The sequence below is a fragment of the Haematobia irritans genome, chromosome 1, assembly GCF_050003625.1.
Source record: "Haematobia irritans isolate KBUSLIRL chromosome 1, ASM5000362v1, whole genome shotgun sequence".
Taxonomy (NCBI): Eukaryota; Metazoa; Arthropoda; class Insecta; order Diptera; family Muscidae; genus Haematobia; species Haematobia irritans.
The window spans coordinates 215,947,865-216,092,043 of NC_134397.1; positions in this window are offsets into that span (position 1 = coordinate 215,947,865).

The window sequence follows — 144,179 nt, forward strand, 5'->3', positions numbered from 1 at the left end:
CAAAATATGGACCGATATGCACCATTTTCGCTCCACCTATTTTTGGTACTAAAATACCTCTAGATTTAAAATTTCAGGTAAATCGGATCGATAATACGGTTTCTAGAAGTAAAATCGGGAGATCGGTCTATATGGGGGCCATACCAAAACATGGACCGATAATCACCATTTTTGACACACCTCTTTATGGCCATAAAATACCTCTAGATTTTCAATTTCAGGCAAATCAGATAGTAAATACAGTTTCTAGAAGCCCAAGAATCGGTCTATATAGTGGTCGGGAGATCGGTCTATATGGTGGCTTTATCAAAATAGGGTCCGACATTCACCATTTTCGGCACACCCTTTTATGGTCCTAAAATACCTCTAGATTTCCAATTTCAGGCAAATTGGATGCAAACTACGGTTTTAAGACCAAGACCCCAAATTGGGAGGTCGGTTTATATGGGGACTATATGAAAACTTGGACCGTTAAAGCCCATCTTCGAACTTGACCTGCCTGCAAACAAAAAACGAATATGTGCCAAATTTCAGGACGATGGCGCCATTATTGAAGGATGTAGCAGACAGACAGACAGACAGACGGACATGCTTATATCGTCTTTGAATTTCTCCCTGATCAAGAATATATATACTTTATATAGTCGTAAATCTATATTTCGATGTGTTACAAACGGAATGAAAAACTTATTATACCCCCGTCACCATTCTGTGGTGGTGGGTATAAAAATATAAGGCACATCGGCTCAGATTTATTTTTATACCCTGCGCCACATAATGGAACAGGGTATTATAAGTTAGTGCATATGTTTGCAACACCCAAAAGGAGACGAGATAGACACATGGTGTCTTTGGCAAAAATGCTCAGGGTGGGCTCCTGAGTCGATATAGCCATGTCCGTCTGTCCGTGAACACATTTTTGTAATCAAAGTCTAGGTCGCAGTTTTAGTCCAAACGACTTCAAATTTGCCACAAGTATGTGTTTTGGCTCAGACTAGAACCCTATTGATTTTGGAAGAAATCGGTTCAGATTTAGATATAGCTCCCATATATATATATATATATATATATATATATATATATATATATATATATATATATATATATATATATATATATATATATATATATATATATATATATATATATATATATATATATATATATATATATATATATATATATATATATATATATATATATATATATATATATATATATATATATATATATATATATATATATATATAAATATATATATATATATATATATATTTCGCCCGATATGGACTTATATGGCCCCAGAAGCCAGAGTTTTACCTTAATTTGCTTAAAATTTTGCACAAGAAGAACAATTAGTACTATAGTCAAGTGTGCCAAATTTTATTGAAATCGGTTCAGATTTACATATAGCTCCCATATATATCTTTCGCCCGATATGGACTACTACGGTCCCAGAAGCCAGAGTTTTCCCCAATTTGATTGAAATGTTGCACTAGGAGTACAATTCGTAGTGTAGTCAAGTGTGCCAAATTTTATTGAAATCGGTTCAGATTTAGATATAGCTCCCATATATATCGTTCGCCCGATTTACACTCATATGACCACAGTGGCCAATCGTTTACTCCGATTTAATTGAAATTTTGCACAGGGAGTATAATTAGCATTGTAGCTATGCGTGCCAACTTTGGTTGAAATCGGTTCAGATTTAGATATAGCTCCCATATATAACTTTCGCCCGATTTACACTCATATGACCACAGAGGCCAATTTTTAACTCCGATTTAGTTGAAATTTTGCACAAGGAGTAGAATTAGCATTGTAGCTATGCGTGCCAAATTTTATTGAAATCGGTTCAGATTTAGATATAGCTCCCATATATATCGTTCGCCCGATTTACACTCATATGACCACAGTGGCCAATCTTTTACTCCGATTTAATTGAAATTTTGCACAGGGAGTAGAAATAGCACTGTAGCTATGCGTGCCAACTTTGGTTGAAATCGGTTCAGATTTAGATATAGCTCCCATATATAATTTTCGCCCGATTTACACTCATACGACCACAGAGGCCAATTTTTTCCTCCGATTTAGTTGAAATTTTGCACAGGGAGTAGAATTAGCATTGTAGCTATGCGTGCCAAATTTGGTTGAAATCGGTTCAGAATTAGATATAGCTCCCATATATAGCTTTCGCCCGATTTACACTCATACGACCACAGAGGCCAATTTTTTCCTCCGATTTAGTTGAAATTTTGCACAGGGAGTAGAATTAGCATTGTAGCTATGCGTGCCAAATTTGGTTGAAATCGGTTCAGAATTAGATATAGCTCCCATATATAGCTTTCGCCCGATTTACACTCATATGACCACAGAGGCCAATTTTTAACTCCGATTTACTTGAAACTTTGCACAGGAAGTAGGAGTTAACATTCCACCTGTTTGTACCATATTTGGTTGAAATCGATTCAGATATAGATATAGCTCCCATATATATATATTTTTCTGATTTCGACATAAATGATCAAAATACCAACTTTTTTCTTGTAAAATCGCCACTGCTTATTCGAAAAGTTGTAAAATGACTCTAATTTTCCTAAACTTCTAATACATATATATCCAGCGATAAATCGTAAATAAACTTTTGCGAAGTTTCCTTAAAATTGCTTCAGATTTAAATGTTTCTCATATTTTTTTACTAACATTGTGTTCCACTCTAGTGCATTAGCCGACTTAAATTTTGAGTCTATAGATTTTGTAGCAGTCTATCAAATTCTGTCCAGATCGAGTGATATTTAAATGTATGTATTTGGGACAAACCCTTATATATAGCCCCCAACACATTTAACGGATGTGATATGGTATCGAAAATGCAGGGTATAATAGAGTCGGCCCCGCCCGACTTTAGACTTTCCTTACTTGTTTTTTAATGCTGACAATCGAGATTTAGATGTGGCTGATTCTTCTATCCCCCAAACTTAATTCAAAAATAACCCTCAAATTCTTAGGTTTACTAATGCAGTATGGAATGTTTTAAGGTATAATATAGTCGGTCCCGCCCGGTCCCTTTCACTTGTACTCACTTGATGTAATTTTATAATCATTTCCAATTATACTTTCGGGACTTTTTTTGGTTATTTTCAAGGCAAACGTTTCTTAAAACAACCAATAACTATATCTATTTTCTACAAACATTTAATATTTAATTGAGCTTTGTTTGAAATTTTAAAGCTAGCACTAGAACCTAGTGCCGCTAATTGCAAGAGTATTAATCATAATTCCTATATGATTTATCGCTTAGGGTATGGTATTGGCTACTGAGTGGTCAAACGATGGCAACAACAAATTCGTTTAAAACATTTTCAGAGCAATTTAAGTTGAATATTAGATAGATGGCTAACACAAACACTCACATAGACACTCTAAAATGCTGAATGTATGTAAAAACCATAGAGATGGAGTCAAATTCACACACATATATACTCTCTCATAAATATTTTAACAGCAAATCCTTTGGAAGACTAAACAGACGCACACACACACACGTATGGACACAAAAGGCAACATCAGACAAAGCTTTATACTGCCTGCCGGCTAACGCAATAAAAATGATTTAGAATGCCAACTAACGCAAAGCGGGACGGGGGGCAAAAAGGTTGGCAAGCACAAATGATTGGTAGCCATTAGGGGTAAAGATGCAGGAGGATGGAGTATTTCGTCTACTCCTTCATTGTCCTCTTTATATCGGTTTTCTGGCCCTTGGTGGCTTTCTTTTGTTTTCTGGATAGGATTAATCTCAGAATATGCATATTTTATGTTCCGGTATCATTAGCATTTCCGTTTCCTCTTTAATCCACTTCGTCTCTCTCTCTCTCTATCGCTCTGTCGAATACTGCCATTGTTTTGGTTGTTGTTTTCGATTTTCTTGAGATTGAAATTCAGCTGGCTCTAAAGCTGATTGTTAATAATGGATAATGCAAACAAATTTATTATTTGTAGGTCACTTGTTAGCACTATGGGGTGGCTAAGCGCTGATGGTGGTGCTGATGCGGAAAAGGGTTTTTGTTGTTTATACGGAAAAAGGGTTTTTGTTGTTTGCATTTTATTTTCCACTCTCTAGCTTTTCTTTTGATAAATGACCTAGCTTTCGAGTACATATTTTACTTGGCATCACTCTCTTTTACTGGCTATTGTCCGGAGGTAATTTCATGCAGTTGTTGTTCACAGGATTGTGATTATAATTCGTAGAGAGCTTTTCTAGCAAATCACATTTAAAGAACTGACAAGATGAGCAAGTCTTGGAGGAGTTTTTTTTAAGTAATAGCAAGGAATTATTTATGGCAATTTGGCAAAAAAAGTTTTCATAATTGCTTAAGCTATATGAACATTAAAGGCATATGGGGCCATTGTTAACGATTAGAGTGAATTGATAAAATATGGATTTTTATTAATCTCTAGTATAACGTATCCATTTGGTTGTTTGGGCTTAAGGAAATATTTCGGAGTGAGACTTTGGTCTCTCAACCAGTTTTTAACCAAATTCGGTATGTGTAGCTAGAATGTTAAATCTACTACCTGTGCAAAGTTTCAGATAAATCGAAGTGAAACTTTGGTCCCAGAGTGAAACTTTGGTTCCGGTGGTCAAATGGCCGATATAGAACTTATTTCTACTTAGTTTTCTTTAAGAAACAATAACAAAAGTCTGAACAGAATATCAGAACAAGTACTTTTTTCGAAAAAATTTCATTTTTCCAAAAAAAAAAAAAATAGTATTGCTTCGGTATTTTATGAACTTTCAAACTATGAAGTCTACCACTTTTAATCTAAAGCACATATGGCATTCTTAAATGCCTATATCCATCCATACTTCGATAAAGCTACCCTATATAGGGTGGCTGATATGTAATGCAACAAAGTAAGCGGCATATTTTGTATACCCTCCACCATAGGATGGGGGTATATTAACTTTGTCATTCCGTTTGTAACACATCGAAATATTGCTCTAAGACCCCATAAAGTATATATATTCTGGGTCGTGGTGAAATTCTGAGTCGATCTGAGCATGTCCGTCTGTCCGTCCGTCTGTTGAAATCACGCTAACTTCCGAACGAAACAATCTATCGACTTGAAACTTGGCACAAGTAGTTGCTATTGATGTAGGTCGGATGGAATTACAAATGGGCCATATCGGTCCACTTTGACGTATAGCCCCCATATAAACGGACCCCCAAATTTGGCTTGCCATTGCTCTAAGAGAAGCAAATTTCATCCGATCCGGCTGAAATTTTGTACATAGTGTTAGTATATGCTCTCTAACAATCATTCAAAATTTGGTCCATATCGGTCCACTTTTACGTATAGCCCCCATATAAACGGACCCCCAAATTTGGCTTGCGATTGCTCTAAGAGATGCAAATTTCATCCGATCCGGCTGAAATTTGGTACATGGTGTTGTTGTATGGTCTCTAACAACCATGCAGGAATTGGTCCATATCGGTCCATAATTATATATATAGCCCCCATATAAATCGATCCCCAGATATGGCTAGCGGAGCCTCTAAGAGAAGCAAATTTCATCCGATCCGGTTGAAATTTGGTACATGGTGTCAACATATGATATCGGTTCATAATCATGGTTGCCACTCGAGCCAAAAATAATCTACCAAAATTTTATTTTTATAGAAAACATTGTCAAAATTTTATTTCTATAGAAAATTTTGTCAAAATTTTATTTCTATAGAAATTTTTGTCAAAATTTTATTTAAATAGAAAATTTCGTCAAAATTTTATTTCTATAGAAAATTTTGTCAAAATTTTATTTCTATAGAAAATTTTGTCAAAATTTAATTTCTATAGAAAATTTTGCCAAAATTTTATTTCTATAGAAAATTTTGTCAAAATTTTATTTCTATAGAAAATTTTGCCAAAATTTTATTTCTATAGAATTTTTTCCAAATTTTACTTCTATAGAAAATGTTGTCAAAATTTTATTTCCATTTGTTTTGTTTTGTTATTGTTGGTTTTGTTCTTTAAGCATTGTTGTTGTTTTTTATTGCAGCTTAAAACCATACATTGACTAAACTACAAGTGTAGCTTAACCAACAGAGGAAAAGAATGTTTGTCAAATTTATTTGGGCAAAGCCCTATAGACTGCAAGATGGTTGGATGGACGCACGTTTCGGAATTACCACATTCCTCATCAGCATCCCCTATTTGCAGCAAAACTATCAACCAATTATCAGAATAAATTCAGGCAGTTTATTAAACCCAACAAAAACCACACTTGAACCCTCCGAAAAAAGGTTTTACATTGATAGCCGGCTTATGCCGAAATAAATTCGAAACAAACATATCTCTTTTCCTATGCCACTGTCAAATCATCGATTTGAATTCACATGGCTGGGTTTATTTTGAGCGTGCCTCCTCTTCTTTTTCCATTTGTTTTGTTTTGTTATTGTTGGTTTTGTTCTTTAAGCATTGTTGTTGTTTTTTATTGCAGCTTAAAACCATACATTGACTAAACTACAAGTGTAGCTTAACCAACAGAGGAAAAGAATGTTTGTCAAATTTATTTGGGCAAACATTCTTTTCCTCTGTTGGTTAAGCTACACTTGTAGTTTAGTCAATGTATGGTTTTAAGCTGGAATAAAAAACAACAAATTTTATTTCTATAGAAACTTTAAACTTAATTATATACGTATTTAATCAGCCTTTTGTAGTTTAATATATACCACATATGGACTATGTGGTATATATTACGGTGTTAGGCAGTTTTAAGATACCTTGCCATCGGCAAGTGTTACCGCAACCCAAGTAATTCGATTGTGGATGACAGTCTTCAGTAGAAGTTCATGGTGAAGGGTACATAAGCTTCGGCCTGGCCGAACATACGGTCGTATATACTTGTTTTTAGCATAAAATTGGAAGTTGCTCCAAAAACACCCCGTGGTCCCCCATCAATTTTTTTCCGCTTCCGGTGAAATTCTTTTGGGACAGTCTTAGAAAATAAGATATTTGATGGTCAATATTTAATTTTTATACAATTATATGTTGCCAAAAAAGGAAATGAAAAGCAACAAGAAAGTAAAAACAAAATTATAAAAACAAAATTAAAAATATCACACCTGTGGGGATTTGTTTTATCACTTCCATAGAAGTTCTTTGGAGAAGCTTTTGCAAATTAGGAGAATTTTAAATTTTTGATTGAGTTTAAATGTAATAAAGTATATTTCTACAAAAAACCATACGCCGAAAATAACAAAAACAATATTTTGAAAAAAATATTTGTTAAAAAAATTGCCACTGGTGATATTTGAAACTAACCCCCATGTTCCGATATTCGGATAGCAAATCGCAAAAATTTATTTTTCTTATAACGAATAAACCGATATTCTATATGGGACTACAATCCAGTTATAATTTAAAATTCTCATTAAAGCGCAATATATTAACAAGATTTAAGTTTATAAGTTTCAGGCTTAAGAAATTATAGCCAAACGAAATTTTGCGATTTGCGATTCCGAATAGCATTTCATTCAAAGAAAAAAGAAAAAAACAAGTATATACGGCCATAAGTTCGGCCAGGCCGAATCTTATGTATCCTCCACCATGGATTACGTAGGAACTTCTGCGAAAGACTGTCATCCACAATCGAATTTCTTGCGTTGTGGTAATACTTACCGATGGCAAGGTGACTTAACACTTCTTAACATCGTCCTCTAAATTATGAGTTAGTCCATACGTGGTATATATTAGACAAAAAAGTTATGTATAGGTAAGTCTAAAAATAATTACGAATCGATATGGACTTTTGCGCGATATGTGGAGAGCCAGAATTGATATATGGAGGTCGCTTATATGGGGGCTACAATTATGAACTTGATATGGACCAATTTATGTGTGATTGGGATCGATTTATCTGAGGGCTATATATAACTAAAGACCGATATGGACTAGGTTAGGCATGATTGTTAACGGCCATATGCTAGCACAATGTACCATATTTCAACTGACTCGGATGAAAATTGCTTCTCCAAGAGGCTCCAAAACCAAATCTCGGGATCGGTTTATATAGGGGCTATATATGATTATGGACTGATATGGACCACTTTTGGCATGTCTGTTAAATATCATATACTACCACCACGTACCAAATTTCAACCAGATCGGATGAATTTTGCTTCTCCAAAAGGCACCGGAGGTCAAATCTGGGGATCGGTTTATATGGGGGCTATATATAATTATGGACTAATATGAACCAATTCCTGCATGGTTGTTTGATAACATATACTAACATCACGTACCAAATTTCAACCGAATCGGATGAATTTTGCTCTTCCAAGGGGGCTCCGGAGGTCAAATCTGGGGATCGGTTTATATGGGGGCTATATATAATTATGGACCGATTTCGACCAATTTTTGCATGGGTGTTTGAGGCCATATATTAACCCCACGTACCAAATATCAACTGAATCAGATGAATTTTGGTCTTCCAAGATGCTCCGGAGGTCAAATCTGGTGATCGGTTTATATGGGGGCTATATATAATTATGGACCGATGTGGACCATTTTTTGCATGGTCATTAGAGACCATATACTAACACCATGTACCAAATGTCAGCCGGATCGGATGAAATTTGCTTCTCTTAGAGGCTCCGCAAGCCAAATCGGGGGATCGGTTTATATGGGGGCTATACGTAAAAGTGGTCCGATATGGCCCATTTTCAATACCATCCCACCTACATCATTAACAACTAGTTGTGCCGAATTTCAAGTCGATAGCTTGTTTCGTTCTGAAGTTAGCGTGATTTCAACAGACGGATGGACGGACGGACGAGCATGCTTAGATCAACTCAGAATTTCACCACGACCCAGAATATATATACTTTATGGGGTCTTAGAGCAATATTTCGATGTGTTACAAACGGAATGACAAAGTTAATATAACCCCCCCCCCCCCCCCTCCCCACAAATCCTATGGTGGAGGGTATAAAAAATCATAGAAATCTCATAATTAGGGACTTGGAAGCTAAAACACAACTGCATACATCTGAGGTGATCAGTTTTCAACGCTCATTGGCCAGCCCGTGGGCCCTTTAGGAACCGGAAAATTGTAAACTTAGAGGAAAACAACTCAGTTTTGATAGAAATAAAACAATATTTTGATATCTTTGTCCATTCAAAAGTTGCAGAATCTTTTCCAAAAGACACAATTTCGAACCACTGTGCGACGTTTCATATTACGGTGAAAGTACTTAGAAAAGCTTTTAAAGACTCAAAAATGTCACCAGGATTACTCAGAAGGGAAAATCCAAGGCTGAAACACTTTTTGGTGTTTGGTGGAAACTTGGATTGAACCCATGACCCTTTATATACCAGGCGGCCATGCTAACCATTGCACCAAGGTGTCTCGCCATCGGAGAAAACTCAATTCTGAAATTGGCCACTTTCGTGCAAGGAAAGCAACTCCTAAAACCATTAAAGTTCGAAAAAGTGCAAGAGCTCGCCGATGCACAAAAAGTTGGAGAGGAAAGGGATCTAACTTTTTTTGTGCATCGGTGAGATCTTGCTAACTTAAGGCGCAGGATATAATTATGGACCAATTTTTACATGGTTGTTAGAGGTCATATACTAACACCACTCACCAAATTTAAACCGGATTTGCTTCTGTCAACAACAACTACTTGTGCCAAGTTTCAAGTCGATAGGTTGTGACGTTCGGAATTTTGCGAGATTTCAACAGACGGACGGACGGACATCGCCAGATCGACCCAAAATTTCACAACTATCTAGAATATACTTGGGAGCCACCGTGGTGCAATGGCTAACATGCCGGTCTTGCATACACAAGGTCGTGGGTTCGATTCCTGTTTCGACCGAACACCAAAAAGTTTTTCAGCAGTGGATTATCCCACCTCAGTAATGCTGGTGACATTTCTGAGGGTTTCAAAGCCTCTCTAAGTGGTTTCACTGCAATGTGGAACGCCGTTCGGACTAGGCTATAAAAAGGAGGTCCTTTGTCATTGAGCTTAACATGGAATCGGGCAGCACTCAAACGGAATGATAAATTTAATATACAAACGGAATGATAAATTTAATATAACCTTCATCCTTTGGTGGAGGGTATAATAATAACTCCCATATATATGTTTTCCTATTTAGGCAAAGGTGGCAAAAATTGTCCTATTTTCCTTTTAAAATCTCCATTACTAAGTCGAAAACTTGTAAAACTGACTCAAAATTTTCTATAGTATCTATAAGTCAAACATGCTCTTTTGCGAAATTGACTAAAAATCGCTTTAGATTTAAATATTTCCCTTATTTATTTATTCAGCTATGATGAGCCAATTCGAAGGTCAATTTTTACGTACAATAAGTTGTTATAGTTACGTTATAGACAATAAAATGAATTGTCACTGGAATAAATCTGCCAGACGAGCAACTTGAAGTTGATTGCAATACATATCATTCACACTGTATATATATGATAATCCATTACAAGGAGTTGTTTCAATGAAAATTCTTGTCTGCGTTTCGTGGTGGTGGGTATTTGAGATTCGGCCCAGCCGAGCTTGTTGCCCTATGTATGCGTTTCTTCTTTTTTGACGAAGGTTAACTATCTTAACTTTATTAATTGGTCTCTTTGAATTTTCAGACAAGAATTTATATTTGAAATAATGAAGACTTTTAAAAAATGTATTCTTTCCTGCTGCTGACTGCCTTTTAATTGAAAACTCCTTTTTATGTTGAACAAAGCAAAAAACCTTTTAAATAATATTTCATTAAAAGTCGTAAAGAATTCCTTCTCAAAGGAAAGAAGAAAATGTTAAAATAATAACAACATTGAAATCAAAAAGCCAAAAAGATTACTTTGTAACTCATTTATGAATCTAGGATTACTTTTCAATTCATCTTTGATTGCTAGACTTTCAAATCTTTGTGAAAGAATATAAATGGTGCATAAGCATATCCTTGTGACAATTTTTCTTTTTTCGGAAAGTAGAAAAAATGAAATTGTCTCCCATCAAGGGAAAACAAGGGAAAAAAGGAAAACAATTTTTCATTGCAGTATTTTAAATTTGTTTATGTTTGAGAACGAAAAGAAAAAAATCACTTAACCTTCTTTTTTGATAAAAGCGTGCCTATGGCCTATAACCTACTCCAGTCAACCCCCAAGAAAACACCCCCACCAATTCCCATGCCATCAACAACAACAACCAGCATATATTCAGATTGATGGTAGAATGATATAACGACAATAAAAAAATGGAGATTGAAGCAAACACTCAACTTACAAAATATCCAAAGGCGATGTTTAAAAAAAAACAAAACGGGGAAATAAAACAATTTTTGTTTTTTTTTTTTTTTTCAAAAAAACTTTGGATGCCACAAAATATTGCATGACTAAATTATCACAAAACAAGAAGTCAAGCAAGTCATTTAGTCAAATATTCAAGCATTGACATAAGGCTATGAGCTTGCAGACACTGTTGCCACAATTGGTAGATTTAGATTTTTTACAGTTGGGTAGATTTTTTACAGTTGGGTAGATTGATAGAATTTTTGATGTTTTTTGCTTGATTTTGCGAAGCATTATTCTCCAGGAGTAGATAAATTTTCAATAAAAAAAAAAAATCTGAAAATTTTCTAAAGAAATAAAATGTTATATAAAACCATAATTTTGACAACATTTTCTATAGAAATAAAATTTTTACAAAATGTTCTATAGTAATAAAATTTTGATAAAATGTTCTATAAAAATATAATTTTGGCAAAACTGTCTATAAATATACAACTTCGACAAAATTTTCTATAGAAACAAAATTTTGACAACATTTTCTATAGGAATAAAATTTTGCAAAATTTTCTAAAGAAATAAAAGTCTAACAAATTTTTCTATAAAAATAAAATTTTGACAAAATTTCCTACAGAAATAAAATTTTGCAAAATTTTCTGTAGAAATAAAATTTTGACAAAATTTCTATAGAAATAGAATTTTGACAACATTTTCTATAGAAATAAAATTTTGAGAAAATTTTCTATACAAATAAAATTATGACAAAAATTTTATAGAAATAAAATTTGTCGAAATTGTGTTTCTATAGAAAATTTTGTAAATCTATAGAAGTAAAATTTAAACATAAATTTCTTAAGAAATAATATTTAGACAAAATTTTCTATAGAAATAAAATTTTGAAAAAAATGTCTATAGGAATTTTGACAAAAAATTTTTAAATAAATAAAATTTTGACAAAGTTTTGTATAGAAATAAAATTTTGATAAAATTTTCTTTAGAAATAAAATTTTCACAAAATTGTCTATAGAAATAAAATGTTGACAGAGTCCTCTATAGAAATAAAATTTTGACAAAATTTTCTACAGAAATAAAATTTTGCAAAATTTTGTATAGAAATAAAATTTTGACAAAAATTTTCTATAGAAATAAAATTTTGACAAAATTTCTATAGAAATAGAATTTTGACAACATTTCCTATAGAAATAAAATCTTGACAAAAAATTTTTACATAAATAAAATTTTGACAAAGTTTTGTATAGAAATAAAATTTTGACAAAATTTTCTATAGAAATAAAATTTTGATAAAATTTTCCTTCGAAATAAAATTTTGACAAAATTTCCTATAAAAATAAAATTTTGCCTAAATTTCCTATAGAAAAAAAAATTGGACAAAATTGTCTATAAAAACACAATTTCGACAAAATTTCCTATAGAAATAAAATTTTGATAAAAGTTTCTATAGATATAAAATTTTGACAAAATTTCCTATAGAAATAAAATTTTGACAAAAATTCCTATAGAAATAAAATTTTTACAAAATTTTCTATAGAAATTATATTTTGACAAAACTTTCTATAGGAATACAATTTCGACAAAATTTTCTATGGAAATTAAATTTTGATAATATCTCTATCTCTATCTATATAAAGGGTGATTTGTTAAGAGCTTGATAACTTTTTTTAAAAAAAAAACGCATAAAATTTGCAAAATCTCATCGGTTCTTTATTTGAAACGTTAGATTGGTCCATGACATTTACTTTTTGAAGATAATTTCATTTAAATGTTGACCGCGGCTGCGTCTTAGGTGGTCCATTCGGAAAGTCCAATTTTGGGCAACTTTTTCGAGCATTTCGGCCGGAATAGCCCGAATTTCTTCGGAAATGTTGTCTTCCAAAGCTGGAATAGTTGCTGGCTTATTTCTGTAGACTTTAGACTTGACGTAGCCCCACAAAAAATAGTCTAAAGGCGTCAAATCGCATGATCTTGGTGGCCAACTTACCGGTCCATTTCTTGAGATGAATTGTTCTCCGAAGTTTTCCCTCAAAATGGCCATAGAATCGCGAGCTGTGTGGCATGTAGCGCCATCTTGTTGAAACCACATGTCAACCAAGTTCAGTTCTTCCATTTTTGGCAACAAAAAGTTTGTTAGCATCGAACGATAGCGATCGCCATTCACCGTAACGTTGCGTCCAACAGCATCTTTGAAAAAATACGGTCCAATGATTCCACCAGCGTACAAACCACACCAAACAGTGCATTTTTCGGGATGCATGGGCAGTTCTTGAACGGCTTCTGGTTGCTCTTCACTCCAAATGCGGCAATTTTGCTTATTTACGTAGCCATTCAACCAGAAATGAGCCTCATCGCTGAACAAAATTTGTCGATAAAAAAGCGGATTTTCTGCCAACTTTTCTAGGGCCCATTCACTGAAAATTCGACGTTGTGGCTCGTTAGTAAGTCTATTCATGATGAAATGTCAAAGCATACTGAGCATCTTTCTCTTTGACACCATGTCTGAAATCCCACGTGATCTGTCAAATACTAATGCATGAAAATCCTAACCTCAAAAGAATCACCCTTTATATAAAATTCAAATTATGTTTGTTTGTTTGTTTGTTTATTTGTATGTTCCGGGTTGGCGCGAAAACGGCTGAACCGATTTACTTGAAACTTTCAGAGATCGTGGGGGGCACTCATGTGCTGAAAATAGGGTACCTCATTTTTTGACATATGGTCGCGGAGAGGAACCTCCCCTTTGTCCGACTTTTTGAAAATTAGACCAAAGTTGACCGATTTGCTTGAAATTTTCATTGAAGGTTGGGGTTGGCATCTAGACAAAGATCCGCTACTTTATATTTCGATATTTGGTGGCGGAGGGGGACCTCCCCTTCGTTCGACTTTTTTTAAAATACAGTGAAAAAAACTAAAATTCTCTAAATTATCTGAGATTTACAGAGAACATGCGGTGAGGTTATGGAATTAATATGGTGTACCTGATGATTTCATATGTGGACGGGGAGGGGGACCTCCTCCTTGCCCTACTTTTTGAAACTTGGAATAAAATTATGCGATTTGCTTGAAATTTTCATTGAATGTTAGGGTTGGAATTTAGACAAAAATCCGCTACATTATTTTTCGATATTTGGTCGGGGAGGAGGACCCCCCATTTGCCCGACTTTTTTGTTAAAGTACAGTGAAAACAAAACTAAACTCCCCCGACTGAAATTTTACGGAAAAAATGGGTGAGGTTATGAAATTTATATCAGGTTCTTAATTTTTTAATATTTGGTCGGGGAAAAATAAAAGGGCATAGGGAGAAACCATTAATACATACATACATACCATTACATACATACATACAGAGAAACCATTAATTAATAGTTGATACCTGATTTTGTGATATTTGGACGGCTTATAATTTGCCTTTAGGCTTATAATTTGCTTGACATTTTCTGGGACTTTTACAAAAGATACGCTACATCACTTTTCGATACATGATTTTTAAATTAGTATATGATTTTTCGATATCTGGTTGGGGAAGGGGAAAATTGAAATAAACTTTGTCGATTTACTTCGATAGAATTTATAGGGACCATTGAGTAGTTGTGAAATTAATATAGGGTACGTGATAGTCCGATATCAGGTGGGAGTGGAGCGAAGGTGGTTTCCCTTTTGTCCGTTTTTTTTTTTTTTTTTTTTTTTTTTTTTTTTAAATTGAAAGTAGAGGGTTGTCCGTAAATGGGAACTCGGTACATAATTTTATTATTTTTGCACAAGCTTCTGCAAGACTTCTTTTTAGTAAAGAACTTAAATTTACATGAAATTGGGAGCCAACATAGAGGATGCATCATTTTCCAACATTTTAGCAAATGTTAATGTGGTAACATTTTTTACTACTTTTGCTTTTTCCGATTTATTGGATGGGAAACAGTAATTTGGAGGAAAGGGTACACCCTATCCCCGACATTTTTTAAGACGAACCGTTTTACATATGCAAGTAGTCCGATTTTACGAAAAAGCAAGTAGTCCGATTTGTTTGAAAGAATTCAAATCTTTTCGAATTGGTTGACTAAGTTCACTCAAAATGTTCCTACAAATACGCTTCGGAAGGCGCAGCGAAGCGGGCCGGGTTACGCTAGTATATATATAAAATTCAATCTATGTTTGTTTATTTGTTTGTTTGATTGTTTGTTTGTATGTTCCGAGTTGGCTCCAAAATGGCTGAACCGATTTACTTGAAACTTTAGAATTGTTGTTGTATCCTGGAAACCAGTTTCTGTAAGTTGTCACATGTTGTTGTAGTTGATTGTAGAAACAATAAGCATTGTTCGACTGTTCACCACTTAGGTGAATTCTAACAAATTAGCTTTCTAAAAATAAATTTCGTGTTGTTGCATTACTATGTAACAAAACGAAATAAAAATAAGATTAAGGGACTTGTAAGTTATATGAAAAGATGATGTACAGTGGGAGAAAAGATGATTCAATTTGTAAGAGGAAATTTCCCAAATGTTTTCTCCATAAGGAGTTAGCATAAAGGGCCCAAAATTGAGTTATCTCTCCCAGCCAGATCTATACTAAAGGCTGTCGAAAGGTTCATTCGCCCGAACCGAAACATGTACAGTTTTCTGTACATGTTTCGGTTCTTTTTTATTCTACAGAAATAAAATTTTGGCAAACATTTTTATAGGAATAACATTTTGGCAAAAATTTTTATAGGAATATAATTTTGGCAAAATTTTCTATAGAAATACAATCTTGAAAAAATTTTCTATTGGGATTTTTTTTCGTTTGGCTTGAGGTCATGATGAATGAAAAATGCTATTGTAATTGTTTTTCATTGTTTTATTATTGAAATATTGCTATTTCGGATATTTCGATACACCTTCGGTGATCATCTTCAGCGAGATATTATATATAAAATATCATAATTTAAACATTTAACAATATTTACTTTCACAAAGGTTAAAACAAAATTTTCTATAGAAATAAAATTTTGAGAAAATATTCTATAGAAATAAAATTTTGACAAAATTTTATATGTAAATAAAATTTTGACAAAACTTTCTTTAGAAATAAAATTTTGACAAAATTTTCTATAAAAAATAAAATTTCTCCAAAATTTTTTTTGGAAATAAAGTTTTGACCAATTTTTCTATAGAAAAAAAATGTTGACAAAATTTTATATAGAAATAAAATGTTGACAAAATTTTATATAGAAATACAATTTTGACAAAATTTTATATAGAACTAAAATTTTGACAAAATTTTATATAGAAATAAAATTTTGACAAAATTTACTTTGGAAATAAAATTTTGAAATTTTTTTTATAAATAAAATTTTTACAAAACTTTCTTTAGAAATAAAATTTTGATAAAATTTTCTATAGAAATAAAATTTTTAAATTTTTTTTCGGAAATAAAATTTTGACAAAACTTTCTATAGAAATAAAATTTTTCAAGATTTTTTTTGGAAATAAATTTTGACAAAATTTTCTATGGCAATAACATTTTGAGAAAATTTTCTATAGCAATAAAATTTTGAGAAAATTTTCGATAGAAATAAAATTTTGACAAAATTTTCTATAGAAATTCAATCTTGGAAAAATTTTTCTATAGAAATAAAATTTTGACAAAATTTACTATACAAATAAAATTTTGACAAAATTTTCTATAGAAATAACGTTTTGATAAAATTTTCCATAGACATAAAATTTTGACATTTTCTATAGAAATAAAATTTTTAAATTTTTTGTTTGGAAATAAAATTTTGACAAAATTTTCTATAAAAATAAAATTTTTAATTTTTTTTTTTTGGGAATAAATTTTGAGAAAATTTTCTATAGAAATAAAATGTTGACAAAATTTTCTATAGAAATTCAATCTTGAAAAAATCTATATATATATATAAAATTGAATCTATGTTTGTTTATTAGTTTGATTGTTTGTTTGTATGTTCCGAGTTGGCTCCGAAACGGCTGAACCGATTTACTTGAAACTGTCAGAGATCGTAGGGGGCGTTCATGTGGTGAAAATAGGGTACCTCATTTTTTGACACCTGGTCGCGGAGGGGGACCTCACCTTTGTCGGACTTTTTGAAAATTGAACCAAAGTTGACCGATTTGCTTGAAATTTTCATTGAAGGTTGGGGTTGGCATCTAGACAAAGATCCGCTACTTTATATTTCGATATTTGGTACAGTGAAAAAACTAAATTTCTCTAAATTATCTGAGATTTACAGAGAACATGGGGTGAGGTTATGGAATTAATATGGGGTACCTGATGATTTTATATGTGGGGGGAGGGGGTCTCCCCCTTGCCTACTTTTTGAAACTTGGAACAAAATTATGCGATATGCTTGAAAATTTCATTGAATGTTGGGGTTGACATCTAGACAAAAATTCGCTACATTATTTTTCGATATTTGGTCGGGGAGGGGGACCACCCCTTTGCCCGTACAGTACAGTGAAAACAAAACTATACTCCCCCGACTAAAATTTTACGGAAAAAATGGGTGAGGTTATGAAATTTATATCAGGTTCCTGATTTTTTAATAAAAATAAAAGGGCATAGGGAGACATCCACTTCTCTTAAGTACATACAGAGAAACAATTAAACTTTACCGAGTTACTTGAAATTTACAGAGGACTGGGGAGAGGTTACGATATTAATAGTTGATACCAGATTTTGTGATATTTGGACGGAAGAGAGGCCGCAGCTTTAGGCTTATAATTTGCTTGACATTTTCTGGGACGTTTACAAAAGATAAGCTACATCACTTTTCGATATTTGGTCGGGGAGGAGGTCCTCCTCTAAAACTGCAAAAAAAAAAATTCTTAAGATTTCTTGAAATTTACAAAGGCAGTGGGGGAAGGTTATGAAAGAAGAGGCAACCTTCCTTGCCCCACACTTGAAGGAAAGTTTCAAGAATTTTCAGGGAAGGTTGAGGGTGCTATTCACTACGTTGTTTGTCGATATTGTAACGAGGAAAGTGACGTGCCTTTAAAACAATAGAGCAAAATTTAAACATCTCCAATTTACTTGAAATTTACAGGGAACGTGGGAGGGGTGATTAAATTTATACATGATTTTTAAATTAGTATATAATTTTTTGATATCTGGTTGGGGAAGGGAAAAATTAAAATAAACTTTTTCGATTTACTTGGATAGAATTTATAGGGACCATTGAGTAGTTGTAAAATTAACAAATGGTACGTGATGATTAGGTTAGGCTAGGTGGCAGCCCGATGTATCAGGCTCACTTAGACTATTCAGTCCATTGTGATACCACATTGGTGAACTTCTCTCTTATCATTGAGTGCTGCCCGTTTCCATGGTAAGCTCAATGACAAGGGACCTCCTTTTTATAGCCGAGTCCGAACGGCGTTCCACATTGCAGTGAAACCACTTAGAGAAGTTTTGAAACCCTCAGAAATGTCACCAACATTACTGAGGTGGGATAATCCACCGCTGAAAAACTTTTTGGTGTTCGGTTGAAGCAGGAATCGAACCCACGACCTTGTGTATGCAAGGCAGGCATGCTAACCATTGCACCACGGTGAATTTATTTCGGCATAAGCCGGCTATCAATGTAAAACCTTTTTTCGGAGGGTTCAAGTGTGGTTTTTGTTGGGTTTAATGAAATAAAATTTTGACAAAATGTTCTATAGAAATACAATTTCGACAAAATTTTCAATAGAAATAATATTTTAACAAAAATTTTCTGTAGAAATAAAGTTTTGACAAAAATTTTCTATAGAAATAAAATTTTTATAAAATTTAATTTAGAAATAAAATTTTGACAAGATTGTCTATAGAAATAAAATGTTGACAGAGTTCTCTATAGAAATAAAATGTTGAAAGAGTTCTCTATGGAAATAAAATTGTCTATTAAAATACAATTTCGACAAAATTTTCTATAGAAATATAATTTCGACAAAATTTTCTATAGAAATAAAATTTTGACAAAATTGTCTATAAAAATACAATTTCGACAAAATTTTCGATAGAAATATAATTTCGACAAAATTATCTATAGAAATATAATTTCGATAAAATTGTCTATAAAAATACAATTTCAATAAAATTTTCTATAGAAACTAAATTTTGAAAAAATGTTCTATAGAAATAAATTTTTTGACAAAATTTTCTATAGAAATAAAATTTTGCAAAATCTTCTATAGAAATAAAGTCTTCTATAGAAATATGTTATATATAGAAAATTTCGTAAATTTATAGAAATAAAATTTAAACATACATTTCTTTAGAAATAAAATTTTGTTAATTTTGTATAGAAATTAAATTTTGACAAAATTTTCTATAGGAATAAAATTGTAAAAAAATATTAGTTTTGTCTTTGATTTTTTGTGTTAGCCTTTAAATTCATGTTTTTCAAGATGAAGGTCATATTTAAATATTTGATATATTTTCTCAATATTATTTTGAGATAATTTTCTGTAGAAAAAAATTTTTGAAAAAAAATTCCTATAAAAATAATTTACACAAAATAAAATTTTCCTTAAACTCAATTTCATCAAAAAAAAAAAAAAATCATTACAAACTTAAAATTCGACCCATTTACAATTCAAGGGATACACTCAAAAAATTATCGCTAATAGAAGAGATCATAATACATAATATTACAAATGCTGGAAAACCACAGAAACAAAATGTTTTCATACTAACCACAAATTTGATAAAAAAAAATTCAAAAAAAAAATTAAAGTTGGTAGATTTTTCTTACATTTTCTTCAAATTTTTGTCACGAATGGCAACCGTGGTTGCAGAGAATAACCATAGGAAAATAATGGCAATGCAACGAGTATGTTTATCTTGCTTTGAATTTCATCTTTGACTTTAGATAGCAAGCAAAGAAAAAAACAAAACCACGGATATGTTTGAGGGCAATACAAATACTCATGTCCTCCTACCCGGGCAAAAAGAAGCAGGATATAGCAACAGTCAGTCAACAGACAAAAACGAATACTAAAATTTCGAATCTTTTTCTGTTATTCTTCCTTTTTGATGTCTTAAGGCTAGGCACGTTTCCGCTTTGGTGCTTTATTTATTTTCACTAACTTACTCAAACACGCATACACCCTCACACACTTACACATGTGTGTGTTGGCTTTTACCAATTCCTGCAACAGCAAAAGCATTTCTTCAATACTCTCTAGAATTTAGTTTCGTTCTTCTTATATTACCAGTAAATGGTTTACCCCCTGCCATCAGTCTCTCTCTTAGCCATGAACAAACCTATCCCAATCCATAGCATCGACATCATTTAACCGGCAGCATTGTCACACCATCATCCTCATCATCATCAACATTGTCAAGGACGGAGTGTTTGATAGCATGAGTCTATCAGTGAGAGCATAATAAAGTTAAAGGAATTTGCATAAATGCGAATTTGCCGTTTCTAATCTTGTCAAAGATGTTCAAATTGCCACAATTGCATTTTTATACAGTGCCACCAAACCATTTTTGTTTCTATCCATCACCATAGGATGATAATAATGGGCCTTTAATAAATTTTCCATTCTGGGAGGGATACATCGAAATATATATGTTTGTGATCAGACTGCCACTTTAAGAAATGATGAAATAACTTTATAGAAAATATAGTCAACATTTTAGTTTTATAGAAAAATTTTAAAAATTTCATTTGATTTTTTCGTTTATAAGAAATTTTATTAAAATTTTCTTCTTAGAGAAAATCTTGTCAAAATTTTATTTCTATAAAAAGTGTTGACCAAATTTTATTTCTATAGAAAATGTTGTCAAGATTTTATTTCTATAGAAAATGTTGTCAAAATTTTATTTCTATAGAAAATTTTGTAAAAAAAAAGTTTATAGAAAATTTTGTCAAAATTTTATTTCTATAAATCTAAAACTGTAGATGTTCATCCCCATTATTTAAATGTTTACGATAAGTTAAATCTGGACATTTTACATTCAGTTTCAAGTAATTTGCATGATCAGTGCGCCTTCTATACAATCAAGAAGTGAAATCGATCTAACAATGTCACAACGGTCTAAATAATCTACGTGTCCGCGAAAATAAATCAAACCGCCACTTTAAGAAATGATGAAATATTTTTATAGAAAATATAGTCAAAATTTAATTTTTATAGAAAAATTTATAAAAATTTCATTTCATTTGAATTTTTCGTTTATAACAAATTTTATTAAAATTTTCTTCTTAGAGAAAATCTTGTCAAAATTTTATTTCTATAAAAAGTGTTGTCCAAATTTTATTTCTATAGAAAATGTTGTCAAGATTTTATTTCTATAGAAAATGTTGTCAAGATTTTATTTCTATAGAAAATTTTGTCAAAATTTTATTTCTTTAGAAAATTTTGTCCAAATTTTATTTCTATAGAAAATTTTTTCAAAATTTTATTTCTATAGAAAACTATTTCCAAATTCTATTTAGTCAAATTTTATTCCCATAGAAAATTTTGTCAAAATTTTATTTCTATAGAAAATTTTGTCCAAAAAAAAAATTTATAGAAAATTTTGTCAAAATTTTATTTCTATAGAAAATTTGATCAAAATTTTATTTCTATAGAAAATTTTGTCAAAATTTTATTTCATTCGTTTTGTTTGTTATTGTTGGCTTCTCTTCAATCGTTATTGTTGTTTTTTTGTTTTTTGATCTCAGCTTAAAGCCATGCATTGACTAAACTACAAGAGTAGCTTAACCAACAGAGGAAAAGTATGCTTGTCAAATTTATTTGGGCAAAGCCCTATAGACTGCAAGATGGTTGGATGTACAGCTGTTTCGGAATTACCACATTCCTCATCAGCATCCTCTACTTGCAGCAAAACTATCAACCAATTATCAGAATAAATTCGGGTAATTCACTCAACCCAACGTGAACTACACTTGAACCTCCCGAAAAAGGGTTTGATAGTCGGCTACTGCCTAAACAAATTTGCCAGCATATCTCTTTTCCTTTGCCAAACTCAAATCATCGATTTGTATGTATTTGGCTGGGTTTGTTTTTGAGCGTGCTTCCTCTATCTTCATTCGTTTTGTTTGTTATTGTTGGCTTCTCTTCAATCGTTATTGTTGTTTTTTTGTTTTTTGATCTCAGCTTAAAGCCATGCATTGACTAAACTACAAGAGTAGCTTAACCAACAGAGGAAAAGTATGCTTGTCAAATTTATTTGGGCAAAGCCCTATAGACTGCAAGATGGTTGGATGTACAGCTGTTTCGGAATTACCACATTCCTCATCAGCATCCTCTACTTGCAGCAAAACTATCAACCAATTATCAGAATAAATTCGGGTAATTCACTCAACCCAACGTGAACTACACTTGAACCTCCCGAAAAAGGGTTTGATAGTCGGCTACTGCCTAACTATAGGAAATTTTGTCAAAATTTTATTTCTATAGAAAATTTAACCAAAATTTTATTTCTATAGAAAATTTTGTCATAATTTTATTCCAATAGAAATTTTTTTCAAAGCTTTATTTCTATAGAAAATTTTGTTAAGATTTATTTCTATAAAAAATTTTGTCAAAATGTTATTTCTACAAAAAATTTTATCAAAATTTTATTTCTATAGAATATTTTGTAAAAATTTTATTTCTATAAAAAATTTTGTCCAAATTTTATTTCTATAAAAAATTTTGTCAACATTTTATTTCTATAGAAAATTGTGTCAAAATTTTATTTCTATAGAAAATGTTGGTCAAATATTTTATTTCTATAGAAAATGTTGGTCAAATTTATTTTATTTCTAAAAAAATTATGAAATACCTCATAGATGGAGATATATATTTTGCAAAATCTACCAAAACATAAAGTATTCTACCAATCTACCAAAGAGTAAAAATTCTACCATTTTGTGGTAGAATTCTACCAACGGTAGCAACCGTGATTATATGACAATAAAGAGATATGAAAAATTTGTTTTTTTTTATCGGTTTGTATACCCATATACAGGGTGGCTGATTTGTAGTACAATAGAGTAAAGCGCTGTAGCATTTCATTTCTTAATAACTTCAAATTTTAGAATCAGTTTAGATTTGTACGAATTGGATGCCTCTGGCACGAATTGGGGCCTTCAAACGGCCATCACACACTGCACGAAAGCAATTCTGTGGTAATCTGGCCTATTCCCGGGGAAGCGTCGTCTTGAGATGATCGACTCTTTGGTATTTTGTTTGTGCCAACCTTAGCTTAGGTTAGGTGGCAGCCCGATGCATCAGGCTCACTTAGACTATTCAGTCCATTGTGATACCACATTGGTGAACTTCTCTCTTATCACTGAGTGCTGCCCGATTCCATGTTAAGCTCAATGACAAGGGACCTCCTTTTTATAGCCGAGTCCGAACGGCGTTCCACATTCCAGTGAAACCACTTAGAGAAGCTTTGAAATGTCACCAGCATTACTGAGGTGGGATAATCCACCGCTGAAAAACTTTTTGGTGTTCGGTCGAAGTAGGAATCGAACCCACGACCTTGTGTATGCAAGGCGGGCATGCTAACCATTGCACCACGGTGGGTCCCGCCAACCTTACTCTTCAAAACGCCCAGGTTCGAAAGTAGAAATAGCGGTAGAAATGAAGCGAGAGAAAAATCTTTTTTAAGTCATTATTGATTGACGAGTGCTGAGTTCTGTTGGAAGGTCTATGGTCTGTAGCCGAAATACTTGTCTGTTCAGCGCTTCAATACAGTCTTTAGGATAAGTCTCAGCTAATTGTATCTTAAACCACATAGTGGTCAGGATATAATAACTTTGATCTGCCAAAACATGTGCCTACCAGAAATATTGATTTTCGACCCCATTAAATATATACCGGTCGACTCAGAATCACTTCCAGAGTTTATCAAGATTAGGGTTCTATTCGGATCTAATAAGATACTTATGCCAAATTTGAAGTTTATTGAAACAAAACTGCGACCTAGGCTTTGTTAACAAAAGGTGTTCACAGACAGACGGACATGACTAGATCGACTCAGGGGCTGACCCTGAGCATTATTGCCAAAGACACTGTGTGCCTATGCCGTCTCCTTCTGGGTGTTGCAAACATATACACTAGAGGTGTGCACGTGACACGAAATTGTCGTGACTCACGAAAATTTTCGTGATTCGTGCGTGAGTCACGAAAATAATATTTTCGTGAGTGTGCGTGAGTAACGAATTACACTCACGAAAATATTCCTGCTCACCAACATAAAACGCTTAAGAGTTATATTCAATTACAGTTCTATTGACACCTGGGATGTTAAGAGTTTAATAACAGTCTCGATTTTAATAATGCTCATGTTTTACGACACTTCGGTAAGGTAAATTAATCATAAAATTAATCGTGAGTCACGATATTTTTCGTGAGTTTGGTTTAAATGTACCCACTCAAAGATTTTGCAAAGGTAGCTTGAAGTTTCATCGTATTCATCAGCAATCTGTCCACAGTTAAACCATTCACAAACCGATCAGAAAAGGAGTTGACACGTAACTATCTATTTACAGAAAAATTTTTGAAAGCTTAGTTTTTAAATATTAAGCAAAAATGGTAATGGCAGGACTCTCTAGTAGGCTGAAATGTACATTGCATCCTTATAGCAGCCGCCCAATACAAATTAAAACTAAAACATTGTAGTTTATTCCAAATTGTCTTAAACGAAATAAGTATAATATAACTTTGCAATAGTACATAAAACATAAACGTTTTAATACATAAAACATATAACCACCAACACACTCCCCCCACTATATAATACCATCATTTGGCTACACAAAGTATATTAATATTATACTCACTGCTTTAGCTCTCTCTCTCTCTCTTCTCTCCATCAAAGCTCCCATTATCACTCTCAAACTCTATGCCACCATAACCAAAGTCAAACTCAACAACAACACACACGCACTCACGCTACAACAAAGCAAACAACAGCTACTCTAAAACTAACACAACAACGTCAACAATATTAGGCAAATGCAATTTTTTCCTCTAAAATTGCATCAATTCGCCATGTCTACAGTAAATTGTCTTTCTTTTGATACAAAATTTACCTCGAAAAACTCTTACATGCGCCCACAATATATACCCAAAACAAAAAAACGAGTATAGACTAATAATATAAAGGGTGGTTAAAATTTCAAGGGCCGATGTTGATTTTGAATAAAACACAAACTATTTAGGAAATTATTGTAATTTTATTATACCCTACGCCACACTGTGGAACAGGGTATTTATTATAAGTTAGGGCATATGTTTGTAACACCCAGGAGGAGACGAGATAGACACATGGTGTCTTTGGCAATAATGCCCAGGTTGGGTCCCTGAGTCGATATAACCATGTCCGTCTGTCCGTCTGTCTGTGAACACATTTTTGTGATCAAAGTCTAGGTCGAAATTTAAGTCCAATCGCCTTCAAATTTGGCACATGTTCCTAGTTTGGGTCAGAATAGAACCCTATTGATTTTGGAAGAAATCGGTTCAGATTTAGATAAAGCTCCCATATATATCTTTCGCCCGATATGCACTAATATGGACCCAGCAGCCAGAGTTTTATACCGATTTGCTTGATATTTTGTAGAAACATAACACTTAGTCGTATAGTGTGCAAAATTTGATTGAAATCGGTTCAGTTTTAGGTATAGCTCCCATATATATCTTTCGCCCGATATGGACTTGTATGGCCCCAGAAGCCAGATTTTGGTTGAAATTTTGCACTAGGAGTACAATTAGTAGTATAGTCAAGTGTGCAAAATTTGATTGAAATCGGTTCAGATTTAGATATAGCTCCCATATATATCTTTCACCCGATATGGATTAATATGGTCCTAAAAGCCAGAGTTTTGGCCCAATTTGGTTGAAATTTTGCACAAGGAGTACCTTTCATTCTTTCTTATCTTTCGCCCGATATGGACTAATATGGTCCTAAAAGCCAGAGTTTTGGCCCAATTTGGTTGAAATTTTGCACAGGGAATAGATTTAGCATTGTAGCTATGCGTGCCAAATTTGGTTGAAATCGATTCAGATTTAGATATAGCTCCCATATATATCTTTCGCCCGATGGACCCAGATGCCAGAGTTTTATCCCGATTAGCTTGAAATTTTGCACAAGGATTACAATTGGTAATATAGTCACGTGTGCCAAATTTGATTGAAATCGGTTCAGATTTAAATATAGCTTCCATGTATATTTTTCGCCCGATATGGACTTATATGGCCCCAGAAGCCAGAGTTTTGGCCCAATTTGGTTGAAATTTTGCACTAGGAGTACAATTAGTAATATGTCATGTGTGCCAAATTTCATTGAAATCGGTTCAGATTTAGATATAGCTCCCATATATATGTTTTTCTGATTTCGACAAAAATGGTCAAAATACCAACATTTTCCTAGTTAAATCGCCACTGCTTAGTCGAAAAGTTGTAAAAATGACTCTAATTTTCCTAAACTTCTAATACATATATATCGAGCGATAAATCATAAATAAACTTTTGCGAAGTTTCCTTAAAATTGATTCAGATTTAAATGTTTCCCATATTTTTATACCCTTCACCACTACTGTGGTACAGGGTATAATAAGTTTGTGCATTTGTATGTAACGCCAAGAAGGAAAAGTCTGAGACCCATCGTTTAGTATACCGATCGTCTTAGAATTAAATTCTGAGTCGATTTAGCGATGTCCGTCTGTCTGTCTGTCCGTCTGTCTGTCTGTCTGTCTGTCCGTCTGTCTGTCTGTTGATGTATTTTTGTGTGCAAAGTACAGCTCGCAGTTTTAGTTCGATTGTCCTAAAATTTGGTATGGGGTCCTGTTTCGGCTCAAAGACGATCCCTATGATTTTGGAAAAAATCGGTTCAGATTTAGATATAGCTGCCATATATATTTTTCACCGATCTGGTCATAATTGGCGTGTATATCAACCGATCTTCCTCAAATTCCGTACATCCCAATATTTTATGAGTCTCGCAAAACTTGCAAAATATCATCCAAATCAGTTCAGATTTAGATATAGCTCCCATATATAGCTTTCGCCCGATTTACACTCCTTTGTCCACAGAGGCCAATTTTTTGCTCCGATTTAGTTGAAATTTTGCACAGGGAGTAGAATTGGCATTATAGCTATGCGTGTCAAATTTGGTGGAAATCGGTTCAGATTTAGATATAGCTCCCATATATAGCTTTCGCCCGATTTACACTCATTTGCCCACAGAGGCCAATTTTTTGCTCCGATTTAGTTGAAATTTTGCACAGGGAGTAGAACTAGCATTGTAGCTATGCGTGTCAAATTTGGTTGAAATCGGTTCAGATTTAGATATAGCTCCCATATATAGCTTTCGCCCGATTTACACTCAAATGACCACAGAGGCCAATTTTTTGCTCCGATTTAGTTGAAATTTTGCACAGGGAGTATAATTAGCATTGTAGCTATGCGTGCCAAATTTGGCTGAAATCGGTTCAGATTTAGATATATCTCCCATATATAGCTTTCGCCCGATTTACACTCATATGACCGTAGAGGCCAATTTTTAACTCCGATTTAGTTGAAATTTTACACAGGGAGTAGAATTAGCATTGTAGCTATGCGTGCCAAATTTGGTTGAAATCGGTTCAGATTTAGATATAGCTCCCATATATATGTTTTTCTGATTTCGACAAAAATGGTCAAAATACCAACATTTTCCTTGTAAAATCGCCACTGCTTAGTCGAAAAGTTGTAAAAATGACTCTAATTTTCCTAAACATCTAATGCATATATATCGAGCGATAAATCATAAATAAACTTTTGCGAAGTTTTCTTAAAATTGCTCCAGATTTAAATGTTTCCCATATTTTTTTTACTAACATTGTGTTCCACACTAGTGCATTAGCCGACTTAAATTTTGAGTCTATAGATTTTGTAGAAGTCTATCAAATTCTTCAGATCGAGTGATATTTAAATGTATGTATTTGGGACAAACCTTTATATATAGCCCCCAACACATTTGACGGATGTAATATGGTATCGAAAATTTAGATCTACAAAGTGGTGCAGGGTATAATATAGTCGGCCCCGCCCGACTTAAGACTTTCTTTACTGGTTTTTACTAAAATTGTGTTCCACCCTAGTGCATTAGCCAACCTAAATTTTGAGTCTATAGATTTTGTACAAGTCTATCAAATTCTGTCCAAATCGAGTGATATTTAAATGTATTTGGGACAAACCTTTATATATAGCACCCAACACATTTGACGGATGTGATATGGTATCGAAAATTTAGATCTACAAAGTGGTGCAGGGTATAATATAGTCGGCCCCGCCCGACTTTAGACTTTCCTTACTTCTTTTTTTACTAAAATTGTGTTCCACCCTAGTGCATTAGCCAACTTAAATTTTGAGTCTATAGATTTTGTAAAAGTCTATCAAATTCTGTCCAAATCGAGTGATATTTAAATGTATGTATTTGGGACAAACCCTTGTATGTAGCACCCAACACATTTGACGGACGTGATATGGTATCGAAAATTTAGATCTACAAAGTGGTGCAGGGTATAATATAGTCGGCCCCGCCCGACTTTAGACTTTCCTTACTTGTTTTATTATGATATATTGGTATTACTCAATTATGTATGGAACAAAATATATCGGTGGACACCTTCATCCGATGGTCCAAATTCTCGATGACGCTGAGGCATAATGGAGGTTCTATGCCGTTAATGTGCCGAATTATCTCATCCTTTAGCTCTTGAATTGTTGCTGGCTTATCGACGTACACCTTTTCTTTCAAATAACCCCAAAGAAAAAAGTCCAACGGTGTCAGATCATATGATCTTGGCGGTCAATTGACATCGCCATTACGTGAGATAACACGGCCATTGAATTTGTTGCGCAAATGAGGCATTTTTTCGTTAGCTGTGTGGCAAGTAGCACCGTCCTGCTGAAACCACATATCGTCCACATCCATATTTTCCAATTCGGGCCATAAAAAGTTCGATATCATCTCACGATAGCGAACACCATTCTCAGTAACTGCCTGACCGGCCACAGATTGGAAAAAATACGGCCCGATGATGCCGCCAGCCCATAAACCGCACCGAACAGTCACTCTTTGTGGGTGCATTGGTTTTTCGACAATCACTCTTGAATTCTCATTCGCCCAAATGCGGCAATTCTGTTTATTGACGAATCCACAGAGGTGAAAATGTGCCTCATCTCTGAAGATGATTTTCTTCGAAAATTGATCATCCACTGTTGCCATTTCTTGGAACCATTTAACACGTTGTTGGATTGTGTATCTCTTCATGGTTCAAATTGAGTAAGTCTGGAATAGAGAAATGTCAAATAAAATTCGAAAAAAAACTTGGCGTTTAGGTGTGGTTCACATTCAACATCGGCCCTTACAATTTAACCACCCTTTATAAAATAAACAATGTCTTCATTTCATCTCTACAAGTTACAAATGAGATCCATGGTTTGTGGCATGTGATCTCCAGTCAAATTCAATAAATTTTTTGTATTTTACTGTTACAGTTATTTGTTACTGAAATCATTTTTTTTTTTTTCAACAAAACATGGTTCCACGGCAATAAATGCAAATTCCTGTAATCATAGAATGGTCCTAAAAAATGTTTAAATCATTTATATGACCAAGATATATAATTGTTTATTTAAGCGTAAAAAACACTTCTATTGCCATAAAATTCCATTGACGCATAGTGCGCGTATATCAAAAAACGAAAATACATATACAAAGGTAACTGTACATATACAGCACACACAAAAAAAAATTTCTGATTCAATCACGAAATTAATTGATCCAATTAATTTTTTAATTGAAATGTCTTCAATCACGAAAATGATAGTATCAATCACAGTTTTAATTGGGCATAGAAAAAATTCTTGATTAAAAAATTAATTGATTTCAGTGCCATATTTCAATTAATTTTTTAATTGATTCAATTAAAACTTTAATTGATGTTGATTGCAAAACTCAATTAATTTATTAATTAAAAAAAGTAACTATTTTCAATTAAATTCTGAATTGGCTTAGAATTTTTATTTGGATTAACAATTGATTGTTTGAAAAAAAATTAATTATAAATTTAAAAAAATGTTCATCTTCGTCATAAACTGACTTAGTCTTCCGAATTTGATTAAAAGTTAATTGTATCAATTAACTTTTTAATTAAAAATTTTAAAATTTTCAATCATTGACTTAATTAACTTAATGTTTCTATCTTGATTAAAAAGTTAATTGTACCAATTAATTTATTAATTGAAAAAATTTTCAAATTCAATTAACTTTTTAATTGGAAATATTTTGGAGATATTTTTTTCTGTGCAGCATCAGAATACAAACAAGCCCACAAAAACAAAATCATTAACATATTATTAACATATTATTAAACTAAATAGAATGTAAATCCTGTCATAACAAGCCTTGAAATAATTAATGAGGATAACATTTAGTTGAGGAAACATTACGGCAATCGTGATCCAATTATAAATAAAAACCGGACCATATCTCACCAGCATGCATTCCGAAATAAAAACACAAACAGGACAAAATCATTATAGCAATAGCTCTCTCTCTCTGGTCCTTTTAAATACCATTGAGGGGATAGGAAATGTCAACGATGAACTAGTTATGAGTTTCTGTAGCTGATTGGATACCCGCAGGTTTTGCTTTTTCACTGCAATTCATGATCCAGTTTCGTTTATAAAGGATGCTGTTCACTATGATGAGATGGCATGCCGACGATGGCATAGTTTTTACTGCTTTTGTCATTTGTTTGTCTCTCTAAAATAGATGGTTTGTTTTTTTTTTTTTGTTCATCTCATTTTTTGTCTTTAAAGTGGTTGTTGGCTACACTTTTTCTCTTGATGTCTGTTTTTTTTTTGTTTAGTCTGCAATCTGAAGTAGAACAATACAAAGAAAGTGGAAGTGGATAGAGAGTAATGACACAAACAGAACTAGGTTTTTTAGACAGCAGATATTTGTTTCAATTTCAATGTCAGTGCTAACCAAGGCAACATTATGTCTATATGACTACCGGAAATGTGTTGGTGTATATACGAATAAAAATCATTTTTATTTAATTTCCAGCCAATTGAACAGCAAAATTTGTTACTCTATACCCTCCCCCATATAATTTCAACAACAGTTATTGCGAGGAATGTCTTTTATATTTCGGGATTATAGAATAAACAACAAATATAATCAACGAAAATAGCTGTATTGTCTTTTAAAATATTCCCATTAAGATCTGTACACTTTTGGAAGAGCTTAAAGCAATTGTCGGTGCACTTTTACCACACTAGTTGAGGTAATATCTCTAAAACATGCATTCTGAACCCATCAACCACTTCTTCAGGTGTCGCAAAAAGTTGACCTTTCATTTTATCTTTAACGTATGTGAATAAACAGAAGTCAGTCGGTACAATGTCAGGACTATACGGTGATGCTTTGAGTACTCAAAGTTGTAGTTCTTGGAGCCGAGGTATGAGAGCTCGCATTGTGGTGGTGAAGAGTGATCCGTCTTCGTCAGTTGGTTTCCTGATTTTTTCAAAGACAACTAACAAACAAATTATTGTGTACCACTCAGACATGAATTTTCCGAGATGTTCTAGTGGTACACTGAAAAAAATATTGTAGTAAAGTCTAAGATTTCATGTTCTTAATTACGAATGCGAATTTTTCTTAGCATAACCGACGTATGCTAAGCAATACCAAACTCATTATTGTGGATACAAAATCTTTAGAACCGTTCATGTTTTTTTGCAATGTACGATTGAGACATTTTCAGTTTTCCCGAAAAACGAGCACCTTTTAGCTCATCTTGAAGTACCTACACAGTCGATTGCTTTCTTTCGACCAATAAACACGAACCTTTTTTTGAGCTATTGACAAACTGTGTGGGATCCAAATCAAATCTTTTTGAGGTCACAATTTCATGCAATATTGAATGTATGCTGCTCCCACTAATACCTAAGGTTGTCTCAATATCACGATAGGTCACTTGACGATCATGCAAATATCAGTTGGCACTCAGCATCAATGGTTTCCGGAATAACAACTGATTTGGGACAAACTTCACGAAATTCGTCTTGGAGCGAACTACAAGTGTGTCAAATTAAATTTTTTTTTGGCCAAGGTACAACTCATCGGTTTTTTTTTTAATTTCACTTTTGCAAATTTCGCAAGAAATCTTACAAATTTCTTCATAACTTTTTTATTTAGACCTTCTTTCGAGTGGGAGTTAATCACGGCAAAGAGCCATACCCCCCATGCCGTCCAAAGAGCCAAAGGGGGTATACGTTCCCAGTAAAAAACCAGTCTCCAAAACGGTCGTGAAGTTGTTTTTGATCCGGAAGTAGTGAAAAATTGGTGTAGGAGCATGGGCCTGGGATTTCCACCATTTCAACGGCCGATGAAATTGTATCATTTCTTAAAGTGTGATCCAAATTCAGTGTTCTGGATGTGAATTAAAAAATGTTGTGATATTTTTTCACATAAATAACTTTTATATTTTTTTATGATTTCTTAACGTCTCAGAAACGTTTGAACTCAAATATTTTCAAATATTAAAAAATTTGAAGCATGTTATTAACTCTTACTCTGTTTTTAAACTGTTGGAAACAAAAGATGTTAAAATTGCCAATTAAAAATATGAAAAAAGCGAGTTATAAACAAGTATATACGGCCATAAGTTCGTCCAGGCCGAATCTTATGTTACCTCCACCATGCACGCAAAAAAATAATTCTTTCCTCCCAAACGAAATTTTAGACAAACAAAGTTCGTTTCTCATTTGATTTTCGCTGTAAGGAAGTGTATTTGGAAGAAAAGTATATACTTTTCGTGATAAACGTTTATTCTTTTCCAGGATGGAAAAACAATTTCATAAGGACTAGCTCAAAAAAAACTTTATTTTCTTGCTAATTGCATTGTCCTCACAACTTTCTCACATCCACGAGGATTTTTAGTTCTTAACACCTTTTCCTGTAATACCAATTATATAGGGCCTGTATATAATTATGGAGCGATTTCGACCAATTTTTGCATGGGTGTTTGAGGCCATATATTAACACCACGGGAGCCACCGTGGTGCAATGGTTAGCATGCCCGCCTTGCATACACAAGGTCGTGGGTTCGATTCCTGCTACGACCGAACACCAAAAAAGTTTTTCAGCGGTGGATTATCCCACCTCAGTAATACTGGTGACATTTCTGAGGGTTTCAAAGCTTCTCAAAGTGGTTTCACTGGAATGTGGAACGCCGTTCGGACTCGGCTATAAAAAGGAGGTCCCTTGTCATTGAGCTTAACATGGAATCGGGCAGCACTCAGTGATAAGAGAGAAGTTCACCACTGTGGTATCACAATGGACTGAATAGTCTAAGTGAGCCTGATGCATCGGGCTGCCACATAACCTAACCTAACCTAACACCACGTACCAAATTTCAACTGAATCAGATGAATTTTGATCTTCCAAGAGGCTCCGGAGGTCAAATCTGGTGATCGGTTTATATGGGGGCTATATATAATTATGGACCGATGTGGACCAATTTTTGCATGGTCATTAGAGACCATATATTAACACCATGTACCAAATTTTAGTCGGATCGGATGAAATTTGCTTCTCTTAGAGGCTCCGCAAACCAAATCGGGGGATCGGTTTATATGGGGGCTATATATAATTATGGACCGATGTGGACCAATTTTTGCATGGTTGTTATAGACCATATACTAACACCATGTACCAAATTTCAGCCGGATCGGATGAAATTTGCTTCTCTTAGAGGATTCGCAAGCCATATCTGGGGTTCCGTTTATATGGGGCTATACGTAAAAGTGGACCGATGTGGACCAATTTTTGCATGATTGTTAGAGACCATATACTCACACCATGTACCAAATTTCAGCCGGATCGGATGAAATTTGGTTCCCGTAGAGGATTCGCAAACCAAATTTGGGGTCCGTTTATATGGGGGCTATACGTAAAAGTGGACCGATATGGCCCATTTGCAATACCACCCGACCTACATCAATAACAACTACTTGTGCTAAGTTTCAAGTCGATAGCTTGTTTCATTCGGAAGTTAGCGTGATTTCAACAGACGGACGGACGGGCGGACGGATATGCTCAGATCGACTCAGAATTTCAGCACGACCCAGAATATATATACTTTATGGGGTCTTAGAGCAATATTTCGATGTGTTACAAACGGAATGACAAAGTTAATATACCCCTATGGTGGAGGGTATAAAAAATTGAAATAAAAGAAATTCCTGTTTGGTTAAAATAAAAAACATCTTAGGGAGGACATTTTCGGAAGTGCTTTTAAAGTCGTGCCTTTGGAACAATTTCATTTTTTTTGTGTTGGGTTAATATGCCCCAACGAGGGGTCCCCAATGAAAAGACCAAGGTAGGTCATCTGGAAATCACGTGAATGCATGAATATTTTAGTCCGTTTATGAAACATACAAATATTTTTTTTTTCTTAAAATTTTGAAATGAAAAGAACGAGTTTCATTTGCATAACGTAGCCTTACGTTCCGTTAGGTATTGTGGTAGGCCGATATTTCAGGCTCACTTAGACTATTCAGTCTATTGTGATACCACAGTGGTGAACTTCTCTCTTAGTGCTGCCAGATTCTATGCTAAGCTCAATGACAAGGGACCGTAGCCTTAAAAGATTATAATTCTAGTTTTTAAAAGCTTTTAGAAATACATCGTGTTTGGAACAGATGATTAGACAAACATTCGAGTACACTGAAAAAATATTGTCGTGAGGCCAAACATTTTATGTCCTTAAAATCCAAATAGGTTTTGTCCAAAAGTCGATAAACCTTTCATTGAAGTCGTTTTGTCCTTAGTGTTAGGTGATTCGAGTATCGTAACATGAAAGCAAACTCCGTTTAACTAAGATTACTTAGCTTTAATAATTCTTTAAAACTAATGAAAACGTCTTTAAATTTGTTGACTTTTTGTATCATCACTACAAAGCAAAAAAACATTCAAAAATAAGAGATGATTTCCCAAACTTAACGCTTTTTACTTGAAGCTTAGCATAATTTCTAAACGAAGTAGGGGCCGAATTTGGAAATTTAAGTTGTCGGTAACACTTTGTTTTTTTTTTTTTTTTATTATCACATGAGGAAAAAAATGTAAAAAGACCAATAAATTAAAATGTATTTCCTAGTATGAAATACGCAAATCTCAAATTTAGAATAGAATATGCATGTTAAATTTATCCTTACTTCAATTCTCCGTTTCTTTGGCTCGGAATCAATACTAAAATCATTAGTGTAAGAGAAAATCTTTGGAACTGGACATGCCTTTCTTTTCAGTGTACGAAGTTTTCCTGAGATACAAATTATACTATCCAATATATACTACACCTGTATAACAGTTATCTATAGCCTATCCCAATATAGGCCTTTGTAGTTTAAGCTTTTTAATTTTTCACTTCTAATTTCCATGTTTTTATTGTATTTTTAATTCCTCTTCTTGAATATCATTTTCACGCAACAAATTCAACAAGGATGTCGCCCTAAACACACATTACCTCAAAGGAACACAATACCCATTTACAATGACACAAGGAAATGAAATCCTCTCTCACCATCAAACAAACACACAAAAAGCACTCTCAGAAAAGCACTGAGATTGTCCAATATATTCATTCCTTGTACGTGGGTCACTTGGGAAATTTATATGAACATAACGCAACAAAGGGGAATGGTAGACCATTTCAGAGATAATAGAGGTAAGGGACATAAGCGACATTTTTGTGAACGAAGCAAAATAGAAAGAGAAGATTGAGCATTTTCCGTGTAAAGAGTAGAGAGTAGGATGTAGTAAGTCAGTTTTTTTGGGTTTTGAAAAAAAAAAGAAAATTTTCAATTTATTTTGGTAAACCATCTTAAAAAGTCTTAAATTTTTATCTAAGGTGTCTAAGGAAATCAATGAGATATTTTGGGGTATTTTAAAATCAAAGTTTTAAAAGTCAATATTAATTTAATGGAACAGTGGTATTGAGGATAAAATTAAATTAAATAAAACGATGGAAACTGAACACTGAGAATTTGAACTACAATTATGACAATGATGAAAATTTTATTATGAACCGAATAAAATTTTAACAAAATTGTCTCCAGAAATAAAATTTGTACAAAATTTTCTATAGAAATAAAATTTTGGTAGATTATTTTGGCTTTAGTGGCAACCATTATTATGAACCGATATGGACCAATTTTTGTGTGATTGGACCAATTTTGGTATGGTTGTTAGCGACCATATACTAACACCACGTTCCTAATTTGAACCGGATCGGATGAATTTTGCTCCTCCAAGAGGCTCCGGAGGTCAAATCTGGAGAACGTTTTATATGGGGGCTATATATAATTATGGACCGATATGTACCAATTTTTGCATGGTTGTTAGAGACCATATATCAACACCATGAACCAAATTTCAGCCGGATCGGATGAAATATGCTTCTCTTAGAGGCTCCACAAACCAAATCTGGGGATCGGTTTATATGGGGGCTATATATAATTATGGACCGATGTAGACCAATTTTTGCATGGTTGTAAGAGACCATATACCAACACCATGTACCAAATTTCAGCCGGATCGGATGGAATTTGCTTCTCTATGAGGCTCCGCAAGCCAAATCTGGGGATCGGTTTATATGGGGGCTATATATAATTATGTACCGATGTCGACCAATTTTTGCATGATTGTTAGAGACCATATACCAACACCATGTACCAAATTTCAGCCGGATCGGATGAAATGTGCTTCTCTTAGAGGCTCCACAAGCCAAATCTGGGAATCGGTTTATATGGGGGCTATATATAATTAAGGACCGATATGGACCAATTTTTGCATGGTTGTTAGAGACCATATACTTATACCATGTACCAAATTTCAGCCGGATCGGATGAAATATGCTTCTTTTAGAGGCTCCACATGCCAAATCTGAGGGTCCCTTTATATGGGGGCTATACGTAAAAGTGGACCGATATGGCCCATTTTCAATACCGACCTACATCGATAACAACTACTTGTGCCAAGTTTCAAGTCGATAGCTTCTTTCGTTCGGAAGTTAGCGTGATTTCAACAGACGGACGGACGGATGGACGAACGGACGGACATGCTTAGATCGACTCAGAATTTCACCACGACCCAGAATATATATACTTTATGGGGTCTTAGAGCAATATTTCGATGTGTTACAAACGGAATGACAAAGTTAATATACCCCCATCCTATGATGGAGGGTATACAAAATGTTTGTTTTACTAAGATCAACTTGACTTAATTCTGAAAAACTTTTCAGCATTAATGAAATCGCCTTCGTTTGATTTTTAGTATCTGTCTACAAATAAAAAAAGCTTTTAAAAATAGTTGAAGTTATCAACACTTGTTGTTGAAATATACACTGAAAAAAAATATTGTCGTGAGGTCAAAAATTTTATGTCTTTAAAATACGAATGCAAATTTCGCTTAGCATAGAAGACGCATTTCTCTAATATAAAGTTTTTTTTCCTTGTCCAAAAGTCGATAAACTTTTCAATGAAGTCGTTTTGTCCTTATAATTAAGTTATTTCACTTAAAAATGGGTATCATAACATGAAAGACAAAATGTTTGGGCAAAGGTCAAGTTGACTTTAATAATTCAGAAAAATTCTTAAAATTTAATGAAATTGTCTTTAAATTTGTTGTCTTTTTGCATCTTGACTATAAAGCAAAAAATCGTTCAAATATAGGACATGTTTTTCAAAACTTTATTTTAATGAAGTTTTTTACTTGAAACATAGCATATTTTCTACTGGAAGTCGAGTCTTAATTTGGAAAATAAAGTTGTCGTTAACTCGTTTTTAAAGGTCTTTGATAGCATACGAAGTAAAAATGATGAGAAAGCGAAAAATTTAAATTTGCTTCCTAGAAGCAAGTACACAAAACAAAACAAGTAAGGAAAGTCTAAAGTCGGGCGGGGCCGACTATATTATATCCTGCACCACTTTGTAGATCTAAATTTTCGATACCATATCACATCCGTCAAATGTGTTGGGTGCTATATATAAAGGTTTGTCCCAAATACATTTAAATATCACTCGATTTGGACAGAATTTGATAGACTTTTACAAAATCTATAGACTCACAATTTAGGTTGGCTAATGCACTAGGGTGGAACACAATTTTAGTAAAAAAAATATGGGAAACATTTAAATCTGAAGCAATTTTAAGGAAACTTCGCAAAAGTTTATTTATGATTTATCGCTCGATATATATGTATTAGAAGTTTAGGAAAATTAGAGTCATTTTTACAACTTTTCGACTAAGCAGTGGCGATTTAACAAAGAAAATGTTGGTATTTTGACAATTTTTGTCGAAATCAGAAAAACATATATATGGAAGCTATATCTAAATCTGAACCGATTTCAATCAAATTTGGTACACATGACTATATTACTAATTGTACTCCTAGTGCAAAATTTCAACCAAATTGGGCCAAAACTCTGGCTTCTGGGACCATATAACTCCATATCGGGCGAAAAATATATATGGAAGCTATATCTAAATCTGAACCGATTTCAATCAAATTTGGCACACATGACTATACTACCAATTGTACTCCTTGTGCAAAATTTCAACCAAATTGGTCCAAAACTCTGGCTTTTAGGAGCATATTTGTCCATATCGGGCGAAAGATATATATGGGAGCTATATCTAAATCTGAACCGATTTCTTCCAAAATCAATAGGGTTTTATTCTGACCCAAATTAGGAACATGTGCCAAATATGAAGGCGATTGGACTTAAATTGCGACCTAGACTTTGATCACAAAAATGTGTTCACAGACAGACGGACGGACGGACAGACGGACAGACGGACATGGCTATATCGACTCAGGGACCCACCCTGAGCATTATTGCCAAAGACACCATGTGTCTATCTCGTCTCCTTCTGGGTGTTACAAACATATGCACTAACATATAATACCCTGTTCCACAGAGTGGCGCAGGGTATAAATATGGGAAACATTTAAATCTGGAGCAATTTTAAGGAAACTTCGCAAAAGTTTATTTATGATTTATCGCTCGATATATATGTATTAGAAGTTTAGGAAAATTAGAGTCATTTTTACAACTTTTCGACTAAGCAGTGGCGATTTAACAAGGAAAATGTTGGTATTTTGACCATTTTTGTCGAAATCAGAAAAACATATATATGGGAGCTATATCTAAATCTGAACCGATTTCAATCAAATTTGGCACGCATAGCTACAATGCTAATTCTACTCCCTGTGCAAAATTTCAACTAAATCGGAGTTAAAAATTGGCCTCTGTGGTCATATGAGTGTAAATCGGGCGAAAGCTATATATGTGAATCTGAACCGATTTGGCTGATATTTTGTAAGTTTTTCGAGACTCATAAAATATTCGGATGTACGGAATTTGAGAAAGATCGGTTGATATACACGTCAATTATGACCAGATCGGTGAAAAATATATATGGCAGCTATATCTAAATCTGAACCGATTTTTTCCAAAATCAATAGGGATCGTCTTTGAGCCGAAACAGGACCCTATACCAAATTTTAGCACAATCGGACTAAAACTGCGAGCTGTACTTTGCACACAAAAATACACCAACAGACAGACAGACAGAAGGACAGACAGACAGACGGACAGACGGACAGACAGACATACGGACATCGCTAAATCGACTCAGAATTTAATTCTAAGCCGATCCGTATACTAAAAGGTTGGTCTATGATTACTCCTTCTTGGCGTTACATACAAATGCACAAACTTATTATACCCTGTACCACAGTAGTGGTGAAGGGTATAATAATACGATGAAAATTGAACACTGAGAATTTGAACTACAAATACCTGTTATCGATGGAAATAATCTGTCGAAAAGTAAATTAGATTTAAACTAAGAAATTAATAAATAGATAATTCAATACACTGAATTAAATATTGTCGCGAGACCAAAGATTTCATGTCCTTAAATACGAATACGAATTTTGCTTAGCATAGAAGACGCTCTTCTATGATATAAAGTTTTCTCCCCCAAAAGTTGATAAACTTTTCAATGATGTCGTTTTGTCTTTATAGTTGAGTGATCCGACTTCCAAATGGAAAAAATGTTTGTTTTACTAAGATCAACTTGACTTAATGCTGAAAAACTTTTCAGCATTGTTTTTTAGTATCTGTCTACAAATAAAAAAGCGTTTAAAAATAGTTGCAGTTTTCAACACTTTTTAGACTTTTTAGCATATGTTCTAACTTATTATACCGCTATCCTATGGTTAGTTGTATTTTATTATGGTGCTTACTGCATATTTCTTTTATATCTTGTTTTGATGCAAAGCTAACTACTACATATGGACCACCTGATTATTTGAAAAATAAAATTTACCCCACTGTCCGTGTTAATATCTCTATTCAGCAATACAAATTTCACTATTGATTTTTCTTCCTCAAGACCTGAGTCAACAAATAGTCCCTTCAAGATTAATTCAAAAATACCAAATCACGCCTCTCACAAAAGAAACGTAAAACTTCCACTTTGACCCTTTGTCAGATATCACTGCCCAGCTTTTTGGTGTAATTTATGGTCAAATGAATAAAAAAAAAAAAACAAAATTCCAAGCCAATGACCCACATCATACAGCATAACGTCGATAAAAGTGACACCTATTTTTGTTCGTTTCAAAGCATATAAAAGTATAAAATATCCTCATCACAAGCTATTCGCTGCACATCCACCCTAACTGTCCTGTTTTTATTAATCTGCCATAGAAAACAGCAGATAAAAATCTTAGAAAATGGATACAGAGCATGATATGGAATAATTCATGGTTTTAAAATGTGGATCAGCAGGGTATGAATGGAAAATTTCTTTCAAGCTAAAAACTCATTAATATTGACCGGAACTTTAGGGTCATCCCATTGTCAAGTTGCACACACACACATACGTAAATGTGTAATATATAATATAAAGCTCGAAACTGGATGGGAGATTTTATAATTTTAAATGTATAAAGATAAGTTAAGCGGAATATCGAAAATAAAAGTGAAATGTTCTATGCACAGAAAAAAAAATGTTTTCTAATTCAAATTAATTGATCCTATTAATTTTTTAATCGAAACTTCTTCAATCACTAAAATGATAGTATCAATCACAGAAGTAATTACAAAAAAAAAACATATACTTGATTATAAAATTAATTGATTTCTTCGGCACTTTTAATTCAGTTTGGCTCAATTAAAATGTAATTGATGTTGGTGGCAATACTCAATTAAATTTTTATTTGGGGCAATTAATTGCCCATTGTACTATTATTTATTTATTCATAATTATTTGGATAAATTTTCTTTTAAATAGCTGATGGCCTTAGCAGCCAATGCTACTTTTCCCTTTTCTTTTTTATTTTTTATAGAAATAACATTTTGACAAATGTTTCTATAGAAATACAATTTTGACAAAAATTTCTATAGATATAAAATTTTGACAAATATATCTATAGAAATAAAATGTTGACAAATATTTCTATAGAAATAAAATTTTGATAAAATTTTCTATAGAAATAAAATTTTGACAAAATTTTCTATAGAAACAAAATTTAACAAAAATGTCTATAGAATTAACATTTTGACAAAATTTTTTATAGAAATAAAATTTTGACAAATGTTTCCATAGAAACAAAATTTTGACAAAATTTTCTATAGATATAAAATTTTGACAAAATTTTCTATAGATATAAAACTTTGACAAAATTTTCTTTTTTTATCATACATTTACTGTATGATTAAAATAAACAATAAATAAATTAAAAAATAATTTTTTTTTTAAATTTCTAGGAGCTTCTTTCCCCTTATAATTACATTTGGATTTTTCTTTACATAGAAACTAACCGTTCCCGAACAAATGCATATCCAGCAAAACAAAAAACGACCCCAAAAATGTAGTGAAAATATTTTTTTTTTCAGTCTGGAAATGGTGCAAAATTGGCGCAGAAGCGATGAACTTAACACGGACTTGTCATAAGACAGTGTCCGCCACTGAATTTGCATTACTTCTTAAGGTCTGATCAGAATTTAGTGTTTTAGATGTGAATTAAAAAATATTGTGATATTTTTACAAATAAACCATTTTTATAATTTATGTGATTTTTAATGTATTCTAACGCTTGTGTAAAACGTTTCACGTTAAATATTCTTAAAAATTCGAAATTTTTGCTGCAAGTAGAGGATGCTGATGTGGTATGTGGTAATTCCGAAACAGCAGTACACCCAACCATCTTGCAGTCTATAGGGCTTTGCCCAATTAAATTTGACAAGCATTCTTTTCCTATGTTGGTTAAGCTAAACTTGTAGTTTAGTCAATGCATGGTTTTAAACTGAGATCAAAAACAACAATAATGCTTGAAGAGAAACCAACAATAACAAACAAAACGAAATCGAAATTTTTTAGAATATATTCAGCATTTTGGTTCGAGAAAATTTTAATAATTTCTATCAATTCATTGTTTCTTACTCTGTTTTTAACCTATTTGAAACAAACAACGTTCAAATTACCCATTAAAAATATGAAAAAAAAACAAAATTAAAATAAAAAACTTCTTTGGGAAGATATTTTTTCCAAATTTCAGCCGGGGTCGGTTTATACACTAATAGAAAAAGTTTCGTTATATTAACGAAATGTGTCGTTAAAAATCAGCCAACGAAACAAATTCGTTAATGCAACGAAATTTATCGTTATTATAACAAATTTTCTGTTAATCAACGTAAAGTTTCGTACTATTAACGAATATTTTCATTGTATTAATGAAAATGTTTCGTTATAAAGGGTGATTCTTTTGAGGTTAGGATTTTCATGCATTAGTATTTGACAGATCACGTGGGATTTCAGACATGGTGTCAAAGAGAAAGATGCTCAGTATGCTTTGACATTTCATCATGAATAGCCGAACGATCTGCCACAACGTCGAATTTTCAGTGAATGGGCCCTAGAAAAGTTGGCAGAAAATCCGCTTTTTTATCGACAAATTTTGTTTAGCGATGAGGCTCATTTCTGGTTGAATGGCTACGTAAATAAGCAAAATTGCCGCATTTGGAGTGAAGAGCAACCAGAAGCCGTTCAAGAACTGCCCATGCATCCCGAAAAATGCACTGTTTGGTGTGGTTTGTACGCTGGTGGAATCATTGGACCGTATTTTTTCAAAGATGCTGTTGGACGCAACGTTACGGTGAATGGCGATCGCTATCGTTCGATGCTAACAAACTTTTTGTTGCCAAAAATGGAAGAACTGAACTTGGTTGACATGTGGTTTCAACAAGATGGCGCTACATGCCACACAGCTCGCGATTCTATGGCCATTTTGAGGGAAAACTTCGGAGAACAATTCATCTCAAGAAATGGACCGGTAAGTTGGCCACCAAGATCATGCGATTTGACGCCTTTAGACTATGTTTTGTGGGGCTACGTCAAGTCTAAAGTCTACAGAAATAAGCCAGCAACTATTCCAGCTTTGGAAGACAACATTTCCGAAGAAATTCGGGCTATTCCGGCCGAAATGCTCGAAAAAGTTGCCCAAAATTGGACTTTCCGAATGGACCACCTAAGACGCAGCCGCGGTCAACATTTAAATGAAATTATCTTCAAAAAGTAAATGTCATGGACCAATCTAACGTTTCAAATAAAGAACCGATGAGATTTTGCAAATTTTATGCGTTTTTTTTTTAAAAAAAAGTTATCAATCTCTTAACAAATCACCCTTTATCAATAAAAATTTTTCGTTGGCTGACTTTAAATGAAATTTTCTTTGTGTGTACGTGAGCTTTTTAGATTTATGGAGCGATATGAACAAATGTTTGCAAGGTTGTTAGAGGCAAATACTAATATCACGTACCAAATTTCAACTGGATCGAATGAAATTTTTTCTTCCCCGGAGGTCAAATCTGGGGATCGGTTTCTATGGGGATAGTCCGCACATAAACCGATCCCCATAAGTATGGACCACGTTTTGCATGTTTGTTAGAAGGTCTATACAGATGTACCAAATTTCAACCAGATCGGAAGGCATTTGCTTTTCCAGAAAGGTCCGGTGGTCAAGTCTGGGGATCGATTTATATTTGTAGCTATATCCCAGCAAAAAAAGAGCTTCAGAAAACGTTGTTTGGATGCCCAACCTGCGATCTGGAAGCAGTGCAAATTTTGACAAAATTTTCTATAGAAATAAAATTTTGACACAATTTTCTATAGAAATAAAATTTTGACACAATTTTCTATAGAAATAAAATTTTGACAAAATTTTCTATAGATATAAAATTTTGACAAATATTTCTATAGAAATAAAATTTTGACAAATATTTCTATAGAAATAAAATTTTGACAAAATTTTCTATAGAAATAAAATTTTGACAAAATTTTCTATAGAAATACAATTTTGAAATAATTTTCTATAGAAATAAAATTAAAAAAAATTATAGAATTAAAATTTTGACAAAATTTTTTTATAGAAATAACATTTTGACAAATGTTTCTATAGAAATATAATTTTGACAAAAATTTCTATAGATATAAAATTTTGACAAATATATCTATAGAAATAAAATGTTGACAAATATTTCTATAGAAATAAAATTTTGATAAAATTTTCTATAGAAATAAAATTTTGACAAAATTTTCAATAGAAACAAAATTTAACAAAAATGTCTATAGAGTTAACATTTTGACAACATTTTTTATAGAAATAAAATTTTGACAAATGTTTCTATAGAAACAAAATTTTGACAAAATTTTCTATAGATATAAAATTTTGACAAAATTTTCTATAGATATAAAACTTTGACAAAATTTTCTATAGATATAAAATTTTGACAAATATTTCTATAGAAATAAAATTTTGACAAATATTTCTACAGAAATAAAATTTTGACAAAATTTTCTATAGAAATAAAATTTTGACAAAGTGTTTTATAGAAATAAAATTTGGCAAAATTTTCTATAGAAATAAAATCTTGACAAAAATTTCTATAGAAATAAAATGTTGACAAAATTTTCTATAGAAATAAAACTTTGACAAAATTTTCTACAGGAATAAAATTAAAAAAAAATGCCTATAGAATTAACATTTTGACAAAATTTTTTATAGAAATAAAATTTTGACAAATGTTTCTATAGAAAATAAATTTTGACAAAATTTTCTATAGATATAAAATTTTGACAAATATATCTATAGAAATAAAATGTTGACAAATATTTGTATAGAAATAAAATTTTGATAAAATTTTCTATAGAAATAAAATTTTGACAAAATTTTCTATAGAAACAAAATTTAACAAAAATGTCTATAGAGTTAACATTTTGACAACATTTTTTATAGAAATAAAATTTTGACAAATGTTTCTATAGAAACAAAATTTTCTATTGATATAAACTTTTGACAAAATTTTCTATAGATATAAAACTTTGACAAAATTTTCTATAGATATAAAATTTTGACAAATATTTCTATAGAAATAAAATTTTGACAAATATTTCTACAGAAATAAAATTTTGACAAAATTTTCTATAGAAATAAAATTTTGACAAAGTGTTTTATAGAAATAAAATTTGGCAAAATTTTCTATAGAAATAAAATCTTGACAAAAATTTCTATTGAAATAAAATGTTGACAAAATTTTCCATAGAAATAAAACTTTGACAAAATTTTCTACAGGAATAAAATTAAAAAAAAAATGCCTATAGAATTAACATTTTGACAAAATTTTTTATAGAAATAAAATTTTGACAAATGTTTCTATAGAAAATAAATTTTGACAAAATTTTCGATAGATATAAAATTTTGACAAAATTTTCTATAGATATAAAACTTTGACAAAATTTTCTATAGATATAAAATTTGGACAAATATTTCTATAGAAATAAAATTTTGACAAATATTTCTATAGAAATAAAATTTTGAAAAAATTTTCTATAGAAACAAAATTTAACAAAAATGTCTATAGAATTAACATTTTGACAAAATTTTTTATAGAAATAAAATTTTGACAAATGTTTCTATAGAAACAAAATTTTGACAAAATTTTCTATAGATATAAAATTTTGACAAAATTTTCTATAGATATAAAACTTTATCCAAAATTTTCTATAGATATAAAATTTTGACAAATATTTCTATAGAAATAAAATTTTGACAAATATTTCTACAGAAATAAAATTTTGACAAAATTTTCTATAGAAATAAAATTTTGACAAAGTGTTTTATAGAAATAAAATTTGGCAAAATTTTCTATAGAAATAAAATGTTGACAAAATTTTCTATAGAAATAAAACTTTGACAAAATTTTCAACAGGAATAAAATTAAAAAAAAATGCCTATAGAATTAACATTTTGACAAAATTTTTTATAGAAATAAAATTTTGACAAATGTTTCTATAGAAAATAAATTTTGACAAAATTTTCTATAGATATAAAATTTGGACAAAATTTTCTATAGATATAAAACTTTGACAAAATTTTCTACAGATATAAAATTTGGACAAATATTTCTATAGAAATAAAATTTTGACAAATATTTCTATAGAAATAAAATTTTGAAAAAATTTTTGTATAGAAACAAAATTTTCTATAGAACTAAATTTTTGACAAACTGTTCTATAGCAATACAACTTTGACAGCATTTTCTATAGATATAAAATTTTGAGAAAATTTCCTATAGAAATAAAAAAATTGAGAAAATTTCCTATATCGTAGAAACAAAATTTGAGAAACTTTTCTATAGAAATAAAATTAAAAAAAAAAAATTATAGAATTAAAATTTTGACAAAATTTTTTATAGAAATAACATTTTGACAAATGTTTCTATAGAAATACAATTTTGACAAAAATTTCTATAGATATAAAATTTTGAAAAATATTTCTATAGAAATAAAATGTTGACAAATATTTCTATAGAAATAAAATTTTTAAAAAATTTTCTATAGAAATAAAATTTTGACAAAATTTTCTATAGAAATAAAATAAAAAAAAAAATATCTATAGAATTAACATTTTGACAAAATTTTTTATAGAAATAAAATTTTGACAAATGTTTCTATAGAAACAAAATTTTGACAAATGTTTCTATAGAAACAAAATTTTGACAAAATTTTCTATAGATATAACATTTTGACAAAATTTTCTATAGATATAAAACATTGACAAAATTTTCTATAGATATAAAATTTTGACAAATATTTCTATAGAAATAAAATTTTGACAAATATTTCTATAGAAATAAAATGTTGACAAAATGTTGAAATACAATTTTTACAAAATTTTTTATAGAAATAAAATTTGGCAAAATTTTCTATAGAAATAAAATGTTGACAAAATTTTCTATAGAAATAAAACTTTGACAAAATTTCTACAGGAATAAAATTTAAAAAAAATGCCTATAGAATTAACATTTTGACAAAATTTTTTATAGAAATAATACTTTGACAAATGTTTCTATAGAAACAAAATTTTGACAAAATTTTCTATAGATATAAAATTTTGACAAAATTTTCAATAGATATAAAACTTTGACAAAATTTTCTATATATATAAAAATTTTGCCAAATAAATAAAAGTTTGACAAAGTGTTTTATAGAGATAAAACTTGGCAAAATTCTATAGAATTAAATTTTTACAAAATTTTTTATAGAAATAAAATTTGGCAAAATTTTCTATAGAAATAAAATCTTGACAAAAATTTCTATAGAAATAAAATTTTGACAAAATTTTCTATAGGAATAAACAATTTTCTATAGAAATAAAATGTTGACAAAATTTTCTACAGGAATAAAATTAAAAAAAAATGCCTATAGAATTAAAAATTTGACAAAAATTTTTATAGAAATAACATTTTGACAAATGTTTCTATAGAAACAAAATGTTGACAAAATTTTCTATAGATATAAAATTTTGACAAAATTTTCTATAGATATAAAACTTTGACAAAATTTTCTATAGATATAAAATTTTGACAAATATTACTATAGAAATAAAATTTTGACAAATATTTCTATAGAAATAAAATTTTGAAAAAAATGTTTGTATAGAAACAAAATTTTCTATAGAAATAAATTTTTGACAAACTGTTCTATAGCAATACAATTTTGACAACATTTTCTATAGAAATAAAATTTTGAGAAAATTTCCTATAGAAATAAAAAAATTGAAAAAATTTCCTATATCGTAGAAACAAAATTTGAGAAGCTTTTCTATAAAAATAAAATTTTGACAAAATTGTCTATAGAAATAAAATTTTGACAAAATTTTCTATAGAAATAAAATGTTGACAAAATTTTCTATAGAAATAAAACTTTGACAAAATTTTCTACAGGAATAAAATTTAAAAAAAATGCCTATAGAATTAACATTTTGACAAAATTTTTTATAGAAATCATATTTTGACAAATGTTTCTATAGAAACAAAATTTTGACAAAATTTTCTATAGATATAAAATTTTGACAAAATTTTCTATAGATATAAAGCTTTGACAAAATTTTCTATATATATAAAAATTTTGCCAAATAAATAAAAGTTTGACAAAGTGTTTTATAGAGATAAAACTTGGCAAAATTCTATAGAATTAAATTTTTACAGAATTTTCTATAGAAATAAAATTTGGCAAAATTTTCTATAGAAATAAAATCTTGACAAAAATTTCTATAGAAATAAAATTTTGACAAAATTTTCTATAGGAATAAACAATTTTCTATAGAAATAAAATGTTGACAAAATTTTCTATAGAAATAAAACTTTTGACGAAATTTTATACAGGAATAAAATTAAAAAAAAAAATGCCTATAGAATTAACATTTTGACAAAAATTTTTATAGAAATAACATTTTGACAAATGTTTCTATAGAAACAAAATGTTGACAAAATTTTCTATAGATATACTCCCGATAATAAATTCGTAAGCATTACGTTGACAGGGTGTCACTTCATCGTTGTCAGTTTGACATTATCTATTCTTGCATTTGATTCGACATATATGTTGATATATATTCATGAACGGGTCGTTTTGAAACGTGACTGTCAATCACGGTTTTTTCTGTGGGTGTGATAATGTACTTACAGGGAAAAATATCCATATTCAGTACTTCTTACAATATGGACAGCGCCAAAATTAAACATCTCTCTGTTCAATAAAAAAAAATGACACGATATCTAATTTCCCATCAGAGTCACACTTATTTAAATGTTTTTGCTAATTGAGTGAAAGGCATAGAAATTCCCAAATTTATAGAATGAATTCAAATGTAAATTATCCCACATATCACAAACAAAAAACATCAGATCAGGCCCATCACACCGCACATTCTCCACATTGTTTAGAATTTGTAAAATATCAAAGATTTCACTCTAATGTCAAGATATCTACAAATCCTTTACATAAACATATCACAAAATATACAAAACAAAAAAAAAAAAAAAAAACAAGAAAAGATTTTTGTTATTTTGACTATCTTAAACATGTAGACCTTGGCATCCTTTTAAAGCTAAGACTGGCGGCAAAAATTGTATTTGACCCAAAAGAAAAACAAAAAAGAAACTGATAGCACTTTTCTCAGATTGTTTCTTTTATCAGGTCGACATAGAAAATCTCAAGTCATAGTGATGTGATGTCCATATCATCATCATATTTCCTAAAGAAGGGGATCTTTTCACTTTCCCCGGTAAACCATCAAACAAATACAAAAAAAGCCTCCCCAATATATGTCGTTCTACTGTTTTTTAATCTTTTGAGGCAGTCCTTTTTTCCAAAAAAAAAAAAAAACAAACAAAGAAATACAAGAAAACTAAACGAAACAAACCTAAACATTAAAGTGAAGACAATAAGAGAATATAGAAAGGACATCGGCTAGAAATGCCTGACTTGTGTCCTTGCCAAATATACAACGTCCTTTTTTTACTTTTCTTCTAGATTTCCTAGTATTGTGTTATTTATTCGGTCACATCAACACATGATGTGTGAAATGAAACAATGACCAACTACACATACACGTACACAAACACTACAACTACTATACGCTAAACAAAAGGCAAAGGATCTAGGAATGTGAATACGTGTGTGTGTCAGTATGGTTAGCCCCTTTTATTCCATTTGAAAGGCTTTCTCCTATATACATTGTGTACCTTGTAACATTTTATAAGCAAAGAAAATTTTAAATTTAAAATTTCAATTTGTTGAAATCCAAAATAAATACTTGACCATGTATTAGAGGATCCCCAGAACAATACGAAATACCCAACACAAAAGATGTCCTTATATCAACAACAAGCGTTAGAATAGAAAAAATTCAGGATGTAACCACCTTTACAATGGCATCAAAACAATTGCTTAAGCTACAGTCAGTGTTGCCAATGTTTTTCTAGCTCTTGTGTCGAAAAATCCCCTCCAAATTTGAATCAAAATTCCCCAATAAAAACTCAAGAAACTCTTTCTTTTGGTGAAAAAATATCATTTATACTTATTTTCATATTCAAATTTAAACGTTATAATAAAATGAAAACTTTGAGTCAAGTCTTATGATTTAGGTCCCCAATTCAAGAAGTTTTCCTTCTTTAAAATTAATTTAAAAATTTTCAGAATTTATATTATTATTTATCCACTATCCACTATCGTATCTCGTATCGCCACTCAAGCCGAACATAATCTACCAAAATATGAAGAAAATATCAGAAAATAAAATTCTTATTTTAATAGCAAAAATGAGAAAATTTTCTCAAAACCTTATTTCTATAGAAAATTTCATCAAAAGTTTATTTCTCTAGAAAATTTCGTCAAAATTTTATTTCTATAGAAAAATTTGTCCAAATTTTATTTCTATCGAAAATTTTCTTCAAATTTTATTTCTATCGAAAATTTTCTTCAAATTTTATTTTTATCGAAAATTTTGTACATTTTTTTCTATTGAAAATTTTGCCAATATTTTTCATCTATAGAAATTTTTGTCAAAATTTTGTTTCTGTAAAAACGTTGGCAACATTTTATATCTATACAAAAAAAAATTTTTTTTAAAATTTTATTTCTATTTAATTTTTTTTTTTTTTAATTTTATTTCTATTGAAAATTTTTTCAAAATTTTATTTCTATTTAATTTTTTTTTTTTAATTTTATTTCTATTGAAAATTTTTTCAAAATTTTATTTCTATATAAAATTTATAAAGTACCTCGTAGTTGGAGAGGAATATTTTGCAAAATTAAAAAAAGTGTAAAGAATTCCACCAAACAGTAAAAAAATCTACCATATTTGGTAGAATTCTACCAACTGTGGCAACCGTGATTGTGTAGACGAATATTTCCCTTAAGGTTCAATGTGGTTCATTGTTGGGTTTCATGAACTGCCTGAATTTATTCTAATAATTGGTTGATTGTTTTGCTGCAAGTAGAGGATGCTGATGAGGAATGTGGTAATTCCGAAACTTGCGTCCATCCAACCATCTTGCAGTCTATAAGGCTATGCCCAAATAAATTTGACAAACATTATTTTCCTCTGTTGGTTAAGCTACACTTGTAGTTTAGTTAATGCATGGTTTTAAGCTGAAATCAAAAAACGACAACAATGTATAAATATTGATAGAAATAAAGGTTTGAGAAAATTTTCTATAGAATCAAAATAGGCAAAAAATTTTGAAAAAAAATTTCTATAGATATACATTTTTTTAAAGAAATAAAATTTTGACAAAATTAATTTATAGAAATAAAATATTGGCAACATTTTTACAGAATAAAATTTTGACAAAAAAATTCTCTAGATAAAAAATATTGGCAAAATTTTCGATAGAAAAAAATTTACAAAATTTTCGATAGAAAATCAATTTGAAGAAAATTTTCGATAGAAATAAAATTTGGACAAAATTTTCTATGCAACTAAAATTTTGAGTAAATTTTCTATAGAATTAAAATTTTTACGAAATTTTCTAGAGAAATAAAATTTTGGAAAATTTTTCTATTGAAATAAGAATTTTATTTTGTGGTATTTTCTTCATATTTTGGTAGATAATGTTCGGCTTGAGGGAAAACGTTGTATACGATACCTTCATGGTAGTGAATAAATAATAATATAAATTTTGAGAATTTTTTAATTAATTTTAAAATTTGTCTATGAAAATAAAATGTTGACAAAATTTTCTATATAAATTAAATTTGAGACAAATTGCTATAAAAATAAAATATTGGTCTTATAGAAATAAAAGTTTGAGAAAATTTTCTATATAAATAAAATTTTGACAAAATTTTCTATAGAAATAAAATGTTGAGAAAATTTTGTTTCTAAACAAAATTTTGACAAAATTTTCTATAGAAATAAAATTTTGACAACATTTTCTATAGAAATAAAATTTTGACAAAATTTTCTACAGAAATAAAATTTTGTTAAAATGTTCTATAGAAATAAAATTTTAACATAATTTTCTATAGAAATAATTGGGAAATTTTTCTATAGAAATAAGATTTTTAGTTTGTGATATCTTCTTCATATTTTGGTAGATTATGTTCGGCTTGAGTGGCAACGGTGTATACGATACCTTCATCGTAGTGGATAAATAATAATATAAATTCTGAAAATTTTTTAATTAATTTTAAAAATTTTCTATGGAAATAAAATTGTTAGCAAATTTTCTATAGAAATAAAATTGTGAGAAAATTTGCTATAAAACTAAAATTTTGAGAAAATTTTCTATACAATTAAAAAAAAATATTTATTGAAATAAAAGTTTAAGAAGATTTTCTATAGAAATAAAAGTTTGAAAAAATTTTCCGTTGAAATTAAATTTTGACGAAATTTTCTATAGAAATAAAATTTTCTATGGAAATAAAATGTTGACAAAATTTACACAAAATTATCACAAAATTTATATAGAAATAAAATTTTCACAAAATTTTCTATAGAAATAAAATTTTGACAACAGAAATAAAATTTTGACACAATTTTCTATAACAACAAAATTTTGACAAATAAAATTTTCACAAAATTTTCTATAGAAATAAAAGTTTGAGAAAATTTTCCATAGAAATAAAATTTTGACAAAATTTCCTTTAGAAATAAAATTTTGACAAAATTTTCTATAGAAATAAATTTTTGACAAATTTTTTTATAGAAATATAATTGTGACACATTTTTCTATAGAAATAAAGTTGTGATAAATATTATAACATTTTGACAAATTTTTTTACAGAAATAAGAACATTTTGACAAAATTTTTTACAGAAATAAACTTTTGACAAAATTTTCTATAGAAATAAAATTTTGACAACATTTCCTATAGAAATAAAATTTTGACAAAATTTTCTATAGAAATAAAATTTTGACAAAATTTTCTATAAAAATAAAATTTTGACAAAATTTTCTATAGAAATAAAATTTTGACAAAAATTTCTATAAAAATAAAATTTTGACAAAATTTTCTATAGAAATAAAATTTTAACGAAATTATCAGTAGAAATAAAATTTTAACAAAATTTTCTATAAAAATAAAATTTTGACAAAATTATCTATAGAAATAAAATTGTGACACATTTTTCTATAGAAATAAATTTTTGACAAAATTTTTTATAGAAATAAAGTTGTGACAAATATTATTACATTTTGACAAAATTTTTTACAGAAATAATAACATTTTGACAAAATTTTGTATAGAAATAAAATTTTGACAAAATTTTGTATAGAAATTACATTTTGATAAAATTTTCTATAGAAATAAAATTTTGACAAAATTTTCTATAAAAATAAAATTTTGACAAATAAAATTTTCACAAAATTTTCTATAGAAATAAAAGTTTGAGAAAATTTTCCATAGAAATAAAATTTTGACAAAATTTCCTTTAGAAATAAAATTTTGACAAAATTTTCTATAGAAATAAATTTTTGACAAATTTTTTTATAGAAATATAATTGTGACACATTTTTCTATAGAAATAAAGTTGTGATAAATATTATAACATTTTGACAAATTTTTTTACAGAAATAAGAACATTTTGACAAAATTTTTTACAGAAATAAAATTTTGACAAAATTTTCTATAGAAATAAAATTTTGACAACATTTTCTATAGAAATAAAATTTTGACAAAATTTTCTATAGAAATAAAATGTTGACAAAATTTTCTATAGAAATAAAATTTTGACAAAATTTTCTATAAAAATAAAATTTTGACAAAATTTTCTATCTGTTGGTTAAGCTACTCTTGTAGTTTAGTCAATGTATGGTTTTAAGCTGAAATAAAAAAACAACAACAATGCTTAAAGAACAAAACCAACAATAACAAAACAAAACAAATGTAGAAATAAAATTTTGACAAAAATTTCTATAAAAATAAAATTTTGACAAAATTTTCTATAGAAATAAAATTTTAACGAAATTATCAGTAGAAATAAAATTTTAACAAAATTTTCTATAAAAATAAAATTTTGACAAAATTATCTATAGAAATAAAATTGTGACACATTTTTCTATAGAAATAAATTTTTGACAAAATTTTTTATAGAAATAAAGTTGTGACAAATATTATTACATTTTGACAAAATTTTTTACAGAAATAATAACATTTTGACAAAATTTTGTATAGAAATAAAATTTTGACAAAATTTTGTATAGAAATTACATTTTGATAAAATTTTCTATAGAAATAAAATTTTGACAAAATTTTCTATAAAAATAAAATTTTGATAAAATTTTCTATAGAAATAAAATTTTAACGAAATTATCAATAGAAATAAAATTTTAACAAAATTTTCTATATAAATAAAATGTTGACAAAATTATCTATAGAAATAAAATTTTGACAAAATTGTCTGTAAAAATAAAAATTTGACAAAATTTTCTATAAATTTCATGTCTTCAAAAATTTTAATTTTCGTGTAAGGTCGAAGTCCATTGTGACTAAATTCTCCCTTTTGTTAGAAGTAGTAACATTTCCTTGTTGGTGCAAGCTAAAATCGTTAAAATTCGATAATAGTGCAAATACTGAAATAAACTTCTAAAATAAAATAATATAACATTTCTTTATATGAAACACAAAAGACATTTTTTCATTCAAAAATGCTAGTTATCATGATATATTAATCTAATATCATTATCCACTGAAAAATCTCTAATTTGAGGAAAATTTCTAATACTGGCAACACTGGCTTCAGCACCTGAGTAACGAACAAAACCATTGAGGTCCACTTTAGCATTGTATTCAACTATTTCCTTTACATTGAGAGCAAAATCACTTTTCAAATTTAAAATTTGTTTCGTAATTTTGGTATATGGTGGGCTTGAACATCCCAGCAAAAAATTTTAGATGGTCTTCCACACATATTTCTTTTTAAGCACCTTTCGGGATCCTCTATCCACTGGACAAGTTTCAGAAAAATTCTATATTTTACCGTTGTATGTGACAATTTAAATTTTAGACAATTACATACATTTCTTTTTTTCTGATTCAGTCAAGAAACTAATTGATCAAGTTACATTTTTATTTGGAATTGCTGTAATCACGAAAACGATAGTATCAATCACAAAATTAAAAATATTCTTGAGTAAAAAATTAATAGATTTTTGCATGATTATTGGAGGTTATATACTAACATCACGTACTAAATTTCAAACAGATATAATGAAATTTGCTAATCCATGAGCTTCCGCATGACAAATTTGGGGGGGGGGCTGGTTAATATGAAAGCTATACCTGAATTGGTCCGATGTGTCCAACTTTCAATACCATCCGACCCACATCAATAACAGCTACCTGTGTTAAGTTTCAGGTCGAAACTTATTTCGCGAGGACTTTGCTAGATTGACTCAGATTTTCACAACGAGGTCTAAGACTAATATTTCTATGGATTACACACGGAATGATAAAGTTAATATAAGTCCCGATTTGATTTTTTGGGCTTCTAGAAATCCACATTTTTATTTCGGCCAAATATGATGTGTTCCGACCCATGTTGTTGTAAAGTCCCCTTAGAGACCGATTTCCCTATTTGATTTCTTGGGATTCTAGATACAGAATTTTTTCCATGATTAGTCTGAAATTCGAAATTTAGATTTATTTTAAGTCCACAAAGACCTGTGTGGAATTTGGTTTAAATCGATTCGTATTTTGGTAAAGCCCCCCAAAATTCAGATGGATCTCCCGTTTTGAATTGTAGGGTAATCGGTATCGGTAAGAATTTTATATAATCCTCATATACAGCGGTCTCCTAGAAAAAAGATTTTTCAATTTTACTTTTCATGCTCATTCGAATAACGCGGTTAAAAGAATATATGTAAAGGAAGTTTTTTTCCGCTGGGATATGGTCGGTCATCTTACTATGTAATACAGTCAGATCCTTATATTTTTTCATTATAATTGAAATGCGCGTTTTTCATTTTGTTTCATTTCCGTACTGGTATGATTGTGTGAGTGTGTGTGTGTGTGCAAGGGTGTGTGCGTGTATGTATGTGGGTATGGAAGTCTTTCTGTCTGCCTGACAATAACAAAAGATTATTTTCTGTCTTGAGAACACTTTGGCAGATGAAAGGATTTTTTATAGCGTTATCCTTAGTTGTTATCCTATGAAATGGCAAGTATATTTAGGATATTGTGGACTTTGTAACGCCCATTAAAAACTTGTTGCATTAAGGATACAAATATCTTATTTGAGCCATAGAAATAATTTTTAGTTTTTTTTTTTTCATGGCAAAATGTAAAATAGCATCTATACTAAGCGAATAATTTTTGCCTTTTCAAAATGATAATACAGCAATTTTTACAAAACAAGGGAAGAAACGCTTAAATTGAGGAACCTGTGTTTTTTATAAAATACACCATGGCTATGAATCACAAAAAATTACATTATAGTAAGTAGCACCGAAACTTTCAGACCCTATAAAGTTATAACTGGAAAAAAGGTTGATATATGGGAAAACTGAAAAAAAAACATAGTCTTAAAGGCAATTTATTTCTTAAATGTTTACTAGAACAATGGCATAATTTATACTTGCGAGTTTGAATTTGTAATTTGAAATTGCAGTTAATGTTTTTATGAAGATCACTTAGGCAAATGTGGAAGAAATCTGTGTGGAAGAAAAATGAAGGACAAATTTAATCGAAATTTAAGCCACAGTTTTAGAAAACTTGATACAGAGCTGAACATTTCGCAAGAACGGATAAAACACATATTTCAAACTGGACTAAAGCCATTGAAGTTCCAAAAAGTTCAAAAGCTCACCGCACAGAATAAAAGTCAGTTTTTTTCTCGGATGCTAAAATTAACTTTTTATTTTATAAGAAACCAGCGTAACCCGGCCCGCTTCGCTGCGCCTTCCGAAGCGTATTTGGAGGAACATTTTGCGTTAACTTAGTCAACTATATCCTTCGTGCTGAAAACAAATTCGAAAAGATTTGAATTCTTTTAAACAAATCGGACTACTTGATTTTTCGTTTATAGGTACAAATACGGCGGGAGAGGGTGTACCCTTTCCTCCAAATTTTTTTAATAATGTTCTGTATTCAAGTAGTTGGACAATCTTCTATATTTCTTGTGAATTTTAAGTGTGGTTTGTCAAGGAAAGGTATCCTTTTCCTCAACAAATCTGAAAATTAAGCACTATATTATCCAATAAATCGGAAAAAGCAAACGTAGTAAAAAATTTTACCACATTAACATTTGCTAAAATGTTGGAAAATGATGTACCCTCTACGTTGGCTACCAATTTCATGTAAATTTAAGTTCTTTACTAAAAAGAAGTCTGGCAGAAGCCTGTGCAAAAATCATAAAATTATGTACCGAGTTCCCATTTATGGACAACCCTCTACTTTCAATTGAAAAAAAAAAAATCGGACAAAAGGGCACCCTCTCCCCACCTTCGCTCCACTCCGACCTGATATCGGACTATCACGTACCCTATATTAATTTCGCAACTACTCAATGGTCCCTATAAATTCTATCGAAGTAAATCGACAAAGTTTATTTCAATTTTCCCCTTCCCCAACCAGATATCGAAAAATCATATACTAATTTAAAAATCATGTATAAATTTAATCACCCCTCCCACGTTCCCTGTAAATTTCAAGTAGATCGGCGGTGTTTAAATTTTGCTCTATTGTTTTAAAGGGACGTCACTTTCCCCGATACAATATCGACAAACACCGTAGTGAATAGCACCCCTAACCTTCCCAGAAAATTCTTAAAACTTTCCTTCAAGTGTGGGGCAAGGAAGGTTGCCTCTTCGTTCATAACGTTCCCCCACTGCTTTTGTAAATTTCAAGAAAACTTAATTTTTTTTTGCAGTTTTAGAGGAGGACCTCCTCCCCGACCAAATATCGAAAAGTGATGTAGCGTATCTTTTGTAAACGTCCCAGAAAATGTCAAACAAATTATAAGCCTAAAGGGGCGGCCTCTCTTCCGTCCAAATATCACAAAATCAGGTATCAACTATTAATATCGTAACCTCTCCCCAGTCCTCAAGTAACTCGGTAAAGTTTAATTGTTTCTCTGTATGTACTTAAGAGAAGCGGATGTCTCCCTATGCCCTTTTATTTTTATTAAAAAATCAGGAACCTGGTATAAATTTCATAACCCGTTTTTTTCGTAAAATTTCAGTCGGGGGAGTTTAGTTTTGTTTGTACTTTCAAAAAAAAAAAAAAAATCGGCAAAGGGGAGGTCCCTCTCCCCGACCAAATACCGAAAAATAATGTAGCGGATTTTTGTCTAGATGCCAACCCCAACATTTGTTCCAAGTTTCAAAAAGTAGGGCAAGGGGGAGGTCCCCCTCCCCATCCACATATGAAATCATCAGGTACCCCATATTAATTCCATAACCTCACCACATGTTTTCTGTAAATCTCAGATAATTTAGAGAATTTTAGTTTTTTCACAGTACTTTAAAAAAGTCGAACAAAGGGGAGGCCCCCTCCGCCGCCAAATATCGAAATAAAAAGTAGCGGATCTTTGTCTAGATGCCAACCCCAATCTTCAATGAAAATTTCAAGCAAATCGGTCAACTTTGGTCTAATTTTCAAAAAGTCGGACAAAGGGGAGGTTCCTCTCCGCGACCATATGTCAAAAAATGAGGTACCCTATTTTCAGCACGTGAGTGCCCCCCACGATCTCTGAAAGTTTCAAGTAAATCGGTTCAGCCGTTTTCGCGCCAACCCGGAACATACAAATAAACAAACAAACAAACAAACAAATAAACAAACATAATTTGAATTTTATATATATATAGATTTACCCCAGCCCAACGAGTTTTTTTATTCCAAGTATGTCTCAGAAATTTTATGAATTAAATGCCAATAAAATTTCAATGGCATACAAAAAAGTCAATGCTAACTAAAGTAGAACAAGTATATACGGCCTAAATTTCGGCCAGGCCGAATCTTATGTACCCTCCACCATGGGGATCGATTTATCTGAGGGCTATATATAACTATAGACCAACATGGATCTAGTAAGGCATGGTTGTTAACGACCATATACTAGCACAATGTACCACATTTCAACTGACTCGGATGAAATTTGCTCAACCAAGTGGCTCCAAAACCAAATCTCGGGGGCTATATATGATTATGGACTGATATGGATCACTTTTGGCATGGTTTTTAAATATCATATACTACCACCACGTACCAAATTTCAACCAGATCGGATGAATTCTGCTTCTCCAAAAGGCACCGGAGGTCAAATCTGGGGGATCGGTTCATATGGAGGCTATATATAATTATGTACTGATATGAACCAATTCCTGCATGGTTGTTGGATACCATATATTAACACCACGTACCAAATTTGAACCGAATCAGATGAATTTTGGTCTTCCACGAGGCTCCGAAGGTCAAATCTGGTGATCGGTTTATATGGGGGCTATATATAATTATGGACCGATGTGGACCAATTTTTGCATGGTCATTAGAGACCATATACTAACACCATGTACCAAATTTCAGATCGGATCGGATGAAATTTGGTACAAACCGTTCTCCAGATTTGACCTCCGGAGCCTCTTGGTGGGGCACAATTCATCCGATCTGGTTCAAATTTGGAACGTGGTAATAGTGTATGGTCGCTAACAACCATACCAAAATTGGTCCATATCGGGCTAAAGTTATATAGCCGATCCCCAATCACACAAAAGTTGGTCCATATCGGTTCATAATCATGGTTTCCACTCGATCCAAAAATAATCTACCAAAATTTTATTTCTATAGAAAATTTTTTTACAATTTTATTTCTATAGAAAATTTTGTTAAAATTTCATTTCTATAGAAAATTTTGTTAAAATTTCATTTCTATAGAAAATTTTGTCAAAATTTTAGTTCTATAAAAAATGTTGTCAAAATTTTAGTTCTATAAAAATTTTGTCAAAATTTTAGTTCTATAGAAAATTTTGTTAAAATTTCATTTCTATAGAAAATTTTGTCAAAATTTTATTTCTATTGAAAATTTTGTCAAAATTTTATTTATATAGAAAATTTTGTCCACATTTTATTTCTATAGAAATTTTATTTCTATAGAAAATTTAAATAGAAAATTTTGTCAAAATTTTATTTCTAAGGAGAATTTTGTTAAAATTTTATTTCAATAGAAAATTTTGTCAAACTGAAATATATACGTATTTAATCGGTCTTTATACCCTTCACCACTACTGTGGTACAGGGTATAATAAGTTTGTGCATTTGTATGTAACGCCAAGAAATAATTGTCATTGACCCATCTTTTAGTATACCGATCGGCTTAGAATTAAATTCTGAGTCGATTTAGCGATGTCCGTCTGTCTGTCTGTCCGTCCGTCCGTCTGTCTGTATATGTAATTTTGTGCACAAAGTACAGGTCGCAATTTAAGTCCGATCGTCCTCAAATTTGGCATAACGTCTTTCTTCGGGTAGAAGAAGATCGCTATTGATTTTGGAAAAAATCGGTTCAGATTTAGATATAGCTGCCATATATAGTTATCACCGATTTGATCATAATTCACGTATTTATGAACTGACGTTCTTCAAATTTTGTACATCTAAATGTTTTGTCAGTGCCGTAAAAACTGCCAAATATCAGCTAAATCGGTTCAGATTTATATATAGCTCCCATATATATTTTTCGTCCGATTTGGACTTATATGGCCCCAAAAGCGAGAGTTTTGCCCTGATTTCCTTCAAATTTTGCACAACGAGTACGTTTAATGGTATCGTTAATTGTGCAAAATTTAGTTGAAATCGGTTCAGATTTAGATATAGCTCCCCTATATATCTTTCGTCCGATTTTGACTTATATGGCTTCAAAAGCCAGAGTTTTGCCTTGATTTGATTAAAATTTTGTACAAGGAGTATGTTTAATAGTATCGTTAATTGTGCCAAATTTAGTTGAAATCGGTTCAGATTTAGATATAGCTCCCATATATATCTTTCGACCGATTTGGACTTATATGGGCCCAAAAGCAAGAGTTTTGCCCTGATTTGCTTCAAATTTTGCACAACAAGTACGTTTAATAGTATCGTTAAGTGTGCTTAATTTAGTTAAAATCGGTTCCGATTTAGATATAGCTCCCATATATATCTTTCGTCCGATTTGGATTTATATGGCCTCAAAAGCCAAAGTTTTGCCCTGAGTTGCTTGAAATTTTGCACAAGGAGTACGTTTTATAGTATCGTTAATTGCGCAAAATTTAGTTGAAGTCGGTTCAGATTTAGATATAGCTCCTATATATATCATTCGCCCGATTTGGTCTAATATGCCCACAGAGGCAAAAGTGCTACTCTGATTTACGTGAAATTTTGCAGAGGGAGTAGAAGTGAACTTGAAACTTTGCACAGGCAGTAGAATTAAGGTTCTGCATATGCGTGTTTATTTTGGTTGAAATCGGTTCAGATTTTGATATAGCTCCCATATATATCTTTCGCCCGTTTTTCCGTCATATGACCACAGAGGTCAAAGTTGTTATCCGATTTAAGTGAAATTTTGCACAGGCAGTAGATTCAACATAGTAACTATGCATGTGAAATTTGATTGTAATCGGTTCAGATTTCGATATAGATTCCATATATATGTTTTTCCTATTTAGGCAAAACTGGCCGAAATACCTACATTTTCCTTATCACTGCTTATCCACTGCTAAGTCGAAAACTTATCAAAATGACTCAAATTTTCCTACTACTCTATTACACATCTATCGACCGATAAATCATAAATACACTTTTGCGAAGTTGCCTCAAAATTGGTTCATATTTAAATGTTTCCTATATTTTTTTACTAACATTGTGTTCCACCTCAGCGTACTAGCCGACTTAAATGTAAAATCTATAAGTATTGCAGAACTTTGTACAGATCTGCTCAGATATACAGAATATATGTGTATGGATTCATATAGCATCCAACACATTGAACGGATTTGATATGGTATCGAAAATGTGGACTTACAAAGTGGTGAAGGGTATAATATAGTCGGCCCCGCCCGACTTTAGACTTTCCTTACTTGTTTTTATTTAATACAAGTGTAGCTTAACCAAAAGAGGAAAAGAATGTTTGTCAAATTTATTTGGGCAAAGCCCTATAGACTGCAAGATGGTTGGATGGACGCACGTTTCGGAATTACCACATTCCTCATCAGCATCCTCTACTTGCAGCAAAACTATCAACCAATTATCAGAATAAATTCAGGCAGTTCATTAAACCCAACAATAAACCACACTTGAACCCTCCGAAAAAAGGTTTTACATTGATAGCCGGCTTATGCCGAAATAAATTCACCGTGGTGCAACGGTTAGCATGCCTGCCTTGCATACACAAGGTCGTGGGTTCGATTCCTGCTTCGACCGAACACCAAAAAGTTTTTCAGCGGTGGATTATCCCACCTCAGTAATGCTGGTGACATTTCTGAGGGTTTCAAAGCTTCACTGCAATGTGGAACGCCGTTCGGACTCGGCTATAAAAAGGAGGTCCCTTGTCATTGATCTTACCATGGAAACGGGCAGCACTCAATGATAAGAGAGAAGTTCACCAATGTGGTATCACAATGGACTGAATAGTCTAAGTGAGCCTGATACATCGGGCTGCCACCTAGCCTAACCTAATCATCACGTACCATTTATTAATTTTACAACTACTCAATGGTCCCTATAAATTCTATCCAAGTAAATCGAAAAAGTTTATTTCAATTTTTCCCTTCCCCAACCAGATATCAAAAAATCATATACTAATTTAAAAATCATGTATAAATTTAATCACCCCTCGCACGTTCCCTGTAAATTTCAAGTAAATTGGAGATGTTTAAATTTTGCTCTATTGTTTTAAAGGCACGTCACTTTCCCCGTTACAATATCGACAAACAACGTAGTGAATAGCACCCCTAACCTTCCCTGAAAATTCTTGAAACTTTCCTTCAAGTGTGGGGCAAGGAAGGTTGCCTCTTCGTTCATAACCTTCCCCCACTGCCTTTGTAAATTTCAAGAAATCTTAAGATTTTTTTTTTTTTTTTGCAGTTTTAGAGGTGGACCTCCTCCCCGACCAAATATCGAAAAGTGATGTAGCGTATCTTTTGTAAACGTCCCAGAAAATGTCAAGCAAATTATAAGCCTAAAGCGGCGGCCTCTCTTCCGTCCAAATATCACAAAATCTGGTATCAACTATTAATATCGTAACCTCTCCACAGTCCTCTGTAAATTTCAAGTAACTCGGTAAAGTTTAATTGTTTCTCTGTATGTACTTAAGAGAAGTGGATGTCTCCCTATGCCCTTTTATTTTTATTAAAAAATCAGGAACCTGATATAAATTTCATAACCTCACCCATTTTTTCCGTAAAATTTTAGTCGGGGGAGTATAGTTTTGTTTTCACTGTACTGTACGGGGAAAGGGGTGGTCCCCCTCCCCGACCAAATATCGAAAAATAATGTAGCGAATTTTTGTCTAGATGTCAACCCCAACATTCAATGAAATTTTCAAGCATATCACATAATTTTGTTCCAAGTTTCAAAAAGTAGGGCAAGGGGGAGGCCCCCTCCCCCTAACATATAAAATCATCAGGTACCCCATATTAATTCCATAACCTCACCCCATGTTCTCTGTAAATCTCTGATAATTTAGAGAAATTTAGTTTTTTTTTCACTGTACCAAATATCGAAATATAAAGTAGCGGATCTTTGTCTAGATGCCAACCCCAACCTTCAATGAAAATTTCAAGCACATCGGTCAACTTTGGTTCAATTTTCAAAAAGTCCGACAAAGGTGAGGTCCCCCTCCGCGACCAGGTGTCTAAAAATGAGGTACCCTATTTTCACCACATGAACGCCCCCTACGATCTCTGAAAGTTTCAAGTAAATCGGTTCAGCCATTTTGGAGCCAACTCGGAACATACAAACAAACAATCAAACAAACAAATAAACAAACATAGATTGAATTTTATATATATATATAGAGATATAACACGTATGGACTTACTTACAATTGAGAAGACGGTGTTAAAAAGTTTTAAGATACCTTGCCATCGGCAAGTGTTACCGCAACCCAAGTAATTCGTTTGTGGATTACAGTCTTTAATACAAGTTTCTATGCAATCCATGATGGAGGTTACATAAGATTCGGCCTGGCCGAACTTACGGCCGTATCTACTTGTAGAATTTAAAATTTATGTACTTGATACTAGGAAAAATTGAATTTATTAGTTTTTTTCTACTTTTTTCTTCATGTGCCACAAAAGTCCTTCAAGAATGTGTTAACTGAAATATAAATTTCCAATGCTAAGTAAAATTCGCATTCGTATTTCAAGGACAAAGATTTCATAGCTTTGGCCTCACTGCAGCAATTTTTTTAGTGTATGGTGGTGGATATAAATTAAAATCTTTCGGTTCAAGTTAATGGGAATATAGGAGTATCTCCTATGTTCCGATATTCAGAACCGCAAATCGCAAAAAATTCTTTTGGTAATAATTTCATAATCCTAAAATATACAAACTTAAACTTTGACATTATAAGGTGTTCAAATTGAATTTGGATTTAAGTTCCAAAGTATCTTGATTTTGTCGTTATAAGAAAAAAATTCTTGCGATTCCAAATATCGGTACATGTGGGGGATAGTGTAGGGTATTTCAAAGTTGGCTGGTCTGTATATACTTATTTCTTCTTATAATTACATTTGGCCTTATTTTGTATTTTTTTTTTTTTTGAGTTTTAATAGTGGTGGTAGTGGCGTCTCACAATTGTGGTGTCCTTCGGCTTTGTTCATACTTCTGGTGAAGACGTTTGAACATTAAGAAAATTAAAAAGGATACTTCTCATAATTACACGTTTTTCACAACCAATTAAATTTAATTGCTATAGATATTAAGATTACCACAATAAAAAATAAGTGCAAATAAAGAATATTATTTTTCACAACAATGCCAAAAAAATCGAAAGAGCCATGGTTAGTTGTCGTAAAGACGCTGCTGTACAATGATTCCAAATCGGTTCGACATAGTTTAGTATTTCGGTTTTATTTCTAACTAAATTACATGGAACTTCAAAACGTCATTCAAGATTGCAGACTAGCATAATTGTAATAAATTCAGTTGTATTTATCCTCAAAAATATCCCAATCTGTTTAAATACAAAGGCTGTCTGATATGTAATCCGTCAACATGATTTTGTGTCAGACAGACTTCAACAATGTTTTAGTGATATTTAATTTAGTTTTTAACACTAGACTGTCATCCTTCATCAAAATGACGACGCATAATTTTATTTTCAGTCTAAACTGTATTTTGGTCGATTGGCAAATTTAGCTTATTCTAATTCAAAAATTTTTAAAATTTTTGTTTAATATTAATTAAAAATGAACCGAATAAAAACTAAATTAAATTTTGCTCATGATTCGATTTAAACCACCTTGAAATAGGTCGTAGTCAATATGACGAAGGGTTAATAAGGTTTTAGTAATGACGACGTTTCTATTTCAGAAATGTCGATGAATAAAAACTTCAAAACTGACAGCTACATAAACATGGGACGATTTAAATAACATAACTTATTGGAAAACCCTTTAGTAATTTCCTTAACGACGTGTGGGCACATATGCACAAACGTTTCAAAACGATACTTTTTATACCCTCCACCATAGAATGAGGTTATATTAACTTTGTCATTCCGTTTGTAACACATCGAATTATATATATTCTGGGTCGTGGTGAAATTTTGAGTCGATCTGAGCATGTCCGTCCTTCCGTCTGTTGAAATCACGCTAACTTCCGAACGAAACAAGCTATCGACTTGAAACTTGGCACAAGTAGTTGTTATTGATGTAGGTCGGATGGTATTGCAAATGGGCCATATCGGTCCACTTTTACGTATAGCCCCCATATAAACGGACCCCCAAATTTGGCTTTCAGACCCTCTAAGAGAAGCAAATTTCATCCAATCCGGCTGAAATTTGGTACATGGTGTTAGTATATGGTCTCTAACAACCATGCAAAAATTGGTTCACATCGGTCCATAATAATATATAGCCCCTATATAAACCGATCCTCCGATTTGGCTTGCGGAGCCTCTAAGAGAAGCAAATTTCATCCGATCCGGCTTAAATTTGGTACATTGTGTTAATATATGGTCTTTAACAACCATGCAAAAATTGGTCCACATCGGTCCATAATTATATATAGCCCCCATATAAACCGATCCCCAGATTTGGCTTGCGGAGCCTCTAAGAGAAGCGAATTTCATCCGATCCGGCTGAAATTTGGTACATGGTGTTAGTATATGGTCTCTAACAACCATGCAAAAATTGGTCCACATCGGTCCATAATTATATATAGCCCCCATATAAACCAATCCCCCGATTTGGCTTTCGGAGCCTCTATGAGAAGCAAATTTCATCGGATCCGGCTGAAATTTGGTACATTGATTTCGTATATGGTCTTTAACAACCATGCAAAAATTGGTCCATATCGGTCCATAATTATATATAGCCCCCATATAAACCGATCCCCAGATTTGGTTTGCGGAGCCTCTAAGAGAAGCAAATTTCATCCTATCCGGCTGAAACTTGGTACATGGTGTTAGTATATGGTCTCTAATGACTATGCAAAAATTGGTCCACATCGGTGCATAATTATATATAGCTCCACATAAACCGATCGCCAGATTTGACCTCCGGAGCCTCTTGGAAGACCAAAATTCATCTGATTCAGTTGATATTTGGTCGAAATATGTCCATAATTATGTATAGCCATCATAAAAACCGATCCCCAGATTTGACCTCCGGAGCCACTTGGAAGAGCAAAATTCATCGGATTCGGTTGAAATTTGGTACGTGATGTTAGTATATGGTATCCAACAACCATGCATGAATTGGTTCATATCAGTCCATAATTATATATAGCCCCCATATAAACCGATCCCCAGATTTGACCTCCGGTGCCTTGTGGAGAAGCAAAATTCATCCGATCTGGTTGAAATTTGGTACGTGTTGGTAATATATGATATTTAACAACCATGCCAAAAGTGGTGCATAACAGTCCATAATCATATATAGCCCCCATATAAACCGATCCCGAGATTTGGTTTTGGAGCCTCTAAGAGAAACAAATTTCATCCGATCCGGCTGAAATTTGGTACATGGTGTTGGTATATGGTCTTTAACAACCATGCAAAAATTGGTCCATATCAGTCCATAATTATATATAGCCCCTGATTCAGTTGATATTTGGTACGTGGTGTTAGTATATGCTATCCAACAACCATGCATGAATTGGTTCATATCAGTCCATAATTATATATGGCCCCCATATAAACCGGTTCCCCGATTTGAACTCCGGTGCCTTGTGGAGAAGCAAACTTCATCCGATCTGGTTGAAATTTGGTACGTGGTGGTAGTACATGATATTTAACAACCATGCCAAAAGTGGTCCATATCAGTCCATAATCATATATAGCCCCCATATAAACCGATCCCGAAATTTGGTTTTGGAGCCACTTGTAGGAGCAAATTTCATCCGAGTCAGTTGAAATTGCGTACAATGTGCTAGTATATGGCCGTTAACAACCATTCCTAACTAGGTTCATATCGGTCTATAGTTATATATAGCCCTCAGATGAAAAGATCCCCAATCACACAACAATTGGTCTATATCAAGTTCATAATTGTATATAGCCCACATATAAGCGACCCCCATATTTCAATTCTGGTTCTCTACGTACCGTGCAAAAAGTCCATACCGATTCGTAATTATTTGTAGACTTACCTATACATAACTTTTTTGTCTAATATATACCACGTATGGACTAACTCACAATTTAGAAAACGATGTTGAGAAGTTTTAAGATACCACAACCCAATTAATTCGATTGTGGATGACAGTCTTTCGTAGAAGTTTCTACGCAATCCATGGTGGAGGGTACATAAGATTCGGCCTGGCCGAACTTACGGCCGTATATACTTGTTATTTAATTATATCCTCCACCATAGGATGGGGGTATATTAACTTTGTCTTTCCGTTTGTAACACATCGAAATATTGCTCTAAGACCCCAAAAAGTATATATTTTGGTCGTGGTGAAATTCTGAGTCGATCTAAGCATGACCGTCCTTCCGTCCGTCTGTTTAAATCACGCTAACTTCCGAACGAAACAAGCTATCGACTTGAAACTTGGCACAAGTAGTTGGTATTGATGTAGGTCGGACGATATTGAAAATGGGCCATATCGTACCACTTTTAAAGGGTGATTCTTTTGAGGTTAGGATTTTCATGCATTAGTATTTGACAGATCACGTGGGATTTCAGACATGGTGTCAAAGAGAAGGATGCTCAGTATGCTTTGACATTTCATCATGAATAGACTTACTAACGAGCCACAACGTCGAATTTTCAGTGAATGGGCCCTAGAAAAGTTGGCAGAAAATCCGCTTTTTTATCGACAAATTTTGTTCAGCGATGAGGCTCATTTCTGGTTGAATGGCTACGTAAATAAGCAAAATTGCCGCATTTGGAGTGAAGAGCAACCAGAAGCCGTTCAAGAACTGCCCATGCATCCCGAAAAATGCACTGTTTGGTGTGGTTTGTACGCTGGTGGAATCATTGGACCGTATTTTTTCAAAGATGCTGTTGGACGCAACGTTACGGTGAATGGCGATCGCTATCGTTCGATGCTAACAAACTTTTTGTTGCCAAAAATGGAAGAACTGAACTTGGTTGACATGTGGTTTCAACAAGATGGCGCTACATGCCACACAGCTCGCGATTCTATGGCCATTTTGAGGGAAAACTTCGGAGAACAATTCATCTCAAGAAATGGACCGGTAAGTTGGCCACCAAGATCATGCGATTTGACGCCTTTAGACTATTTTTTGTGGAGCTACGTCAAGTCTAAAGTCTACAGAAATAAGCCAGCAACTATTCCAGCTTTGGAAGACAACATTTCCGAAGAAATTCGGGCTATTCCGGCCGAAATGCTCGAAAAAGTTGCCCAAAATTGGACTTTCCGAATGGACCACCTAAGACGCAGCCGCGGTCAACATTTAAATGAAATTATCTTCAAAAAGTAAATGTCATGGACCAATCTAACGTTTCAAATAAAGAACCGATGAGATTTTGCAAATTTTATGCGTTTTTTTTTTTTTTAAAGTTATCAAGCTCTTAACAAATCACCCTTTACATATAGCCGTCATATAAACCGATCCACAGATTTGACCTCCGGAACTTCATGTATGACCAAAATTCATGCGATTCGGTTGAAATTTAGTACGTGGTGTTCGTATATGGTCTCTAACAACCATGCAGGAATATGGTCCATATCGGTCCATAATTATATGTAGCTCCCATATAAACCGATCCCCAGATTTGACCTCCGGAGCCACTTGGAAGAGCAAAATTTATCCGATCCGGTTGAAATTTGGTACGAGGAGTTAATATATGGTCTCTAACAACCATGCAAAAATTGTTCCATACCGGTCTTAGTTATATATAATCCCCATTTAAACCGATCCCCAGATTTGACCTGCGGAGCTCTTGGAGGAGCAAAATTCATCCGGTTGAAATTTGGTACGTGGTGAAATTTGGTATATTGCGCTAGTATATGGCCGCTAACAACCATGCCAAAATTAGTGTATATCGGTCTATAATTATATATAGCCGATCCCCAAAAATAATCTACCAAAATTTTATTACTATAGAAATTTTGTCAAAATTTGATTACTATACAAAATTTTGTCAAAATTTGATTACTATAGAAAATTTTGTCGAGATTTTATTTCTATAGAAAATTTTGTCAAAATTTTATTTCTATTGAAAATTTTGTCAAAATTTTATTGCTATAGAATTTTTTTCCAAAATTTTATTTCTATAGAAAATTTTGTCATAATTTTATTTCTATAGAAAATTTTGTCAAACTGAATTATATACGTATTTAATCGGACTTTTTTTATACCCTCCACCATAGGATGGATAGATGTCATTTCTTTTGTAACACATCGAAATGTGGCTCTAAGACCCCATAAAGTATATATATTCTGGGTCGTGGTGAAATTCTGAGTCGATCTGAGCATGTCCGTCCGTCGGTTGAAATCACGCTAACTTCCGAACGAAACAAGCTATCGACTTGAAACTTGGCAAAAGTAGTTGTTATTGATGTAGGTCGGATGGTATTGGGCCATATCGGTCCACTTTTACGTATAGCCCCCATATAAACCGATCCCCAGATTTGGCTTGCAGACCCTCTAAGAGAAGCAAATTTCATCCGATCCGGCTGAAATTTGGTACATGGTGTTCGTACATGGTCTCTAACAACCATGCAAAAATTGGTTCACATCGGTCCATAATTATATATTGCCCCCATATAAACCGATCCCCCGATTTGGCTTGCGGAGCCTCTAAGAGAAGCAAATTTCATCCGATCTGGCTTAAATTTAGTACATTGTGTCAGTATATGGTCTTTAACAACCATGCAAAAATTGGTCCATATCGGTCCATAATTATATATAGCCCCCATATAAACCGATCCCCAGATTTGGCTCGCAGACCCTCTAAGAGAAGCAAATTTCATCCGATCCGGCTTAAATTTGGTACATGGTGTTAGTATATGGTCTCTAATGACCATGCAAAAATTGGTCCACATCGGTGCATAATTATATATAGCTCCACATAAACCGATCGCCAGATTTGACCTCCGGAGCCTCTTGGAAGACCAAAATTCATCTGATTCAGTTGATATTTGGTCGAAATCTGTCCATAATTATGTATAGCCATCATAAAAACCGATCCCCAGATTTGACCTCCGGAGCCACTTGGAAGAGCAAAATTCATCGGATTCGGTTGAAATTTGGTACGTGATGTTAGTATATGGTATCCAACAACCATGCATGAATTGGTTCATATCAGTCCATAATTATATATAGCCCCCATATAAACCGATCCCCAGATTTGACCTCCGGTGCCTTGTGGAGAAGCAAAATTCATCCGATCTGGCGTAAATTTCCTCCGAGTCAGTTGAAATTTGGTACATTGTGCTAGTATATGGCCGTTAACAACCATGCCTAACTAGGTTCATATCGGTCTATAGTTATATATAGCCCTCAGATAAATCGATCCCCAATCACATAAAAATTGGTCCATATCAAGTTAATAATTGTATATAGCCCCCATATAAGCGACCCCCATATTTCAATTCTGGCTCCCTACGTACCGTGCAAAAGTCCATATCGATTCGTAATTATTTGTAGACTTAAAGGGTGATAGGGTCAAAATTTGGTCAATATAAACTTGACGTATTTCTTTCAATTTTGCATTTAAAAAACCTGAACACCCCTCATTTTGAAGGTGTGTGTGTGTAGAATGTTGCTCCTATTTTGATTTTGGAATTCACTCTTCAGTTGTCAAAATGCCGTCCAAGCAAGAAGAGCAACGTATCAAAATTTTGCTCGCGCATTGCGAAAATCCGAGCAACTCGCACGCAAAGCTGGCAAAATCGCTAAAAGTGGCCAAATCAACCGTTACAAATGTAATTAAAGTGTTGGGGAACGTTTGTCCACAGCCAGGAAGTCTGGATCGGGGGGAAATCGAAAACCGGAAGCCGCTGAGAGGACAAAGAGAGTTGCCGGTAGTTTCAAGCGAAACCCTAACCTCTCTCTCCGAGATGCCGCAAATAAGCTGGGTGTATCGTCTACAACCGTGCATCGAGCCAAAAAACGAGCCGGACTATCGACTTACAAGAAGGTAGTGACTCCAAATCGCGATGATAAACAAAATACGACGGCCAAAGCGTGATCCCGGAGGCTGTACACGACGATGCTGACGAAGTTTGACTGCGTGGTAATGGACGACGAAACCTACGTCAAAGCCGACTACAAGCAGCTTCCGGGACAGGAGTTTTATACGGCAAAAGGAAGGGGAAAGGTAGCAGATATTTTCAAGCACATAAAACTGTCAAAGATCGCAAAGAAATATCTGGTTTGGCAAGCCATCTGTACCTGTGCCTTGAAAAGCAGCATTTTCATAGCTTCCGGGACTGTCAACCAAGAAATTTACGTGAAAGAGTGTTTGAATAAACGTCTGCTGCCTTTCCTGAAGAAACACGGTTGTTCCGTATTGTTTTGGCCCGATTTGGCATCTTGCCATTACGGTAAAAAAGCCATGGAGTGGTACGCCGCCAACAACGTGCAGGTGGTTCCCAAGGACAAGAATCCTCTCAACACGCCAGAGCTCCGCCCAATTGAGAAATACTGGGCTATTGTCAAGCGGAACCTAAAGAAGACCAAAAAAACTGCTAAGGACGAGCAGCAGTTCAAGGTAAACTGTCTTTCTGCGGCGAAGAAGGTGGACAAGGTGGCTGTACAAAATCTGATGGCAGGTGTCAAGCGTGAGGCCCGGCAATTCGGATTTGGAAAAGCGAAAGCCTAACTGAATATTTTTCCTGAATTTTATACTAATTGAACTTGAAAAAGAAATTTAATTTGATTTTGGTTGGTAATTTGGTTTTCCCTTAACCAAATTTTGATCGTATCACCCTTTACATACCTTTTTTTCTAATATATACCACGTGTGGACTAACTCACAATTTAGAAAACGATTTAATATACCACAACCCAAGTAATTCGATTGTGTATAACAGTCTTTCGTAGAAGTTTCTACGCAATCCATGGTGGAGAGTATATAAGATTCGGCCTGGCCGAACTTACGGCCGTTTATACTTGTTTGTTTTTTTTAATATATACCCCGTATGAACTTACTTACAATTGAGAAGACGGTGTTAAGAAGTTTTAAGATGCCTTGCCATCGGCAAGTTTTACCGCAACCCAAGTAATTCGATTGTGGACGACAGTCTTTAGTACAAGTCTCTATGCAAATCCATTGTGGAGAGTACATAAGATTCGGCCTGGCCGAACTTACGGCCGTATATACTTGTTTTCTATTGATTTGTTGTTAAATATTTAAAAGTTCTGTTGCAAAAAAATTTATTTCGATTTCCATTACCAATGAATGCATACTACTCTTTTCTATACTTTCTATATAACTTACCTCAATCTAAGATCTCAAATATCAACTTATAACAACAAGAAATTCTCTGTCTTATAATTACAAACAAACATACATATATGTCACACAATAAAGAGATATTCCATACTACATGATGGCAGCAACAGTTAAGGGAATACAATGAGAGAGAGAGAGAATAAAAACAACTACAACATCATGGTAATCATTCAATACCAAGAAAATTCCATTGAGCATTACATATTATTTAAAACGAGAGTCATGGCAAGACAAAAGCAAGAATTAAATGGAATCCATTATCAATTCACAATGGGAAAAATGATGGGGGGAGGAGGGTCTGCGATGGGCCATAACTGCTGCGCTATTGCTACGTAATGGTCAATATAAAATAGAATCTAACGAACAAGTGCGGTGAAACTCCCACAGTGCATAGCAATTTCGAAATGTCTTGATGTCCTTATTAAACAAGGCCTAACCAAACTTTGTATAGGATGAGAAGAAGATATATAAGATGATGTTAGGGTTGTCTATAGTGAAGGGAAAAATTATTTGGAATTGAAAACCAAAATTTAATATTTCAAGAAAAGGGATGCACTTCCCAGCAAAAAAAAGCGTAGCCAAAAAAGTAGTGAAAATGTTCTTTTTGGATCCGAAAGTGTATTCCATAGACTGAATAAATAAATAAATAAAATTGGCGCAGCGGCGATGAATTTTACATGGGCTTGTCATAGGACGGATATCCATCATTTCAATAGTCTTTGAACTGAATTTGCATCACTTCTTAAGGTGTGATTCGAATTCAGTATTTTGGATGTGAATTAAAAAATTTTGTAATATTTTGACAAATAAACAATTGAAATATTTTTTTTTTATAATTTTTTAATGCACTTTAACCCTTGTCAAAAGCGTTTGACCTCAAATATTTAAAAACAAAATTTATTCTTTCTAAATGGACTTTGTATTTTCTTCGACAAATTTTAAATTATTTTTATAATTTATATAATCCTAACCCTATTTTTAATAAAAAAGTTAAAACTATTAATTAAAAATATAAAAAAAGCCACTTATATAAAATTGAATTAAAAGAACTTTCCGTGTCATTAAAATAAAGAGCATGTTTGGAAGGACATTTTTGGAAGTGCTTTTAAAGTTGTGCCTTTGAAAGAACTTCCAAATTTTTTGCTGGGATAGTTCGCAGATCCACATCTAAAAAATTTCCAAAATGCTTCCTTAGTTAACAGAAAAACAACTCTCATTGAACATGGCTAATATAACATGGATCAGGGAGGCAACATTTATGCCATTTACGGTATCTCTGGCATAGCTGCAACTCAAAACATTCCGCTGCGGATTGTTTGATGGTGAAAATTTTACCAACAAAAATCTACCGAATAAATCTTATTTTAAAGTTCTTGATCAAATTTATGTGGTTATTATGAAAATTATAATTTAAATATTATAATTTCTCCTGGTAGCTACAATTTTTTGGGTGAATGGACTTGCCCTTACACGAAAAGTAAAATTTTTAAAGATATTGAATTTAGAGAAAATGTTGTCAAAACTATTTCTTTCGAAATTTTTATTATTATTTCATTTCTATAGAAAATTTTGTCAATCTTGTATTTCTATAAAAATTTTGTCAAAGTCATATTTCTAAAAAAGATTTTGTCAAAATTTTATTTCTATAGAAAATTTTGTCAAAATTCTATTTCTATAGAAAATTTTGTTAAAATCTTATTTCTGTAGACAATTTTGTAAAAATTTTATTTCTGTTGACAATTTTGTCAAAAAATTTTATTTTTGTAGACAATTTTGTAAAAAAATTTTATTTCTGTAGACAATTTTGTCAAAAATATATTTCAATAGAAAATTTTGTCAAAATTTTATTCCAATACAAAATTTTGTCAAGATTTTATTTCTATAGAAATTTTTGTCAAAAAAAAAGTTTTTTTCGGAAGGTTCATGGGTTAAGTGAACTGCCTGAATTTATTGTGATAATTGGTTGATAGTTTTTCTGCAAGTAGAGGATGCTGATGAGGAATGTGGTAATTCCGAAACGTGCGTCATTCAACCATCTTGCAGTCTATAGGGCTTTGCCCAAATAAATTTGACAAACATTCTTTTCCTCTGTTGGTTAAGCTAATCTTGTAGGTTAATCAACACAATGGTTTTAAAGCTGAGATCAAAACAACAAATATAATTGATGTACAAACCAACAATAACACCCTTGTTCCGATATCCACTTCAATTCCACTTCCACTATTCACGTCAAATCCACGAAAGTGAAAATTTGGTGTTCTTAATTCCACGTTCTTTTTTTAACTTTTCCGTAACCATCACAAATCACTCAAAAATTCACTAAGGCGGAAATAAAAATAAGTGCAATCAATAGACTTATTATAATTTATTATTTTTTTAATTAAAAATGACGCAGTTTTAATAAAACTCATGTATTAAATATACAACATTTCAAATTTTTTACGCGAGTTCTTATTTTAACCGGAAATACACCCATTTTGGACATAATTCAAATTTCAGTGGATTTGGGAACATGGGCATAAAAAACAAAACATAAATGAATTTTATTTCTATAGAAAATGTTATCAAAATTTTATTTTAATTTTTTTTAAATTTTTGTCATCTTGAAACAACCATACATTCGACAGCTGTTTATTTTCAGGCTCATACGCGCAAATCCATGAAGCATCATTTGTCACGATATCATATACATGTTTCAAAGCACTGCGATCATATTTATGGAGTATATCTTGCGGTCAATAGATACGATCCCTTTTTTAAGCAATTGAAAATTGTTTGGGATCCAACGCGAACAATTTTTTTGACGGTCAAATATGCGTGCAATATTGAATATATGCTGGTCCCACTAATGCTTAATACTTCCCAGAATTTCTTCCTTTGAAATCTTCGCCTATAGATATTTCACAAATGGCATCCCTAAGAGTAGAACTGACCAAGTGAAAAACAATCCGGAAATCCAACAGATATTCTCATATTTGCCCAAGTAAAACAAGGAAATAGTTGCATAAAGTAAACGAAAGGTTCAAATGAAAGTGTAGTAGTATACCGGGGATCCAGCCCACCAGTTGTTAACCGGATATCATTCACTTCATCGCATCTCTGAATGTCGGTAAAATGCTCACTCATTCTCTCTAGCTGTCTATAGAGAAGAATTGCGTAGGTATGCGTGCATACAATGGATGTACGTTAAGATGTTCGTGTATGTGTATGTGCGTGTGTGTGTGTGTATGTAATCCCTATGTTCGAGTTTGTTGGCCTTCAACACTGCCATGTAAATATTTGTTATGCAAAGGAATTTTTATGGGACACTTGGGAAATGTAAGTATTCCAACTTCATCCTCATTCTCAGTGATTCTTCTCACGTAAACCATGACTCAACTCATCCATGGTTTGTTTTTTTGTTCTTCTTCGATTTCTTCCAGTTTGGTGTGGTAGGTAGTGTAGTTTTTGTTGCCGTTGTTGTTGTTGCTATTCAACAGAACTGTTGTGATTGTGAGTTTATCAATATTAATATGATATATCCAGAGTCCAATGTAGTCAATCTCTAGTAGTGCCTTTACTTAATATCTCCTAGTCCAATTTCTGTTTCTGAGGTTTACCCTTAACGTTTTGGGAATATATCAACTTTCAAAGCAATTGGCCACTTGGTGGTTTACCACCTTAGGTTTCCGTCCTTTATTTTTTTTTGCTCTATATTTTTCATTTCTAGCTTCGTAGATTATTATTTATGACAAGGGGAAATGCTATGTACTATATAAGTGTGCTTATATTTGGACACACACATAGTCATACACAGGCATACGCTTATGCAAATTCCATAGCCTAACAATGAAAAGACCAAAGAGAGAGAGAGAGAGCCAAAAAAAACCCATCCGTATTATTACCCGATTTTATTGGTAAAGAGCATGCAAACATTAATGGAAGTAATAAAACGTCATGGAATACTTCATTTTCATGGTAAATCAATCCCCTACTCACACACACATACACATAGTGGGTGTATGTGCGCACCACACATTCTGTGGCAAATACATTGCAAATACCAAAATGTCATGCAAGCATTTGTGTTGGCGAATTCATGGTTTCCGTATAATGGTTGTTCATGTCGTTGATGCTATTCAGCGGAAGCTGTCACAAATCACGTGTGTGTGTGTATTTGAGTCTGTCTTTCATTACTTTTTTGCCACATGACCGTATTGCTTAAAGTGGAGGACAAAAGTGTCAATATCTGAATCGAAACTAAAGTAAAAAAAATTATATGTTAAGTTGTAGCAAACTCGAGGTTTACGCAATAAAAAAAAAAATAATATTTTTTTTTTGGTTTTTTGATTTCGCCAAAAATTTATATAGACAAAAAATACGACAAATAATTCCGTACACATTAAATTTCAAAACTAAATATCGACAATGTTTTTTTATAGAGATAGAAATTGGCGAAGTGCACAAAAGATTCTTATGATTTTTGTTTTTTTTTTTTTCAGCTGGATGTAGTGTGTAGTTTTATTTGGACAATGTTGAACAAAACCGCGAGTTAGTGGCCAACAATCAAAAAATTTCAAATCGTATAACGTGAGTTATATAGTGGTTAATAAGTTACGTAGTGCACAACGGTGGGGCCGATCGGAGATGCGGACAGTAGCCATTGAACTTACGGTGGTACTAAATATTATTATTTTAAGTATAACCCAGCAAAAAAGCGTCGCCAAAAAAGTAGTGCAACCGTTCTTTTTGGATCCGAAAGTTGTGCCAAAAACGCAGAAGTGATGAATTTAACATGGGCTTGCCATAGGACGGATGTCCACCATTTCAACAGACGCTGCACTGAATTTGTACCACTTCTTAAGGTGTGAGGTGAATTCAGTGTTTTGGATGTGAATTAAGAAATTTTGTGATATTTTGACAAATAAATCATTTTAAACAAATTTTTATGATTTGTAATGCATTATAACGTTTGTCTGGAACGTTTGTCATCAAACATTTTCAAAAATTCGCAATTTTTCTAGAAAGCCATTACCATTTTTTCGGCTAAATTTAAATAATTCGCACCATTTTATTAATTCTTAATCTGTTTTTAACCTATTTGAAACAAAAAAAAATAAATTTCCCATTAAAAATATGAAATAAGCGAGTTATAAAAAAAAATTGCAGTTAAAATAAAGAACATCTTTGGGAGGACATTTTTGAAGTTATTTTAAAGTTGTGCCTTAAGAAGAACTTCCATTTTTTTTTGCTGGAAGTAATTTATACACTATCGAAGTATATTTAAAAGTCAAGCCCATTAAGGTTTCCGTTAGTTAGGAGCCACCGTGGTGAAATGGTTAGCATGCCCGCCTTGCATACACAGGGTCGTGGGTTCGATTCCTGCTTCGACCGAACACCAAAAAGTTTTTCAGCGGTGAATTATCCCACCTCAGTAATGCTGGTGACATTTCTTAGGGTTTCAAAGCTTCTCTAAGTGGTTTCACTGCAATGTGGAACGCCGTTCGGACTCGGCTATAAAAAGGAGGTCCCTTGTCATTGAGCTTAACATGGAATCGGGCAGCACTCAGTAATAAGAGAGAAGTTCACCAGTGTGGTGAACTTCTCTGTGGTGAACTTCTCCCAGTGTGTCATTTAAATTTTATTTTATTATACCCTCCACCATAGGATAGGGGTATATTAACTTTGTCATTCCGTTTGTAACACATCGAAATATTGCTCTAAGACCCCATAAAGTATATATATTCTGGGTCGTGGTGAAATTCTGAGTCGATCTAAGCATGTCCGTCCGTTCATCTGTTGATATCACGCTAACTTCCGAACGAAACAAGCTATCGACCTGAAATTTGGCACAAGTAGTTGATATTGATGTAGGTCGGATGGTATTGCAAATGGGCCATATCGATCCATAATTACATATAGCCCCCATTTAAACGGACCCCCAAATTTGACTTGTGAAATTTGGTACATGGTCTTAGTATGTGGTCTCTAACAACCGTGCAAAAATTGGTCCACATCGGTCCATAATTACGTATAGCCCCCATATAAACCGATCCCCCGATTTGGCTTGCGGAGCCTCTAAGAGAAGCAAATTTCATCCGATCCGGTTGAAATTTGGTACATGGTGTTAGTATATGGTGTCTAACAACCACGCAAAAATTGGTCCACATCGGTCCATAATTATATATAGCCCCTATATAAACCGATCCCCAGATTTGGCTTGCGGAGCCTCTAAGAGAAGCAAATTTCATCCGATCCAGCTGAAATTTGGTACATGGTGTTAATATATGGCCTCAAACACACATGCAAAAATTGGTGGAAATCGGTCCATAATTATATATAGCCCCCATATAAAACGATCCCCAGATTTGACCTCCGGATCCCCTTGAAAGAGCAAAATTCATCCGATTCGGTTGAAATTTGGTACGTGATGTTAGTATATGGTATCCAACAACCATGCATGAATTTTTTCATATCAGTCTATAATTATATATAGCCCCCATATAAAACGATCCCCAGATTTGACCTCCGGAACTCTTGGAAGAGCAAAACTCACCCGATCCGGTTGAAATTTGGTACGTGGTGTTAGTATATGGTCTCTACACACAAAAAAAAATTTTTCTGATTCAATCACCAAATTAATTGATCCAATTAATTTTTTAATTGAAATGTCTTCAATCACGAAAATGATAGTATCAATCACAGTTTTAATTGGGCATAGAAAAAATTCTTGATTAAAAAATTAATTGATTTTTTAGCAAATTTCAATTAATTTTTTAATTGATTCAATTAAAAATTTAATTGATGTTGATTGCAAAACTCAATTAATTTATTTTAAAAAAGGTAACTATTTTTAATTACTTTCTGAATTGGCTTAGACTTTTTATTTGGATTAACAAATGATGGTTTGAAATACATTTTTAATTAAAAAAATCAGCACTTTTTTAATTGAATTAGTCTTCCGAATTTGATTAAAAAGTTAATTGTATCAATTAATTTTTTAATTAAAATTTTTAAAATTTTCAATCATTGACTTAATTAACTTAATGTTTCTATCATGATTAAAAAGTTAATTGTATCAATTAATTTATTAATTTAAAAAATTTTCAACTTCAATTAACTTTTTAATTGGAAATATTTTGGTGATATTTTTTTTTGTGTAACAACCATGCAAAAATTGGTCCATACCGGTTTTAATTATATAACCCCCATTTAAACCGATTCCCAGATTTGACCTCAGGAGCTCTTAGAGGACCAAAATTCATCGGATCCGGTTATAATTTGGTACGTGGTGAAATTTTGTACATTGTGCTAGTATATGGCCGCTAACAACCATGCCAAAATTGGTCCATATCCGTATATAGTTATATATAGCCGATCCCCAAAAGTAATCTAGCAAAATTTTATTTCTATATAAAATTTTGTTTAATTTCTATATAAAATTTTGTCAAAATTTTTTTTTCTATAGAAAATTTTGTCAAAATTTTTTTTCTATAGAAAATTTTGTCAAAATTTTATTTCTATAGAAAATTTTGTCGATATTTTTTTTCTATAGAAAATTTTGTCAAAATTTTATTTCTATAGAAAATTTTGTCAAAATTTTATTTCTAAAGAAAATTTTGTCAAAATTTTATTTCTACACACAAAAAATTTTTTCTCTGATTCAATCACCAAATTAATTGATCCAATTAATTTTTTAATTGAAATGTCTTCAATCACGAAAATGATAGTATCAATCACAGTTTTAATTGGGCATAGAAAAAATTCTTGATTAAAAAATTAATTGATTTTTTCAGCAAAATTCAATTAATTTTTTAATTGATTCAATTAAAAATTTAATTGATGTTGATTGCAAAACGCAATTAATTTATTAATTGAAAAAGGTAACTATTTTTAATTACTTAGTTAGATTGGCTTAGAGTTTTTATTTGGATTAACAAATGATTGTTTGAAATACATTTTTAATTAAAAAAGTAAAAAAATCAGCACTTTTTTTAACTGAATTAGTCTTCCGAATTTGATTAAAAAGTTAATTGTATCAATTAATTTTTTAATTAAACATTTTAAAAATTTCAATCATTGACTTAATTAACTCAATGTTTCTATCATGATTAAAAAGTTAATTGTATCAATTAATTTATTAATTGAAAAAATTTTCAACTTCAATTAACTTTTTAATTGGAAATATTTTGGTGATATTTTTTTCTGTGTATAGAAAATTTTGTCATTTTTGTCAAAATTTAATTTCTATAGAAAATTTTGTCAAAATTTTATTTCTATAGAAAATTTTGTCAAAATTTTTGTTTCTATAGAAAATTTTGTCAAAATTTTTGTTTCTATAGAAAATTTTGTCAAAATTTTATTTCTATAGAAAATTTTGTCAAACTGAATTATATAGTATTTAATAGACCTTTTTTAATATATACTCCGTATGAACTAACTTACAAGTGAGTAGACGGTGTTAAGAAGTTTTAAGAATCGGTAAGTGTTACCGCAACCCAAGTAATTCGATTGTGGATGACAGTCTTTAGTATAAGTTTCAATGCAATCCATAGTGGAGGGTACATAAGATTCGGCCTGGCCGAACTTACGGCCGTTTACACTTGTTATTTTCCTCATTTTTAGTTTCTCTGCTTGGTATTGCATGATTGTCTGCGCCAGTGGGATATCTACGTTAAGGAAATATTCTAACAACCTAAAAAGCCCATCTATAATAGATTTTTGTGTCTCCTAGTCCTTTATGGACTCTTAAATGGATCCAATAAACTTCATAAACTATTCGTTGGCGTACACTTACACACGAGAACAGGGAGAACGCACACAAGCAAACAAACAAACAGTAATACAGCTTTACACATTGAAATCTACCAGATTCACGCGTTTTATGACACGAAACCCGTATGTGATCTGATACTGTTTCGTTTTCGTTGTTTTTTTTTATTATTTACATTTATCGAACATGCAACAGTAATTGGAATAGTGGCATTAAGGCAGAAAGAGAATGAGGAAATCGAAAAAAGATTTTTCCTAGAAATCTTAATATGCCCTAGGATTTTGTAGAAGGAATCAAATTTTGGATTTCAGATTGTCTGAGTTGGGTATTAGAGTGGTATTCAAAGGCACCATATTGACGGGAGTCTTAACAGATTGTTGGCGAATACTGTGAAAATCTATCGAAGATAAATGGAAACAAAATGAATTTGTGTATTAATCTTTGTACATTGGATGGAATTGCATTGAAGGTTGTATTGCTTAGGCTGAATAGTGAGTTGCAATGAAGTGACTTTTAGAAAGATAAAGTGGGAAACTACTGTATTGATGAGATTAATTTTTGCAACATGGAAACAATTTTTTCGTATCATGGGACCTGAGACTCCCCGTTGATTTCCTTTGCAAATATCATTCGAATAGGATTAAAGAACAATAACAAGTATTAATCATCGAAAGTCGCTTTATTGTTTTCCAAAATATTCCCCATTATGATCAATAACACTTTTGCATGCCTTTGATAATGAGGTATCTGCAAAACAAACATACCTAACGCATCAACAACCGCTTCCTTAGGTGTCGAATTTCGACTGCTTTTTACTTTCGGACTCATACAGGTAAGTCCACGATTCATCATCTGTTTCAAAGTATTGCGTATTTTTGGCGAATTTCTCTCGACCAATCGACATGAGCCTTTTTTAAGCGAAGCATATGTTCTTGACGGTCAAATGTTAATGCAATATTGAATCCGCTGACTGGTCCCACTATTTCCAAAGGTTGCGTCAATCTCACTATAGGTCACATGACGATCTTCCAATATCAGTTGGTGGCCAGAATCAATGGTTTCCGTAACAACAACTGATTATGGACGACCCTCACGAAAGATCTTGGGGGTGATCTAAATATGGTCTCGGTTGAATTCATCATACCACCAATAAACACTGGTCCTTGATGGAGTTCATCGCAAAAATTGAATCAAGTTCATCGATGCAGTATTGTTGACCTAAACCACGTCGAAAGTTGTAAAAACTAATCTCACGAAAATTTTCATGATTTTTATCGAAAAGTTCTGAGTACATATAACGTCATATATGTTATGCTCTACGATAGATCTGTCAGTTAGAAGATTAAAATACTAGGGTTGCCAAATCCCGCCAAATAGAAGGCAACCTTCGTATAACACGAAACCTTACTCTCCATTTCCGAACCTTTGCTGAGAGGGATAACCATATTTGCAGATGATTTACATAATTGCAAACTTTCGTTACACGTTTTAATTTGCCAGAAAGGAACATTTTTTTGTGTCTTTTATACCAACATACATCTCTGACCTCGACATCTAAGTAAAGAGCTTCCAAAGTGGCTTGTATCCCCAACTGGTGATCTAGAAGTATAGCATAGGACGGAAGTACTCCATTTTCAGATCGATTGCATTACTTTAGATGTTGTGCTTAGAATAGGGAAATTTATAAAGCTGGAATATATTTTTTTAAACCGATTTTACTTTTTATTTTCAAAGATTTGTATACCCTGAACCACTCTGTGGAACAGGGTATTATAAGTTAGTGCATACGTTTGCAACACCCAGAAGAAGACGACATAGACCCATGGTGACTTTGGAAAATTGTTCAAGGCCGGCCCTGAGTGCATCTAGCCCTATCCGTCTGTCCGTCTGTCTGCCTGTGAACACGTTTTTGTAAACAAAGTCTAGGTCGCATTTTTAGTTAAATCGACTTCCAGATTGTGATTGTATGAATTTTGACCTTTTGATTTTGACAGAAATCGGCTCAGATTTAAATTTAGTCAAATATATATCTTTCGCCCCATATATGGCCCCAGAAACCAGAATTTTATCAAGAATTCGAATTTTTCAAGAAGTACACTGAAAAAAAGCATACTCGGTTCCAAAGATTTTGTCTTTACTTTAAAAAATTGGTATTGATTCCGAGCCAAAGAAGCGGAGAATACAAGTAAGGATACTTTTAAGACACAATTCTCTTTTAAATTTAGGTTTTGTGTACTTGCTTCTAGGAAGCAAATTTTAATTTTTCGCTTTCTCAGCTTTTTTTCTTCATATGCTATCAAAGACCTTTAAAAACGTTTTGAAAAACATGTCCTATATTTGAACGATTTTTTGCTTTGTAGTCAAGATGCAAAAAAGACAACAAATTTAAAGACAATTTCATTAAATTTAAAGAATTTTTCTGAATTATTAAAGTCAAGTTGATCTTAGGTTAAAGTTAGGTTAAAGTGGCAGCCCGATTAAGATTCAGGCTCACTTAGACTATTCAGTCCATTGTGATAAGTTGATTTAGCCTATAAATTTTTTCTTTCATGTTAAGATACCCATTTTTAAGTCAAATCACTTTTGGACAAGGAAAATAACTTTATTTTAGAGAAATGCGACTTCTATGCTAAGCAAAATTTGTATTCGTATTTTAAAGACATGAAATCTTTGACCTCACGACAATATTTTTTTCAGTGTACCATTAGTAGCATCCTCAATTGTGCTCACAATTGATTGAAATCGGTTCAGATTTACATATAGCTCCCATATATACCTTAGCACGATTTACACTTATATAAGCACAGAAGCCAAAGTTTTATTCCGATTTATGTGGAATTTCGCATAGAGAGTAGAATTAGCATTATAGCTGTCAAATTAGGTTGAAATTTGTGCAGATTTAGCCATAGCTCCCATATTTATCTTACACTGATTTACTCTCTTATAATATACAGAGATCAAAGTTTTACTCCGATATACGTGGAATGTTGCAGAGATAGTAGAATTGACATTCGAACTATGTATGCCAAATTTGGTTGAAATCGTTTAAGATTTGGATATAGTTCCCATTCATATCTTTCGCTCGATATAAATTAATATGACCACGAAGCACGGTTGCCACAGTTAGCAGAATTCTACCAAAAATGGTAGATTTTGTACTGTTTGGTAGATTGGCAGAATTATTGATGTTTTAGTAGATTTTGCAAAATATTCCTCTCCATTTAAGAGACACAAAATTTTCTATAGAAATAACAATTTGAAAACATTTTTTATAGAAATAAAATATTGACAAAATTTTCTATAGAAATAAAATATTGACAAAATGTTCAGTACAAATAAAATTTTTACCAAATTTCTACAGGAATAAAATTTTGACAAAATTGTCTATAAAAATAAAATTTTGAAAAAATCTTCTATAGAAATAAAATTTTGACAAAGTCTTCTATAAAAATAAATTTTTGACAAAATTTTCTATATAAATAAAATTTTGACAAAATTTGATATAAAAATAAAATTTTGACAAAATTTGCTACAGAAATAAAATTTTGACAAAATTTGTTATAAAAATAATATTTTGACAAAATTTTCTATAGAAATAAATTTTTGACAAAATTTTCTATAGAAACAAAATTTTGACAAAAGATAAATTTGACTAAATTTTCTATAGAAATAAAAATTTGACAACATTTTTTATAGAAAAAAATATTGACAAAATATTCTATAGAAAAAAAATTTTGATAAAATGTTCAATATAAAATAAATTTTTACCAAATTTCTACAGGAATACAATTTTGACAAATTTGTCTATAAAAAATAAAATTTTGAGAAAATCTTCCATAGAAATAAAATTTTGACAAAGTCTTCTATAAAAATAAAATTTTGACAAAATTTTCTATAGAAATAAATTTTTGACAAAATTTTCTATAGAAATAAAATTTTGACAAAATGTTCAATAGAAATAAAATGTTGACCAAATTTTCTACAGGAATAAAATTTTAACAAAATTTGATATATAAATAAAATTTTGACAAATTATTTTATAGAAATAAATTTTGACAAAATTTTCTATAGAACTAAAATTTCGACAAAATGTTGTGAAGAAATACAAGATTAACAAAATTTTCTATAGAAATTAAATTTTAATAAAATTTTCTATAGAAATAAAATTTTGACAAAATGTTCTATAGAAATAAAATTTTGACAAAATAAAAATTTGACAAAATTTTTTTATGGAAATAAAATATTGACAAAATTTTCTATAGAAATAAAATTTTGACGAAATGTTCAATAGCAATAAAATTTTGGCAAAATATTTTACAGGAATAAAATTTTTTCCAAAATTGTCTATATAAATAAAATTTTGACGATATTTGATATAGAAATAAAATTTTGACACAATTTTCTATAGAAATAAAATTTTGAGAAAATTCTCTATAGAAATAAAATTTTGAGAAAATTCTCTATAGAAGTACCATTTTGACAAAATATTCTATAGAAAAAAATTTTGATAAAATGTTCAATATAAATTAAATGTTTACCAAATTTCTACAGGAATAAAATCTTGACAAATTTGTCTATAAAAAAAAAAATTTGAGAAAATCTTCTATAGAAATAAAATTTTGACAAAGTCTTCTATAAAAATAAAATTTTGACAAAATTTTCTATAGAAATAAATTTTTGACAAAATTTTCTATAGAAATAAAATTTTGACAAAATGTTCAATAGAAATAAAATGTTGACCAAATTTTCTACAGGAATAAAATTTTAACAAAATTTGATATATAAATAAAATTTTGACAAATTGTTTTATAGAAATAAATTTTAGACAAAATTTTCCATAGAAATAACATTTTGACAAAATTTTCTATAAAAATAAAATTTTGACAAAATTTTCTATAGAAATAAAATTTTGACAAAATTTTCTATAGAAATAAAATTATGACAATATTTTCTATAGAAATAAAATTTTGACAAAATTTTCTATAGAAATAAAATTTTGACAAAATTTTCTATAGAAATAAAATTTTGACAAAATTTTCTATAGAAATAAAATTTTGACAAAATTTTCTATAGAAATAAAATTTTGACAAAATTTTCTATAGAAATAAAATTTTGACAAAATTTTCTATAGAAATAAAATTTTGACAAAATTTTCTATAGAAATAAAATTTTGACAAAATTTTCTATAGAAATAAATTTTGACAAAATTTTCTATAGAACTAAAATTTCGACAAAATGTTGTGAAGAAATACAAGATTAACAAAATTTTCTATAGAAATAAAATTTTAATAAAATTTTCTATAGAAATAAAATTTTGACAAAATGTTCTATAGAAATAAAATTTTGACAAAATAAAAATTTGACAAAATTTTTTTATGGAAATAAAATTTTGACAAAATTTTCTAAAGAAATAAAATGTGGACAAAATATGCTTTAAAAATAAAATTTTGTCAAAATTTTCTTTAAAAATAAAATTTTGTCAAAATTTTCTATAGAAATAAAATGTTGAAAAATTTTCTATAGAAAAAAACTTTTGACAAAATTTTCTATAGAAATAAAATTTTGAAAAATTTTCTATTAAAATAGAAATAAAATTTTGAAAATACAAAATTTCATATAACAATAAAAATAAAATTTTAACTGAATTCTTTATAAAAAGTTTAATTTTCGTTTTAGGCCATACTACAAAGTCTCATATTTCTTCTTTTTTGTAAAATTGGTAACTTTTTTGATATATTTACAACTCAAGGGATATTTATACACCCCAAAAAAATTGTCGCTATTAGGAGTGATCATAAAATAATAAATAAACTTCTAAAATAAAATAATAACACATTTCTTACGAAGAAATATTTTTTTAATAATAACCGCAAAAATTTCATCAAACAAAATAAGATAGATTTTTTATTCGGTAGCTTTTTGGTATTTTTTTTTTTTGTCAAATTTTGGTAGATTATTTTTGGCTCGAGTAGCAACCGTTCCACGGAGGGCAAACCCAGCAAAAAAACGTGGCAAAAAAGTTGTGAAAAGTTTATTCCTGATGAATGTAAATAATAAATTTAAATAATTTGTACCATTTAATAAAATTAATAAATTCTTTCTTTGTTTTTAACCTATTTGAAACCAAAAAATTAAAATTACCCATTAAAAATATGAAAAAACGAGTTATAAAAAATTTTCAATTTAAAGAACTTTCTGTGTAGTTAAAATAAAGAAGATCTTTGCGAGGACATTTTTGGAAATGTTTTTTTTTGGGAGTTTTGCCCTTAGAAAAAATTTTTTCCTGGGAAGTTTCACTCCTAAAAATTTTTCACATACACCCAGAAAAAAGTGACCCCTTCTTTAAGTTAAAATGAACTCATTGTGAAGAAAGTTGAACTTCGTATAGCGCCAAAGACATTTTTATTTGTTTGAATGATGTGATTTTCGTAGAAATTAGGTAGAATGCATTCCGTATATTAGTTAACATTTTCCTATATTTATGTACCACTATACTACAGAATGAAAAAATTTAACTGAATTGAATTCATATATGGAATGATTTTATTGAACTTTTTTTCATTCATTTGGACAAATCTTACATATTTGTGGTAAACCTTTTACTTCAAAGTTAGATCTGCTTACCTTCGTTTTTAAATACAATTTTATGTATTTATATAAGCAATTTTTTCTTCAATAAAAGACATGTTTTATTAATATATTAAATATATTTATTTAGAATCAACAGCATCGACTGGCCTTGAAATATTAAAACACATTTTTTCTTCTTGTAGTACCTTTCACTTTGAATAATTTGCTGCCTAGCAATTTTGTCCACCTTCTACAATTTCAATACCTACAAATATCAACAAAAAAATCTAAAACCAAAAGGTTAGCGTCACTGAATATTACCTGATAATTGAAGATTCCAAAATGAAGTTGAATGACGGGGTTGTTATTCTGCTGGTGTTTTCTTTTTTATAAACCAATTTTCAAAAACCGAACATTTTTCTCACTAAATTAAAATAACAAATATTTTATATATTTTATTTGTTTTTTATAATATTATTTTACTATATTATTTTTTAACAATCTCTCCGTATACCATAACAACGCGATTCCAACTAAAAAAACAACCCACGCGCAAACATATCGATTACATCAAAGACAGGTATCGATTACAGGTAGATAAAAGAAATGTAGGAAATTTTCCTATATTCTAACAAGTGTTTCCTTAAGTTTTGAAAGGATTGAATACTTCTTAGTACGAATGAACTAAAATATTTTTCTATGCCAAGTGTTATTCGTATGTATGATAAGCTTTCTATAATAAAGGAAGTCAGAATTATCATTTTATAAGAAATCTTACTAAATTTGAGGAAACTTGGTTTTAGTTCGGTTTTTGTTTATTTTTACGAATGCTTTGTTATCAGTGAATAAAATTTTCTTGTTCAGTAGTAAATTCTTATACCCAGCTAAGAAAACAGTGTTAGTAAAATTCCATGCCCTATTCTAGTTTATGAACTATTCCTAACTGCTTTCAGTTTAGGATTTTTTTACTGAAACAAGTAAATTTTATTATTTCACACAAAATATTAACTGAGTGGAAATAAAATGGCTAAACTAAATTGATGAACATTTTTTCCTTTAGTTTCGAAGACACTTTTTTCTGGGTGTAGAGTACAATTATTATTTTCGCAATATATACCAAATATGATCAAAATCAGTACAACAATACGGCTTTTCCCCCCGCGATTCAACGATAGTTTAACCCAATTAACTTGATTTTACATAGAGAATAGATTTAACACCCTCTTTAAGTGTTCCGAAAACGGCTGAGATTTGAAAAAAAAATGACCATGAATATGTTCTTCGGATTGGAGCAAATATGACCAGAATGCCCACATGTTACACACAATTTCAATGATGATTTTCCCATATTTTCCCATAGTCATATTCTCGGCAAATTTCCCACAGATTTTTTTTATTATTCAAGTTAAGCCTGCGTCTTCTATAAATATAATACGATTTGGCCAAATGTTGTTCAAAAATCTACAATTCACAACCTATCTTGTAGAGATGTAGGCCATTTACTTATATAATCGGCACTGCTAGGAAACATTTGAAAAATGTCTCAAATTTACCTATACCTCAGATTTATACACATCTCCCCTTAAATCATAAATGCGATTTGGCAAAATTGCTTTATTATAAAGTCAGCCCCGCCTGACTTTAAACTTTCCTTACTTGCTTTTTAATATATTCCTCAAAAAATTTTAATATTTTCTACTTTCATTTACAAATCACTTTTAAATTGCAAAATCTTTATTATACCTCCCAGCATATGAACAAAATACCACCGGATTGAAAATTCGAAAATTTGTCTCTTTAAAAATTCAAAGCGACCCCCATTGTACATAAGTAAACATTCCCGTTTACACTTGCAAAACTACTATGACTTCCGGTGAAATGAAATCACATTGATATGAGATTGTATTTGGGAGTAGACAACAGCTGGATGTTCAGGGTATATTTTTTTCGCATTTTGCATTTCAATTTAGTTTCCCTTCAAGAGATGTATTCATTCGAAGTACATGTGCTTGTGTGTGTGTGTCTGGTTGAGAGTGTAAAGTACATTCACATCTGTAGCTGTGATATCTTGTAGTGTTGATAAGTGTTACGTATCCGCTAAGACCCCTTTAGTTTCCTGTAATATCTGCAGGGTATTTCCATTTGCGATGTATAAGTTTTGCTCATGTAAAAATATCGACAACACAAAAACACCAACAATTCCCAATATGTAATAGCATATATATGTAAATTTATGAGAGAATGTTTGATTTCGACCTGATACATTAGCCATTGTTAAATGTCATGACGAAATAAGTGAAACTGAATAGTTTTAAAAAATTGATTTACTTCAAATTTATGATATGCAGCAATTTAAACCAAAAGGACTGCTATACTGCAAACTAGAATTTAATTCAGTTTTGTCATGCAATAAAGTCTCAATTCAAACTATATCTTCAATAATAAGTATTTTCATTACACGCTCTGCATTAACACTAATTTAAAAAAGTAAACTAGGGAATAAACCTATTTCATTGGGAAACTTCAATACAAATTTACTACGTACTAATCAATGGTGCAGTAAACGTGACGGTGCCCGCTCGAGCCAAAAATAATCTACCAAAATTTGGAAACTATTTTACAAACAAACTACAAAACAAAAAATTTAGTTTTGCAAAATTAAATTTCCATAGAAAATTTTCTCAAAATTTCATTTCAATAGAAAATTTTCTGAAAATTTTATTTCCATAGATAATTTTATCAAAATTTTATTTCTATAGAAAATTTTGTCAACATTTTATTCCCAAAATTTTATTTCTATAAAAAATGTTCCCAAAATTTTATTTACATAGTTCATTTTATCAAAATTTTATTTCTATAGAAAAATTTCTCAAAATTTTATTTCCATAGAAATTTTCACAAATTTTTATTTCTATGGAAAAATTTTTTTTAAATTTTATTTCTATTTTGTCAACATTTTTCTTCTATAGAAACTTTTGTCAAAATTTTATTTCTATAGAAAATTTTGTCAAAATTTTATTTCCATTGAAAGTTTTGTCAAAATTTTATTTCTATAGCAAATTTTGTCAAAATTTTATTTCTGTAGAAAATTTTGTTAAAATTTTATTTCTATTTTGTCAAAATTTTTCTTCTATAGAAAATTTTGTCTAAATTTGATTTCTACAGCAAATTTTGTCAAAATTTTATTTCTATAGAAAATTTATGAAGTACCTTTTAATTGGAGCGTGGAGCGACCAATTTTATCAAAATTTTATTTCAATAGAATTTTTTGTCAACGTTTTATTTCTCAAAAATTTATTTCTATAAAAAATTTTCTCAAAATTTTATTTCCATAGAAAATTTTCTCAAACTTTTATATTTATAGAAAATTTTCACAAATTTTTATTTCTTTGGAAAATTTTCTAAACATTTTTTTCTATTGAAAATTTTGTCAAAATTTTATTTCTGTAGAAAATTTTGTTAAAATTGTATTTCTATTTTGTCCAAATTTTTCTTCTATAGAAAATTTTGTCTAAATTTTATTTCTACACAAAATTTTATCTCTATAGATAATTTGGCAAAATTTTATTTCTATAGAAAATTTATGAAGTACCTATTAGTTGGAGCGACCAACTTTATCGAAATTTTATTTCAATAGAAATTTTTGTCAACATTTTATTTCTATAAAATATTTTCTCAAAATTTTATTTCCACATTTCATTTTATCACAATTTATTTATATCGAAAAATTTCTCAAACTTTTATTTTTATAGAAAATTTTCACAAATGTTTATTTCTACGGAAAATATTCTCAAAATTTTATTTCTATTGAAAATTTTGTCAAAATTTTATTTCAATAGAAAATTTTGTCAAAGTTTTAATTCTATAGAAATTTTTTTCAATATTTTATTTCTATAGAAAATTTTCTCAAAATTTTATTTCTATAAAAAATGTTCTCAAAATTTTATTTCCATAGTTCATTTTATCAAAGTTTTATTTCTATCGAAAAACTTCTGAAAATTTAATTTCCCTAGAAAATTTTCTCAAACTTTTATTTCTATAGAAAATTTTCACAAATTTTTATTTCTATGGAAAATTTTCTCAAAATTTTATTTCCATAGAAAATTTTGTCAAAATTTTATTTCTATAGAAAATTTTGTCAAAATTTTATTTCTATAGAAAATTTTGTCAAAATTTTATTTCTATAGAAAATTTTGTCAAATTTTATTTCTAAGAAAATATTGTCAACATTTTATTTCCATACAAAATTTTGTGAAAATGTTATTTCTATAGAAAATTTGGCCAAAATTTTATTTCTATACAAATTTTTTGAAATACCTCTTAGTTGGAGAGGAATATTCTGCAAAAAAAAAATCAACAACAATTTGGAGAAAATTTTACCAACAAACTAACAATTATTTCCATGGAAAATTTTCTCAAAAAATGTTATTTCTTAAAAAAATTTTGGCAAAATTATATTTTTATAGAAAATTTTCTCAAAATTTTATTTCTTAAGAAATTTTTTCCAAAATTTTATTTTTATAGCAAATTTTGTCAAAATCTTATTTCTAAAGAAAACTTTGTCAACATTTTATTAATATAGAAAATTTTGTGAAAAGTTTAGTTCTATAGGAAATGTTGTCAAAATTTTAGTTCTATAGACAATTTTGTCAAAATGATATTGTAGAATTCTACCACTGCTGGTAATAAAATTTGATAAATTGATAAATTTTGATAAAATAGTTCTATAGAAATAAAATTTTTAAAAAATTTTTAGTAATATTTTAGTAATAAAGTTTGATAAATTTTTTCTATAGAAATAAATTTGTGACAAAATTTTCTATAGAACTAAAATGTTGACAAAATTTTTTATAGAAATAAAATTTTTACAAAATTTTCTATAGTTTTATCTGTATAGAAAATTTTGTAAAAATTTTATTTCTATAGAAAATTTTGTAAAACTTTTATTTCTATGGATTTTCCATTTGTCATAAATTTAGTTCTATAGAAAAAAATTATCAAATTTTATTTCTCTAACAAATTTTGTAAAAATTTTATTTCTATAGAATTTTTTTTTTTTCAAAATTTATCAATTTATCAAATTTTATTTCTCTAGAAAAATTTTTTTCGAAATTTTATTTATTGGCAAAGTTTTCTTTAGAAATAACATTTTGACAAAATTTGATATAGAAATAAAATTTTGACAAAATTTGCTATAGACATAAACTTATGACAAAATTTTCTTTAGAAATACAATTTTGACAAAATTTTCTACAGAAATAATATTTTAACATTATGGAAATAAATTGTTGAAAAAGTTTTTATAGAAATAAAATGTTGCAAAAAAATTTTTGTATTTTGTATTTTGTTATTTGTTTTTTTTTTTTTATTTTATTTTCTGTTGTTTTTTTTTTTTTGGTAGTATTTTCTCCAATTTTTAGCAATATTGCCAAAGACACCATGTTCAGGGTATCACAAAAAAGAAAAACTTTATTGATCTAAAATTTCGTTTCCCAGAAAAGATTCTTCTTTTCGTGTATGATGACATAAGATATGACTCACATGAATATCCTTGATATTTTTCACCAAATTTATCTGACTATTCGTTTTGGAAATTCTTTTTTATCTCACCTCTGAATATCCGAAATATTCTTATGACAGTTCATTAAGTTAACTACACGGAATAATTCCAAATTATTTGTTCCACATAGTCACACACACAAACTTTCGACTCCACCATTACCAACATCTTTGAAAGATCTCATTTCATGTGAACATTTCCCTGTGCAGGTTATGAAAAATAATCCTTTTTTCTTAGCATAAAGCAAAAAATGAAGGAAGTACTTGTACATATTGTAATCTAAGAGTTTTTGTAATTAATACACGTACTTTGAAAACACAATACCAGTACTTAAACGAATTGTAAGAAACAGAATGTGTTTCCTTTCAGCGCCATAGGTCGTAATACAGGATAAGCGTTAACCATTCATGCTGTTTGTGGTTGTATGAGTTTTGCTTTAATGAGATTAATGCTGGGATCCTTGAGCTATCTGTATGTGTGTGTGAGTGTGGGAAAAGTGTATTTAAACCTGCCACCTGTCATATGGCAAATAAACACAATGAATTTCTTGCCTTGCCCCCCTCCATCCTTAAGAAAATTTCTTTCTTCGTGTAAATGAAATCCAAAATTAGACAAACACTCTTTAATTATGAATTATTTTTGGGCGGTCTTTTGTTTGTTTTTGTGTTTCTCTTCTTCTTCAATATTTTCCCTCCTTTATCTCTCAACTTCGGGGTGTTGTTTCCCTTCCCCTGGTTAGTGTAAGCGTTCTTCACCAAACACAGCCCATTAATTTTCTTTTGAAAATTTTCACCTGATTCTTTGTTCGCCTTTTCACTGTTCACAGCATTTTAGTGCGAAATTCAAAAACAGTTAATTAAACGAGGTGAAATTATAATGTATTCGTAATTTATTATTCAATTGTCTTCTTTGTAATCTGTGCTCAAGGCACAGTGGGACATTTTGATGAAATGTTTTTATTTATATGGCTTAATTGCAATTCTTGCAGATTCTTATTAAATCCAGAAAAGTCAAACTTTCCATAACTATAATGTTATATATATGTGGTAACAATAATTATACTATAAAAGTTGAATTTAAAACTTACGCATCCATAAACTTATGATATTTGAAAAATCCTTACCTGTAATAAAGAAGACAATGAAAAATATTTTAAAAATATATTATGAATTATATTTGTACGCAAAGGTAAAAACTAAGTTAATATTCAACAAGTATTTATACCCTGCTCCACACTGTGGAACAGGGTATTATAAGTTAGTGCATATGTTTGCAACACCCAGAAGGAGACGAGATAGACACATGGTGTCTTTGGCAATAATGCTCAGGGTGGGTCCCTGAGTCGATCTAACCATGTCAGTCTGTCCGTCTGTCTGTCTGTCCGTCCGTCTGTCTGTGAACACATTTTTGTGATCAAAGTGTAGGTCGCAATTTAAGTCCAATCGCCTTCAAATTTGGAACATGTTCCCAATTTGGGTCAGAATAGAACCCTATTGATTTTGGAAGAAATCGGTTCAGATTTAGATATAGCTCTCATATATATCTTTCGCCCGATATGCACTTATATGGTCCTAAAAGCCAGAGTTTTTGCGTAATTTGGTTGAAATTTTGCACAGGGAGTAAATATAGCATTGTCGCTATGCGTGCCAAATTTGGTTGAAATCGATTCAGTTTTAGATGTAGCTCCCATATATCTTTCGCCCGATATGGACTAATATGGTCCTAGAAGCCAGAGTTTTGGCCCAATTTGTTTGAAATTTTGCACTAGGAGTACAATTAGTAGTGCAGTTAAGTGTGCCAAATTTGATTGAATTCGGTTCAGATTTAGATAAAGCTCCCATATATATCTTTCGCCCGATATGGACTAATATGGTTCTAATAGCCAGAGTTTTGGCCCAATTTGGTTGAAATTTTGCACAGAGAGTAGATTTAGCATCGTAGCATGCGTGCCAAATTTTGTTGATATCGAATGCTCAGGGTGGGCTCTTGAGTCGATATAGCGATGTCCGTCTGTCCGTCCGTCTGTTTGTGAACACATTTTTGTGATCAAAGTCTAGGTCGCAATTTAAGTCCAATCGCCTTCAAATTTGGCACATGTTCCTAATTTGGGTCAGAATAGAACCCTACTGATTTTGGAAGATATCGGTTCAGATTTAGATATAGCTCCCATATATATCTTTCGCCCGATATTCACTAATATATACCCAGCAGCCTGAGTTTTATACCAATTTGCTTGAAATTTTGTACAAACATAACACTTAGTCGTATAGTCAAGTGTACAAAATTTGATTGAAATCGGTTTAGATTTAGATATAGCTCCCATATATATCTTTCGCCCGATATGGACTTATATGGTCCCAGAAGCCAGATTTTTGGCCGAATTTGGTTGAAATTTTACACTGGGAGTACAATTGGTAGTGTAGTCAAGTGTGCCAAATTTGATTGAAATCGGTTCTGATTTAGATATAGCTCCCATATATATCTTTCGCCCGATATGGACTAATATGGTCCTAAAAGCCATAGTTTTGGCCCAATTTGGATGAAATTTTGCACAGGGAGTAGATTTAGCATTGTAGCTATGCGTGCCAAATTTGGTTGAAATCGATTCAGATTTAGATGTAGCTCCCATATATCTTTCGCCCGATATGGACTAATATGGTCCTAGAAGCCAGAGTTTTGGCCCAATTTGTTTGAAATTTTGCACTAGAAGTACAATTAGTAGTACAGTTAAGTGTGCAAAATTTGATTGAAATCGGTTCAGATTTAGATATAGCTCCCATATATATCTTTCGCCCGATATAGACTAAAATGGTCCTAAAAGCCAGAGTTTTGGACCAATTTGGTTGAAATTTTGCACTAGGAATACAATTAGTAGTATAGTCAAGTGTGCAAAATTTGATTGAAATCGGTTCGGATTTATATATAGCTTCCATATATATTTTTCGCCCGATATGGACTTATATGGCCCCAGAAGCCAGAGTTTTGGCCCAATTTGGTTGACATTTTGCACTAGGAGTACAATTAGTAGTATAGTCAAGTGTGCAATATTTGATTGAAATCGGTTCGGATTTAGATATAGCTTCCATATATATTTTTCGCCCGATATGGACTTATATGGCCCCAGAAGCCAGAGTTTTGGTTTGGTTGAAATTTTGCACAGGGAGTAGAATTAGCATTGTAGCTATGCGGGCCAAATTTGGTTAAAATCGGTTCAGATTTAGATATAGCTCCCATATATATCTTTTTCTGATTTCGACAAAAATGGTCAAAATACCAACATTTTCCTTGTAGAATCGCCACTGCCTAGTCGAAAAGTTGTAAAAATGACTCTAATTTTCCTAAACTTCTAATACATGTATATCGAGCGATAAATCATAAATAAACTTTTGCGAAGTTTCCTTAAAATTGCTTCATATTTAAATGTTTCCCATATTTTTATACCCTGCTCCACACTGTGGAACAGGGTATTATAAGTTAGTGCATATGTTTGCAACACCCAGAAGGAGACGAGATAGACACATGGTGTCTTTGGCAAAAATGCTCAGGGTGGGCTCCTGAGTCGATATAGCCATGTCCGTCTGTCCGTCTGTCCGTCTGTCCGTCTGTCCGTGAACACATTTTTGTAATCAAAGTCAAGGTCGCAGTTTTAGTCCAATCGACTTCAAATTTGGCACAAGTATGTGTTTTGGCTCAGAATAGATCCCTATTGATTTTGGAAGAAATCGGTTCAGATTTAGATATAGCTCCCATATATATATTTCGCCCGATATGGAATTATATGGCCCCAGAAGCCAGAGTTTTACCCTAATTTGCTTCAAGTTTTGCACAAGAAGAACAATTAGTACTATAGTCAAGTGTGCCAAATTTTATTGAAATCGGTTCAGATTTAGATATAGCTCCCATATATATCTTTCGCCCGATATGGACTAATACTGTCCCAGAAGCCAGAATTTTACGCCAATTTGGTTGAAATTTTGCACAGCGAGTAGAATTAGCATTGTAGCTATGCGTGCCAAATTTGGTTGAAATCGGTTCAGATTTAGATATAGCTCCCATTTACACTCATATGACCACAGAGGCCAATTTTTTGCTCCGATTTTGTTGAAATTTTGCACAGGGAGTAGAATTAGCATTGTTGCTATGCGTGCCAAATTTGGTTGAAATCGGTCCAGATTTAGATATAGCTCCAATATATAGCTTTCGGCCGATTTACACTCATATGACCACAGAGGCCAATTTTTTGCTCCGATTTAGTTGAAATTTTGCACAGAGAGTAGAATTAGCATTGTAGCTATGCGTGCCAAATTTGGTTGAAATCGGTTCAGATTTAGATATATCTCCCATATATAGCTTTCGCCCGATTTACACTCATATGACCACAGAGGCCAATTTTTAACTCCGATTTTGTTGAAATTTTGCACAGGGAGTAGAATTAGTATTGTTGCTATGCGTGCAAAATTTGGTTGAAGTCGGTTCAGATGTAGATATAGCTCCCATATATAGCTTTCGCCCGATTTACACTCATATGACCACAGAGGCCAATTTTTAACTCCGATTTAGTTGAAATTTTGCACAGGGAGTAGAATTAGCATTGTTGCTATGCGTGCCAAATTTGGTTGAAATCGGTTCAGATTTAGATATAGCTCCCATATATATGTTTTTCTGATTTCGACAAAAATGGTCAAAATACCAACATTTTCCTTGTAAAATCGCCACTGCTTAGTCGAAAAGTTGTAAAAATTACTCTAATTTTCCTAAACTTCCAATACATATATATCGAGCGATAAATCATAAATAAACTTTTTCGAAGTTTCCTTAAAATTGCTTCAGATTTAAACGTTTCCCATACTTTTTTACTAACATTGTGTTCCACCCTAGTGCATTAGCCGACTTAAATTTTGAGTCTATAGATTTTGTAGCAGCCTATCAAATTCTGTCCAGATCGATTGATATTTAAATGTATGTATTTGGGACAAACCTTTATATATAGCCCCCAACACATTTAACGGATGTGATATGGTATCGAAAATTTAGATGTACAAAGTGGTGCAGGGTATAATATAGTCGGCCCCGCCCGACTTTAGACTTTCCTTACTTGTTTTTTACTAACATTGTGTTCCACCCTAGTGCATTAGCCGACTTAAATTTTGAGTCTGTAGATTTTGTAGAAGCCTATCAAATTCTGTCCAGATCGAGTGATATTTAAATGTATGTATTTGGGACAAACCTTTATATATAGCCCCCAACACATTTGACGGATGTGATATGGTATCGAAAATTTGGATCTACAAAGTGGTGCAGGGTATAATATAGTCGGCCCCGCCCGACTTTAGACTTTCCTTACTTGTTTTTTTACTAACATTGTGTTCCACCCTAGTGCATTAACCGACTTACATATTGAGTCTATAGATTTTGTAGAAGTCTATCAAATTCTGTCCAGATCGAGTGCTATTTAAATGTATGTATTTGGGACAAACCTTTATATATATCCCCTAACACATTTGACGGATGTGATATGGTATCGAAAATTTAGATCTACAAAGAGGTGCAGGGTATAACATAGTCGTCCCCGCCCGACTTTAGACTTTTCTTACTTGTTTTAACCTAACAGGTTGCTGATAAGTCCCAGGTCTAACAAAGAAAAACACATTTTTTTGTAAAAATACGTTTTTATTATTCAACATAGTTCTCTTCAAGAGCGATACAGCGATTATAACGACCTTCCAATTTTCTGATACCATTTTGGTAGTACTCCTTCGGTTTTGCCTCAAAATAGGCCTCAGTTTCGTCGATGACCTCTTCATTGCAGCCAAACTTTTTTCCCTGCGAGCATCCTTTTGAGGTCTGAGATCAAGAAAAAGTCACTGGGGGCCAGATCTTGGGAATACGGTGGGAGGGGAAGCAATTCGAAGCCCAATTAATGAATTGTTGCCATCGTTCTCAATGACTTGTGGCACGGTGTGTTGTCTTGGTGGAACAACACATTTTTCTTCTTCATATGGGGCCGTTTTGCCGCGATTTCGACCTTCAAACGTTCCAATAATGCCATATAATAGTCACTGTTGATGGTTTTTCCCTTCTCAAAATGATCGATAAAAATTATTCCATGTGCATCCCAAAAAACAGAGGCCATTACTTTGCCAGCGGACTTTTGAGTCTTTCCACGCTTGGGAGACGGTTCACTGTCGATTGAACTCAGGAGTGTAGTGATGGAGCCATGTTTCATCCATTGTCACATATCGAGGGAAAAACTCGGGTGTATTACGAGTTAACAGCTGCAAACACCGCTCAGAATCATCAGCACGTTGTTGTTTTTGGTCAAATGTGAGCTCGTGCGGCACCCATTTTGCACAGAGCTTCCGCATATCCAAATATTGATGAATGATATGACCAACACGTTCCTTTGATATCTTTAAGGACTCTGATATCTCGATCAACTTCATTTTACGGTCATTCAAAATCATTTTGTGGATTTTTTTGATATTTTCGTCGGTAACCACCTCTTTCGGGCGTCCACTGCGTTCACCGTCCTCCGTGATCATTTCACCACGCTTGAATTTTGCATACCAATCAATTATTGTTGATTTCCCTGGGGCAGTGCCCGGAAACGCATTATCAAGCCAAGTTTTTGCTTCCACCGTATTTTTTCCCTTCAGAAAACAGTATTTTATCAAAACACGAAATTCCTTTTTTTCCATTTTTTTCACAATAACAAAAGTTGCTTCACAAAAGACGCTCTATCTCACAAACCAATTGACTTACTGACGTCAAATTTTGACACGAATCATTTGAAGATTGGTACTATATAAAAATAATATGCATTTAGTACTAACGACGCCATTTATGTATCAGACCGGGGACTAATCAGCTAACTTGTTAATAATAGTTCGAATAGTAATTAAATTTACTCGAATTTATTTTTCCCCCCTTCGACCCAGAAAACTATATGCCTACGATGGGAAATAAGTTTTTCTTTAGTTTTTCACCTTTTTGATAAATTGCATTTTATTTTATTTTATTTTATTTTCGAAAATTATTTATCAAAGAAGTAAATATTATGGCTTTCATTTAAATTTCGTTAATTTCTTTATTAATATATTCAAGCAGTAGAGCCGAACACTTAAATTGCATGGATGAGTGTATATAAAATTCAGTCCTATCGAATTTGTCGCGTTCTTACACGTTAAAATTAAATTTTTCTTACTAACAAAATTTAAGTATCTCTATTTCCAATGAAACTTCCCAATCCCATCTACAACAATTTTTCTAAAGCTTCAAAAAACTATCCTAATTCCTCACTGTGCCTTGTGTTGTACTGGTGCTTCCCCAGTCTCTGCCGTTACGATCCCTTCATTGGTGTCAGTTTCTGTACGTGGCAGTTTGTAAGAACCACAGCATTGCAGTAAAAATTCCCTCATTCCCTAGCATTTGTTCGACGGAAAATAAAATCATTTTTATGGAGCTCATCCTTTTTAAAGCGATTTATAAAAGTTTTCTAATTAATCACAGTCACTTCAAGTACAACGAAAAAAACACGTGTGGCTGTAGATTGGATGGAGGGGCCAGTCGCCTCATCATGGTTGGCTCGGAAAGAATTCCCTGTGATTTTTATACCTTTAGAAAATTTATTCTCCTCTCAGACCTCTTTTTCGTAATTGATAAATTGTGTAAATTGAGAAACATGGCAAAAAACACGACAACTTTAAAGAAATGATACAGTTTTATGGGGCCAACCATTAACATTAATTAAAAATGGATATCGCAAATGCGAGATGCGATGAGATGAAGGGCAAAAGAAACTAAAGCGTGGGTGAGAACAATTTCAAGTGACCTTTTTGGCTTTTCGGGGAGTAGTTGTACGCAAAATTCTGCAATGGATTGTATTGACATCTAGCTGGTGCGAGGAGCAAGTAAAGAAATAATAGAAATATTGAAAAGATAGAAATATGTCAGATAACCATGCCTAAGATAGATACTACGAATTGAGTTTTAAGGATAAAAGCTTTCCAGTACCTTACAGAGATAAGTACTTAGGAATAAACTTACACAGGAAAAAAATCACGAAAATTTTTCCAATTAAAGCTTAATTGTGTTCTAGAAAATATTCAATTAAAAATTTATTGAACATTTTTTTTTATTTGAAACAAAAATCAATCACAAAAATTAATAGTATCAATTAATTCTTTTATTGATACTATCATTTCTGAAGATATTTCAATTAAAAAGTTAATTGGATCAATTAATTTCGTTATTGAATCAGAACAATTTCTCTGGTCTCTGATTTTGAATTCCATCTTTCAAAAAGACTATTGATTTCGGACAATAAAACTGTTATCAGGGGGTTCGAATTGTTACACCGATAGATCGAAAATGGTCGTGGGAGCCACCGTGGTGCAATGGTGAGCATGCCCGCCTTGCATACACAAGGTCGTGGGTTCGATTCCTGCTTCGACCGAACACCAGAAAGTTTTTCAGCGGTGGATTATCCCACCTCAGTAATGCTGGTGACATTTCTGAGGGTTTCAAAGCTTCTCTAAGTGGTTTCACTGCAATGTGGAACCCCGTTCGGACTCGGCTATAAGAAGGAGGTCCCTTGTCATTGAGCTTAACATGGAATCGGGCAGCACTCAGTGATAAGAGAGAAGTTCACCAATGTGGTATCACAATGGACTGAATAGTCTAAGTGAGCCTGATACATCGGGCTGCCACCTAACCTAACCTAACCTACCCATTTTCCAGGCATCGGGTATAGTGAGTGATTCTAAGGACAAATTGAGGAGTCTGGTCAGGTACTAGACTCCCAGTATTCCCACATGCTTCAGCATTAGCATTGAAACTCCGTCGGGGCCCAGCGCCTTAGATGGTCTCGCGCTGTTGATGACATTGGTAATTTTGGCTGTGGTAAATTGTGGTATGTCATCGGCTCGGAGACCACGTATCCTTTTCGCTCTATCACTCTTGGGAAGCTCGACAAACTGTTTGTTGAAAAATCTGGCGCATCTCTTCGGATCAGTCACCGTCACGACGCCAAAGGTGATTGCAATCCCATCATCACTTGTGGTGGGGTTCGAGAGGGCTCACACTGTTGTCCAAAATTTACCCGTTCCAGTGCCTAAGTTACATTGCTTCAGGTGCTCTAACCAAGTGTTCCGCTTGCGCTCGTCGACTATCTTTCTAATCTCTAGATTCAGTTCCCTGATTGTAGGATCAGCAGGGTTAGCACGACGGCGTTCATCACGTTCATCTGCGAGTCCCGCCGCTTCGGCTGGGAAGTTGGGCCTCACTTAGGCAATTCGACCAGCAGGTATAAAGCGAGCGGATGCTGCTTTGATGATATCCCGGAACAACCTCTGGGCAACATGAACATGAGAGGGGGACGGGAGCTCACTGAAGCGGCGATCTCTGTAAAGGTGATGATATCTGTAAATAGGGATCCACCGTGGTGCAATGGTTACTATGCCCGCCTTGCATACACAAGGTCGTGGGTTCGATTCCTGCTTCGACCGAACACCAAAAAGTTTTTCAGCGGTGGATTATCCCACCTCAGTAATGCTGGTGACATTTCTGAGGGTCTCAAAACTTCTCTAAGTGGTTTCACTGCAATGTGGAACGCCGTTCGGACTCGGCTAGAAAAAGGAGGTCCCTTGTCATTGAGCTTAACATGGAATCGGGCAGCACTCAGTGATAAGAGAGAAGTTCACCAATGTGGTATCACAATGGACTGAATATTCTAAGTGAGCCTGATACATCGGGCTGCCACCTAACCTAACCATATCTGTAGATGGCGTCTGGACCTGGAAGTTACGGAAGACACGTACCACTTCCTGTGTCAGCAGCGTTGCCAATTTAGCTTTTTTCCCGCTAGATTTGGCTTTTTTTGAAGACGTTTAGCGGGAAAAAAATGCATTTAGCTTTTAGCTTTTTTTCTGGCTTTTTTTCATGACCCTTTTAGCTATTTTTGGCTTTTTTTATTTTCGACATGTTCCTATTGAAATATGGATAAAACTTCGTTTTTATCTAAGCCTTGCTGCCAGAATAAGGTTTTCCACATATTTCAATTCCTTATATAAACTGTCAGTAAATTATTAGGAATATTAGCATTTGACTCGTTTATCCTTTTTATGTTATTATAATATTCTAAAGTTATTATGATATTACTAAATTAAAATAGTAGATGTGAATTGCTTTGTACATTGAAAAAATATTGTGGTGAGGCCAAAGATTTCATTTCCTTAAAATACGAACGCGAATTTTGGTTATAATAGCATTTGTGAATTTCTCTTATATAAACTGTTTTCCTTGTCCAAAAGCCGATAAATTCTTTTTGTCCTTATAGTTAAGTGATTCAACTTAAAAATGGGTATCTTTTCATGAAAGAAGGCTAGGGTCAATTCTAAACAATTCTTAAAATTAATGAAATAGTCTTTAAATTTGTGGAGTTTTTGTATCTTGACCACAAACTAAAATAGCGTTCAAAAATAGAAGAGGTTTTTCAAAATTTTATTTTAAAAACGTATGCATAGAATAATTTCTACTTAAAGTCGAGTCTGAATTTGGAAATTTAAGTTGTCGTTAGCACGTTTTTAAAGCACTGTGATAGCTCATGAAGAAAAAGCTGAAAAAAAAACGAATATTTAAATTCAAATTTGACTCGGAATCAATACCAAAATCATTAGTGTACAAAATCTTTGGAACCGAATATAGAAATAATTAAGGAAATAAAGTTTTGAATGTGGTATTATTTTTATACCCACCACCATAGAATGGTGACGGGGGTATAATAAGTTTGTCATTCCGTTTGTAACGCATCGAAATATCGATTTCCGACTATATAAAGTATATATATTCTTGATCAGGGAGAAATTCTAAGACGATATAACGATGTCCGTCTGTCCGTCTGTCTGTCTGTCTGTCTGTCTGTCTGTCTGTCTGTCTGTTGTAATCACGCTACAGTCTTCAATAATGAAGCAATCGTGCTGAAATTTTGCACAAACTCGTCTTTTGTCTGCAGGCAGGTCAAGTTCGAAGATGGGCTATATCGGTCCAGGTTTTGATATAGTCCCCATATAAACCGACCTCCCGATTTGGGGTCTTGGGCTTATAGAAATAGTAGTTTTTATCCAATTTGTATGCAATTTGAAATCTAGAGGTATTTTATGCCCGTAAAGAGGTGTGCTAAAAATGGTGAGTATCGGTCCATGTTTTGGTATAGTCCCCATATAGACCGATCTCCCGATTTTACTTCTTGGGCTTATAGAACCAGCAGTTTTTATTCAATTTACCTGAAATTGGGAATCTAGAGGTATTATAGGACCACAAATACGTGTGTCAAAAATTGTGGGTATCGGTCCATGTTTTGGTATGGTCCCCATATAAAACGACCTCCCGATTTGGGGTCTTGGGCTTATAGGAACCGTAGTTTTTATCAAATTTGTCTGAAATTGGAAACCTAGAGGTATTTTATGCCCGTAAAGAGGTGTGCTAAAAATGGTGAGTATCGGTCCATGTTTTGGTATAGTCCCCATATAGACCGATCTCCCGATTTTACTTCTTGGGCTTATAGAATCCGAAGTTTTTATTCAATTTACCTGAAATTGGAAATCTAGAGGTATTGTAGGACCACAAATACGTGTGCCGAAAACTGTGAGTATCGGTCCATATTTTGGTATAGCCCCCTTATAGACCGATCTCCCGATTTTACTTCTTGGGCTTATAGAACCAGCAGTTTTTATTCAATTTACCTGAAATTGGGAATCTAGAGGTATTATAGGACCACAAATACGTGTGCCAAAAATTGTGAGTATCGGTCCATGTTTTGGTATGGTCCCCATATAAAACGACCTCCCGATTTGGGTCTTGGGTTTATAGAAACCGTAGTTTTTATCCAATTTGTCTGAAATTGGAAATCTAGAGGTATTTTAGAACCATAAAGAGGTGTTCCGAAAATGGTGAGTATCGGTCCATATTGTGGTATATCCCCCATATAGACCGATTTCCCGATTTTACTTCTTGGGCTTCTAGAAACCGTAGTTTTTAGCTGATTTGCCTGAAATTGTAAATATTCTGGTATTTTAGGCTCACAAAAACGTGCATCGGATTAAGTTTTTATCGGTCCATTTGGTAATGTCTCCATATAGACCGACTTCACTTCTTCAGGGTGTAGAAGGCGCTCTGATCATGAAAATTGCTTGAAACTCAATGTAAAATTTCCAGATTTTACTTCTACAGATTTAAGATTTCAAATCAAGACGTTATTTTATAATTTTCTTGCACACTTACAAGAGATGTTACTGATTCCTCTAAAACTCAAACAAAAATGGTTCTTATAAATCCAGAATCTGATATAGTCCTCATAGTTGAAATCTTTAAATTTATCTTCGGGAAGTGTCCTCAAGTCCTCAAGCCCTCCTGAAATTTCAAAGGAAACCCTAATATTTGGTTCATGGTGGTGGGTATTTAAGATTCGGCCCGGCCGAACTTACTGCTGTATATACTTGTTTTAACATCAAAAAATGCAATGAAAAAAATCGTAGTGATAGGATCAAAACAAATCTGCTATATATTAATGGAATGGATTTACATTTACGAAAATTGGACAACAATAGGTTTGTATGGGAAATTTTCGAATAAAAGTTATTCAATATAAACTTGCAAGACAGTTAGAATGGGTTTTATTCTCTTGGGTAAAATTAGGAGAAGTGTTCACGTTCACGAATTTATCATTAATTCAGTTAAAACGAAATATATTGATATTTTCTAATGCAGTTCTATGTGACATTATGCAATATATCGCACATTGGACTTGTTGATGATTAACCAGCTGGCAATTGCAAGTTTACTGGGAAAAATGTTTTTACTAGGGAATATAAACGAAGGACTTCCAGTAAAAATTTGTGATAGTAATCAAAATGTATCGAGTACGCAAACAGAGCTAATATGACTTAAATTTTCTTACAGTCTCACAGAAATTGAATTAACATGAATACAATTAAAATAATATGAATTTTAAGTGAAATAAAGCCTTTAAGTTTGTTAAATTTCAATCAAAAATGTGACTTTTGATACAAACAATTTTAGCTTTTTTTCTAGCTATTTTTTAAAATTTTTTAGCTTTTTTTGGCTAGTTTTTTGGACAAATCTAGCGGTTTTTTGTGAAACAATTCTGGCAACGCTGTGTGTCAGTGTCCAGCATTTTTCTTTCAGGCTCTTACTGATCTCCGGGAGTCCAGCTTAAAGAACATACTTACCTTCATCAGGGCCTCTGGTTGGTTGTTCTAAGATTTCTTTTAAAGAAGAGGGACAGGTGGAAGTTCTGGGGACTATATCTGAAGGAAGAAGATGGAAAAATTACATCGAGGAATCACAATGGACCTGCATTGGTCCAAGTCAATTCAACATAAAATTGATGTCATCCTCTACAACCGAACCTATTGGTAATTCACAAAATTAACAAATTCGTTTATATTTCGCAACAAATTTAGAAAATTTTACCTGTTTCATTAGATCTTTAATAAGAACCAAATTTATTTATTGAAATATCGACTAAGGTAAAGATTACACAAGTTTCGGTATAGCTTACATAGGCACTCTTCTTAATACAAAGGCACTTTTCAGATTTCCATTGAATACCTATCTATCTAAATCCAAGGCAACCATCTCCCATAGAAAATATCTAAAATCTTTTTGTTTATTCTTCCTTTGAATACCATATGCAACAACAAGAATAAAAACAACAAAAAATGTATATCCATTAAAAATGAAAATTACATTTAATCTACTGAGTATATCATCCAATACCCCAATGAGCCTCTTCCCCAAACGTCCTAAGCTTTGTCTCATATCCACTCAATTATCTATTCAAGATTTTCATATCTTCATCTGGAGGAGAATTTCATATTTAAATAAAGACCAAACAATGGAGCAAAAGGATAATACAGCCAATGTTTATCCAATGTCCATTGGGGGAGAGAGAGAGAGAAAGAGAGGACAAAATAATTCATACTTAAGTTTATGTACGTAAATGAAGTGGTGGTCCTTCGATGGAGATTGTAGGTACTTCATACTGAGGTCAGTATTAATATTATTAAGCATTGCAGAGATGAGTACCTCTTGTGTCCATACAAAATTCCACAAGTAATTATGAGAATAAGATGTGGGCATAGAGGATATCTAAAGAGAGAAAATTAAATACTATTGTATATAATTTAAATACATATTTGTAAATGGGCTATGGTATTCGAAGAGGGATTAGAAAACAGAATAATTTGTTTTTGTAAAGGTATAATGAGGAATTTAAATCAATCTCTGTGGGATTACAAAGAAATGATCATGTATAGGCTACCCAGCAAAGAGAGGATCCAAAGATGTCCCATTTTGTGGTATGGAAGTAATGCAAATTTGCATAATTTCTAATTAATTATACATGGTGGATACTTTGCATTGATTTAGGAGTAATTCAATGGAAGTTCATTTTTGAATCCATTCTCGCAATATCTTCAACTTCCATTCTTCTTCAACGAGCAAGTTTTCTGCCACAGCGGATCATTTCAGGTGTTGTGTCCTTTTTTTCTCCTTTTTGGAAGTCTCACAGCAATCGTACGAAAAAAAGAGATTTATTCACTTGTGGTTTCCCACCCAAATATGAAGTAATGGCAGTAACACATATAAATTCCATCATAAATACTTTTATTTTTGTGTGCAATAGATCACAATACTTTTGTAGGCAGATAAACAATAGAACGGAATGTTATTGGAATAAAAATACCACCTATCAGACGAAGGGTTTACAACCTGAATTTGATTTTTAATACAAGAGTATGCTTAGAAGTATCAGTGGGGGGAATTGAAGATCTAAATTTCAAATTGGGGAATCTGGCACGGAAACACCAAATAAGGAAAATGTAGATTGGAAGTTCTATAAAGGAGAACGGTGCAGGAAAACGAGGAGGACTGCACCCAGCAGAAAATTGGTGGTAAAGGAATAGACAATGATTCTGTGGCATTCAGAGTTTATGTAATATTGGGGAACACACAGTAGTACTATGTCAAATTATTAAAAAAACAAAAAAAAACGGTTCCACTTTGCGAAGATTAAACTGATTTACCATCACGGTTGCCACAGTTGGTAGAATTCAACCAAAAATGGCAGATTTTTTAGCCTTTGGTAGATTTGTAGAATTCTTGATTGTTTGGTAGATTTTGCAACAACAAAAAAAACAAAAACAAGCAAGGAAAGCCTAAAGTCGGCCGGGGCCGACTATATTATACCCTGCACCACTTAGTAGATCTAAATTTTCGATACCATATCACATTCGTAAAACGTGTTGGGGGCTATATATAAAGGGTTGTCCCACATAAAGGGTGATTCTTTTGAGGTTAGGATTTTCATGCATTAGTATTTGACAGATCACGTGGGATTTCAGACATGGTGTCAAAGAGAAAGATGCTCAGTATGCTTTGACATTTCATCATGAATAGACTTACTAACGAGCAACGCTTGCAAATCATTGAATTTTATTACCAAAATCAGTGGCAGAAAATCCGATTTTTTATCGACAAATTTTGTTCAGCGATGAGGCTCATTTCTGGTTGAATGGCTACGTAAATAAGCAAAATTGCCGCATTTGGAGTGAAGAGCAACCAGAAGCCGTTCAAGAACTGCCCATGCATCCCGAAAAATGCACTGTTTGGTGTGGTTTGTACGCTGGTGGAATCATTGGACCGTATTTTTTCAAAGATGCTGTTGGACGCAACGTTACGGTGAATGGCGATCGCTATCGTTCGATGCTAACAAACTTTTTGTTGCCAAAAATGGAAGAACTGAACTTGGTTGACATGTGGTTTCAACAAGATGGCGCTACATGCCACACAGCTCGCGATTCTATGGCCATTTTGAGGGAAAACTTCGGAGAACAATTCATCTCAAGAAATGGACCGGTAAGTTGGCCACCAAGATCATGCGATATGACGCCTTTAGACTATTTTTTGTGGGGCTACGTCAAGTCTAAAGTCTACAGAAATAAGCCAGCAACTATTCCAGCTTTGGAAGACAACATTTCCGAAGAAATTCGGGCTATTCCGGCCGAAATGCTCGAAAAAGTTGCCCAAAATTGGACTTTCCGAATGGACCACCTAAGACGCAGCCGCGGTCAACATTTAAATGAAATTATCTTCAAAAAGTAAATGTCATGGACCAATCTAACGTTTCAAATAAAGAACCGATGAGATTTTGCAAATTGTATGCGTTTTTTTTTTTTTTTAAAAAGTTATCAAGCTCTTAACAAATCACCCTTTACTTACATTTAAATATCACTCGATCTGGACAGAATTTGATAGACTTTTACAAAATCTATAGACTCAAAATTTATGTCGGCTAATGCACTAGGGTGGAACACAATGTTAGTAAAAAACCAGTAAGGAAAGTCTAAAGTCGGGCGGGGCCGACTATATTATACCCTGCACCACTTTGTAGATCTAAATTTTCGATACCATATCACATCCGTCAAATGTGTTGGGGGCTATATATAAAGGTTTGTCCCAAATACATACATTTAAATATCACTCGATCTGGAAGAATTTGATAGACTTCTACAAAATCTATAGACTCAAAATTTAAGTTGGCTAATGCACTAGGGTGGAACACAATGTTAGTAAAAAAAAAATGGGAAACATTTAAATCTGAAGCAATTTTAAGGAAATTTCGCAAAAGTTTATTTATGATTTATCGCTCGATATATATGTATTAGAAGTTTAAGAAAATTCGAGACATTTTTACAACTTTTCGACTAAGCAGTGGTGATTTTAGAAGGAAAATGTTTGTATTTTGACCATTTTTGTAGAAATCAGAAAAACATATATAGGGGAGCTATATCTAAATCTGAACCGATTTCAACCAAATTTGGCACGCATAGCAACAATGCTAATTCTACTCCCTGTGCGAAATTTCAACTAAATCGGAGTTAAAAATTGGCCTCTGTGGTCATATGAGTGTAAATCGGGCGAAAGCTTTATATGGGAGATATATCCAATCTGAACCGATTTCAAGCAAATTTGGCACGCATAGTTACAACGCTAATTCTACTCTCTATGCAAAATTTCAACTAAATCGGAGCAAAAAATTGGCCTCGGTGGGCAAATGAGTGTAAATCGGGCGAAAGCTATATATGGGAGCTATATCGAAATCTGAACCGATTTTGTTGATATTTTGCAAGTTTTTCAAGACTCATAAAATATTCGGATGTACGGAATTTGAGGAAGATAGGTTGATATACACGCCAATTATGACCAGATCGGTGAAAAATATATATGGCAGCTATATCTAAATCTGAACCGATTTTTTCCAAAATCAATAGGGATCGTCTTTGAGCCGAAACAGGACCCTATACCAAATTTTAGGACAATCGGACTAAAACTGCGAGCTGTACTTTGCACACAAAAATACATCAACAGACAGACAGACAGACGGACAGACAGACGGACAGACAGACGGACAGACAGACGGACAGACAGACGGACAGACAGATGGACAGACAGACAGACGGACATCGCTAAATCGACTCAGAATTTAATTCTAAGCCGATCCGTATACTAAAAGGTTGGTCTATGATTACTCCTTCTTGGCGTTACATACAAATGCACAAACTTATTATACCCTGTACCACAGTAGTGGTGAAGGGTATAATTATACCCTGTACCACAGTAATGGTGAAGGGTATAAATATGGGAAACATTTAAATCTGAAGCAATTTTAATTAAACTTCGCAAAAGCTTATTTATGATTTATCGCTCGATATATATGTATTAGAAGTTTAGGAAAATTAGAGTCATTTTTACAACTTTTCAACTAAGCAGTGGCGATTTTACAAGGAAAATGTTGGTATTTTGACCATTTTTGTCGAAATCAGAAAAACATATATATGGGAGCTATAACTCTATCGGAACCGATTTCAACCAAATTTGGCACGCATAGCTACAATGCTAATTCTACTCCCTGTGCAAAATTTCAACTAAATCGGAGTTAAATTTGGCCTCTGTGGTCATATGAGTGTAAATCGGGCGAAAGCTATATATGGGAGATATATCCAAATCTGAACCGATTTCAACCAAATTTGGCACGCATAGTTACAATGCTAATTCTACTCCCTATGCAAAATTTCAACTAAATCGGAGCAAAAAATTGGCCTCTGAGGTCATATGAGTGTAAATCGGGCGAAAGATATATATGGGTGCTATATCTAAATCTGAACCGATTTCAACAAAATTTGGCACGCATAGCTACACTGCCAATTCTACTCCCTATGGAAAATTTCAATTACATCGGAGTAAAAGATTGGCCTCTGTGGTCATATGAGTGTAAATCTGGCGAACGATATATATGGGAGCTATATCTAAATCTGAACCGATTTTAATAAAATTTGGTACACTTGACTACACTACTAATTGTACTCCTAGTGCAAAATTTCAACCAAATTGTGGTAAAACTCTGGCTTCTGGGACCGTATTAGTCCATATCGGGCGAACGATATATATGGGAGCTATATCTAAATCTGAACCGATTTCAATAAAATTTGGCACACTTGACTGCACTACTAATTGTACTCCTAGTGCAAAATTTCAACCAAATTGGGGTAAAACTCTGGCTTCTGGGACCGTATTAGTCCATATCGGGCGAAAGATATATATGGGAGCTATATCTAAATCTGAACCGATTTCAATAAAATTTGGCACACTTGACTATAGTACTAATTGTTCTTCTTGTACAAAATTTTAAGCAAATTAGGATAAAACTCTGGCTTCTGGGGCCATATAAGTCCATATCGGGCGAAATATATATATAGGAGCTATATCTAAATCTGAACCGATTTCTTCCAAAATCAATAGGGTTCTACTCTGAGCCAAAACACATACATGTACCAAATTTGAAGTCGATTGGACTACAACTGCGACCTAGACTTTGATTACAAAAATGTGTTCACGGACAGAAGGACATGGCTATATCGACTCAGGAGCCCACCCTGAGCATTTTTGCCAAGGACACCATATGTCTATGTCGTCTCCTTCTGGGTGTTGCAAACATATGCACTAACTTAACTGTTCCACAGAGTGGCGCAGGGTATAAAAAAATAGAATTAAAATGTTGACAAAATTTTCTAGAAAAAGAAAAAATTTATCAAATTTTCTATAGAAATTGATATGGGACAAAATTTTCTATAGCAACAAATTTTGATTAAAATTTTCTATAGAAATAAAATTGCTGAGAAATTTTTCTTTAGAAATCAACAATTTGTATAGAAATACAATTTTGACAAAACTTTGTAAAATAAAATGTTGAGAAAATTTTCTATAGAAATAAAATTACAAAAAAAAAATATAGAAATAAAATTTTGACAAAATCTTCTATAGAAATAAAAATTTGATAAATTTTTCTATAGAAATAAAATTTGGACAACATTTTTTATACAAATAAAATAATAAAATAAATAGCAAAAAAAAATGTTGACCAAATTTCTATAGAAACAAAACTTTGACCAAATTTTTTATAGAAATAAAATTTTGAGAAAGTAAAATTTTGACCATAATTTTTATAGAAATAAAATTTAGACCAAATTTTTTGATAGAAATAAAATTTTGAGAAAGGTAAAATGTTGACCAAATTTTGTATAGAAATAAAATTTTGACAAAATTATCTGTAGAAATAACATTTTTACAATATTTTCTGTAGAAAAACAGTTTGAGAGAACTCTCTACAGATATTAAATATTGACAATATTATAGAAATAAAATTTTGAGAATATAGAAATAAAATTTTAAAAAAATTTTGTACAGAATTAAAATATGTTATTGAGAAAAGTTTCTTTAGAAATCAAAATTTAGTATACAAATAAAATTTTGACAAAATTTTCAATAGAAACAAAATGTTGACAAAATTTTCGATAAAAAGCAAAATTTTATAAAATTTTCTATAGAAATAAAATTGGGCCAAAATTAGATATAAAATTTGTATTAAATTTTCTATAGAAGTAAAATTTTGATAAAACTTTCTATAGAAATACGATTTTTAAAAAAAAGGTCCATAGAAATAAAATTAAAAAAAAAATCTATAAAGAAAAGTTTCTTTAGAAATCAAAATTTAGTATACAAATAAAATTTTGACAAAATTTTCAATAGAAACAAAATGTTGACAAAATTTCCGATAAAAAGAAAAATTTTATAAAATTTTCTATAGAAATAAAATTGGGCCAAAATTAGATATAAAATTTTCTATAGAAATAAAGGTTTGAGGAAATTTTCTATAGGAATAAAATCCGGACAAAATTTACTATAGAAATACATTTTGGACAACATTTTCTATAGAAATAAAATGTGGACAAACTTTTTTATACAAATAAAATTTTGACGAAACTTTCTATAGAAATACAAGATTGACAAAATTTGTTATAGTAATAAAATTTTATTTGTTGTTTTGATCTCAGCTTAAAAACCACTGCGTTGACTAAACTACAAGAGTAGCTTAACCAACAGAGGAAAATAATGTTTGTCAAATTTATTTGGGCAAAGCCCTATAGACTGCAAGATGGTTGGATGGACGCACGTTTCGGAATTACCACATTCCTCATCAGCATCCTCTACTTGCAGCAAAACTATAAACAAATTAGCAGAACAAATTCTGGTAGTTCACCAAACTCTAAGTGAACCACACTTGAACCTTCCAAAACAAGGTCTTTGTACAATCTTTGTACAAACATCTCTCTTTTCCTTGGCCACTTTCATATCAACGATTTGAGTGCAGTTGGCTGGGTTTATTTTGAGCGTGCTTCCTCTTACTTCATTCGTTTTGTTCTGTTATTGTTGGTTTGTACTTCAATCATATTTTTTTTACAAACATTTTTATAGAAATAAAATTTTTGGTAGTTTTTTGATAAAATTTTCTCCAAATTTTGGTAGATGGTTTTTGGCTCGTGTATGTTACACTACAGAACCGACTTACATTTCTCACATCAACATGGTTGAATAAAGGAATTAAACTGCAAACTGATGATCGTAATTTAAGTCAATTCACTAACAATTATTCTTTTTCTAGACCTCCCTAATATCCACCCAAATAAATTCTGACCCTCTCTTGCTATAAATTTCGTTTATAGTTTGTCCCTATATTAGCCAATGCCTTTATATGTGTATGTGTGTGTGCGTGTATGAGTGTCTGTTTTGCTTTTTTAACGCTCATGATTATTTTCGTGTATAATGCCCATAAAAAAAAAGAAATTTCAAAATGGTTTATAACCATTATGGCCATATTAAATTGTCTTATAGACCATAAACTTAACTGGTGTCCGGGTGTCCTTATATTCACATATTTTCGAGCGTAAATTCCAAAGCTCTTGGTTTTTTTTCCTATGCTATCGCATTTATTCGATATTCAGCATAAAATGCTGATGTGGGCTAAGGGAAAACGTTGAACAAAAAATGGAAATTTTTGTTAATGGAACCGAGAGCATTTGAGACCTTGGACAAAGGCATATTCTCCATTGGTGCTTTGCAATCTCCTTGTCTATGGTATGAAGATGATGATGGTGATGATGAAAGACATTGCTGGGCTATTGTCCTCGCAACAGTTATCAATATCTTTGCAGATTTTTGCTTATTCAATGTTTCTTCCCCATTATTTTCGCTTACATTTTCATTTTCATCTACACCAACACCAGGCTTACAATAACTAGCCACGTATATGTGCGGACCAGGATTCTTTTTTGTTTGCACTTGGTGATAATTCTACTTGTTTTTATATTCATGGTGGTTATCCTGTTACATTCGTCTAATATTTATGCATGTTATAGAAAATTATTGCAACCCTCTATATTGCCAGTATTTTTATAACTTTCATCTCCAAATTAAGATTTCGCCCCCAACTACAACATTTTAAAACAATATTCCAAAAAAAAACAGAAAATACCCAATAAAACAAGTAGGGAAAGTCTAAAGTTCGGCGTGGCTGACTATAATATACAATTTGTAGATCTACATTTTTGATACCATCCCACAGCCCTCAAATTTGCTGGTTTATGTTCCCAATATTCATATATTTAAATCTTCTTTAACTTAAAACACTATTTCTATGAAAAATTTTGTCAAAATTTATTTCTATAGAAAATCTTGTAAAAATTTTATTTCTATTGAAAATTTTGCCAAAATTTTGTTTCTAGAGAAAATTTTGCCAATTTTTTTCTATAGATAATCATGTCAATATGTTATTTCTATACAAAATCTTGTACAAATTTTATTTCCATAAAAATTTTTTATAAATTTTATTTCTATAGAAAATCATGTCAAAATGGTATTTCTATAGAAAATGTTGTAAAAATTGTATTTCTAAAGAAAAATTTTGTCAAAATTTTATTTCTATGAAAATTTTTTCAAAATTTTATTCTATAGAAACTTTTGTCAAAATGTTATATCTATAGAAAATTTTGTCACAAGTTTATTTCTATAGAAAGTTTTGTCAAAATTTTATTTCTATAGAATATTTTGTAAAAATTTCATTTCTATAGAATTTTTTTTTCAAAATTTTATTTCTATAGAAAATTTTGTCACAAGTTTATTTCTATAGAAAGTTTTGTCAACATTTTATTTCTATAGAATATTTTGTAAAAATTTCATTTCTATAGAATTTTTTTTCCAACATTTTATTTCTATAGACAATTTCCCCAAAATTTTACTTCTATAGAAAATTTTGACAAAGTTTTATTTATAAAGACAATTTCTTCAAAATTTTATTACTATAGAAAACTTTGTCAAAGTTTTATTTCTACAGCAAATGCTGTAAACATTGTATTTCTATAGAAAATTTTGTCAAATTTGCTGGTTTCTGTTCCCAATATACATACATATATTTAAATCTTCCTCAACTTAAAACACTATTTTGACAAAATATTATTTCCAAATTTTATTTCTATTGAAAATTTGGTTCCTATAGAAAATTTTGCCAAAATTTTATTTTTATAGAAAATCATGTAAATATTTTATTTCTATAGAAAATCTTGTCAAAATTTCTGTAGAAAATCTTTTCAAAATTTTATTTCTAAAGAAAATTTTGTCAAAATGTTTATGGATAAGAAAATTGTCAACATTTTAATTGTATACAAAGTTTGTCAAAATTTTATTTCTATAAAAAAATTGGAAAAATTTTCATTTCTATTGAAAATGTTGTCAAAATTTTATTTTATAGAAAATTTTGTCAAAATTTTATTTCTATAGAAAATTTTGTCAAAATTTTATTTCTATAGAAAATTTTGTCAAAATTTTATTTCTATAGAAAATTTTGTCAAAATTTTATTTCTATAGAAAAGTTTGTCAAAGTTTTATTTCTATAGAAAATTTAGTCAAAATTTTATTTCTGTAGAAAGTTTCGTCGAAATTTCATTTCTATAGAAAATTTTGTCAAAATTTTATTTTTATAGAAAATTTTGTCAACATTGTATTTCTATAGAAAATTTTATCAAAATTTTAGTTCCATAGAAACTTTTGTCAAAATTTTATATTTCAAAATTGTATTTCTTTATTCTTTATTTATTGTCAAAATTGTATTTCTATAGAATTTTTTTTCAAAATTTTATTTCCATAGATAATTTTGTGAAAATTTGATTTCTATAGAAAAATTTAGTCAAAATTTTATTTCTAAAGAAAATTTTGTCAAAATGTTTATGGCTAAGAAAATTGTCAACATTTTAATTGTAGACAAAAGTTTGTCAAAATTTTATTTCTATAAAAAAGTTGCCAAAAATTTCATATATATAGAAAATGTTGTCAAAATTTTATTTTATAGAAAATTTTGTCAAAATTTTATTTCTATAGAAAATTTTGTAAAAATGTTATTTCTATAGAAAATTTTGCAAATTTGTTTTTTTTTCTGTGGAAAATTTTCACAAAATTTTATTTCTATAGACAATTTGTTCAAAACTTTATTTCTATAGAAAATTTGTGGTAAAATTTTATTTCAATAGAAAATTTCGTCAACATTTTATTTCTATAGCAAATTTGTCAAAATTTTATTTCTATAGGAAAAGTTGTGAAAATTTTATTTCGATAGAAAATTTTGTCAAAATTTTATTCTATAGAAAATCTTGTCGAAATAGTATTTCTATGGAAAAAATTTGTCAAATTTTATTTCTATAGAAAATTTTGTCAAAATTTTATTTCATTCGTTTTGTTTGTTATTGTTGGCTTCTCTTCAATCGTTATTGTTGTTTTTTTGATCTCAGCTTAAAGCCATGCATTGACTAAACTACAAGTGTAGCTTAACCAACAGAGGAAAAGTATGCTTGTCAAATTTATTTGACAATACTTGCAGCAAAACTATCAACCAATTATCAGAATAAATTCGGGTAATTCACTCAACCCAACGTGAACTACACTTGCCAAATAAATTTGACAAGCATACTTTTCCTCTGTTGGTTAAGCTACACTTGTAGTTTAGTAAATGCATGGCTTTAAGCTGAGATCAAAAAAAAAACAACAATAACGATTGAAGAGAAGCCAACAATAACAAACAAAACGAATGAAGATAGAGGAAGCACGCTCAAAAACAAACCCAGCCAAATACATTCAAATCGATGATTTGAGTTTGGCAAAGGAAAAGAGATATGCTGGCAAATTTGTTTAGGCAGTAGCCGACTATCAAACCCTTTTTCGGGAGGTTCAAGTGTAGTTCACGTTGGGTTGAGTGAATTACCCGAATTTATTCTGATAATTGGTTGATAGTTTTGCTGCAAGTAGAGGATGCTGATGAGGAATGTGGTAATTCCGAAACAGCTGTACATCCAACCATCTTGCAGTCTATAGGGCTTTGCCCAAATAAATTTGACAAGCATACTTTTCCTCTGTTGGTTAAGCTACACTTGTAGTTTAGTCAATGCATGGCTTTAAGCTGATATCAAAAATTTTATTTCTATAGAAAATTTTGTCAAAATTTTATTTCTATGAAAATTTTGTCAACATTTTATTTCTATAGAAAATTTTGTCAAAATTTTATTTCTATAGAAAATTTTGTCAAAATTTTATTCTATAGAAAATCTTGTCGAAATTGTATTTCTATAGAAAAAATTTGTCAAAATTTTGTTTCTATGGAAAATTTTGTCAAAATTTTAATTCTATGGAAAATCTTGTAGAATTTTATATTTATCGATGCCCAAATAACGGTAGCATAACCTCTGTTGCTTATATGTTTCTATAGAAAATCTAAACTTATTTCTATAGAATATTTTGTAAAATTTTATTTATATTATGATTTTGTGACAATTTTATTTCTATAGAAAATTTTGTCAGAATTTTACGCACGGTATACGTTCGTAACAATTTACGTGAGATAAACACATAATCCCATGAACATCCTGGAAATTCTATTTTTCCATTCCTTCAATATTTCATTCAGATATTCAAAATGTATCTTGAGTGTTATTCTTTATCATCGTCTATAATGATTACATCATTTATATTGGTATTTAATTGCACTTAAATGTCATTAAGATTTTTTTTGTTTGTGATAATTTCAGATGTTCCATTAATTCTTGTTGATTTTCGATTTAAATTGTCATTTGAGAATCTTACAAATATCGCAATTATAAATGACACGACATAATAACCATGTTTAACAGTGAAAAATAATAACCGCATTAAAGAGCGAAAAAGAGCAGCATAAAATTATGATTACATTATCAATTATTCAATTTTGGTCAAATAACAAAATATTATGAGAGATGAAACAATGAAATTGAAATAATTGTTAATGGGCAAAATACCTGATGCTAATTAAGGAATTTTTTATAATTAATAAATTTAATTTCAAGACAAGTAAGAAAAATGTAAAATGTGGTGGTACTTATAGTAAATTGTGTTAAAATTTTATTTCTATAAAAAATTTTTTCAAAATTTTATTTCTATAAAAAATTTTGTCAAAATTTTATTTTTATAGAAAATGTTGTCAAATATATATACAAAAATTTGCAAAATTTTATTTCTATAGAAAAGCTTGCAAAATTTTATTTCTATAGAAAAATTTGCAAAAATGTATTTCTATAAAAAAAATTCGAAAAATTTTATTTCTATAGAAAATGTTTTCAAAACTTTACTTCTATAAAAAAAATTGTCAAAGTTTAATTTCTATAGAAAATTTTATCAAAATTTTATTAATAAAAAAGAAATAAAAATATTGTGAAGTACCTTTTAGTTGGAGAGAAATATTTTGCAAGATCTACCAAAGCATCAATAATTCTACCAATTAATTTACTAAATAATAAAAAATCTACGATTTTTTATAGAATTCTACCAACTGTGGCAACCGTGCGTATAGAACCCGATTAGCGTGAAATCTAGAAGTGTTGTTGGTTCACTAACAGACATGAATATGGCATATGTCGGCCCATGTTTTGGATTAGCTCGCATATAGGTGAATTTCCAGATTCGACTATCGGACTTCTAGACACCGCAATTTTCATCTGGTTTGTGTGATATTGAAAATCTGAAGGTAAATTAGTTCCTTAAAATGATATGTCAAACCTTAGAATGTATTGAGAGCTATAGAAAACTTTTTCGCGAAAACACATAAAATTCACATCGAAATATCGATTCCCGACTATATAAAGTATATATATTCTTGATCAGAGAGAAATTCTAAGACGATATAAGCATGTCCGTCTGTCCGTCTGTCTGTCTGTCTGTCTGTCTGTTGTAATCACGCTACAGCCTTCAATAATGGCGCTATCGTCCCGAAATTTGGCACAGATTAGTTTTTTGTTTGCAGGCAGGTCAAGTTCGAAGATGGGCTATATCGGTCCAAGTTTTGATATAGTCCCCATATAAACCGACCTCCCGATTTGGGGTCTTGGGCCTATAAAAACCGTAGTTTTTATCAGATTTGCCTGAAATTGGCAATCTAGAGGTATTTTGGGACCATAAAGAGGTGTGTCGAAAAAGGTCCGTATCGGTCCATGTTTTAGTATAGCCCCCATATAGACCGATCTCCCGATTTTGCTTCTTGGGCGTCTAGAAACTATATTTACCATCCGATGTGCCTGAAATTGGAAATCTAGAGGTATTGTGGGACTATAAAAAGGAGTGCCGAAAATGGTGCTCATCGGTCCATGTTTTGGTATAGCCCCCATATAGACCGATATCCCGATTTTGCTTTTAGGGCTTCTAGAAACTATATTTACCATCCGATTTGCCTGAAATTCTTGAGCTACAATAAACTGTATTTATTACATGATTTGCCTGAAATTTGAAATCTAGAGGTATTTTTAGACCACAAATAAGAGTGCCGAAATTGAGGTATATCGGTCAATTTTTTGGTATAACCCCCATTTAGACTGATCTCTCCATTTTTACTTCTTGGGCGTCTAGAGACTATATTTTCTGGCCGATTTGTTTGAAATTGAAAATCTGAAGGTATTTTAAGATCACAAATATGTGAGTAGCAAATGGTGCCTATCGGTCCATGTTTTGGTATAGCCCCCATATACACCGATCTCCCGGCTTTATTTCTTGGGCTAGAGTACGTAGTTTTTATCCGATTTGCTGGAAATTTGTAATCTATAATAAAATTTTAGACAAACGAAATTTCTTTTTCTTATAAAGTGTTTTTGTTTATTCAAAGATTGTCTCTAAAAATTGTGTCAAAAGAAAACTTTGCTTGTCTAAAATTAGGTTTCTCAAAAAAGAAAACACTTCTTTCAGGGTATAGCAGGCGCACTGATCATGAAAATTGCTTCAAACTGAAAGTAAAAGTTCCAGATTTTACTCATAGTATTTTAATAAATGCGGGAAAATCTACAGATTTAAGATTTTAAATCAAGGCGTAATTTCAACATATACACGATATGTTTATATCTTCTCTAAAACTCGAACAAAATTGGTTCTCTATGTGGTCTTCATAGGTAGAATTTTTAAAGTTTGTCTTCGGGAGCTGGCTCGTTTGGGAGAAGATTTGTCATCAACCTACTACAATTCTATATATTATCAAGTAACCCACTACGACGACGAGTTTTCATAGTAAACTATTATACTTGATTCATGGTGGTGGGTATTTAAAATTCGGCCCGGCCGAATTTACTGCTTTATATACTTGTTTTGTCAAAATTCGTTTTTATTATTCAACATAGTTCCCTTCAAGAGCGATACAACGATTGTTGATACCATTTTGGTAGTACTCCTTCGGTTTTGCCTCAAAATAGGCCTCAGTTTCGGCGATCACCTCTTCATTGCAGCCAAATTTTTTCTGTGCGAGCATCCTTTTGAGGTCTGAGAACAAAAAGTCGCTGGGGGCCAAATCTGGAGAATAAGGTGGGTAGGGAAGCAATTTGAAGCCGAATTCATGAATTTTTGCCATCGTTCTCAATGACTTGTGGCACGGTGCGTTGTCTTTTTTCTTCTTCATATGGGGCCGTTTTGCCGCGATTTCGACCTTCAAACGCTCCAATAACGCCATAAATTAGTCACTGTTGATGGTTTTTCCCTTCTCAAGATAATCAATAAAAATTATTCCATGTTCATCCCAAAAAACAGAGGCCATTACTTTGCCAGCGGACTTTTGAGTCTTTCCACGCTTCGGAGACGGTTCACCGGTCGCTGTCCACTCAGCCGACTGTCGATTGGACTCAGGAGTGTAGTGATGGAGCCATGTTTCATCGATTGTCACATATCGACGGAAAAACTCGGGCGTGTTGCGAGTTAACAGCTGCAAACACCGCTCAGAATCATCAACACGTTGTTGTTTTTGGTCAAATGTGAGCTCGCGCGGCACCCATTTTGCACAGAGCTTCCGCATATCCAAATATTGATGAATGATATGACCAACACATTCCTTTGATATCTTTAAGGCCTCTGCTATCTCGATCAACTTCATTTTACATTCAAAATCGTCTTATGGATTTTTTTGATGTTTTCGTCGGTAACCACCTCTTTCGGGCGTCCACTGCATTCACCGTCCTCCGTGCTCATTTCGCGACGCTTGAATTTTGCATACCAATCAATTATTGTTGCTTTCCCTGGGGCAGAGTCCGGAAACTCATTATCAAGCCAACTTTTTGCTTCCACCGTATTTTTTCCCTTCAGAAAACAGTATTTTAGAGAAACACGAAATTCCTTTTTTTCCATTTTTTTTTCACAATAACTTTTGTTATTGTGAAAAAAAATGGAAAAAATAAATATAAATTAATAATTCAAGATTCTTTCGTGCAAACTTGATTTTGGCATACTCTTTGCAACATTTCGGCCCGTATCTGTAACCACCTGACTGACGTTCCAACTCTCGAAACCCATTTACTACCTTTAATACCGACCATGCTAAGGGTGAAGGGGTAGTGTCTGTGGTTCCGAGAGATGGATTAGGGGGCATTACCCGAAATAAAATTAGGTAGCAATAAGCCTAAATACTGAAAAAAGATTGAAAAATATCATCTCACGATAGCGCTTACCACTCTCAGTTACGATTCTCATCATCTTGAAAGAGATACGGTCCAATGATGTCACCAGCCCATAAAACGCCACAGCCCTGGTATAAAGTACAAATATCAAACTTGCCATATTAGCATAATTTTTATCGAAAAGCTTTACACCCCAGCAAACAAAAATTGGAAGTTGTTCCACAAACATTTCTTTTAAAGCGCATATTTTTTAAAGCGCATCCAGGAATCCTATATCAAGTTTTTTTCCACTTCCGGTGCTGTCCTTTTGGACACGTCTTAGAAAGTACGGAAGTAGACCCTTTTAAGTATAAATTTAAGTTTTGGACAGTTAAATTTCGCAAAAAGGGATAGAAAATCAATAAAAAAGTAAAAAAAATCATCCCCGCTGGGATATTTGTACCTGAGAAGGTTTTGTTGATTTTTAATGCACAAAATATATTATAAAAAAAATATATTTAATGTAAAAAATATCATTATAAAACTATATGCCGAAAAAAAAACAATATAAAAACGATGTATAACATAAAAAATATTTTTTTAGAAAAATATTTAATAAAACAAGTATATACGGCTGTAAGTTCTCCCAGGCCGAATTTGAAATCTAGAGGTATTTTATGACCATAAAGAGGTGTGCCAAAAATTTTGAGTATAGGTCCATGTTTTGGTATATCCCCCATATAGACCGATCTCCCGATTTTACTTCTTGGGCTTATAGAAACCGCAGTTTTTATTCAATTTACCTGAAATTGGAAATCTAGAGGTATTGTAGGACCACAAATACGTGTGCCAAAAATTGTGAGTATCGGCCCATATGTTGGTATAGCCCCCATATAGACCGGCCTCGCGATTTTACTTCTTGGGCTTATAGAAACCGCAGTTTTTATTTAATTTATCTGAATTTGGAAAACGAGAGGTATTGAAGGCCCCAAATACGTGTGCCAAAAATTGTGAGTATCGGTCCATGTTTTGGTAGGGTCCCCATATAAAACGACCTCCCGATTTGGGGTCGTGGGCTTATAGAAACCGTAGTTTTTATCCAATTTTTCTGAAATTGGAAATCTAGAGGTATTTCAGGACCATAAAGAGGTGTGCCAAAAATGGTGAGTATCGGTCCATATTTTGGTATAGCCCCCATATAGACCGATTTCCCGATTTTACTTCTTGGGCTTCTAGAATCCGAAGTTTTTATCCTCTTTGCCTGAAATTGGAAATCTAGAGGTATTTTCGGGTCATAAAGAGGTGTGCCGAAAACGGTGAGTTTTCGAGACGGTCCATATTTTAGTATAGCCCCCATAAGAACGATCTCCCGATTTAACTCCTTAGGTTTCTAGAAACCATAGTTTTTATCTGATTTGCCTGAAATTGTAAATATTCTGGTATTTTAGGCTCACAAAATTTGTATCGGATTAAGTTTTTATAGGTCCATTTGGTAATGCCTCCATATAGACCGACTTCACTTCTTGAGGGTGTAGAAGGCGCACTGATCATGAAAATTGCTTGAAACTCAATTTAAAATTTCCAGATTTTACTTCTACAGATTTAAGATTTCAAATCAAGACATTATTTTATAATTTTCTTGCACACTTACAAGAGATGTTACTGATTCCTCTAAAACTCAAACAAAAATGGTTCTTATAAATCCAGAATCTGATATAGTCCTCATAGGTGAAATCTTAAAATTTATTTTCGGGAAGTGTCCTCAAGTTCTCAAGCCCTCCTGAAATTTCAAAGGAAACCCTAATATTTGATTCATGGTGGTGGGTATTTAAGATTCGGCCCGGCCGAACTTAGTGCTGTATATACTTGTTTATGAGATTTTTCGTCGACCTTTTGTTAGAATTATATAAATATCTATAAAGACCTCGAGCTTCAAGAAACATTAATTTATAATAATTTTTATATGTTTTTATGATTTTTAATGCATTCTAACGCTTGTTTGAATATTTTCAAAAATTATCGATTTTTCTATAATGGATTTAGAATTTTTGTGGCAAAATTTGAATAATGTTTACCATTTTATTTATTCTTGCTCTTTTTTTAAACTATTTGAAAAAAGAAAACAAAAATTACGCATTAAAATATGAAAAAACTGAAGCAAAAATTTCTTGTGTAGTTAATATAATTAACTTCTTTGTGAGGACATTTTTGGAAGTGCGTGCTTTTAAAGTTGTGCCTTTAAAACAAATCCCAATTTTTTTGCTGGGAAAAGTGTGGAACTACTTTTAGTTGCTTTATTATATATTATTTTGATGTCTATTTTTGTATTCTTTTTTATTATGAAATAAAACAATAATTGAACGTATAATTTCAGTCTATAAATTTTTAGATAGGGGGGCTATAGCCCCCCCTAGGAAAATTGTCTACCTACGCTAATGCTTAGAAGCCTCGCAAGCCAAATTTGGGGGTCCCTTTATATGGGGGCTATACGTAAAAGTGGACCGATATGGCCCATTTGCAATACCATCCGACCTACATCAATAACAACTACTTGTGCCAAGTTTCAAATCTATAGCTTGTTTCGTTCGGAAGTTAGCGTAATTTCAACAGATGGAGGATGATCCAGAATGTATACTTTGTGGGGTTTTAGTGCAATATTTCGATGTGTTACAAACGGTATGACAAAGTTAATATACCCCCATCCTATGGTGGAGGGTATAAAAATTTCTTTATTTTGTCATTAATAATAATAAAGAATATCTCAGGAAGTAGTTAGAATGTCATGCCGTGATGTCATATTATGGTGCTAACAAACCCAGGCTTAAACCCCGGTGGAAGCGAAGACGTTTTTCAATTTGTAAAAATTAGATAAGAAAATAGTGAAATTGCAAAAAAAATATTTGTTAGTTTTTTTTAATTTCTTCATCCCAATGAACTTTCAAGGCACAACTTCTAAAGCAATGCAAAGGATCCAAAAATGGAGTAATTCCATGTAAAATTCATTGGAGATGATCCAAGTTTGCACTACTTCCGGATCACGAATTGGGAAACCAATTTACTTTTTTGGAAGCTCTTTTTCGATCGCCCATTGATAACGATTTTCTTTTTCCAAAATTCCCTTTTCTCTTTTTTATGAATATTCGCTTACATCTATCCATCAAAAAAATTGGAAGTTCTTCTAAAGGCACAACTTTAAAAGCACTTCCAAAAATGTCCTCTCTAAGAAGTTCTTTGTAACTGCACTTCCGGATCGAAAACAACAGAACATTTTCACTGCTTTTTTGGCGACGTTTTCTTTTTTTTGCTTGGTAAATGATGACAGTGATACAAAAGATTTTTCTCATTTAAAATGTAAATTTGTTTAGCATTAGTGTTAAGAAAATGACACGATAACTTCATGTTTTATCTCACATAAAGATGTTGGGTTATTCACACATATTGACAATCACATAAAGCATCATCGTCCTTGCTTTTAATCCATAAATGTTTAATTATTATGCTGCCATAGGATATTTGACCATGAGACATCAACATCAACAAGATGAGAATGACAATATGGGAATGATACACACACAGGCATATATGTCATAGTCAAACTTATAGACACACACACACATATATGCATATTTACAATAAATGAGTTCCTATACATATCAAACGTCAAGGGTATAAGTGTTGCTGTGATGTCAATGTCTCGACATATGATAATGAATGAATGACTGAATGAGTGAACGAATGAAGAGTGTTAACACAACAAATGGCTTTCCAATGTGTCATGTTAATTTCTTCGATGATAATAAATAATTTAATTTATTGCCATCCCCGCCGGGCCTTTGGGGGGATTAATAATAACTAATTACATTCTACATTAATTAAGTGTGTCTGATTTATATATATATATTGACCCAAGGGTTAATATTCGCTCCGCCCTGGCATATTGACCCTAGGGCTTTTCAAATGGCACGATGTGTATGTCACATATTAAGATCTTGTAAATGATTAATAAATGTAGGCATTGGTTGGGGATTTTGTTGTTAAAATGAACTCCAATATTTTGTGGTTAATATGATGGCAAGTCCGTATCTGTAACATATTTGTCAATATTTTATAATTTGATAGGGTGACGTAGCTACACACAAAAATTTTTTTTCTGATTCAATCTCGAAATTAATTGATCCAATTAATTTTTAATTAAAATGTCTTCAATCACAGAAATGATAGTATCAATTAAAAAATTAATTGAAAGTCAATTAAAAAGTTAATTGATCCAATTAAAAAATTAATTGATACTATTATTTTTGTGATTGATTTTTGTTTCAATTAAAAAATTTGTTGAATCAATTAAATTTTTAATTGAATATTTTTTAAAATTTTAATTGGAAAATTTTTCGTGAAATTTTTTTGTGTGTACGTAAACCACACGTATCCTTATAAATAAGGAGTTCTTGTCAGTTATTAGGTTCAAGGTTTTCGATTATTGTACAATTAATTATACAACGCCTGATATTTTATCCAATTTTCCTGATATAATAATTCTAAAGATATTTGAGAGCACAATTTTTTTTAGTGACCGGATTGACAGATTGTGAAGTAAATACGTGATATATAAGGTGGCTGATACACTGAAGAAAAAGTTCGTAATTAAACTAACGCTGAATGTAACTTATTTATTTTTATACACTCCACCATAGGATGGGGGTATATTAACTTTGTCATTCTGTTTGTAACACATCCAAATATTTCTCTAAGACCCCATAAAGTATATATATTCTGGGTCGTGGTGAAATTCTGAGTCGATCTGAGCGTGTCCGTCGGTCCGTCCGTCTGTTGAAATAAAGCTAACTTCCGAACGAAACAAGCTATCGACTTGAAACTTGGCACAAGTAGTTGTTATTGATGTAGGTCGGATGGTATTGCAAATGGGCCATATCGGTCCACTTTTACGTATAGCCCCCATATAAACGGACCCCCAAATTTGGCTTGCGATGCCTCTAAGAGAAAGAAATTTCATCCGATTCGGCTGAAATTTGATACATGGTGTTAGTATATGGTCTCTAACAACCATGCAAAAGTTGGTTCACATCGGTCCATAATTATATGTAGCCCCATATAAACCGATCCCCCAATTTGGCTTGCTGAGCCTCTAAGAGAAGCAAATTTCATCCGATCCGGCTGAAATTTGGTACATGGTGTTAGTATATGGTCCCAAACAACCATGCAAAAATTGGTCCATATAGATCCATAATTATATATAGCCCCCATATAAACTGATCCCCCGATTTGCTTGCAAAGCCTCTAAGAGAAACAAATATCAAATATCGGCTGAAATTTGGAACATGATGTTAGTATATGGTCTCTAATGACCATGCAAAAATTGGTCCATATCGATCCATAATTATATATAGCCCCCATATAAACCGATCACCAGATTTGACGTCCGGAGCTTCTGGGAAGACCAAAATTCATCTGATTCAGCTGAAATTTGGTACGTGATGTTAATAAATGGCCTCAAACACCCATACAAAAATTGGTCCATATCGATCCATAATTATATATAGGCCCCATATAAACCGATCCCCAAATTTGACCTCCGGAGCACCTTGGAAGAGCAAAATTCTTCCCATTCGGTTGAAATTTGGTACGTGATGTTAGTATATGGTATCCAACAACCATGCAGGAATTGGTTCCTATCAGTCCATAATTATATATAGCTCCCATATAAACCGATCCCCAGATTTGACCTCCGGTGCCTTTGGGAGAAGCAACATTCATCCGATCTGGTTGAAATTTGGTACATGGTGGTAGTATATGATATTTAACAACCATGCCAAAAGTGGTCCATTTCAGTCCATAATCATTTATAGCCCCCATATAAGCCGATCCCGAGATTTGGTTTTGGAGCCTCTTGGAGGAGCAAATTTCATCCGAGTGAGTTGAAGTTTGTGGATGACAGTCTTTCGTATAAGTTTCTACGCAATCCATGGCGGAGGGTACATAAGATTCGGCCTCGCCGAACTTACGGCCATATATACTTGTTTTTTCTCAAAAATTATTTGTTTGTCGTTAAATTTTATTATATATTCGAAACACTTAACTTAAACATTTTATCAACTAAGCATATGTATAAAGTTAACGTTCTTCCGAAATACTCAGCTTACGAATAAGTTGTCCACAACCGCGGCGTGGATTTCGGTCAATTCTGGCCTTCACTTTTCGGATTATTTCTGATGTTGTTACCGTTTTTCTGTCCACTTCATGGACCGATGCAATACTGCCACTTTCACGGTAACGAACAATGGTACAAGAAACAAAATATTTATTCACATTTAAATTCGGGATGGCTCTACCCATGGCCACCTATGGTTTCCCATCCAAAATGTAACGCAATCGCCACGCTTGAGTTCCATCACGAAACACTTTTTTCTGAATGCAAAAAGTCGAAAAACTATTGTAAGCTTGTAACAAATAATATTAACTGGAATAAATCTGTCAAGTGTTAGAAATGATAGCAACCTTAAAATGATTACAATACATAGCGGCCACACTGTACGCATCCAAAAACTCTGAACTCTATTCACCTAATAGTTAATATTCGTGCCCACAAAACATCATTAGAGTGAATATTTAATTTAGTTCCTTAATTGGCAGAAAAAGGTTCTTTCGCTTCACTATGCGAAAGTAGGTCTGTGTGTTTCAGTGGCCACTCGAGCCAAAAATAATTTGCCAAAATTTGGAGAAAATTTTACCCAAAAAAAAAAAAAACAGACAATTTTGTCACAATTTTATTTCCGTAGAAAATTTTGTCAAAATTTTACATTTCTATAGAAAATTTTCTCAAAATTGTATTTCCATAGAAAATTTTCTCAAAATTTTAGTTCTATAGAATTTTTTTCCAAAATTTTACTTTTATAGAAATTTTTGTCAAAATTTTATTCCCATAAAAAAAATTTTGCACATTTTATTCCTATAGAAAATTTTCTCAAAATTTTATTTCTATAGAAAAAATTTTCAAAATTTTATTTCTATAGAAAATTTTGTCAAAATTTTATTTCTATAGAAAACTTCAAAATTTTATTTCCATAGAAAATTTTGGCAAAATTTTATTTCCATAGAAAATTTTGGCAAACATTTTCTACCAAAATTTTATTTCAATAGAAAAAATTGTCAAAATTTTATTTCTATAGAAAAAAATTTCTAAATTTTATTCCTATAGAAAATTTTGTCAAAATTTTATTTCTATAGAAAACGTTGTCACAATTTTATTTTCACAGAAAATTTTGGCAAAATTTTATTTCCATAGAAAATCTTGGCAAAATTTTATTTCCATAGAAAATTTATTTCTATAGAAAAATTTGTCAAAACTTTATTTCTATAGAAAACGTTGTCAAAATTTTATTTCCATAGAAAATTTTGGCAAAATTTTATTTCCATAGAAAATTTTGGCAAAATTTTATTTCCATAGTAAATTTTGGCAAAATTTTATTTCTATAGAAAATTTTGTCAAAATTTTATTTCTCTAGAAAACGTTGTCAAAATTTTATTTCCATAGAAAATTTTGGCAAAAATTTATTTCTATTGAAAATTTTGTCAAAATTTTATTTCTATAGAAAACGTTGTCAAAATTTTTTTCCATAGAAAATTTTAGCAAAATTTTATTTCCATAGAAAATTTGGGCAAAATTTTATTTCCATAGAAAATTTATTTCTATAGAAAAATTTGTCAAAATTTTATTTCTATAGAAAACGTTGTCAAAATTTTATTTCCACAGAAAATTTTGGCAAAATTTTATTTCCATAGTAAATTTTGGCAAAATTTTATTTCCATAGAAAATCTTGGCAAAATTTTTTTTCCATAGAAAATTTTGGCAAAATTTTATTTCCATAGAAAATTTATTTCTATAGAAAAATTTGTCAAAACTTTATTTTTATAGAAATTTTTATTTTTTTTATTTTATTTCCATAGAAAATTTTGGCAAAATTTTATTTCTATAGAAAATCTTGTCAAAATTTTATTTCCTTAGATAATTTTATCAAAATGTTGTCTCTATAGAAAAAATTTTCAAAACTATATTTCTATGGAACATTTTTTCAAAATTTTATTTTTATAGAAATTTTTTCAAAATTTTGTTTCATAGACAATTTTGACAAAATTTTATATCTACATAGAAAATTTTGTCGAAATTTTATTTCCATACAAATTTTTTTTTTAAATTTTATTTTCATAGAAAATTTTGTCAAAATTTGATTTCTATAGAAATTTTTGTCAAAATTTTATTTCTATAGAAAATTTTGTCAACATTTTATTTATATACACAGAAAAAATTTCCGTAGTTAAACTAACGCTAAATTTAACTTATTTTTATTGGAAAAAAATTATTTGCTAGCAGTTAAATTTTATTATTTTTTTCGACATTTTCTACAGCTTAATGAAATCTTACTTTTTTTAAGTATGTCTTAAAAATTTTATGAACTAAAAGTGGGTATAAAATTCAATGACCGTACATATAAGTTCAATATGAACTAAAGCAAACGAAGATTTTCGTATGATTCCCAAAAATAGTAAGAATGAACTACTGTATGGCTAAAATGGTAATGATTTGGCGCCAATGATTTTCTTCTTTACTTTTAGTTCATTTTTTCTTCTATGAGAGGATTTAATTTCGTGAACTGCAGTGGGCATTACATTTTCTTAGTTTTAACAACGCTTTGTGAAAATCTCAAAATGTGGAGTAAAATTTAGTTCAATTTTCGTGCGATGTAGTTCTTTCTTCCTATAAAACAGTTCACTTTTTTTCGGTGTAGAAAATTTTTTCAAATTTTTATTTCTATAGAACATTTTTAAAAAATTTTTTTTCTGTAGAAAATTTTTTCAAAATTTTATTTCCATAGAAAATTTTGTCAAAATTTTTATCCATAGAAAATGTCAAAATTTTATTTTCATAGAAAATTTCAAAATTTTATTTCCATAGAAAATGGCAAGCATTTTTTTCTATTTATGAATTACCCCTATATTTTGCAAAATCTACAAAAACATTAAAAATTCTACCAATCTACCAAACAGTAAAAAATCTACCATTTTTTGTAGATTTCTGTGCCAACCGTGGGCATCATGAGCATGACATTGAATTTATTGGGTATGATGCAAAGGCAGGGAAATTGGGTAGGGTACTAGTTGATGTTGAGAGACGTCAAAAGGCGAGTTTTCACTTGCAATCAGCTGCTCCATAGGCAACAATGGAAATGTTTTTTGCACCGCACGCTATTGGTTATGAAAAGTGGTGATGAAAAAGATCCTCTGCTCAGCAAAAAATTTTGGAAGTTCTTCCAAAGGCACAACTTTAAAAGCACTTCCAGAAGATGTTCTTTATTTTAACTACACAGGAAGTTCTTTTAATTAAATTTTTTATAACTTGGTTTTTTCATACCTTTAATGGGTAATTTTAATTTTTTTTTTTTTCAAATAGGTTAAAAACGGAGTAAGAATTTATAAAATGATACAAATCATTTAAATTTTGTCGAAAAAAATGCTAAATCCAATCTGGAAAAATTGTGAATTTTTGAAAATATTTGAGGTCAAACGTTTCAGAGAAGCGTTAGAATCCATTAAAAATTATAAAATATTATAAAAATTATTTATTTGACAAAATATGACAGAATTTTTTAATTCACATCCAAAACATTGGATTTGCTTCGCACCTTAAGAAGTGATGCAAATTCAGTGCAACGGCTGTTGAAATGGAGGACTTCCGTCCTATGACAAGCCCATGTTAAATTCATCGCTTCTGCATCAATCTTGCACCACTTCCGGATCCAAAGAGAACATTTTCACTACTTTTTTGGCGACGCTTTTTTTGCTGGGTGGTTATTCCGGTCACTCCGACCTCCACATTGACGGATAATAAATTCTCAAACATTTGAAAAATCCCGAATTTATAATTTGTGCTCTCAACATAAAATGAAAATCGTATATACTTTTGCATGGACATGGAAAATACTTCTCTACAGCATTATCTAGAATTAAGAATTATAAGTGTGGACGAGATATGCGCAAACAATGTTGTTTGCAAGAAGAAAAAAAAAAAACAAGTAACCATTGCTCCGTTTTATAGATTTGCATGTTTACTAACATCTTAAATCCTTTGACTAAATTTTCTATAGAAAAACAAGTATATACGGCCGTAAGTTCGGCCAGGCCGAAGCTTATGTACCCTCCATCATGGATTGCGTAGAAACTTCTTCTAAACACTGCCATCCAGAATCGAATTACTTAAGTTGCGGTAACGCTTGCCGATGGCAAGGTATCTTAAAACCTCCTAACACCATCTTCAAAATGGTATGTAAGTCCATACGTGGTATATATTAAATCAAAAAAGATCGATCCAATACGTATATAATTCAGTTTGACAAAGTAAACATAAAATTTTGACAAAATTTTCTACAGAAAAAAATTTTAACTAAATTTTCTATAGAAATAAAATTTTCACAAAATTTTCTATAGAAATAAAAATTTTGACAAAATTTTCTATAGAAAGAAAATTTTGACAAAAATTTCTACAGAAATAAAATTTTAACAAAATTTTCTATAGAAATAAACTTTTGACATTTGACATTTGACATTTTCTATAGAAATAAAATCTTGGTAGATTATTTTTGGCTCGAGTGGCAACCATGATTATGAACCGAATAAAATTTGAACAAAATTTTCTATAGAAATAAAATTTAGACAAAATTTTCTATAGAAATAAAATTTTGACAATGATGAAAATTTTATTATGAACCGAATAAAATTTTAACAAAATTTTCTCTAGAAATAAAATTTTGACAAAATTTTCTATAGAAATAAAATTTTGGTAGATTAATTTTGGCTCTAGTGGCAACCATGATTATGAACCGATATGGACCAATTTTTGTGTGATTGGACCAATTTTGGTATGGTTGTTAGCGACCATATACTAACACCACCTTCCTAATTTGAACCGGAACGGATGAATTTTGCCCCTCCAAGAGGCTCCGGAGGTCAAATCTGGAGAACGTTTTATATGGGGCTATATATAATTATGGACCGATATGGACCAATTCTGGCACGGTTGTTAAAAATCATATACTAACACCATGTTCCAAATTACAACCGGATTGGATGAAATTTGCTTCTCTTTGAGATTCCGCAACCCAAATATGGGGATCGGTTTTTATGGGCGCTATACATAATTATGAACCGATGTGGACCAATTTTTGCATGGATGTTAGAGACCATATACCAATATCATGTACCAAATTTCAGGCGGATCGGATGAAATTTGCTTCTCTTTGAGGCTCCGCAACCCAAATCTGGGGATCGGTTTATATGGGCGCTATATATAATTATGGACCGATGTGGACCAATTTTTGCACGATTGTTAAAGACCATATACCAACACCATGTACCAAATTTCAGCCGGATCGGATGAAACATGCTTCTCTTAGAGGCTCCACAAGCCAAATCTGGGGATCGCTTTATATGGGGGCTATATATAATTATGGACCGGTATGGACCACTTTTTGCATGGTTGTTAGAGACCATATACCAACATCATGTAGCAAATTTCAGCCGGATCGGATGAAATTTTCTTCTCTTTGAGGCTCCGCAAGCCAAATCTGGGGATCGGTTGTTAGAGACCATATACCAACACCATATACCAAATTTCAGCCGGATCGGATGAAATATGCTTCTGTTAGAGGCTCCACAAGCCAAATCTGAGGGCCCATTTATATGGGGGCTATACGTAAAAGTGGACCGATATGGTCGGATGGTATTGAAATCCGACCTACATCGATAACAACTACTTGTGCCAAGTTTCAAGTCGATAGCTTGTTTCGTTCGGAAGTTAGCGTGATTTCAACAGACGGACGGACGGACGGACATGCTTAGATCGACTCAGAATTTCACCACGACCCAGAATATATATACTTTATGGGGTCTGAGAGCAATATTTCGATGTGTTACAAACGGAATGACAAAGTTAATATACCCCCATCCTATGATGGAGGGTATAACAAATATTTACCAAATTTTTTATAGAAATAAAGTGTTGACAAAATTTTTTACAGAAATAAAATTTTGAAAAAGAGAAATTCCAATTTTCTATAAAAATTAAATTTTGACAAATATTTTTTTAAATATAATTTTGACAAAATGTTCAATAGAAATACAATTTTGACAAAATTTTTTATAAAAATAAAATTTTAACAAAATTTTCTATAAAAATAAAATTTTAACAAAATTTTCTATAGAAATAACATTTTGACAAAATTTTCTATAGAAATAAAATTTTCACAAAATTTTCTATAGAAATAAAATTTTCACAAAATTTTCTATAAAAATTTTGACAATTTTTTTTTTTTTTTTTGAAATATAATTTTGACAAAATTTTCTATAGAAATGCAATTTTGACAAAATTTTCTATAGAAATAAAATTTTCACAAAATTTTCTATAAAAATTTTGACAAACATTTTTTTTTTAAATATAATTTTGACAAAATTTTCTATAGAAATACAAAAAATGTTTTAAAAATTTTATATCTATATTTTGAAAAAATTTTCTATAGAAATAAAATTTTTAAAACATTTTCTATAAAAATAAAATTTTGACAAAATTTTCTGTAGAAATAAAATTTTGACAAAATTTTCTATAGAAATAAAATTTTGCAAAATACGATTTTTTGTTTAGTATTTTTTGGTAAAATTTTCTGCACATTTTGGTAGATTATTTTTGGCCATTTGAGTATACATCGGGCGAATAATACATGTGCGAGTTATATTTAAATCTGAACCTATTTCTGCCGAAATCAATAGAGTTTTATACTGACACACATACTTGTGCCAAATTTGGAGTCGATTGAAACTAAAACTACGATCTAGAGTTTGATCACAAAAATGTGTTCACAGACAGACAGAAATGGCTAGATCGACTCTGGGGGTATCATGCAAGCTACTACTACTTAGTCTACGAGTGAACTAAAGGGTGATTCTTTTGAGGTTAGGATTTTCATGCATTAGTATTTGACAGATCACGTGGGATTTCAGACATGGTGTCAAAGAGAAAGATGCTCAGTATGCTTTGACATTTCATCATGAATAGACTTACTAACGAGCCACAACGTCGAATTTTCAGTGAATGGGCCCTAGAAAAGTTGGCAGAAAATCCGCTTTTTTATCGACAAATTTTGTTCAGCGATGAGGCTCATTTCTGGTTGAATGGCTACGTAAATAAGCAAAATTGCCGCATTTGGAGTGAAGAGCAACCAGAAGCCGTTCAAGAACTGCCCATGCATCCCGAAAAATGCACTGTTTGGTGTGGTTTGTACGCTGGTGGAATCATTGGACCGTATTTTTTCAAAGATGCTGTTGGACGCAACGTTACGGTGAATGGCGATCGCTATCGTTCGATGCTAACAAACTTTTTGTTGCCAAAAATGGAAGAACTGAACTTGGTTGACATGTGGTTTCAACAAGATGGCGCTACATGCCACACAGCTCGCGATTCTATGGCCATTTTGAGGGAAAACTTCGGAGAACAATTCATCTCAAGAAATGGACCGGTAAGTTGGCCACCAAGATCATGCGATTTGACGCCTTTAGACTATTTTTTGTGGGGCTACGTCAAGTCTAAAGTCTACAGAAATAAGCCAGCAACTATTCCAGCTTTGGAAGACAACATTTCCGAAGAAATTCGGGCTATTCCGGCCGAAATGCTCGAAAAAGTTGCCCAAAATTGGACTTTCCGAATGGACCACCTAAGACGCAGCCGCGGTCAACATTTAAATGAAATTATCTTCAAAAAGTAAATGTCATGGACCAATCTAACGTTTCAAATAAAGAACCGATGAGATTTTGCAAATTTTATGCGTTTTTTTTTTAAAAAAATTATCAAGCTCTTAACAAATCACCCTTTATAAGCCCAAGGTCTCAGTGGTGGAACTGTAGGCTGAAAGGTCTTAGTGTTGGATTGGAAGGCTTGAAGGTCTCAGTGGTGGTAGTGTAGGCCCGAAAGTTGGCAGAAGGGAAATAGTCATTGATTTCATATATACGGTATTGCTAGAAGCTTGGTACAAATGATTTTGGTGAGCTGCTTTTCACCTCCACCATCAGTTTTCGCTGGGTAAATTTGAAAAAGAGCCACCTTGACTATTACCCGGTATTCCAGTGGCATTGACATTCACTCTCAAGTTCCATATCACCACCACATACACAGAATGTTGGCTAATATTGTCATTTAATTTAGATATTGCTGTCATCCATCACACATTGAATTGTAGACATTGGCCACAATCAAAGGCAAAAAGCTATCACGCCTTCCCTCTTATCCCCCCACCACCAAGCTACCATAAGGGTGGGGGTATACAATTTTCAACCTTATTTTAACAGGCTGGTGAATTCACTTATTCCACAAGTCATTCATTCATGTAGTCAACATCTTTTGCAATGGAGAAATAAACGAATGGCACATGTTGGTTGTTGGCCTGTCACAAACAAAACTGAATTCCAAGAAATATTTATTCCCACCGACACATCCGTCATAAATTCTAAACACACTACTGTACCACTATAGCGGACTGAAGGTTGTTGTTGTTGTTTACGACAGTGTTGTATCGAGGAGAATGTGGGAGGACTGTGGGTGTTTGACTTTTTGCCATGGTCTTTGGAACTACCGCACACAGTACAAGTATCAATTGCTATACTTCCTCTTTTTACTTCACTTGATGATATCCGGTATGGGTGTGGGTGTATGAGTGTTGGCATGCCTGTGTTTATAGAAGGACTTCATGTTATTTGCTTGAAGCCCTCAACAGAATACGTCGTCGTCGTAGCACACTTGTTTGGCCCATGTTATTGTTATTTGTGGCTTTGTACTTTGGTTAGCTGATGAAATGTAGAGAAATGGATGGTAGCCGCTTCTTCTCATTTACTATACTCGAAGTTGTGGAGCGGCGGTGTTGTGTGTGTGTGGATGCTACCTCCATTTGATGAGGGGGGCATCCAACCGTGACTGATGTCATCAAGCATTAAGAATTCATAGTGCCGTAAAAGTGTTACAATCACTAAGTCTTATTGAGTCCTTCATTCATCTCCTTCGTGAATGAAAGTATACATGGGGGCTGCTATGGAATGCAACAAAAGAAAGCGTTACTTTTTTCAATTTTTAGGATCAGTTTGGATTTCCTGGAATTTGGCTATCTATGGCACGAATTTGGATCTTCAAATGGCCGACAAATTGTAACGTGGTTTTATGATCGGCTGAGGTAAGTTCAGTCGCCTTCAGGGTCCCCGTAAAGATCCACAAAACCTTTCAGAATAAGAACACAAGCATTTTATCTCTCCCGAGTACAATATTAATTAATTCGACTTAATCTAATTCGAATTATCTATAAGCTGCTTGTGTGATATAAAACAATCTCTTCTGTATTATGAGGATCTAATGGGGATGAGGCAGTCGGGATTTCCTCGATTTATAGATCAGCGGGAACTGGTGTCTTCGTTGAGGTGATGGTGTTTGGTAGTTGAGGGTCCTTGGATGATGATGACATGGGCAGATGTTGGTCGGTTTGCACATGGAAGTGGAAATGATGAGAAATTTGATTCGCGGTTAATGTACGGTTCGTTGGTTGACAGACAGTTAATTGAGATTCGGTTCGTGAATAATCGATGATTAATGAGAGAGCCAGTCCTCCTCTTGCTCTTTGATGGGTCTTCGAAATGGTGATCGTGATGTTGAGTGTTCGTCGATTCGTGGTGATCGGGAACCGATGTTCTGGCCGGTTTATTGGTTTTCGCTAGTTGATGAGAAGTTGTCTTCGTTCATGATCGGTAGCCGATGAGAATGTCGGTTTGCTGATGGAAGTTGTTCCCTGCTAACAAACATCTCCAGGTTGCTACAGTTGTTCGTTGTGCGAGAGGCATGGTGTCAGACGACAGTGAAGTGATAGTCGTTTTGGGGCCGGTAACAACTTTGGGTGGGTAATCGGTGAAGGACTGAGGACTATCATGCAAACTACTACCACAACTACTAGCATGTTTACGAGCGTATTGTATGCTCGAAGGCTCAGTGATGAAATTGTAGGCCCGGAGGTGTCAGTGCGGTAACTGTAGGGCCGAAGGTATCAGTGGTGGAGCTGTAGGCCTGAAGGCTCAGTGGTGGAACTGTAGGCCCGAAAGTCTCAGTTTTGGAACCATAGGACCGGAGGTCTCAGTTGTGGAACTGTAGGTCCCATTGGGCTCATTGAGGGAACTGTAGGCACGAAAGTCTCAGTGCTGGAGCTGTAGGCCTGAAGGCTCCGAGGTGAAACTGTAGGCCCGAAAGTCTCAGTTTTGGAACCATAGGACCGGAGGTCTCAGTTGTGGAACTGTAGGTCCCATTGGGCTCATTGAGGAAACTCTAGGCACGAAAGTCTCAGTGGCGGAACTGTAGACCCGAAAGTCTCAGTGCTGAAGCTGTAGGCCTGAAGGCTCCGAGGTGAAACTGTAGGCTCCAAAGTCTCAGTTGTGGAACTAAAGGCCCGGCGGTCTCAGTGGTGGAACTGTAGGCCCGAAGGGCTCATTGAGGGAACTCTAGGCACGAAAGTCTCAGTGGGGGAACTGTAGACCCGAAAGTCTCAGTGGCGGAACTGTAGGCCTGAAGGCTCAGTGGTGAAACTGTAGGCTGGAATGTCTCAGTAATGGAACTATAGGCCCGAAGGGCTCATTGGGGGAACTGTACTCCCGGAGGTCTCAGTGGTGGAACTGTTGGCCCGAAAGTATCAGTGAAAGAACTGTAGACCTGACGATAGCAGTGATGAAACTGTAGACTCGGAGGTCTCAGTGATGGAATTGTAGGCCCGGAGATCTCAGCGGGAGAGCTATAGACCCGGCGATCTCCATGGTGGAACTATAGACTCGAAGTTCTGAGTAGTGGAACACTAGGTGTGACGGTCTCAGTTGTGGATACCAATGGTCTCAGCAAGAGAACTGTAGTCGCGAAGGTCTCAATGGTGGAACTTTAGGCCCGAAGGTCTCATTGCGGGAATTGTAGACCCGAACGTCTCAGTTGGGGACCTATCTATTTTTCGTAGGACCTACCTATTTCGCGTCTGTCAATTAAGCATAAATAACAGTAAAATTGTGTTATTATCCAAACTCTCAGTCAGTCGCGTATCCGAGTATGCTTTCGGTTGCCAAGGGTCAACATTATAAGTCATCAGTGCGATGCACCGGATGAGAATTACCTTCTCTCGCATGAATTGAATATTGCAAACAGAAATCGACTTTCTGTAGCAGCATACAACCACTAAGCTGTTCAGTATTAAGGGTGAACGATGGCTTGTATCTAGAAGTGGTTCGTGTGTGTTTGTCTTTTGGTTGAAATACGTTGGACTAAAGTATAAATATCAGTGAGCCAAAATACTAAGACAATGTTGTACGAAATCAACAATCATGTCATGCTGAACGAAAGTGCCTCTGAAGTACTTCGGTCCATTTCCGTCATCTTGATATATCATTACCCCAAGCACAAAAGTCCAACGGATTGAGATTCTGAGATTTTGGTGGCCCCTGTGAGGTACTAAATAATAAAACGACATTTTTGGTTGACGCGTACTGAGTGCGATGATACTGAGTTCTGTTGGAAAGTCAAAGGTCTGCGGCCGAAACGTTTTTCTCCCCACGACATTAATACCACCTTAAGGACATTTTTCCGATAGTATAGGTATTTATTTCGGTAGTAGGGTGAATACTAAGACGAATTTCGTGAAGGTCGCCAAAATCAGTTTTTCTTCCGGAAGCCATTGATGCTGTGCGCCAACTGATATTGCAAGATCGTCATGTGACATATCATGAGATAGAGACAACCTTACCAGCATACATTCAATATTGTATGAACGTCAAAAAACGTTGTTCCCGTTGATCAATCGTCAAAAAATAACTTTTGTCGATTGGTCGAAAGAAATACTCTTAAAATATATCGCGCTGCTTCGAAACACGTCTATGAGATGATGACAGGTGACGAATTGTGGATTTTAGCATAAGAGCCCGAAAGTAAATAGCAGTGGATTGTATGAGTACTTCAAGATGAGGCAAATCCAACAAAAATTTCTCACGAACGCCGCACTTCCAATGATATGATTTAGGGAAAACAGTTTTTAGGAAAAAGTGGCACTTCCAAGGAAATGATTTAGTAAAAACTGGAAATGACACAATCGTACCACTAGTGCAACGCAAAACAGTCAAGTCTAAATGGTAGTCAACCATTTATTCGCCTGTTGTATTCTACGAAATCACAAATATACAACCGTCGAAGACAGATCACTCTTCACAACGACAATGCGAGCACTCACATATCGGTTCAAACCACTGCATTATTGAGCTGGCTGCTGACTTGGCACCGAATGACTTTTTTTATTCTCTTACGTAAAAAATAAAATAAAAGGTCGACGTTTTCTCAACACCTGAAGAAGCAGTTGATGCGTCAAGAATGCATGTTTTGGAGATACCTCAATCAGAGCGGCAAAAACGCCAAAGAATATTTGTTCAAACACTTGCAGAGGTGTTACGATCTAATGGGGAATATTTTGAAAAACATTAAAGCGATTTTTCTAACCATAGACGATGCTATAGACCTGAAGGAGTACATTTTCAGCTAGCCTCTATGGTAAGTAAACTCGATCATTGTCTTTTTTTCACAGCTGCTCATTTCAGAATGGCTTCTCGTCGGAAGCAACTCCTTGGCTCTTTTCAGTCTAGCTTTTTTGTGCATCGATAAGCTCTTTCACTTTTTGGAACTTCAATGGCTTTTGTCCTCAGCTCATTAATATGTGTTGCACACATGCAAGCGATACAATTAGCTCTCGAGCAAGTTTTCTACCATTGTGGTGAGGATTTCGACCAAATCTGGCCTTAACTTTTCGTTCTTACTATCTCTTTCGTCCACTTTTTGATGCTGTGCAACACTGCCAGTATCAGGTCGTCGAGCAATAGTACGAAAAACAAAAGATTTATTCACATTTAAATGCTGGAGGGCCCTCTTTGGTTTTCCAGCAATTGCACTATCGCGCTTGAATTCCATCACGCATAACTTTTTATACCCTTCACCACTACTATGGTACAGGGTATAATAAGTTTGTGCATTTGTATGTAACGCCAAGAAATAGTGGTCATAGACCCATCTTTTAGTATCGGCTTAGAATTAAATCCTGAGTCGATTTAGCGATGTCTGTCTGTCTGTCTGTATATGTAATTTTGTGCACAAAGTACAGCTCGCAATTTAAGTCCGATCGTCCTCAAATTTGGCATAGGGCCGTTTCTTGGGACAGAGACAATCGCTATTGGTTTTGGAAAAAATCGGTTCAGATTTAGATATAGCTGCCATATATATATTTATCCCCGATTCGGTCACAGTTAGCGTGTTTATAAAGCGATTTTCTTGAAATACCGTACATCCAAATATTTTATGAATCTCAAAAATCTTGCAAAATATCAGCCAAATCGGTTCAGATTTAGATATAGCTCCCATATATATCTTTCGTCCGATTTAGTCTCATGTGACCACAGAGGCCAAAGTTTACTACCGATCTTCGTGAAATTTTGCACAGAGGGTAGAATTGACATTCTACCAATGCTTGGTAAATTTGATTGAAATCGGTTCAAATTTAGATATAGCTCCCATATATATCTTTCGTCCGATTTGAACTTATATGGCCACAAAAGCCAGAGTTTTGCCGTGATTTGCTTCAAATTTTGCACAAGGAGTACGTTTAGTAGTATCGGTAATTGTACCAAATTTGGTTGAAATCGCTTCAGATTTAGATATGGCTCCCATATATATCTTCCGTCCGATTTGCACTCCTATGACCAAGGGGCCAAAGTTATACTCCCATTTACATGCAATTTCGCATAGATAGCAGAATTATTATTCTAGCTATACATGTCAAATTTAGTCAAAATCGGTTCAGATTATATATAGCTCCCACATACACGTACATCGGAGTTGGGGAGATAAGGTAGACTGTTACACATTTTAGACCCATTTTTAATGGAAGCCGACTTAAATTTTAATTCTAGAGATTTTGTAGAAGTAACAAAATTGTCTCCTTTATATAGCTTCCAGCAAATGTGAAGTAGTTGAGATG